At 28.3% G+C, this 144,179-nt stretch overlaps 9 protein-coding genes across 13 annotated transcripts in view; 3 read left to right on the top strand and 6 right to left on the bottom strand.

The window, feature by feature from the left end:
• Positions 1-8,621, bottom strand: part of LOC111040038 (1-phosphatidylinositol 4,5-bisphosphate phosphodiesterase classes I and II) — a 53,145-nt gene extending 44,524 nt beyond the window's left edge. The window contains exon 1 of the mRNA XM_022323727.1: positions 7,769-8,621. Coding sequence (XP_022179419.1) covers positions 7,769-7,831 — 63 coding nt within the window. The 5' untranslated portion in view covers positions 7,832-8,621. The remainder of the gene's footprint in view (positions 1-7,768) is intronic.
• Positions 8,622-25,444: 16,823 nt separating this feature from the next.
• On the bottom strand, positions 25,445-29,856 carry LOC111040080 (tubulin glycylase 3A-like). The gene is made up of 7 exons (XM_022323811.1): positions 29,561-29,856; positions 29,295-29,492; positions 28,530-28,746; positions 28,380-28,470; positions 28,034-28,198; positions 26,759-27,012; positions 25,445-25,817 (listed from the first exon to the last, which is right to left on the bottom strand). Exons 1-7 carry the CDS (start codon positions 29,705-29,707, stop codon positions 25,522-25,524), a joined length of 1,368 nt encoding a protein of 455 aa, XP_022179503.1. The 5' UTR covers positions 29,708-29,856; the 3' UTR covers positions 25,445-25,521.
• A 449-nt stretch (positions 29,857-30,305) lies between these two features.
• LOC111040082 lies at positions 30,306-31,673 on the bottom strand. The gene has a single exon (XM_022323812.1). The coding sequence runs from the start codon at positions 31,440-31,442 to the stop codon at positions 30,999-31,001; it is 444 nt and encodes a 147-aa protein (XP_022179504.1). The 5' UTR covers positions 31,443-31,673; the 3' UTR covers positions 30,306-30,998.
• Positions 31,674-54,720: 23,047 nt separating this feature from the next.
• LOC111040057 (ATP-binding cassette sub-family B member 6, mitochondrial) lies at positions 54,721-62,087 on the top strand. The gene is made up of 14 exons (XM_022323775.1): positions 54,721-54,823; positions 55,259-55,556; positions 55,639-55,838; positions 55,909-56,053; positions 56,896-57,076; positions 57,160-57,320; positions 57,398-57,635; positions 59,302-59,477; positions 59,554-59,759; positions 60,214-60,600; positions 60,658-60,772; positions 60,829-60,969; positions 61,045-61,166; positions 61,262-62,087. Exons 2-14 carry the CDS (start codon positions 55,269-55,271, stop codon positions 61,422-61,424), a joined length of 2,523 nt encoding a protein of 840 aa, XP_022179467.1. The 5' UTR covers positions 54,721-54,823; positions 55,259-55,268; the 3' UTR covers positions 61,425-62,087.
• Positions 62,088-63,546: 1,459 nt separating this feature from the next.
• Positions 63,547-64,998, bottom strand: LOC111040067. Its single transcript, XM_022323788.1, has 2 exons — positions 64,318-64,998; positions 63,547-64,246 (listed from the first exon to the last, which is right to left on the bottom strand). The coding sequence occupies exons 1-2, from the start codon at positions 64,565-64,567 to the stop codon at positions 64,110-64,112; spliced, it is 387 nt and encodes a 128-aa protein (XP_022179480.1). The 5' UTR covers positions 64,568-64,998; the 3' UTR covers positions 63,547-64,109.
• Positions 64,999-65,265: 267 nt separating this feature from the next.
• On the top strand, positions 65,266-70,253 carry LOC111040066 (inorganic pyrophosphatase). Its single transcript, XM_022323787.1, has 8 exons — positions 65,266-65,463; positions 66,868-66,983; positions 67,041-67,247; positions 67,313-67,376; positions 67,776-67,838; positions 68,137-68,347; positions 68,424-68,530; positions 69,938-70,253. The coding sequence occupies exons 1-8, from the start codon at positions 65,271-65,273 to the stop codon at positions 69,964-69,966; spliced, it is 990 nt and encodes a 329-aa protein (XP_022179479.1). The 5' UTR covers positions 65,266-65,270; the 3' UTR covers positions 69,967-70,253.
• Positions 70,254-71,569: 1,316 nt separating this feature from the next.
• LOC111040055 (importin-11) lies at positions 71,570-80,843 on the bottom strand. Of its 3 annotated transcripts, none has more exons than XM_022323770.1 (20): positions 80,469-80,839; positions 79,292-79,449; positions 79,099-79,199; positions 78,922-79,035; positions 76,767-76,989; positions 76,522-76,693; positions 76,196-76,459; positions 75,774-75,929; positions 75,640-75,680; positions 75,386-75,568; positions 74,534-74,866; positions 74,269-74,433; positions 73,826-74,018; positions 73,679-73,758; positions 73,252-73,409; positions 73,041-73,137; positions 72,814-72,980; positions 72,654-72,746; positions 72,365-72,521; positions 71,570-72,270 (listed from the first exon to the last, which is right to left on the bottom strand). In XM_022323770.1, exons 2-20 carry the CDS (start codon positions 79,418-79,420, stop codon positions 72,169-72,171), a joined length of 2,928 nt encoding a protein of 975 aa, XP_022179462.1. In that variant the 5' UTR covers positions 79,421-79,449; positions 80,469-80,839; the 3' UTR covers positions 71,570-72,168. The 3 variants fall into 3 exon arrangements, with proteins under 3 accessions (XP_022179462.1, XP_022179463.1, XP_022179464.1); XM_022323771.1 differs by lacking the exon at positions 80,469-80,839 and adding an exon at positions 79,979-80,003; XM_022323772.1 differs by lacking the exons at positions 71,570-72,270; positions 72,365-72,521; positions 72,654-72,746 and having other exon boundaries at positions 72,858-72,980; positions 73,055-73,137; positions 80,469-80,843.
• Positions 80,844-81,051: 208 nt separating this feature from the next.
• Positions 81,052-89,423, top strand: LOC111040056. The gene is made up of 3 exons (XM_022323774.1): positions 81,052-81,457; positions 86,164-86,348; positions 88,796-89,423. Exons 1-3 carry the CDS (start codon positions 81,295-81,297, stop codon positions 88,991-88,993), a joined length of 546 nt encoding a protein of 181 aa, XP_022179466.1. The 5' UTR covers positions 81,052-81,294; the 3' UTR covers positions 88,994-89,423.
• A 7,348-nt stretch (positions 89,424-96,771) lies between these two features.
• Positions 96,772-125,164, bottom strand: LOC111040069 (microtubule-associated protein futsch). 3 transcript variants are annotated; one of them, XM_022323791.1, is made up of 9 exons: positions 125,039-125,164; positions 117,670-117,835; positions 109,651-109,749; positions 109,383-109,555; positions 108,538-109,089; positions 104,857-108,044; positions 100,112-104,568; positions 99,734-99,994; positions 96,772-99,670 (listed from the first exon to the last, which is right to left on the bottom strand). In XM_022323791.1, the coding sequence occupies exons 2-9, from the start codon at positions 117,785-117,787 to the stop codon at positions 99,501-99,503; spliced, it is 9,018 nt and encodes a 3,005-aa protein (XP_022179483.1). In that variant the 5' UTR covers positions 117,788-117,835; positions 125,039-125,164; the 3' UTR covers positions 96,772-99,500. The 3 variants fall into 3 exon arrangements, with proteins under 3 accessions (XP_022179483.1, XP_022179484.1, XP_022179482.1); XM_022323792.1 differs by having other exon boundaries at positions 105,157-108,044; XM_022323790.1 differs by having other exon boundaries at positions 100,112-108,044.
• Positions 125,165-144,179: the final 19,015 nt, after the last annotated feature.

The following is a 144,179-nucleotide window of genomic DNA, read 5'->3' as shown; positions in this document are numbered from 1 at the left end:
AAAATACAATATCATACGATTGCAATTCTATATTAAATTTATATAGTACATATATTTTGAAAAACAATGAAACTATTTAATTAATTAAAATTAGTCAATACAATAAATTATATAATATAATACATATAAAAATATAACTATAAAGTATTACAAAAGGTATAAATGTATATTTTTTTCAAATTAAAAAAATTAAATATACTTTTATTATTAGCTACAGCTAATGTACTACTTAATCAAATAATTTAAGTTGGTTATTAGTTATAACTTATAACATATGAGTGTATGGTTTATTTTGTCGAAATTTAGGATCAAATTGTGCACTTAATAAAAGTGCCAATATATGTATATATAAACACTTATATATTATTATTAAAAAGTTATGCAGCTATATTTTTACTTCTATTAAGTTAGAACGAAAATCAAAAATTACAAGCTCGTGTAATTTAATTTCAAACCTCTGCTATAAAAGCTCTCTTGTATCATTATTTGACCTGCTTTTGTATCGGCACCTAGTTTAGCCGAAATTTAAAATTCAAATCGTAGAGCCTAAATCAAGAAAAATAGAAAGTATTTTTTCCTTACAAACAATGATTTTATAAAATATGATTACTCACATAAATTTGTCAAATGCTCATATCAAATACAATCCTAAGTTGAACAATATATGATATTTTCTTACCCTTGCTAGGAAAATATACAATCACTAAATCACATTATATTAAAATACTTTCATTTAACTAATAGCGATGTAGTACCTAGGTACTCAAGTTGTCATAATATAAATCAAAACAATATTTACATAATTAAAATGTAACAAAAAATATTGACGTAGGTAGACGAACACGAACTAAAAATGTTTTATAAGAGCTACTCACTATAGTTTTAATTTATATTTGTAATTTATTTTGAAAAGTGACAATGTTAAATTTAGAACAATATTATTTTATTATATCATTTAAATGAATAATAAATTAAAAACGTAAAAATATCGTTTAAAAAGATAAGTTTAGTTTTAGACAAATTCCACATACTAAAATCAACGTGTATAAGAAAAAAAATTTGTTTATAAAATAAAAATTACCAACAAAATCATAATATACTCATTTTTAATCCTACAGACGCAATACATTTATTTTTATAATAACAATTTTATTAAATATGGCATAACCTTATCTAATTTGGAAATGTTTTAATTTAAAAATATTAACACGTACTGACGTAGGTACCTATATTTTATTATTATATTAAATAAATAAATATTATCATGATATCATACATTTGTTTATTTAGTGTTATGAATTGATAAAAAAATATCAGCATACAACATTATTATAGGTTACATATTTTTCACTTAGTATAATACAACATATACCTAATCGTAAATTTGATATGTATCAAAATTCTGGAGTAAAGAAATACATTATTTTTGATTGTAATAGTAACACAAGCCCCAATGATGATATTATAGATTTTCAAATAAAATACTCTTTAAAAAAAACTATTAAAATTCTATTAAATGAAAATGAATCATGTGCGAAATGTATCCAATTTCAGAAAAGTACTGCAAAAGTATATATCTTCGACCATCTACGAGTAATAAAGTACTGTGTACCATGTCTCACCTTAAAAACAAGAGGTTTATTTTCTCACGGATAAGGAAAACGAAATTTCAATTTATAATAGCTGCAAGGACTCTAACACAAACAACTTTTTAAAATCTAAAATAAAATAATATTATACGCCCTTTGAGGTGAGTTGATTAAGGGGTTTTTGAACTTTTATTTAATTAAACTTAAAATTAATTTGCATAATATATAATGAGCATATTATACATTTTACATTTAACTAAATTAATGTTACTTATTAAAATATTTAAAAAAAATATCTTATCTATATTCAACAGAAATGTAAGTAATACAAATATTAGGAAATATAAAAGAGAATTTTACATTGATTTAATTGTAAAATCGATAAACGTTTATTTTTCTCTATAATAGGTACCTTTACAAAAGCATTTAGTAAAAGTAAAAACAATTCGTTTTCATACACATCATTCACATTCATTTTTTATAATATGTTTATATATTTATGAACAGTTTATGCAATAAAACATTTTAAATTAAATTGAATATTAACGATTTTTAGAATTTTTAGAGAAATCGACGACCATTGTTGAAAAAGCGACTTATTCTTTGTTTTACTTAAAATCTAATAACAGACGTGTACTTGTTATTAATTAGGCAAACAAAAACTACATGAATAAATTTAATAATTTGGCATTTAAATATTTTTGAGGTAGAAGCATTTAACATTTTTTATCAACTTATAAGCACTTGATAATTTTCAAAACCATACAGGTTTTCAAAATAACAATGCAATGTTTTAATTTAATAGACTTTGATGGCAGATAGTATATTTGACCATGTTTTAGGGAGTTTTCACTTTTATGTACCAATATATATTATTTTTGCTTTACCAGGAAATATACAAAATACATGAGCTAAACTTAATTTCCAATCGAAAAATAAGAATATTTTTGAAATACTCCTTCGACAATTTAAGCTTTTGCCTTCAAATATATAGAAAAGTAGCTATTCAGATAAGCTAGAAAAAGTGTGGGCGTCACCTGACGCTGAACTTTCTTATAACAATAATTAATTCAACATAAACTTGTGATTATAATAATTATTGATTATATTAATATAATATATGAAATGTTTTTTTGTATAGGTAGCCCTTATTATGATCATATAGCTCATTTACCTATCGTTTAGATTGGTGATAGTTGGTTAATTGGTATAAATAACTACTGTCTAGCCCTACAAGAAACATGCTGTGAATAAAATAGTTGAAATGAAGTGCGCATTTCTTACCTTGGCACGTAATCCTCGGGAAATGGGCGACGCATTACATTGGACCGGAAATAATCGTAAGATACGTAAACCACTCGTTACGAGGGAATTTCGTCGTACTAGTAATGCACACCACTACACGACTCTACGCAATCGCGGACGACGTGAAAACGGCTTGATCCAGCATAACGACAGCCGCTGAGAAAAAGGCTAATGACAAGTGACGATGCTGTTTTCCTATGACTTAAGAGGTCGTCGTACTCGCATGTATTTTCTCCGTCTTACTAATGACATACCAAAATTCACGTTTACCAATTCCAATCTTGTGTTGATGGCTTAAATATTCGAATGAAATAATTGACAAACTTAAAGGCGAGAAGAACATTAGGTGCCCAACTCTGCTCCCTTGTTGGTTTCTACAGTATTTTCATTTTTTATACGGTATAGTTATTATAGTACGCAAGACATTAGTATTTGTAAATTTCTCATAATTTACTTAAAATTTAAAATGCTGTAAAAAAAAAACGAGGAAATAGAAATAATCACCTATTATTATTGTTTAATAATAGGTCAATTTACTCTAATATTTAAACTAACAACACAAAATCGGCTATACTGAAATGCTTCGTCCATAATGTTGGGTCGAAAAATCGCGAAATACTGCCACGGTCACCAAAACCGACTTTGTGTAAACCATGTGGTTAATATTCATAACTGTCTTATTGTTGTTCACTAAATTAATTTAAATTGTTTGGTCAAAACTCGTGTAAACCGAATGCCCCATGAAAACAGTGCACTGCTGTTAACATGTTATCATAATATGATATGAAAATTTGAAATAGATAAAAATATGAATAAACTTCACCGAGTAATTAGGTGGACACTACATTATGTAGTTATTAAGAGAATCACACCTATATGTGTTGCCTTGTCCAACAAACGAATAGCATCGCAAATTTTACGTTCAGAATAATCCATTTTACTCTGGTAATTAGAATAAATTAACCTATTATAAAATGTAAAGGTAAGATTATTATCAAGATTATTATTTAGGGCATCTCGGGGGCTTTTATTTACGAAGCAATTTATGAGTATCTTAGAGCTATATTTTTTGTAAATGTTATTAAAATGATCGAAATTTGCATCAAAATTAAAATATCGATAAAATCCTTTGAAATGCTCTATACTATAGTGTTTCCCAAACGTTTTTCAATGGTGACCCATCAATTTAATCTTTAATTTGTTTGCCACCCCCCAACCACTGCTAAAAAAAAATCAAGTACCTATGCCAAAAATAAATAATATTTTTATTATTATCAATTTGGATTATTGTGAACGTACAATCTACTATGTTTGTATATATTATGTAAGACGGAGACAAGTAGACAACATATTATATGGTTGTGGCGCCCCTGTAACAACTACAAATTGTAACATTCCTCTAACTATACGGTGAAGTTTATTCATATTTTTATCTATTTCATATTATATTATGGTAACTTGTTTACCACCGTGCACTGTTTACAAGGGCCAAGGGGAATATAGCGATAGTAGAATAGTACTTGCAGTACGTAATTGTATTTGCTGTTTAGTATTGCAATGTTACGACATTCTGGCAAAATAAGTATCATTGTGCCTATACGTACATAATATTTATTGCAGCCCTCATCACTTTTGGTCTAACGAAACACGTCCCCTAAGATTAGGTACTATATTTACTTAAATGTACTTATTTTTTTAGGTACAAGTGTAGAACGTCTTTTTTTAATAAATATATTACGAACTCAAAATTATTTAATAACACAGATGATATCAATATTGAAGCAGGTAAATAATGTAATCACTAATCTTAACCATATAACTTATTAAAACACGAGTATAACATATGATACTATGTCCATGTTAAAGTTTACTTGTGAACCAGATATTATCTAAATAATTTTATAATCTACATGGTAATAATTAAATTTTAGGGTCACTCAATTTTACAAATAGTAAAAAAAGTCTGTAAAATTTACGGAACTCCTTATCTTTACGTATAGCACGCCTCTACGAATGTTATTTAAAACTGATTGTAGTTGAACATTATGTGAAATCCCCATAAAACCTTGATAAAATGGACATAAACTCAATAAGCGCCTCGATAAACGCTAAGACCTTAAAATGTTATTTAATGATACATAGAATATAAATAGGTACTCAAACATTTCGAAAAATCTGTATTTTAATGAAACCCTGGTTTAAATACAATTAGGTTAATACAAACGGTTTGTGCATAAATGATTCTGTACCTCTAAGTGTATTATACACAATACACATGGACCAGTGACGTATTATTGTTCGGGTAGAGAGAAAGGAGGGGGGGGGGGGGATTTCCGTGGATGGCATTTTTTTATAAATGGGAATAATATTTGAGTTAATATAATTTTTTGTTACAAGTTTGAAATCTTGTTAGAACATTTTTATATTACTAATCTCGTTACCATTCACCGATTGTGAAACTACGAACTTTTTTTCATGTGCTTTTTAGTACAGTGTCCTGGGGCTGCTTTATTGCTATGATCATGTTCCTCGATAACAAGGATAGTAAGATATTGTTTATTTTTCTTTGTTATAAATTTGTTTTTTGTATTTTATTATAAAATATATTTGAAATTAATTTTTATTGTCAAATATATTTATACATTCATAATTCATAATTATTATGATAGGACGAAAAACTAGTTCCGATTATTCTGAGGCGTTCAAATGCTAAATTTATTTTTCAACTATACAAAAAACAAGTAATTGTTAAACCTATTTCTCATAAATACAATAATGATATTATAATATCATGACAACTTCTTAAATTTTAAACATAATAATATAACAGGTACACGTTATTCTAGGATATAAATCTATAAGCTAACAAAAATATTTAACGCTTAATTATTTTTAATGTTAATATGATAATATATATTTATTTTGGGTCAAAATTAATAGTTAGGTGTGCATTCAATTATTTACCTCGTTATTTACAAAAAACTTTTCAGTAACCATTTAAGTATTATTTTTAAATCAAACTTTAATTCGGCTAAAGATATCAAAAATTAAATATGTTTAGAAAAATGATGAAATATTATTATAGTACTCTGGAATTTTATTAAATAATGTTGTTAAATTCTGGTTAAAAGTTAAAACTCTATAAATATTATTATTAATCTTTATTTATAGTATAAGTTAAAAATTAAATCATTAAATTAAACTAATTTAATGATAGAATTTATTATAAAAAAAAAAACAAAAAAAAACATAGGAAGCGTTTTAATAATATTTTTAGGCACTAAGATAAAATCTTTTAGTTTAACTTGCTCATTGACATTATTTTAATTGGATTTTATGCTTTAAGTATATTTTTTTGTTTGTTTATCGAGATTTAAAATTGTTCCCACTCCCTTAAAAAATCCTATGTAAGCCTCTACACTAATACCTAACTAAATCTGATATATAATATTATAATCCTCGAACTTGATATAGTAAAACAGAATGTCGGACACCATGTCAACTTTAAGTAAAACAGAGTGTTTAAAAAGCTTTTCGGGAATATTTAAGTGTAAGCATATATTTAAATACTGTCTCCGGCCATTACCACGGGCACTATGTTAAGTATTTATTTTTCATATTACAATTATTATTATTATAATAAAACGTTACGACAGACTAAAATAATAATATTACATTCAACGTATTCTTTTAAAAAAAAATGATAACACAACACTAAAGAAATACCTACAAAGGTTTAGGTATACAAACAATAAGCTCACTGCATACACAATTATATTTATTATGTATTATTTTACCTATTATATCATAATATTATTGTATATTTAAACCTTATAATGTGTACAAGAGTAGTATGTAAGTATTTTTCTCAAGTATACACGCTTTTCATTGAAAAACACTTTTTCCGCGAAAACAGCAAGTTGTTCCTACGCCCACTCACTTTCACGCGTTGACTTTGTTAAACGTATATTCGTGTGAAATAATTATAATCATTTTTCACCGTGCCAATATGACCTATAGAACTATAAATGTCATCAGCGGTGTGGTATATATAATAATAATGATAATAATAATAATAATAATAATAGCATCGTAACATGTTTCGATATACTTTCTATTCTCTCGAATATCCTATTATCATCTCGTAACCGTTACGTAAATAATTTCGCGTTCGGAAAACACTATATTATAAACATTATATACATTAACATCGGATTTACACTACATTATGTATAGTATAATACATTAATACAGTATACATTATAATACTGAGTATATAAGTACTACGTTCGGTCTATGTATAGGTAGCTATAACACGAATTACCCATCACTCTTATTACTGAAAACTTTAATCACCATAATATTATTACCACTATTGCGGTTTACTCAATTAATAATAATAATGTTAATACTATTATAATACCACTACTGTCTACCGCAATACTGCTACTACTGCTACTAATGTTGTAGTAATAAGTAATAACTCAGTATCTGTACATCGTTCTAACATGAAGGCACTACTTGTTGCTCGCACACTACCGTTACGTTATCAATAACGGGCTTCGGTTCACGATAAAGTTATAGACATATATTATCATTCATTACTAATATTACAGTAATATTATTATATAAAGATGACGTCAATCGGTCTATATATTGACATATTGTATATATTATTATTATTAATCACACACGTTGTTGTTATTATAATAATAATAATAACATACAATAACTCTTTATTCCCGACTAACGTCATCGCAGACCGCAGTATACGGTGTACCTAAGAATTATCATACATCGATTAGTGATTTTAGCAGACAAGTAGGTACTAATTTTATTCTAACTTTATTCTGCGTCGTAAAAGGTGTACTCACGTCGTCCCATTTCACCACTTTTTCGCCGTCCAACAGTGCCCGGGGCACGTCCAAAGGAGCCATCTCGCGTGCTCGGTGCCGAACTTGACGGCCGGGCGACTGTAACAACAATTTTAGTTTTCACGCGCCGTCAAACTGGTTCAAACCGGTCGTCTAGCCGGTGACGGCGGCAGCGGTGACTGCGACTGCAGTGGCGTCGGTGGCGGCATCGACATCGACATCGACATCGACGACCACGACCACGATGACCACGACGTTTCCCACGTCGGTGCCGTCATCGCACGTTTCGTGCGGCGCCTATGTCCGCAGTGGTGTACGGAGAATCAAATCCGAACGCGTAATCCGTTTCTGTTGTTGTTGTTGTTGTTTTAAATTATTAATATTATTCGGTCTCGGCACCACGTTCACTCTCTCTTATGGCTTTACCGCCGACCCGACGGAAACGGCGTGAAAAAAAAAATTTTAAATTAAAAACCGACCCGTATAAACTGCATGTACCTAACAATAATTTACAGCAACAAACTAGAAAATGAATAACGTGACACGGCCACGGACAAACAACACACAATGCCACCACGCGCGCAACACACACGCAAGCCGAGGACTGGACACCCGACGATAACGGAACACGCCGACTGTGGTACTCGCGGTTATATTATTATTATTTTAAATATCGGCGGCGGCCGGCGGGTAAAAGGCACTGGCGTCGTGTGCATGTATGTGTGTGTGTGTGTGTGCGTTACGATATTATGACGAAACCGAACGACCGTCGACCGAACGGATTGGCGGACAACGACGACGAACAGGCGACAGCGGCGACGACGGCGGTATGCGAACGACTGTCGACTGTGGTACTCGCGGCACTCGGCGGCGCGCCGTGCCCGTGGTGGCGAGGTGGGGCGCCGGCGGTGGGCTACGTGTCTGCCGCCGCCGCCACCAATTCCACCCGCCCGCCGGCCCGGCAAGCCGCCTCGCCGCACGACCTTAGTCGCAAGTCGCAACGGCCGCCACACCGCGAGAGCCACGGCACCACGTCGCCCGCGCACCGCAGCGCGTGTTGCTGCCGCCCGTTGTACGGGGGCTCGCCGGATGCTGGCGAACGACGACGGCGGCTGTAACGGTGACGCGCGCGCCGGCTCGCACGATCCGCCGCCGCCGCCGCCGCGTCCGGATGCTGGAGACCGGCGATAACGCCGTATAATGTAACGCATATAACGGCGTGACGCGTCAACAAGACCGCTGCTGGAGATTTTCGCCGCCGCCACTGCGCGCGTACAATATTATTTTATTCCCGGTGACGTGTTATTATTATTATTATCGTCGACGAAATCGCATCGGCTGGCACCGGCCACCATTATAATTTATAATACGTAATATTATTAAATTATGTGTGTACGACACGGCAAAATACGCGACTGCGGCTCGGCAACAGACAATAATACACAGAACCAGCAGCTATTATAATATATTATTATGTAGTATGTACATGACGTACTGCTGATACGCTTCGCACCGCCGCCGCCGACCGCATGAAATCATCCCGGACGATTGAAATTTAAATTAACAGTCCACCCCCCTGCCACCATCCCACGCTCGCCCCGCGCGGCAGTGACACCGGCACTCGTGCAGTAATAATAATCATATTATTATTATACCATCATCACACTCTGCGGCGGCGGATACGGCCTTTAAACTCTGCATGTGCACGGTACACGGACTTATACGGACGTCAATCCCAGTGAAGTAGTATGAACGCTATAATATCTGCAGCAGTTACCAGAGTTACCTATATATTATTATTATTATTATTATTATTATATGTGGGTATTGGAGAATGTTTTTTTTTTTTTTTAATTTATTACGTGTAAAATGTTGTACGTGTAACACACAAGTACGTAACACGTTATTAAAAGTTTGATAGATTAAATGCTGCCGTGTTGTAGGCCCCGCATGATGTCAATGAATTCGAAACTATAACAATAATGTACAGTATAATATTCGAAGGCTGTTTGGACCCGCCGATCTGAACAATATAGATCCGAGTTGAGTTCCGGACACTAGAATATGACAATAACCAGTTGGGAGTGTCGGGACACTAGTTGGGTTCCGAATGTTTTCGTGTGGATATACATTATACAAGTATGTACTAATAGTATTACACTGTTTCACGTCATTTGGCCCCTATCAGTTCGACGCAAGACCATAAAAGTGGTCCAATAAGAAATGGGCACTGACATCGTTAATCGCGTTATCTGGAAAAGGTTCATCACATAAAACATGTACCTACTGTTGCACATTCATAAAAATATTGTTATATTTATACATCTTTTCGACCAATCATCATTTTATTTTGACTGCCACTCCGTGATAATCATAATATTTAATACTTTATCGTATTTTCGTGAACAAACGTCTGGCACGACGCATAACTCTCATATATGCCTAACTTTTTGTTGGTTAAAAACCTAGACCCAACTACATAGTAGAGTAGGTACATAAAAAATTCAATACGAGACTCAGCCAGGAGATTCTTATTGCTGACAAGAGGTTCAATACCTTAAAGCGGAGAGTATATTATCGCTAGATTTCTCTGTTTGTTTCAACATCTAACTTGTAAGCAACACATAATCTAGCAATAAAGTAATATTATGTACAATGCGACATAACAAAAAAAACACATTTTTTCTATAGACTTTTTAAGTTCAAATTTATAAGTTGAGTATTTAAACAAAAAAATGGATTTTTTTGTAATTCAACAAATAGTATTTGTTGGGAATTGAAAATATTCAACATTACGTATAATAATAAATGTATATACATAGAACTGATATTTTCAAAATATTTGGACTAATTTTAAGCTACACTTGCCATTTTACGATACGTCGGTATGAACTTATATGTTTTAAAAAAAAATGTGATGTAAATGATGTAATATTATCATGATTATAATTATATAATATAAATTCATAAAATTTCAATCAAGCAAATTTAGATAACGACGCAGGAACGTATGTACACGACAGTATTCCAATAAGTACAATACTATCAAATTATTTAATTTTCCTTTTGTTGTAGGCATTTAAAATGTTATCTTTCCCATTTTCTTAATATATAACTATTATACTCCTTACCCTACGATTCAAATATCGTTATTTAATGGATAACTGCCAATATAAGCCAATAAAATAATAAAATATAATGATTACCTTTTTTAAAGTATTGCTGTGCCACCATTAATGCCCCCCATTCAGATATAGCCCTGTAATGAATCATATTTAAATACATAATATAAATACCTAGCACACATTTTGAATAATATATTAAAATAATAATATAATATTTACAAATGTGTATTATTTATAATATTTAAAATCATTCCATCAAACAATAATTTATCCTAATTATTATTCAAATAAGTATAGTTCCATTGTTGAGCGAATACAATTTTTAGAACACAAAATAGAATATTAAAAATTGTATTAACAGTAATGAAGACATATTTTCGTCATATTTGACAAAAATTAACTAAGAATTAAGGATAATAATAATACTTTTACATTATAATAGTTACACTGTACAGTTAGTATTTTGAAATATTATAATAATAATATTATGATTTGTTATTAGAATACCTACACACAGATTTAAACGATGTTAGTTATTTTACTTGCAAAAATTATTACTTTTAAATTTCATTAATTCATTTGTTTAAATCTAATAAAAAAAAAATCAATAAAGGCAAACATAAATTAATAATAAAAAAATAGTTTTCTTCAATTATTTAAAAGGCGTGATATATAGTGCAGAACGAACCATTGTTTATTTTAAGGCTATAGATGTTTTTCAACTGTTATTATAGTTTCCACAAAATTGGGCCGTTCAATATTGTATTTAAAAAAAAAAACAAGCACCAAAATAATTAAATTAAAACTTTTAAATTCTGGAAGAACTAAGGTAATATTATTATGTCTATAAGTATTGATTTTAAAATGGTGTTCTTTACTCTCTTTTGTGAACACTCATATGGAATGTTCTAAAAATATAAATTATAGCCTTATAGAATTTTATGTAAGGACAGGTCAATTTTTAATACCTACTTTATTTAATTTTCTCAATACCTATTGTCTTAAGTAAGATATACTACTGCATCTTTCAAAAAACAAAAAATACATCACAGAGAGCGGATTTCGTCTAGCTCCAATTAGTACATTTTTAGAGAGCTGGAGGATGCATCCTTTTTAGCATAACTTATTAGTAAACCAATTTTAATATTAATGATTAGAAATGTACACAATTTGGTTTTAATACAATTTCATCAGTGTTTCTCAGTCATTTTTTTCGACGACACTATAATTTATATCCATGAAAATGGTGACACGCTTTTAAAGTAACAATTATAATATATATGGTTACATGTAAATTGAGATTTGAGAATGAGACTTTATTCACGATTGTTTTTCTTATTTTTAATGTGTGGTTTTTACCATCACGTCATAACGCCTTAATAATGTATATATATTTATACTTTGAACACGTTTTTTGTTTCACACCGTTTGAGAACTGCTAGTCTAAATAAAATTAAATATTTCATTATAATATGTGATTAGACTATATGCGGTATACCTAAATTAAAATTGTTTCGATACTCATTAAATCAAAGTGAGTTTTGTTGTATAATACATTAATACCTATATTGATACCAATATTAATATCATATTATATTCAAATAGAAAATAAAAACACAGTGTTAAATAATAAAGTTGTTTTTATTTCGAACTTAATATTATGTTAATATTTACTAACTGAATTTACTATTTTATTTTATTTCTTTAAGAATACCTAATATAAATAAATTGTGTTGATGTATTAGTTTATTATGTGTATTTTTTATTGTATACAGACTACAAAGTATACCAACTGTTTTACATCATTCAAGTCACAACTCTCAAGTTTTAAAACAATATTGGTCATATAATAACCTACTGATAGAATGATACATATTTATTATTTAGATTTTATAAAATAATGCATTTGTGAAACCATTCACAGGTTAGCTGATAATAACTTACAAATTCGTAGTCAAGATCGAAGAATCTAATCTTTTTATAGGTAATAAATAAATATTTTGCATGATTCTTTGATATTATTTATTTGCTGTTAATTCTATTTTTTACAATTTTCTAGAAAACTATTACCATATTCGATAGTCGTACATTTATATTCATTATAATATCTACAAATATTTATTTTCATTAGTCATATGAAAATTATTATAATAAAATAATAACTAAAAGTAAAAATATAAAATGGTTATGGACATTTTCAAATTGTATAATGCATTCATTCGTCGTATAATTTCAGTGTTCCCTGTAATCTAGAAACAACTATAGTATTATTATTATTTATTATCACTCGTAGAATCACTAGAATTGGATTAAGATATCACCGCATGGTGTCAATGCCCGCAGAAAGGTCAATTTTTAAATTAAAAGAACTTTTATATTTAAATAAAATACTTAAACATTGCAACACATTACAACTTACAAGATCACCTGAGAGACCTGAAGGTACCATGCTTCAAGGGCCGAAAAATGAATGCATCAAACTTTCACAACTACCTATGTAATATAAATTCTATTAAGATAATTCAAAAATAATAATTTATGTGGAAATAATTTAACCATATAAAAAAGCTGTATGTTTATATATAATTTAATATCACCGTAATTTTTGTATTTCAGTTACAAATTATATTGTAACGTGAAAACCAGTAAAATAGTAGGCAGAGACGCAAAAAACGGTCATGTTCTTTCGTGAATAGTATGTGCTATAATTGTATTCTTACATAATTCATCGAATAATAAATAATAATCCTATATAATAATATATACTATTTAGGCACTATACGTGTATTATAATTAATTTTTAATTTTCGATAACAGATGTAATATTATATTTGTATGCTATTTATTTTTATAATATATATATATATATTTATATGTTCTTTGAAGTTTAAAATTTAAGAAAAATGACCTTTGTATGCGGCCCTTTAACAAATTTAGTGCGGCCAGCACCAAAATAAAAAAAACATTCTAAAATCCAAAATTCTATAAACAGTGAATAAAATAAAAACGTCACTTTTTATCTTATTATTTTTATTTATTTTATCTTTCTATTTTAAGCTTGTATCGAATTACCCGTTTGACAGATAAGTAGGTATCAACAACCTACGATTATGAGTTTATTAATTTCCACCTCGTAGTCTTGTATGAACAGTTTATCCGTTATCACTTATTGTCCGTTTGTGTTTTATAATTTTTATATTTTTAATTAGGTATTATTATGAAAAATGTAAAAAATCCTAGTGAGGACAGCTGCCTTAAATATATGCAATTAAAAAAACATTAAAAAAATGTTAAAATATGCTTTGTAAAATAAATTTGAATATAACTCCCTCTAAGTCGAACCAAACGGATTTTTAACGTTTTATAAGGTCCCACAGACTGCATGACTAAAAGAAAAAATATGTAAAAGTCATATATCATAATCAATCATAAACCCTAATTATTATCTTTTGTTAACCAGTTTTCCTAGTGACTTAAATATTCAAATATCAAGGAAGTGGCAATGCTGCATTGTGGGTGTCCAGTGTACTTCAGTCGTCATTGATTTTTGATCACTGAAATGGATGTGTAAAATTTGAACTCAATGATAAATCATTGTATTTGACCATATGAGAAACGATTCTGAGAAGAGACAGTAAATGTCTCCCTACATTTCTAAGGATATTGTACTATAAATGTATACTTACTGCTATTACTTGGGTATTTATTTTTGAATGGTTAGTATACACTATACGGTTATAGTTTTTTGCTGAACTAATTTTTTGTAAAAACAAATCGCATTTATTATTATGATATTATTTTATATAATATTAGTAACTGTTAATATTAATAGTTTCTGTTCTTTAAGAAATGCAATTATATAGGGGAGGAGAGGTTACACATTTTACCAGTTTTTTGATGAGTCTTTTAATAATGTTACGATTTTTAAGTTTTTCCACGACCGAAGTCGAGTTATTCTGTGGAATATAAATGAAATATTGTACAAATAAACACTTCAATTGTTACTGTATCTATTGGCTACTATATATTGAATAATATTTTTATTTTTTCATTTTTTTTTATTTGATTAAAGGCTTCAACTACAAAGATTATTAGCCTAGTGTTATTTACAAACTAAAAGTATTTATACAATAATATTATCTTATTCATATTTACTCGTCATATTCAAATTGATAGAAGTATAAGATATAACTTTTCGATTGCAAAAATTATTTTATCTTAATTTTTTTAATTTTATCCGATTATTATTATTTTGAAAATTTAATATTTACCAATATAATTATTTTGAACTGCCTATGAAGATATAGACATCACATTTTATCATTATGTTAATATATTTATTATTTATGGCCAAATCATAAATAGGTACTATAGGTATACAAAAAATAACTAGGTACATTTGCTGAAATTTTAAATGTCCACAATCAAATCCTTAGTATTAATGATGTAGATATGTGATTCCCAACCTTTTTTGTTGTGGCTTTCTATAGTACGCCCCGACCCATGAGTTGGGATACTGATCTGCTGATTGTAGATATAATAAATACTTATATCCACAACTTATAGATATTGCATATAATGTGAATTTATATTTTAATATTATCATTGATCGTAGGTATTACTTGCGTAATAAGAATATTGGGATTTTTAATTGTTATATTGTTTTACATATTGTTATATACGTAGCCTAAACGATTTAAATGAATAATATATTTCAACATAATATTGAAAAAATACATTACTTTTATACTATCCTAAAAATGATTTTCTGCAATATAAACCTGCATTATATTGTAGGGCCAATAACTTCTCGCTTCTCTTTGAATCTAAAATGAGAAATCTTTTCTATTATAATTTTTACAGTTTTTGTTAAAAGAACATCAATAACTCATGCTGAATAATAGGTTGGTAAAATTCGATGACTCACCCTTTAGATTAATGTTTGTATATGTTTTTATTGATCAATTCCTCTACATTTTATACATAATCTGATCTGATACTGTAGAGATAACATATTAAAACGTTTTCACGCTATTTTACATTGGTTGATAAATGTTAGGTTTTTGTTCCATTTCAACATTTTTTTAATGGATACCATTTTTAATCGTTAAACACTGGATGGATAAGTGTTTTTAGATTTTATTTTGGCGGAATAGAATTTCTGAATTTCATTTAGAAAAAGAATAACAATTTAAAAAGACAATCTTCTCATAATCATTTTATTTATAGTTTGTATTTGTATTTTAAATAGGAAACTACCTAAACAAAGAAATAATGAATGATGTTGGTATTACTCACGACCTGTATTCTATGAAGTAATTATAACTATCAAGACCTGGTAGTATTTCTATAGAAGTCAAGAGTGAGTACCTATCGAAATCTTTGGTGATGACAGTTTGTTGAAAATTTCTATCACGTTTCCTTCTTTTTGTTTAGAAAATGTCGACAGTTGTACGTAACATTGTTTCAGACGTCTGAGGACTGTGATGTTGTCATGCTAGTATATTATATTTATATAAATGATTTTCTATCGTATATTTTATTGTCATTTTAAATTTTTATTCGGAATTATCGAATAAAACAATACGGGCCAATTACATCAATACATTAATATTTAAATATTTATTATTAGGTACCTATACTTCATATTTTTGTAAAGCTTCCTATTTATTTTTATTTTTTTATTTAAATTAATTTCAAAAGGATTACTGATTAGTGATAACATAGCTATTTTAATTAACGTGATGAATGGCCATATTATGGTAAATGATTAGACAAATCCAAAGAGACACGAATATATATATATATATGAGTTATACATTAATTGTTAATAATTGAATTATAGAAATATGCAATACAAAATAAACAAAAATATTGAAAAATAAAATTGTATCCCAACGCAGTACATTATACTGGAAAAAATTAATTCAGTAGTGAAATAATGTACATAAATATTATTTATCATATAATATCTAATATCATCCGAAAAATTCACTGGTTCCCTAAATAATTGTTGTTGGGTTTCGGTTTGAAATATGGATTTGTGTGAGGGACATAAATGGAAGATACTTAATTAATGTTTGTCTAATAGAAGAATTAATAATTCCATCTATTAGTTATCTGAGAAAAGTCAAATTAGTATTTCATCTTTTATCCACTAAAGTCTAAAGTAATCAAAACAAGCCGGTTCATAACAGGAGAATAATCATAATGAGGGGGATGATCACTGTTTTATATAAACGCTGCAAAGCTAAGAAACTTGAGCTTAAAACTCGTTAGATTTAATTTTACTGAAATAAGAAGGTATAGAGAACTCACAAGATAGGCCTCACAAAGGCACGACGTAATAATTTTATAGGGGTCACTAATTTAAACTCATTACTTATATATTTTTCCCTTTAACCTTTTTACTATTCCTCCCTTTAACCTTTTTATCATTTCACTTGTTAGTGCCTTACACCATATTATTTCCATATTGAAGCGAAAATTCAACTCACAGTAATACATATAAAATATAACAGGGCACAAAATTCAACTGTCCTAAGGTGGTTAAGAGAGCGCACCTCCTCCCCCCAAATTTTCTCAACCAAGAATGTCAATATATTTTTCTAGTTTTTTTAAATAAATATTTCCATTATTATTTCTAACTATTTAAAGTTCATTCTAAAATACTAAATTAACCTACCTTTATAGTTATTAACATAAAAATATAAATATGATTAAATTATTAATAGTTTGTTACCTACCCGAATTGTTATTGTTTTCGACTTATTATTAGTACATTGTCTATTTAAAAATATTAAATACAATAACAAAAGAAAAAAAATTCTCAATTAAATTTATTGATTTTATGTCCCTCGCCGTTAATATTTCTGGATTTACACCCAAGTGCCTGATGTACGATGAGTCTGAGAATTGAACAGTCTCTACGTGCTTCTTTAAAATGACACAATATAACAGTTATATTTTTAAAAAGTAAAAACTGAAACCTTTTATCTAAGTTGCATGGGAACATCCATCATTTTTTTTTCATAGAGGGACTATAGCGCTTGCTTATAATAATTTATAATATTTTGATTTATAGTATGTAATCGATTATTCGTTGAAACAACTTAATTAAACAAATTTCATTAAAGGGAAATATTTTGTAAAATATTGACATAGCTTTATTAATTTAGTATGTTCTGGTAAAATAAATATTTAAAAACGTAAAAACCAAAAATAAATATTTATGACAAGAAACTATAACTTAATCGTATTATACTTGCATTTATTTTTGTTGATAAAATGATCGAGTAAAAAAAATAAGTAAGTATACAAATGTGCCTTGTGTCAAGTGTACGAAAGTCGGTACCTTACTGTATTACTAAATCAGCAGATCATATTTATACAGATGTTATAAAAATCATATGTTCGTTCATATGATTTATCATCATATATTTCTTTTTTATAAAATAACAAATAGATTTTGTTGTTTGGGTTATCCTTTTTAATCACCTAAATACGAGTATAAACATTTTTGGACAATCCATAAAAATTACTGACAAAATTGGTGTATTCCATTTCAAATTTAAATTCATTAACTGAAATAAAAGTTATGGGCGTAACCGTTTTCCGCCAAACCTTCTGTTTACCGCCAGTATAATAATATATATTTCCATTTTCCAAGACCACAAATTTCAATCTTTATAATTTGGTAACCCTTATTGTCAGAATTGAAATATTACGCTTAGGAAATGATTAAAAATAATTAACGATGTTTAAATAAATATGTATAATTAGTCAATGAGTGATAATAATAATTTTTAAGTTGTATATCCATAAAAGATTGATAAAGTATAACAATAATGTGTATTATATTTGTAAAGCTACTTATTTGTGTAATTAAATAGTGTGCCTCATAATATAATTTAATTGTATAGATATGACTGAGTATCAAACTTATTACGTATTTGGTTTATATAATATATAAACTTTATATTATTCAATTTATGTAAACTTCATTATGTTACCACTTGTTTATATACCTCTTTTGTTTTACCTATATAATTTATATTTGTTACTCATTTACTCGGTTTTGATAATTAACAATATATTTTACAAGTTTCTATGTATAGAACAAAAGTGCTATTTTTTAATTTTTAAGTATCACGTGAATGTGTTTTTTTCAAATATTTAACTTATAATCGATTTCCAAATTATTATTTTTTATTTTAAAAGACATTGCCAATAATTATCAATAACTTGACATGTCTTCATAGTAAGGGGTTACCAAAATATAAAAACTGCAATTTGTGGTAACAGAAAATGGAAATATGTGTTGTTGTTTCTGAGGTTAACGGACAGGTTGATTTTGTGTTGAGTTTGATTTTTGTTGCTTTTGGGTGGATCACCCAAAAGTTATGAATAATAAGTATATTATATATTACTTAAATATATTATGTGTCTTGAATACACAATACATCAACTATCAACTAAATCAACATCATGCACGTAATTGAAAATATTAGACGGTAGGTACTAGGTATACTCATATAAATAATAAATATACATAAAGTGGTGCACTAAGGGTAAAATGTTGGGGGGGGGCTGTAGCCATTACATGAAAAGTAACCAGTGGAGTGTTTCCCCCGCACTGCCATATATATTCATTTAAAAATATAAACAAACTATACAAAAACAAATAAATATATATTTACTCAAGTTTCATTTTTCACAATAATAATATACTGTCTGTATGTTATACTTCAGTGCATAATGCATATACTGAAAAATAATTTATAACAATCGTACCAATGTCTCGACTTAAATCGCTTCCTTAAAAACAAACACTAGCATACAGCTAATGCTAATGATATTCACCATATTTATTATAGAAAATACAAAATAACTATACACTTTTTTCTCCCCAAAAAAATAAGAAGTATAGTTCAACTTCAGAACGTTGATTATTTTTAGGAAACAATTAAATAGTTGTTTTTTGTGGGGGATAAGTCCCTTTCAGCCACTCCTAGTTGCGCTTATGGATAGGTACATGCCTATTCAAGCAATAAAAAAAAAAATCAAATATTTGTACTTTTCAGACTTCATAAGTGTATAAATGTATAATATATTAATAAAGTATTATTTTATCTAAGATTTCTGTTGTGATATTTGTTTAGGAGTAATAATTATAAAGGCAACATAAAAAATTCATGTATAAATATAGAACTTTATTAGTATTTTTAATTAAAACTTTAAGAACATTATAAATAAATAATATGTGGTTAACTGATTGAATAACACATTATTATTTCCAAAAAATTAAAAATATTAATACCTACTAATATTACGTCGAATTCTCTCCTCGTCCTAACATGGTGTCGTGACCTACTAATTGTCTAACTCCCACTATTCCACATCATGTAGTACCATCAATAGCTGGTATTAGCTATCCTATACCCAAGTGGCAAGTACTCTGTCTTTCTACAATTTAATTAACCTATAATTTATTATATTTTACTTTATTCTTTTCTAACGTTATAAACATAATTTATACCTATCGTAAAAATATATTTACAATAAGCACAATTCTAATAAAATCAAATGTAATATTCATAGGTATTTTTGACTGGCCATTTTTAAGTGCTGAATCCCGTGTGTGATATTTTTGTATCATATCAAACCAATTAAATCCACATACATTTTTTTTTTTTAATTAAAAGTAATAGGAAATAATGATCGTTTTATATTGTCGTTAATGATTCACTAGAAAATAAATCCTTATAATTTTGGCTGTTTCTCCTCTAATATTTATTTGATGGGCTTATGAATAGAACATTCCACAGCAGTGTTGTGAATTTTATTGTAAATTGATATTAAACTATTTTATTACCAATTAATTTATTAGCGAACAAGAGTATAGTTTAATTTTCAATAAATGGAACATTTAGTAGCAAATATAAAAATATTAGTTATTTATTTAATACCCTATCATATGTTTAATTCTACATATTTTTAGTCCACAGAAAATGCATGACATCTATTATATTATACAAATAAATAAAATAAACTAATGAAAAAAAAGTATGGCGTTGATAAAATAACCAACAAAGTGAACATTTTTAAATTGACGATATAATTATTTTAATTCATTGACTTTATAGTGCTTTAGTTATGTATAATATGCTATGATAGAAATATGACAAGTTTGATAATAATTTAAATAATTTTTTAATTAATGTATACATCATCAACCATATTATATTGAGTAAAGAATATTAATTAAATATAATTAGTTGAATCTGGGATAATATTATCAGATTTGTGTAAAAACCCTCATTAAAGTACAACAAATGTATAATGCTATAATATATTCAATACTGGTGACATAAGTCATAACTAATTTTCTAATAAGTTTCTATCGAGTATCAATGTATCTAATTCGGGCAATACTTTGGAACTCTAAGAGGCTTAGTCAGTTGGGAAATTAATTACTATATATCTTTTGAAATACATCATGAACCATACGTCTTTTGTAATTGCATTCATCCATCTGCGTAGTGTATATTTAAGTCTTAAGACATTCGTGTTTCTTAATAAATAAATGAGTAAATTAATTGATACTTACATAATGTGTATACCTATAGCCGCCTAGGTATACACATCTATACACTGCATTTATTATTCACATTATCGATTTTAAACGTTTATTTCTATTGCACTCGTTAAAATCGAAATTGTTTGCAAAACACATATTTACGTTTTACTAAACATAATATTTGAAACCGTATTAGTTATACTTCTAATCTAAAAAGTGATCGTGAGTAAAAACGCATCACAGCTAGTTGAATTGGTGCAGTGTACACACTGCTGCAGGGAACCAATAATACATTCGTTTCACCCGAGGGTCCTATATGCTCAAAATTCGAAGGATATGCACTGTACATTATATACGTAATATAACATCGTATATGCGAACGCCATTTAAACCCATTCGTGTAATATCATTGCGTAGAGAATACAGACAAATAGATATACCCAATGGTAATAAATGTGTAATATATATTATGTTCTTTGACATTTGTTTACCTACAGTGTTTCAAGAATACGACTCTATGGAATCCTAAACGACAGTGACTGTTGTTCAATTATTCTTTAAGGCACCGAAAACAGATACCATCGAAAAAAAATGCAACAAACAATACCTTCCGATCACGTAAGAAATTAGGCGTGATTATTACACTAATAATATTCAACTTGGCTGTAAAATATATATGTAATAAAATGACCAATAACATTTTATTACCGGTACCGTGTAATATAATAATGTAGTAGACAGTAGTCTTATATAAATAATGGAACTTGCAGAATTTCCAAAGTATATCGGCTATTTTTTTATTATTATTCAGCGGCCACTTAGCTAATTAGATAATATTATTTTACAGCTTAGCATTCGGTACAATAGGCATTAAATTTGCTACACCGTTTCCGATCTAATATTTTTTTCTGCGTATAAGTTCATTAGGTATAAGCTTTACGTTTTACGAATAATACACAAGTCTGATTTCCTCTGTATTATACTCAATTAAATAAGGATTCGATTTGAATCTGGATACTTATAGACAAATATACACATAACAATAATAATAGCAATTACATTTTTTAGGGTTTGTAAACTTGATTAATGGGTTTTGAATTTTGATAGTTATCAAAAATATTATTACGACCAAACTTTATTTAAAATAACAACAGTTTTAATAGCAAAACAAAATACTTGAAAAAAAGTCAGATTATGCCTGGAGGTGAATATTAGTGTGACATCAATGTTAGGATCAAAATAATAATAAGATGTAGATAAAAAGTTTAAGTCGATTAATTGCAAAATCAATTCAAAATATCTACAATTTTACATAACACTATAAAAAACGAAATAATATTGTATTGAAGTATTGACGTTGTTCAACTATATCGTCATATTGCTCGTTAGCGTATACGATAAAAACGTTCTCGCTGTCCCCTAGGGCCTATGTAGCTACTACGACACTACTGCAGTGATCGGCAGACAACAGTGAATGTTTATAATCTTGTTCTCGAAATATGAGAATTTTGCACGCGATAAGTATTATTTGTATAATACTAATACGTATTATGGCAGTTAATATTATAATAATTATGTGTTTCAATAAAATAACATAATTTGAGGTCCGTTTAATTAAAGTGTAGTACACAATATGTTATCTAATACCTAACGGACTTGTAAATTATTGACTAAAACAAAATATATCTATTACCTATGTACCAAACCAACAATACAACCAGATTTGAATTAATTAAATTTGTAACTTTTTAAGTGCACTTGTAGGCACATAATAAAAATAATATTAATATGTTTTTCTATCATATTTCAATGTTTAACGGTCGCGTATCGTTCGTGGTTTATGATCAGAAAATCATAAAATATTCTGTTGTAAAGCAATATTAACTTTTTTAATGTTATAACACAACAAAGGTAGTAAAGGTACACAACGGAAAATAATTAGACTCGATTATCGGCGGGCAAGTTAGAAACACGATTAATAATCGAAATGTCTACGAGAAAAAAATCAAACGTCGACATGAGGCTGTTTGTGAAGTTTGTACCATAAAAGTGTAATGCAACCAGCCTCGATGGTGGCGGTAAACAGCATAGCAATACATTCAAGTAGTCAGTGTTCATAATAAACTCACAAAAAAAAAGTTTGAATTATACGGAATAATATATATTTAAAAAATATATGTTAATCCCAAAACGCATTCAATTTCAAAATAAGTGTTTAGCCGTTCAGATACAACGTCAAAAACGTGTACGCTGTAGTATCCAAAAATCAAAAACTAAATTTGCGAAAAAATGAAGTTGTTTCATAAACTTTCAATTAATTAATTTAGAAAGTACTTACTGGGAATTATTTTTGACTTCATAAAGTACCAACTAGATACAATTTACCATCAGAAACCACTCTCAAAGTTTAAGATTAATGCAAATTTATGGCTCCTAAAAGTAACACAACATTTACTTCCATATATATAATCATATATTTTCATATAAAATGGCATTAACAATTTAAAAAATATATAAACTCATTGCAATTTATTCAACTGATAAATTATTTGATAGTAACAAATTAATCAACAAAATAGTTGTCTGAAATAAGGTCATAAAAAATATTTTTTTTGGATTACAAATTAATGAAAAAATAAAATATATGTTTATGTAGGCATTTATTAAAATGTATCATTACGCATATTACACACATCTCTAAATTTTGTTTCGTTTAAAACTCGAACATAACTTAAATATTCATACCAATTCCCAATTTTATTTTATTTAGGTACTCGTAGGCCCACTTATCTTTCGTCCATAGAACTACTTTATTTTCAGAGAACCACAATGCAATTTATATTTTATATCATAAATTAGGTACGTTAGATACATAAAAACTCTTGTTTTCTGGCTTGAGTTTTTTGGGACAGGTTCACCTCGCACCTTGCATGGAACGTTAATTTTTCACAGCATATTATTCTTCCCAATTACGATAACATGTGGAAATTTGATTCAGATGGTATGTACTTATGTAATTTATAATACCAGAGAAGAATGTTTTGCGGTAAAGATCAACATAGTGATTCCTCATAAATTCTTTGGATGCTTAGAAGAATTTAATACAGCTATGACAGTATAGATCTCTTGGTGTCAATCCAAAAACGTTTGACAAGTCTGCTCTGCACACCGTTGGGTTAATTATTATGAAAGTTTAGCGTTCGGGTCACCCAGCTATGATATTCTGATGATTATTTAAAAATTATATTGGTATTAAGCAAATGAACATAGTAATGTTTTGTAAATGAAGAGACCACTGGTGAAATTCATATTTTGATGGACAGCGAGAGGACGGTAATAATATACATTTTTCTTAAATCATGGTTAATAATTAATAACTAGTATGGACTATGGAGGTGGCTATGGTGCCGTGGTGCCTGTAAGGGTTGTGATCGTTCCTATTGCCGTCGCTTTATTTTTCGTTTGTTTTCCCTCCGTAAAGAACTTTTACTTTTATGTATTTTATGTATATGCCATCTGAACCAAATTTCCACATGGTACGGTAATTGGAAAGGATAATATTCTGTGAAAAATTAAAGTTCCATTCTCGATACACTTGTTTCAAAAAACTTAAGCCCGATAACAATAAGAAGTGATTTATGTATCTAACGTAATTTATAATTTCAAATATCAATTTCCTTGTTGCTCTCTGAAAAATAGAATATTATGTGGACAAAAGATTCGTGAATCCACAAATAGATATTTTTATTTTATAATTCGTTAAATTGGGGATTGGTATATTTAAGTAATATTCGCGTTTAAATAAAATATAATTTAGAGTTGCGTCTAATATTTACGTAACTGTACATTTTAATAAATACCTAAATATATTTATGTATGTTTTACATTTTATTTTCAATATTTTATTTTTTATACTTGTTCATTACTTTGTAATCCAAAAAAAAAAATTATGACATAACCCTAGACAACTCTTTTATTGATTAATTTGTTAGTACCAAATAATTTATCAACCGAATAAATTGCATCGACCACTGAATTTTATTTTATATTTAGTTCCCGGTGCCCAATAAAAGGTCACGGTTTACTCCCACATAACGCCGTGCATCTCGTTCAGTCTTTCGGGCGACCATCTGTAACCGCATTTCGGCCAGATTCTTCTGCATTCTCGCCATCCGCTGATTGTAACCGGTCGTTAGCGCAGCTGGCCCCACCGCATAGACCACCGACGAGTCGGCGGGATTGTCGCTGTCTACCGGAACCGCGGTGGCTGGTTTACACTTTTCCGGAACAACTTTTACAAACAGTCCCGTGTCGGCATTCGGGTTTTTCACATGATCAACCGTCACTATCCAAACAATTGAGTGACAAAAGTACTATGTTAATACTACAACAATATAATATGATGCGCATACACGAATATTGGGCTATACTTTGTCAACAAACGTATCATAACACGACAACACTGTAGTGACTGACACAACATTTTACCTAACAATTTAGGTATATAGGCTAAATATTATACTCGTATACTCGTACTAAAGTAGGACGAGTGGAATGTTTTATAATATACTTACGTAGTCTGTAACAAGCTAAATCAATTATGTAATATAAAATTAAAAATATCAAGTTCAGTTCACCATTTACACAATAATAGCAAATAATAATTTAAAAATATTAAAAATACATTAGCACTAATTTTTTTTTTATAGAAATTTGAAGTAGTTACAGATTTTGGTAAGATTGGTAAACGCTATAATTTTGACAAAAATATACCGTATTACTAATGAAAAAATGTATTACTTTAGTAGTAATTTAAATAATATATACTTAGTAAATAATAATACAAGCTGACTGGCCGTCTACGCTCAAAGTCATTTATCGTACGGAATGATTAATCAATGAATTCAAATTTGACACATCCATTAGTGTGACGTACTCAATGACACTTGACACCTAAACTATACATCAAGCGTGTTCCCATTTTTTTGTTTTGTTCTTTTAAAGTTCTTTCCGGACTTACCGGAGAGATTAATTAATTATTTTTACTAAATTGCTCATTATATTATTTTTTCAGTGTTTGGGGGCTTGTAAAAAGAAGTTAACATTCTCATTAGCCATTTGATACAATAGAATTGCATTTAAAATATTTTCATATGGTCATAGTTCTGCCATATACTTAAATAATTCAAATGTTGAACAAATTATACTGTATGTCCGCATGTACTTACAACAATCAGTATTAAAATTTTGCTAGGAAAAGCATTAAAATATTTTACATTTATGTACCTTTCACAATGTCACTTAGGAGAACAGGGACTAAGTTGGCAATAACGCTCGTCGACGGATTCAGTCCAGGAGTGGAATTAATCTCGATCAAATACGGAATAAAGTTTTCGGTGATCAAGAAATCGGCTCCGAACAATTGAAAAGTTTTGTCGCGGTAAGCCGTAGTGTCCGTAGCGGCCTGCAATACAGCGTAAATACTTTCGCACATTCCGGGAAATATCAATTCATCCCATACGTATTCTTGTCCAATTTTTCTAAAACATAAAATCATAAGTTTGGCTACAAGGGAATACTAACAGAATTATAATTTATATTATATGACATATTTTATTTTGGCACAGAAGAATAGTTATAATACTATTTATTATTATTGAGATAAGTATTTTCATAAATTTTATGACTTATGAAATAAAATGCAGCTAAAAACTCTTAGAAATGTACAATTCAGCGTTTCAATTTAGCTAAGTACATAAATAAGGAAAAAAATGTAATTTTTGAAATAATTCACTATCTAAATAACTATGTATCTACAACGAAACCCACATTGTTCAAAACGTGTTAATCATAAAAAAATCTGCAATTACTTTTAATTACTTTTTTACAAAAATATTGAGTAGATATAATTAGTACAAGTGGATAGGAGAAAAAAATGTTATTTTACGAACATGCTTATCATAAGTAATATAAAAAAAATGTCAAGAAGAGCATTCAATTTAGAAAAAATGTAAAATAAAAACATCACATTACTCTGAGTCATTATACAATGCAACAATTTTTTAGTTTGGTAAACATTGTATAAAATGTATTGAAGAAAAAAATATAAAAGTAATAAACATCGGAAAAATCTTATCTCTATAATAGATATTATTAAGGTACCTCGCCATTACTAAATTCTAAGGGACATGTTATAGGCAACTTCAAATGCATTTGACTACGAGTATAGCGTGAGTATACGGGTGTCGTAAAAGTATGTGGGATTATTTTATGGATATTTTTAAAATTATTTTTAGTTGAATAAATATTTTAGCATAACATTTTTTAGCTATATCTATTATTTATTACAATAATTCAGAATTCCGTAATAAAAAATATGTCTCAATCAATTTTTCGAATATGTTATAATGTGGAGAGTTGGGATATTTTTTCCGAACGAAAATCTGGATAAATATTCCAACGTACTGTTAGAATTATTAAAATGAGTGATTTTTGACTAAAATTGAGGTGGTTTTGATGGCTCTTTAATCTGTGCGGTATGGTGTCTTATCCGAGTTATACCTCAAATGGTCTTGTAGTTCACTGTAATTCCACATGCATTCTTCGGGCACTTGTGGATTCCTAATTTTTCGATATTTCGTTTGCAGTCTGACATTGCTGAGGTGAATGGATTCGTCCATTTTTTTCATGGAGAAGCTGTTGGCACAAAATCGAACGTAACCTTCTCTGTAAAAAAAATTGTTTATTTCACCATTTTTTATAATAATTGATGCGACGATGCGTATGTATTGTTCTTATTATGTTCTAACTATTACAGACGGTAATTGTATAATACTGTATATTTATATACCACTCGGATACTTTCAAAACACCATAGAACACTCGTACTCTAACTTTGTATACTAACTTGTACATCCACACAACTACTGGACTCATATTGGTCACTAAAAACCATTGTCGCAAATCAATCTTACATGTATACACCAAGAGGGGTCTTTCTAAAAATTATTTAAGTCGTTTTACGTCATTATTTTGAAATATCATGTATTGTTTTCACCTATATATTTTTGTAAGATATAACTTTTTCTAAAGACATCGGCTACAGTGATTTTTTGTTTTATAGCGTGCAAGTCTCTAGACAATATAATTCCGTGACCAGAACAGTTTGACGTGGGTTTTATTATCCATGTATTGGTAATCCCATCTATGTAGTGTTGTGGACAATATGTTTTCACTTCTCCGAGTAAGTATTTACATTTGGCGTAAACATCTAGCTATAGCATTCACAATATTATAATTATTACTACAACGTCCAAAACCACGACACCACAGGCAATAATCGGTGGGGATAGTACGACACTACGATGTATATCTGCTAATTTGTTTTACACAGTAGTTACACATAGGCAAATGCTGATCAGTAACAATATATCGGTGTATAGGTTTCGGGAAACTGGAAATTATCGCTTAAGTGATGTGGTGATGTAAGATAGTGTGGTTAAGTGTACCCAAACTGGGTGTATTGAGAATGACTTAAACATTTCGTTTTTAGTAGAAAACCTATGTGTTATATGAGTTTTATATCTACATTTTGACATACATTTTGTTGTTGTTTTAATACAAAGAATAATTTGAAATATAATAAATAATAATGAAATATTAATCACAGTGCCCCCCCCTCCGACCTCTGCGTTTTTGAATGTATCTCGATTATTTTGGATCCCAAGGCCCGGGAGATGTAGAGTCGTTCTATAGAGTCACAGCTGGGACACAAAAAGCTTTCAAGTACATTTTTTTTATTTTACTTCAATCTTTAATTTACTTCTAATTCATATATATACTCGTGGTCAAATTTGGCGTTGCTATCAATAATCAGTTTTGAGTAATAAATCATAAATTCGTTCCATATTTTTTTTTGATTCTTAAACTTCCACATATCTGTTTCTGTATTGCCGGTTTTTTGCTTATTTAGAAATTTAAATACACACAATTTCACAAAATCAATTACTGTATATGGTATCTGGTGAAGAAAGCAATGGTATTATTTTTGAACATAACTGCAGTTAATATTATATATTTTAAACTTACATTGCCGTTTGCTGTGAAAATCATCTTATTATTCTCAATAGCTTGAACTATTATCTTCAGCGTGCTTACTAATGCTGTTGTTATGTAATCTTCCACAAATGCTTCACTGTCTGCTTCGCATCGAATATAATGACATCTTGGAATCATCAAATTTGTCACGGAATTTTTGTAATATTCCAAACATTGTGCCAAACCATCCTGTATTTCAAAATAAATAGTTTAACCTTATTTCTTGGTATACCTATAATTAATCAGTTTGGAAATTCATAAAAACAATAGTCCATGGAGTTATATTATATTCATGTGTATACTTAATTGGCTATAAATTTAAAATACTCCTATAATTTTTGTTTTAAAGGTAATTAAATTGATAGTACATTTATGTGTTTAAAAAAACCGGAATTGGAACAAAATTGGATGTTCAAACAAATACAATGATTTTAGTTATTTTGTTATAATATTTCGTCAAAACTTGAAACTTTTCGCGACTATACGTAAATTATATATTATATAGGCCATAGGGTGGTGATCCATCAAGTATGATTATTCCCATTTTTTACTTTAATAATGAATTTATTCGAATTCTGATTGTTTTAAATTTTAAATATACTCAAAGAACGGTTTCTCAAATTCTTGAATTTGTTTGTACCTACTACTTAAAAAGTGCACTGTGGCGATAAAAACTTTTGTTTTTCAAATGAATCTCCCCATACCTTTGTACTGTACATTATTTATTAATTAAATACGAATTAATATAGATGACCTTAAAATTATTTAACAATAATAAAACTAAATATTTTAAAACTAACTTTAAATAGGTACAATATAAGTAGGTAGGTTGGTTACTTTGGTACAAAATACGTGTCTTGGCATCTGGCTGATGGATGTCAATTTACTCAAAGTGGACCAATTAATTAACTGTTTTCTAGTAACGAAAATAAAATCAGATTTTTTATTTTTAAGAATAGTCCACGATTGCAAGCTTTTCAGGCGCTCCATGGCGGCATAATTTTTATTAATTATTGATGAAATCAGCGGAGGTGATTCAATCCAATTAACAGTGTATGCTTAACATTTTTAAATATAATAAATTGTTCATAATAAATAAATAAGTAGAATAAGGCGTATTAAATTGTTTTTTACACGTGAATGTTGCTAAAATATTTACGTGCTGATTTTAAGTAATGCAAATAATTTATTGGTGGTCTGCTTGGATCTCGTTTTTCCACCCAACCACGATTTTTCAGCTCTAGAGAAATTATTGGAAAGTATCCTAATACCGAAAATATTTTTTGATCCTGCAAAAGTCAATCAAAATCCAAATGAAAGTTAATAATATTATAATTTTCATATTTCAATGAAATTAAATTTATCAGTAGTATTACATTTTATTTGTATTTTATTATTTTTATTTCCTTGGTTAATCCTATTATCTATTCTAAAGTACCTTTATAGCTTTCAGCGTTCGATTAGTGACACTCGTCAAGGATTCAAAATCTAATGTTAAGTTTAATGAATTCAAATCTAATAAATTATAACTGCACTCTTTTATCAACGCATTATGAAGTTCTTGAATATAGTTTTTAAAATTCAGTTCGTATCTGGTGTTGAGGCTACTCATTTTCGCCCGTTCTTGGATTTGGCATTCATCTTTAAATTCGAGAGTTTGAATAAAATCGTCTTGTTTGTCATTTGTTTTAGTACTGTTTGCAGTTGAATATTTTTTTACCTCGTTGTCAAATTCATTATTCGAAACGGTAGCGATTTTATTCGTTTTTTTAAGTGTATATGATTTATTTTTATCTTTTTGATTTAGAAATGTTTTTTTTTCATACCAGCGCAACAACGTCTTTCTTTGGTAGGCGTTATTGTTAGAATTCATTATGTGTTTTTTCTCCTTTCGGATTGTGTTGGTTATTAATTTGTGTAAATGTTGTAAATAATATAATAATAGTGTGTTGTGTAAAACTAACTAGTAACTGTAATATTCAAGATATGATTTAGATGTTTATATCCATAGTAATGAATACTGATTACTAAAATGTTTAATACCTATACAGTCAGTATCATAATGTTATTATTTTTTTTGGAAAAACGTTGGTATTGATCCATGCAAATAACAATTATCATCTAATAATAAGTTTGCTATAGACAATAATTATTTACATGAATACATTTTTTGACAAATAATAGTGATCATTTTTGCTAAAAACAACAATATTGTAATTCGACAATAAACAATAAAAAATATCCTATTTTTTAAAAAAATGTTGAATAAACCACCTAATTCAAGTATACACTCAAAATTTAGGTATGCACTTTGTATTTTTGTTGTACATTTTATCAAATTTTTTAATTAAATAGCTATATAATTCAATGATACAGATTCTCCATGAATTAATATATATAGGGCCATTGGGGCGGTAAGTTACACAGTATCGGGGAAAATGCAATAATTAAAAAATCAATAAATTTTATCAATATTAGTCTGAACCGTTGTTAAAGAACAATATGACTGTAGGAAGTTTATAATATAAATAACATATCATGTGTGAAATTATATATATATTTTAGGAAGAGCTGAGATTTGTTATTATTAAAACTGTAGTATGTTTTATAAATTAAATTATTTATTAAAAGTTCAATAAATTAAAAATTATATGCACTTTCTGATAACGAAAAAATATAATTTTTTTTCTTATAATTGTATAACATGGGTAATTTGGGTACCGTTTTATATGTACCTACGTGGCTACGTACAACATTTAAATAAGATCGATAAATTATAAACATGTCAAGAAGCATTGAACTACTAACTAGTAACAATTATACTTTAATATTTTAGAATTAGAAACTACTAGACTAGAATACTTTAATTAAAATATATAGTGCTACACTGAAGGGGGTGGGGTGAAGTCACGATATACCTGCGACGAAACTCGGTAATATATTCACCAAGGTACGCCGAAGAGTTTGAATTATTGTTCATTAACAAAAACATTAAGGTAAGTGGTGAATATTTTATTCTAATTTTGATTATATAAAATCATAACACTGGTATTCTAATGTAATTTAGTTCATTTGTGTAATGTGTTCTATGAAACGTTTTTTTCACATTAAATTCGGTTCTAAAGATAATGTATATCTTGTTCGTAGTAATTAAAATATATTTCACTCAACTATTTTAATAGCCAGCTTGTAAGAAACACAATAAATAATAATAAAGAATAGAATAAATCAATATCCCAAAATAAATACCGTAGATACTTACAATGAGTCCTCCGTGGAAAAATACTTACTCGGGAAGTATGAATAAATAATATATTTCATGATTTGTGGATTACGAGTGTAAATACTAAATTCATAATTTGTTGAGCATTGATGATTCGTGTCAACTATAAGCAAATAAAAAATACTATTTTACTAGCAATATCAATATTGAATACATTCAGTATTTATGTATCATCGTCATGAGTGCAGTACGTACCTATGGGTGATTATTGAATTGGAAACTTGTAAAATGCAATAGATAATAATAATATAATACATTTCAAAAGTAGGTACAATGGTCAATGAATAAGTTATATCTATTGTCCAACTATATAATAGTGAAATTTACTTTATTTTTAACACCTAATCACAGAAACTCCGCCATCGATTATCTTGATTATTTGTTTTAAATTATAGATTAGGTATATCACGGAGAAGGTTTCGAGCCTATTTTAACCCCTATAGCTGTAGAAAAAGGATAGATCACACATGCATTTTTTTCAGCAAACAATATTCTTTTTGTTTTTTTAAATGGTTGCCATAGGTTACATATCACATTACCTACTATAATCAGTAGAAATATGGCATACACATTTTTTTTTCAAATAAATTTGTTTAAATAACAAATCTTTGACACCAACAACGTCTTGCAGAACAGCTAGTACCTGCAGTATAGGATTTAAATGTGAAATATAAATTATAATATGAAATTGTTTGTTAATAAGTTTAAATTAAATATTTAATGTTACACCAACACAGTGTACACTAATAATATATTAATATGTCTACGTCATTATATGTCATTACACGTGATATGAATATAATCCATAAAAGCATTTAAAACTGAATCAATTTGTCCTGTGAAATGTGAACTCCGTCACTCAACTCTCGGGTGAGTAATCCTCCTCACGTCTTGAAAAAAAACATATATAACCAAAAGAGATTTACATATTGTACCAGAATACCTACCAAACTGAGAATAAATTCATATGAAACTTTTGGTGAGTTATACTGTAGGTAACGTGAATAATCTTTCTGCAGTCGACCATCTATTTTAAAGATCTTTGTACGTGAATGGGAACCGAAAATATAATAAATGTTCATCGTTTAAAGACGATAGTAGGAAACTATAGAAGAAACCTTTGACGTTGGTTTTACGGTCTGTTCGCTAATTTGTCGTTATTGTTTTAGTTGGTACAAAGTTAGAAAACCTTTTGTTTAACATAACCATGGCTCGCGGTACAAAACAAAATATTAAAACGTTCCAAAATTACATGAAACAAGAGGAATATCTGCTACCTAGTGGCATTTACATTGTTATCCTATGTAAAACAAACTACTATCCTATATGCTTGGACTATTGAATTATTGCGGTTTTTCAATTAAGTTTGCAATGTTTGGAGCGTGCAAAATAGTTAATTCTGTTATCTATATGTGCAGCTAAATAATCAAATTAAATTAATTTATTCATTCCGAGCTAGTTTTACAAGCGTGTTTATTTTGGTTGTATATATTTGAATTATTGTGTGTACCTACATTGTGGATAGACCATAAAGAGGAATAGTTCAAATCAAAGTAGTTATCCTAAAAACGGTCACGAAACATTTAATTTTTTTCAAATTTTCGTACACGCTAAACATAAAGTTCTAACTGTATTACTTAAGTCAATTGCCTTTGAAATGTATTTAATTTATACATACATCTCTATAGCTATTTTTGTCAATAGAGCATTCAAAATAAAATAAATAATTACTAATGCCATAGGTAAACATTTCAATATTTACGATTTCGATATTTTGTTTAACATAATATTTTATATCTGTCATTACAAATATAATATAATGAAATTGCTCACACGTAGTTTTTAGTGTTTCTTATGTACATCTGCGCATCTATACCTTATACAGTTGTACTTATTATAATATGTATTCTATGGAATATAATACTCCAGGTCAGTATGGTTTAAGAAAAATTAAAAATACAAAAAGTAGTTAAAAGTACTTCTATATTGTATACCTACTAGACTTTTAGATTTATTTATTTTTGAAAGAAATCATAAATATAATTGATGGTCAATGAAAAATAATACTTTAATGAGTCTAGACATTTTTTTTCTTAAAATATTTTATCCATCTTTTAAAAAAGGATTAATAACAATGATATTAATATTAGCTCTTAATTACCATAAAATAAATTTAATTAATTCACTCAATCACTTTTAAATAATTAATATAACATTTTAAACGTGATTTGAAAAAAAACTCAAAATTACTCATGTAGTCGTGTTTAATTAGGTACTTACCCATTAATTTGTTGTTGGTACTGTAATATTCAAGTATTTTATCGTACGTTCGATGATAAATGTGTAATAAAAATCGACCAATTAATCGACGGAGTTGGTATAGGTACTGATAACTAGAAAATAATTCTATGTGTGTTCTTATTGTTAATTGAGATATTAAAATATTTATTCCGACTGCGGTTTACAATGTCATAAACATCTTCGAATAGGTGTGATCAATATTTTTAAAAATAAATAAATCACTTTAAATCACTTAAAGTCCTATTATACTGCAGTTCAGTACTGCAGTGTCCTTAGACTTTAACATTTTTCATTTTAATTAACGATATGGTAGGTTAGGTTAGGTATAAAAGGTTACAAAATATAACATAATATAGGTAGTATACCTGTATTGCTCCGATAAATATGTTATTATTGTGTGAACAAAAATTGATGGGAAAAGGTGTTCAAATTTAAAGGCAGCTACCTATGTTACATAATATTATTCCACGATTTGCAAACCGTGAGATGTACCATAATATTATAATATCTAATCTACGTCTATTTCATGACTGAAATAGCAAACACCGATGGATGGTAAAGCTAGGCTGGCCATGACTGGATTATATGGATTTTCGTGCGTATAAATACGATAGCGTGGTTCTTAAATCCTACTTCATAAAAGCAACGTCTCATTATTTCGTCCGTCGCCAACCTACACTCACTTCTAATCGTGCCGAGTTACACGACTCCCGATAAACGCACCGTCCGGCCCTTGAATTTATATAACTTCACATTTTGATAATAATTGAAATATTCAAAGTGTTCTTGCTATACTTGGTACTATGGCCACGCTGATTGATCATACACATTGCACAATAACAATACAGACTGTGGGAATGTGGCTAAAATTGTTGGGGACAAAATAATACAGTCGAATACAATGGGAATTGGGGACGGCGTAGATGCGATTTTACCTTTCAATAACAATACGAGCACCGGTAACTTCAATACGATTGTTTTCTCTGTGGGTACTATCATAGACTACATTACAACAATAACTGAAACAATATACATTCATGGAACAATAGGTTCGTAAAGTTTTTTTTCAATAACACGACGTTCGTTTAGGATGAGTAATCGAAAATCGTTTTGTTGTTTTTTTTTTTTTTATATATTATTATTTATTATTAATGAATTAAAATAATGTAGATATATAGGTACTACTTTGTCAACGATAGTCAACGAATCTTATCAATCTTTAACATTTAATTATTTTATCGTTTTAATTTAATTCCGTTAATACAATGCATCGATTATATTATAATATTATGCTACTTCAAGTATTTTCAAGTGGGATACAATTTTTATTTTCATAAATCTAATTACAAATATTTACAATGTTGACAATTTTTCCAATTTTTGCCTTGGATAAGTTTTTTTTTTGCGAAAATGTACAGATTGATTCAGTATTTTCTTCACTGAGTTTTTGTTTATTGTAGTGATGATAGTTTGCCGAGGATTTTAAGTGGTTCTATGTATTTAGGGAAGTTGATCACTATTTATTTGAGTGTAAGGTTTTCTCTGCACACATCACAATATGCTGGTGCCAGTTCCTTGCTGATAACTGATAAGTTAGGATGTTAGGTAGAAGTGATTTAGATGTGAGTGTGTTTGTGTGTGTTCTTTACTCGCACAATAGGTTAATTATACTTACTCACTTTTAGGAAAACAATTATAATTTATGTATTTGTTATTTATAAGTATTCTCAATATATTAGATAATTAAATCATGTTATATAGCATATATAGCAGCAAAAATGCTTGGAGGTACTTTTGTCTACTAAAAATAATCTAATTTTTATAAATAAAGAAATAAATAGTCTAGTTTTAAGAAGACCTATAACAAATAGAACATTTCACAAATTTATCTAACAAAATAAAAACTGTACTTATTATATTAAACACATTTAAAAATAATTCATTATATTATATAATGTAAACAAAACTGCAAACGAACTATATAATTTGGTTTCTATTTTGTATAATCATTCTTAATGTTTTTATATCAGATTAGTCTTAAAAATGGCTAAACCACATAAAACATATTTTAATATATTATTTCAACATATTTTTTACATATTTTTATTATATTATTTTTTAAATGAAACGAAGAGAATAATATTTAAGTATCATCATATTTTTAGGCATAAGTCGTAATAATAATTGTGACATCGGCGCTATTTTATGAAACGTATTTACATTTCAAAATGTATTATAAATAAAATTCGAGGAATCTGACCCAGAAAATTATTATTTATGAGTACCAGTTACGGCATTTCCATACGCTCCTACCGTAGATAACCTTATCTACTCATTTAACTTACCTATTCCATTGAAGTTCGAGGAGCACTATGGTCGATGGCAGAATTTATTAGACAATGCATAAGATAACATCCAAATGAACAATCCGAACATATCGTAGAAGTAGATCTTCAAGATGTTCCGAATGAAGACTTCGTTGTTATGCTACCACGGTGCACAAAAACAAACATTGCTTCGCATCGAAAAAATAAATCATAATCAAAAAATAGACCAAAAATGAAAAAATACAAACATTTAGACAGTATAAGCTTTTTGATTTTGCTCTTAATGGTTTCATTTCATACCAAGACAAAAATGCCTTTCCTTTGCTGGTGTTATTGTTAGAATTCATTTTGAATCTTTTTGCATTTTGCTTTATATTTTACCATTTATTATTTTGATGAACAATTGAAATCTAAGAATACGGAAAGTACATTAAATAATTTTGATTATATTTATAGTATTATTTGCAAAATACAAGCAGAAAGGTGAAAGAACACATAATGCATAGGTATTCTAACCAATAAGTCAATAACATCAGTTAAGGAAAGACGTATTGTTGCCTCAGTATTAAAAGAAACCATTGCTTATTAAAAAGGTGGAGTTGTAGCAGGCAAAAACAAGAAAAGGCGCACAATATCGTTTATAAAGAATTTCAGTTACTATTGGGAAATTCCCTGAATAAATAAATTGTTTAATTGAATTTTAAGTTATTTAATTTAACTAGTGAAAATTATACGTACACGTATATCTAATAATGTATTTTCAACATGATGATGTTATTGATATGTAATATCACTAAGAATTACATGCAATATCGTTAATTATTATATTCGTTATAATCCTAAATAAAACTAACGACCAATAGCACATTTTAATACAATTATTGGAAAAAATATAACAACACATAAATAGATAAAAATTAAAAACTACAAATGTGTAGTAGAACTATTAACTATATGTATATAACTTGATACTCACTATGAACTATTAAGTATTAAATAGTAGCTGATAGACAATGTAGTAATCTTCCTCGGTAAAAATCCGAATACATCACACCACCAAAACATTATTGTAATATTGCCTAGTTGAACAATATAAAATGTTATTTGACATAAAAATACTTGTTATTTGCAAACACTGTTACAGATGAAATTAATTTTACAGGAAATTGGTGTACCTGTATAACAGGTATTCGGGTACCTACCTACATACAATATATATATTATATATTAATATATTATGCATAGTGTTTAATTTTCTAGTAAGGATAATGGATACACTGCAATAATAATCAATATTATAAACAATTAATTGTACATCTACCTCGGCTACTCCGATTAGTTCACTTCAATATACGTAATTTATTTTCCTTGTATGTACAACGATGGGATACTATTCATGGGTGAGTAAACCTAGTAAAGTAGGTAGTGAACTGCATAAACTTGTTAATAATATGAATTATTTATTTACATTCAACAATTTTAGCGAAGTGAACCACATTCAAAAGCTTTTTGATTTGGGAGCTTAAATCTAAAACTTTTGTATTATTCTTGAATTTAATTTGTTCTTATTTACGAAGTCACTGTCGATTACGCATTTAATATATTAAGTTATTTGATATAATTCAATTGTATCATCAAAATCTCAAATGTATTGTCATATTTTTTAATTCGATTATACTTCAATAAATGGCGACAGCTTTAAACCTTTTAAGAAATGACAACATTTTGAGAACACTTATTATTAATCTTTTATGATTTATTACAGAAAAAACTTATTTTTATGATTTTAATGTTAATCTTTATATAATATGAAAATTAACCGTTGTTTTTAGTTAATAGTTTTGTTTAGTATCTATAATCTTAATAAAATCAAAAAAGAAACAATGTTGGCGTTCAGTGTGATGTAGATAATACTAATCATATTAAGAAAAAAATCTAACTTAAAAAGCAAAATTAAAAGTTGAAATCAACTAACTTGGTACAAGAAAAATAATTTGATAAACGAAAGTATTTTTATAACTTTAGAACTTTATACAAACAGTATGAATGTCTTCATTCCCTATACAGAAAGCTTGGATAAAATATAAACGCATAAATAAAACTGATTCATGTTATAATACCGTAGTAATGATGTAGTGGAGTACCTAATAATACAACTAACAAGGTGGGTTTTCACGGAATGAAGCATTTTGTTGCAAAATAAAATATACATTTTACAGTAATGGGGAGACATAATATGCATTGTGTCATAAAAAAAATATATATTTTATAATGTTAATAAAATAACACACGGCTGTTTTATCGCTATTACTGTAATTTATGTAAACACTAAACACACACATCATATGCACAATGCACGATGCACCTACATATATATTTGAATATGAAAATAGATATAATATGTATGTTGTGTACTTGTGTGTATATTATATTATGTATAGTAAATATTTTGAATAAACTGTATCTATGTTATAAGACATAAATATTGTAACAAAAATGCCCTAATAAATGTTTCCGCTTATTCCAACAATAAAGAATAGTAACAATCAATACTTCTTTATCAAAACTTTGGCAAAATTGTATTAGATAATATGCATACATTATATCTCATATGAGTATGGTATAAAAAGACCCATAAATATTATGTTGTATAGCTACTTAAATTTGTATAATTCATTTTTTCTAATGTATTTTATATTCATAATATTCTTAGCAAACTCACTAGCAGTCACTTGTTACACCTATTGTTCAATGGTGGGTAGATGGTTAGAAGTTTTAAACGTTTACAATATTTGATCAATTTAAATTACACTTCTTATATAGCAGCTATATCTACCACATTATATATGACGGATAGATATGTGGATAGAATAGATAGCATCCGGGTCAAGTATACTTTACAAAAGCAAGTATTTACCATGCATAAATGCATACATATTATACTTAAAAAACTGCTCGGAGCACAGTCATTTTAGCAATACATTTTCTCTAATTGTGCAGAAAAATTTTTTTTTTAAATTAATGGGTGTTTCAAGTACCGTATCTACACCCATAACCTTATTTTAATTGGGACTTCTGCAGAAATTGGTTAAATCGACGACACACAACTAATGTACAACTGCATCAATGTTTTCGAGATAATTTAAAAGTAAATTAAAAGTAAATATTGCAAATTTGAAAATAGCTCTGTATCTGCTAAACAAATAAATACTCTATTTTTTTTATTACTTTACCTTAACTTTTTTTTCAAATTATGACATAAAATAATTGTTAAGATATGGTCACATTAAAATTAAAAATGTGTAGCATCATTTAAACTCCAAAGCTATACCAATATATTATTATGACTGAATTCACTAAAAAAAAGCGATTTCAAGAAAAGAAAAAACTGTAGATTAAAATCAATACAGTTTTATCTGAATTTCGATTTTACATTGTATTTTTCACTAATTCCACCAATTAAAACAAATAGGTGTTACCCATATTGTTTGTGTTGAAATAATATCAACAAAAAAAATAATACATATATTATTTGTATCATGTATTTAGTGTATACGTTTTAAGTTAAAACTCTTAACCAATCATAAAAAAATATAGTGTTCAGTAATATTTTAAAGTAACAATTTTCAATAAAAATGATTTTGATAACAAACATAATTCCTATAACGATTATGAATACTTACCTGGTTTATTTCTCGTCGTATGATTGAATTACGTTAATCCTCCTGGCAAAACATTAGTCACACAACTCGCTCTATAAAAGCATGTTATACTATCTTTTTTCTCGATATCATTACGAACTACGAGCGTGGCTTGACAAAGTATTACGCTTCAGTAGAATTATTCAAACATAATTCGCAAAAAAAAACCCGCTTTTTCAGGTAAACGTATTTTTGTGTGTTTGATACAACAGATCAAAGTAAACATAATATTTTTAGGGATGACAACACCAAATCTCTCCTGCGGTAAGTATAATACATTAATACGAGTGTGCTATGGTCAGTCAAAGCATGTTTTACCGTACCTACCATGTATATATGGTATATACGAGGAAACACGCAAACCACTGGACAGAAGCTGTTATGTTATGCAAAGTATGTTAAAACTCATACTCTCAGAATAATTATTTGACTAGGTAACAAACTATACTTATAAATTACCTAAAATGTATATGTACGTCCGCAGGGTATATTTTACCATAAATATTTTTAAGTAGACAACTACTAGTTAAATTAATTTCCAACAAGTATATCAGTGTAGGTACTCACTTACAAAGTATAGTAAATATTGTTTGGAAAGGGTTATTTTAGTATGAGTGACATTTTTCAGACTAAAAAAAAATCATTGTTTTTATTGTTCGTTTACTATAAATTGTTCAATAGGTATTAAACGATATTATGTAGTATGTACCTATTGTGTCTATTTTATTTGCTTGTGTGTTTATTTAAAATGTTATATTAATTTACCTTATTCTGGAAATAGATAATATTTCAGAGCAACATAATACTGTATTACTGTTACACTTGTAAAAAACACTAAATATCAATCGTCTACTAAATTTCATAAAAAAGTCTAATACATAGTAAGTATAAATGTATAATAGCTGGTAATAGTAGTTAAATAAACGACAGTTGCTAAACAAAAACCAAGCCAAAATATTTTCCAACGACTATTTTTTTCAAATCTTTTATGACAAGTATTTTCCTCTTCATACCAAACTCACTTATTGTTTTTTTTTTATCTACAGACAAAAAGATTCTGAACAGTAAAAAAAAATTTTTGCATATAAAAACATAAAAACAATATTTAAGCATATTAATGTTTAATTATTTTATTTTTGTAAATAAGTACAATTGGTTTAAGTTTTTTTCACTATAAATTAAACCAATTTTTAAAAAAAAACTTAAATAAACGAATGTTTCTAATTTTATACTTCATACAGTTCAAACATAATTTATGTGCAAACATGCATCAACTTTTATCTATTTCAAGCTTTAACTATAGGTATACTATTTTATTACACTTAGTATACTTACACAATATTTATCAGCCCCCTCTCGCTAAAGAAACTATATTAGTAGGTACTGTGTATTACACTCTTATAAACCAAACTCTTAGCCGTGTAGGCATACCATTGACTTTTGCCGCAAAGCCGAATTTATCCAAATGTTAAAGTGTTCATCGTAGTAGTCGTATTACCTACGAGCTACTTTAAACACAAAGAATTATTGTAATTATTAGTTTTGTTTTCATATTTTTGTAAGCCCATCACAATAAATAATCACAAAAGTGGAATTCAGCCTAGTATAGTGTTTTTATAAAGTTATTACATTTTAAGTTCTCATAAAAGGATTTTCGTTAAAGTAAAATCCCTTGTCCCAACGGCATTCCTTATTGCTTTATACATAACCTCGGAAATATCTACAAAGACCACCTACTAACCATAATTTACAAAAATATATGGATATCAAAAAGAATACCAAACAAATGAAAATAGGTACAATTATTCTGATCACCAGACTATTACAGATTAATTACTCGTCATAACAAAAAACGAAAATAATAAACTCAAAACTTATTTAGTCTATACCTATAAAATAAAAATTAAGTCTGAACAACAAAATAGCATAGCTAGCAGGTCTACAATAGATAATCTAAACATAACAAAATCAAAAATCTATTAAGACTTAGACAATAAACAAATAGATATTAGGAATAGACAGTCTCGACGAAATCAAAACACATGACTCAGTCATAAAGGCACAAAGTGAATATAGAGTGTTAAGTACATAATCCACTTTCATATCAAAAGACAATTTCAAGTAAAATTATCAAATTTCTTTTCAAATTGCTTCAACCTAAAAAATGAGCAATATTTCTGACAAAAATATCCACTGTCAATCTCACAAACTGGTCAAACAAAATTAGCTTCAACTTTTCTACCCAAAATTCCTAGAGCATATTATTCTCAAAAAAAAATCAAACTAAGGAAGGTTATCCAGTTATAAATTTACAACAACAATATACCATGTCAATATCAAATAAAATTCCTGGAATATTATTTGACTACAGACTCAGCTGGAATAACACAAAAGCTCATCACCATAAAATATTTAAAAAGACTGCACAAATGCCATGGGGTCCACATTTAAAAAGGTCTATAGAGCGCTAATCAGATCTAAGACTGATAAGTGATTATGGTTCAACAATAATTATGACAATTTATCAAAAACACATAAAAATTATGAATACATCACTAAATTTAGTTATAGGTATGACTGCTGTGACATGCGATTTCAAATCCAGTCCAATGTAGAGTCCAATGAATCTTAGTAACTGCAGTAAACGGATTGCACTAAAATAATATTATGAGAAAAACATACACAGCCCATAACGCTGGAATAGCAATAGTAACTGAAAATACAATCATTGCCTATAAACTCTACAATAATGCTCAATTTATATTTTATACAGCCAAAGCACTATACATATTTAAAGCAGTAAAATACATAAGTAAACGACATATAGATGAATAGTGTGGAGTGGATTACATATGGTTAAGTATATAATAACAGAATACTTCAAATATAATGAAACACTGCATATCTCAACAGATATGGGAGCGTTAAAACCAGACCTACTATTAAATATTAACTTCATCAGCGTCGTAAAAGAAACAAAATTATAAAACTTGATTTAAAGTTGAGCATATTATATTGTAAATTTGTAAATAATAGAATACAACAGTAACTGTGTAAATAAGATTTTTAAAATAATGTTCACGCGAGAAGACTATGGAGATAATAGGAGACCAAACTCCTATTATAGCACGTACCTATACAAAAAAATTGTTCTACCTTTATTATAGTATCGCACTTTATTTTATTTCCCCGCCAGTATCCATGGAGGTCCCGTGCGAGGCTAATTTAACCTGTCTAACATAGGGACATATGACGCTTCATTGGGATTCTTCAATGAATGCAATATTTCAAAAAATGACCCGACATATATTTTATTAGTTCGAAAATTAAGCATTCATGTTTCATGCATAGGAGTTAGATACTATACGCATGTATGTGCACGTTGAGTATTATTATCGTTTCTCTAACCTTTGTGGTCTCGACACACGATTTATTTTTTAAAATAGTTTTAAGTTGCCACAAAAATCTTAAAATCGTATACCTAATATTTTGTCATTAGTTAACAAATGTGAAAAATGTGAGTATGTTTCTTTCTAATTTTAGTTCAGCGTGTGTTGAGACTATAATATGAAGAATGAAGACTAGAGGAATAATAATAATAACATTAAGTGTATACATATATGATATATATGTCTACAGTGACAGTCTAGTGGGAATGTGTGGATTCGCAATTTTAAGACCTGTAGAATGTATAATAGGTCATGTTTAAAGATATTGCATACCTATTTATTGAAAAAACATCAAAAACCGCTGTTATAGACGAGTTAAAGTAGCTTCGCATGCAACTGTCACACTGAACTGCCAGACGCAGACTGGTGGGAAAATAAGTGTGTGTGATCTTTATGGAACGTTTATTGCGTACAAGCTTGGTCTCCTTAACTTTAGTCTTCATGCTAATATGGCCATATAGATATACCAATATAATTCAAATTTATTTAAAAAAAAAATGATTCGACATGTTATAATAATGTAAATATTAAATACAAGGTATTTATTTACATAAGAGACAAAGTGTATGGATAAGCGTCTAATACTTAAAGAATCAAAAAATTCTAGACCAATTTAGACAAATCAAGAAAGGCTTAAGTAATAGTTTGAGCTAGTTATTTTAGGGTGGTTGCCAGCTAACAATAGTATCAAAATTATATTCGAATATTCTGTTATTTTGGTTAACGTAAGAAAATAAAGTTACTTATTAGTTTTTGACTATTCGCCACAAGTTGATGATTGATGTCTTGGATTTATTTATTTTCGAGCAACACCGGGTAACACAGCTATATATCCAGCGAGAGAACACGAAAACTCTGCGCATTCCCACATGACACATTTCGCTAGACTTCTACGTGTTTTCTCACTAGACTGAGTATAGTCGTACACAAATCGTAAAAACAAAACAAAAAAACAATGGACAATTTCAAAGTCTATAAATACTAAATAGCACAAAATATTTTTAAAATTTTATCAGAACTAGAAACGTCCAATAAAAATATTTAATGAAAAATTAAATTTACAGCAACTTTTTAATTTTGTCTTAAGACAAAATAGATTTTGGCCAAAACTGGTTTTGAGAAAAAATTCATGTTTTCCATAATTAATTTTGCTGTCCCACTTAATTTAAAGTTTTTAAAACTTTTTATTTTTGATTTCTTTCAAATTTCAATAAATCAACCAGATCTAATTTTCCAATATAAGCCACCCTTGAATTAGAATACTGTATCATTTTTACGGCTTCAAAAGGTGATGACGAACACAAAAAAATGTAAGTACAAAAACTCATTAATGTAAAACCAATTGGTGCATTCATCACGCCGCTAAGAATCACATAAATAAAATCTATGTTAAAACTCAATACAATACATGCAACTTTAAAACTGGCTGAGCAAAGTTACTGAACATCCCTTTTAAGAACGCTTTGACTATTTAAATATCTTACTACTTTCCTTTTATTTTTTTTAACTACTACGTATTTTTATAAGATTGATTAATATGTTATTAATGTTGCTTCTGAGATACTAAGTCTGCAAGATTAAAAGTTAGTAGTGTTAGTGTGTTACTATAACTACCTATTTATTTTGTATTGTGCTAAAATGCTTCTAGCCATACCTATAGCGTTAGCGGTGGATGGGAGTTCTATTATCATACTTATTGTAACTAGAACAATAATATACATTCAAATTATGTTGCGTTATAAAACTACACAATGACAATGTATTTAATTGCACAGTGAACACTGTTAAAGGACGCGTAAGACCAGAAAGTATTTGGGTTTATTACATTTTATATTAACCATGTGGAATGTTCTATTTTAGTAAATAGAAATAATTTTACTAGCTTTTGTGTTTCGATTATGAGTATGCGCCTAACTAATCACCGTAATAGTACTTAAATGTCAAATATGTGTACATAATATAACATTATGTGTATTGTGTATTGTGTATACAGTTGACCTTTAGTTTTCCGTTGTTATTAGCATTGTGTTCTTAAACGAAGGTACACTATTAGCACGTTAATACTATCAAATTAGTATTTAGTACCAGTTTTTTTCATTTTTCTTCTTCGATAAAAACTGTTTACATACATGGGTATTTTGTACGAATCTACTAAACATTATTAAGTTAAATTTCATACAAAATATGATTCATGTATTCATTTATGGAATTGAATGTAGGTACTAGGTAGTTACTTCTTACTTTACTGTTTTTGTTTGACGAAAATAATATAAATGTTTAATACCTAGTAACACCGCATTACATTGTATTATTTGGATTTAAATTGTAAATGTGTCAATATATTATACTATAACTTATAACACTAAATCAGAACTTTTAAAAAAAAAATATTTGAACTGGACTTATCTAGTGGAAAAATATGATATATTTTGACATGATAATAAATATTCAAAATGTTAACTATACAATTTAGTATGTGCCATGAAGTTCCATCAATGGATTCCTCCCTTATGGGTACAAGACAAAATAATAAGCTATTACCTAACCAACACATCATCCCTTTCGCTTATTGTAAAAATTAAATTACACATTAGGAAATACATTTATAATGAACAAAAAGAACAACATTTAATTTAATATCCATTATCCATGGTTATTATTGGATGTTTGAATAAAAGTGAAATAATCAGCAGTTAATTTATTACACTTCAATAAAAATTGGTAATATTCTTTATGAACTATGACTGTCATTTAATTCTATGACAGAACACATATGTATAGTGTATATCTACTGCATAAATTGGTATTTATAACGTTGAATGTTTATAGTATTGGTATAAGGTATAAACGTAAAATACTGCAGGTATCCCATGAGTAAAGTTAAATAACTTCTGTAGTAACGAGGCGTATTAAACTTTACTTATAACTTTATGAAACTTAAACATAGACATAATATTAACAACCTTTTAATAAAAGTTTCAAATATTCCACCAAGTCGAATTCAAAAATTCGATACAAGGTTAAAATAATAAAACCAACTTTCAATCACAAAATAATATTTTTATTTTTCTTATGTCAATCGTTTATTTAAATGAATACTTAACAAAGTGCGACCTAAATATACAATATTGACTGTATTAAGCTTTTTAATTAAACTTAAAATTTCAGTATTATTTTGGGTTTGTTTTTAATCAAATCTTTATAATCCTAATTCTTTCATACAAGTTAATTTTGGTGTCAAACATTCCTATTATATAATGATTCCATATCAAAATATAAAAAACTTACTTTGAGAGGTAGGTACAGAAAAATTAACGAAAATATATTTTTTTTTTTTTTGTGGTTAATGTTGAGATTTTTGTGACTACAACTTATCATGTTCCAGTTTAGACTAACATATTTTGACACTGTCACGTGTCACAGGACACTTTTTAAATACCGGAGTTAATGGTTAACCATAAAAGTATCTAGGACGCTACTGTAACAAAAAGTTATTTACAAAACTAATTTTGCGTTAAAATTGCAGTATTAATACTATATCAGTTATGTTTAAATTAGGCCATACAATTCTTGTGTAAAAGCCAAAAGTACATTACAAATGTGGCTTGTGATGTGACAACTTTGTGTCACCATGCCATGTAGATTGGAAATAAAAGAAGTACTTTTAAATATTTATATAATTACAATAGTTATCCAGTGTTATGTGTTTTAGATAAAAATAAATTAGTAAAATAGCTTCTGAACATTTAAAATGAAAGCAATACTTAGTAGGTAGTAGATTATATACTATGAAGGATACTAACTGACTAACAGTTGACTGATTAACAAAAAAATAAATATTCTAATATTAAAACTCATAAAATATAGTTTTATAAATGATAGGTGTTGCTCTGCAGCCGTCTAAAATCAAAAGTACCTAATGGTTTCGCACTTTTGCTACCAAGCGTAATGATTAAAAAAATAAGGACAATTTAAAATTTAAGAACTAGGCATTATAGTATTTTTAATTTTTAGAAAAAATGTTCTGCATTAAATTAAATACTTTTCAATACAATAAGTAAATGCGTCTTAATCACGGTTGGAACATTTATATTGAATAGGTACTAATGTATTATAAAATTATGAAAATATTTAACAATACTTTATAAGTTGTTCTTTTGACTTTTCTATTGGATAAATATTAGTCAAAACAACAAAATATTTCACTACACACAATTCGAGTTAACTTGCCTAGCCTTTAGTATAACAATATAGTACTTAATGTAGACAAGTGGCTATCAGGAATCTACACATTGTTCATATTTATAATACATTAATATGTACCATACAATAAAAGCAACCTGTTGATTAACACGTACATCGTATATCATGAATAGACCTATGTCCCGATGATTTGAAGCCCAAATTTGCGAAAAGTCTCTGTATTTTACAAAAAAAAATGAGCACGCTTGAAGATAAATGTTGCATTCGCATACTTATCTATTTGAATTGATATATTATTATAATATATAAATAAATAAACAGCTAAATGTACGTCAGTTCGCTTTATGATGCATGCGCCAAACAACCTTTTAATACAGTGTCTTATCGCTTATACCTATATGTGCGTCAAATTGTTTACACAGAAAAGCAGGCCCTGATTTAAGCATGTGCAAGATATGTGCACAAGCACTGCGCTCCCAAATTCCTAGAGCCTCCTTTCCAGTTGGTACTTCTGTACCAAAAAAAAATCCTAATTACCCATTATTTGAAGTATATTCGAAGTATGAATATCAGCTACACATCTCCCAACATATAGACACTAAAATACAAACGGGAGGGGGGGGGGGATGGACAATTGGGCTCCATCCATAGTATATGGATAACAAACTATATTATACATTATGATACACGTACATATATAATACTATATACAGAGCAGTAATCCATTTTACGTAAGATACTTATCATCTAAGATTAAACGGTATCTATGCACATTGTATATTTATAAATTATTCAATAAAAAAGGTATGGTTTAACTTTGGGAATTATCCCTAGGATTCCAAGTAATGCGAGGTCGCATCAACCCAATTGGCTCCTGATAATAACTATATAAATTATAATACATTATGATACAATATATTAATATATAATAATAAATAAAATATACAGAGCAGTGATCCATTTTACGTAAGATACTTATAATGAGTGCCTAACATGAAATGCATCATTTCGCATGCAATATATATAAATACATAATATAGATATTAATATATTATTATTTTATTATAACAATATGCGCCTATTTAACATTATATTCTAACGTCTCTTTCGTCTTACCGCGTTCATCTGGTAGGTATTTAAATAATTTAAATCGTATCTTATTGTACTTATATTGATAAATCTATGCGCACAAAAATTATTTAATACTTTAAATGTCAATGCAATTATACCTATAGAGATGGAATGTTGTCCTCCTGGTCCTCAAGTCCTCTTTGATTCATTAATGAAAACAACGTGATACAAATTTTGTATTATTACAACCTGTAAGTGGGTAGGTACACGCTTTTAGAATAAGAATTTTATTTATAATATATAAATCTGAAATGTATAAGGTGAATATAGATTCCCAATTATTGAGGGTTAATAATGTCGGAGAAGTAATGCTAACGCAGTACCCCTGGCCCCTCCATGTTAGCGATTCATAAGGAAAAAAAGGTTAATCATAGTAATTATACACTTAATACTTATACGTTGTGAATAACGAGGTAAGTACATTGAAAAACAAAAATACATTTTCAAGGTAGTACCCTACGTAGAATTTGCAAATTTTTTTTTTAAATGTAGCTACTACACCTCCAAACAGTAACTATTAACCATATAATTAATTACCTAGATACATTGGCACAGATACAACGACACTAGACCGAGAAGCCTTGAACAAATTGATGCGTCTCACGCGATTTAACAATAAAAACATTTTATTTAAAGCACAATATATAGCAGTGGAAAAAAAGCAACGCCTTATAACTGTAATTCATTTTTGAATTAATAATTTATTATTCAACAATGATGTCTCTAACTATCTTATATTTTATATACATATCATATGTATATATATATACATTTTTTGAATCCCTGAACCTCAATAATGGCAATTTAAATTTTTAAAAAAACTGTGAACAAGTAAATTAAAATTTTGTATATTTTTAAACTGAAATCAAACTTTAACATAATACATAGTAGATAATAAAACATAAATCGGTATCAATCTTTTATCTTTTTACCTCGATATTACGGTATATATTACTCTATTGAAATATTTAAAAGATTTGAACAAATATCAAATTTATTATAAATATATATCTCAATATCAATTTAAAAATGTGGTAGGGATAATAAAAATAAAATTATGTTTAGGTATTTTTACGAGTGACATTATATTGCAATACATTATACATGCTATTATAATCTATAAGCTGTACAACCAATAACAACTATTTACAAACAAAAATTCACTTCGTTAATCTCAAAATCCTAAAATTCTCAAATTAGCAATAAAAAAACGGGTAATTGGATGTCGCTCTTTTGTAAAGTAGGTTACAAGTGAGTCACTATAATGAATGCTGTTAAATTTGAATTTAATGATAAAAAATCATTGTGAATGAAAAATGATTCTGAGCGAAGTCGGTCAGCTTATAATATTGCTTAGAATATTTGATGATATTATTGTGATTATTGTTATTTATTTTACTATTATACTACACCTAGGCATATAGACGCCATTAGACCACAGTAGGTTAAATTCATTTTTGCCAAAAAATTAGATTTGAAAAATCGATGTGTTTATACAATATAATAATATACCTACTCCAAAAGTTTTAAGTAGGTACCCATGAATAATACTTTTAAATTACAACAAAATAACTAGAATCGTTATTCTGGGTTTAAATATATAATTTCGTTAAAATTTGAACTTCAAATAACTCTAAAAAAAAACTGCAAATATATTTTTTTAATTTTTTGGTTATAGAATAAATCAACTACTTGTGTGCAACCTTGTTTTAAATTTTTGATCCTTAGCTATAAAAGTTGAAAATGTTATACATTTTTAACTACAACATAGTTTTTAAATTTTAAATTTGATAAATGTTGTCAAAATTTGAACTTTAAATGCTTTTAAAACAAAATCGTTCATATGTATTTTTAATATTTTTCAACTTTTATTACAAAAAATATCAGAAGCCTTGTATTAAATTTTCATGCTTTTTGACCCAACAAATAATATTTAATTGACATTTATAGAAAAAAAAAAATGAAGATTGAAAATGTCCGCCAACACTTAAGACAAGTCAAAATATTTTGAAAATTTTATCAAGTAGCTATATGAATTGATAAAATAAAAATTTGGTGTAAATTTCAATTAGTCTTAGAATTACAACTATTAATTTAAGAATAGACTATTTGCTATAACGCCTATGACATAATATAAGATTGATGTTCTATAATTATTATGCCATAATACAATTTACATTGGGGATTTTATTATAATTGTTTTAAATGTGGGAAAAGAATTGTACCATTAATTATAAATACTAGTATTTTTAACTACTTACCTAATGTATAAATTATTTAATAATCCAATTGAGACTTGTTTAAACATAAAAAAATTAGTAATAGTATAATACTAAAAATATTGATTAAAAAATTATATAGTTTTTGTACATAATATTCAAGTATCAAGTACTTACATTATCTAGTTTTTATTTGTTATTTATCAGGTTAGGTGTATCTATATTCCAAGATAATATTTCAAGTATAAATTATAATTCTTCACTATTATCTCTGATTACACCAATTGTGTAATTATATATATATATATATATATATTACTTAAACACTTACATTTATTGCAGAATTCTACAAACCGTGTTTCTCTAATATTTCTTTTATTCTATCCGTCATTCACCAACCACACTTTAAACAATAGAACAGTAGGTAAGTGAGATTTTACCTATAATTCTGTATAAAACCTCTACAAATATATAAAAAAATTTACATGGTTTGCAGTTTGCATGTTATAGGTATTTATAATAATGTTACATTACCAGATAGACAAAAAAATATAGGAAAAACCTCCTAATATAACATCCTGCAGGATATGCGTCTGTTGTAAACGAGGTAGGTACTCACCGTGAAATGTGAATGATTAGTATAGGTATCACCTTTTTGTCGGCCGAGTGGCTTAAGTTAAACCAGGGGCAAACGGGCGCCGGGCAGTAAGTTATCGACAAGTTCTAAAGGACTATATAAATATATAATATTTTGCATAATAAATTATGTAAATATATTCAACTGAATTTTTTTGGCCCCAGTTCCTTCCAAGTTACCGTAAAACCACCATTGGTGTTACGTGATTTCGAGGACACGTTAATATCTAAAGAAAAAATATAACTTTTATCCTTACGGCTCAGAGAATAGACATATCAATATATAGACTGTGGGTCCTTTATACCATGCCAGAGTTATCGCAAAAAAAAAAAAAAAAAATAATAATAATAAAAACCCTTCAGATAGTTGACTCCCCAAAAAAATAAAATTTTGAAAAATTAAAAAAAAAATGATTAGGTGTGATGGATCATGGATGTGTTGAGTTTGAATTCAACGATAGGCAATGATATATTTAATTATTAACACTGTTTTTATTAACTTTTGAATCAATACTACCTAACCGCAGAAGTGAAGAACAGTGAGAACTGAAAATGTGTTCATGGTATAAGTTGGTAATGCGCTATAATAGTTTACAATCAATTGTATACCAAAGCGTATAGTAAAATTTGTATAATATACGTATAATTTGTATGTAAATTTTTTTTGTTAAATTTGGATTCAATGATAAATTATTTTTTTATAACTATGGGCTACGATAAAAACAATTCAGAGAGGAGACCGTCTTGTCAGTCATATCATATCGATCAGTCCGATCAGGTATAAATGTATAATATTATAATGGATTTAAAAAATTGACTACCTATTTGTTTTATATATTAGCATTGTAATAAAAATGTATTGTGACTAAAAAAAAATAACTATTTGTTTATTTTAAATCATCCATAGACTGATACTGAAATCTTATGAATATAGTATGAGGTGTAGGGACACGACATTTTTATTACCTATAGGGTTATTTTCTTACGAGATTCTTTATTACGGGATTCCACGCCAGAAGTCCCCGGATTCATTCTCTCTCTCACGACTACCAGACCATTTCTATATCCTAGGTCAAAAATTCACCATCGCTTGTAACACTGAGGTAGATAACATTATAACTGTAACCAAGCCACCAAGGGGCACAGCTATGTACAGTAAACAGTTTAATATCAATTATGGGTCAAGGTAATTTTTATAATACATATTATATAATATAGGTACCTATCTGACAATGTGTATATATTCATAATCCACTTTGATACTGTTTATATAGTGACTATAAATCACAGATAGCTGTAAATAGATCTACAGCTGTCGCAGCTTAAAACCTAAATCTGTCACAGGCCGCAGTAGTGCTTTTAACCCTTAATAACAGGCAAGGCTCGGTCACTCGTGAGCCGTGACCGGAATGAGATAAAATACTACAAACTGGATTATATTATTAACTATTAAGTACCTGCCGGTTTATACCATACCCTTTTTTTTATTGTTTTTTTTGTTCATTTACAAGATACAAAATGTTTCGTTTTTTTTTTTTTGTTACCTATGTATACAAGTTATAATATTTATAATAAGTAAGAAAAAACAGAAATTCAAAAAAATATTGACTGTTTCTTACCTATATAAAAACAATTAATACAGGATTAGGATTAATGAACTTTTTAGTGCCTAATTATAATAGTGAATGAAATCACATGGGTCACCCGTGACCACCCTCGTCTGTCCCGTTGGAAATTATAGCCTTGACTGTGGGGGGTTAAATTTGAATAACAACACGGACTCAGATATAATAACTTTTATCTTAATCCGCGAATAACAATAATAAAAATGATAATGATATTGAATGATAATAAGTAATGATAACGGTATTATGATTATAAATGATAATAAATAATGATGATTCATAAAATGAAAAAAATGTACTTAATATTTTTTTTAGTTTTTAGTTTTAAGTAGGTACTAGGTAGGTACCAATTAAACATCATCAAATTTGAACATAACTAGTGAGTTTGATTTTAGTCAATTTTTTTTTAATCATAATATTTGTATCAGACCTCCTTCATCCAATTCCGATAACAATTCATGTTGAAAACTTGGATGTCGGTTTTATTTATATAATTATTTGCAATAATCAGTCAAATTCTCTGAATAATTAAACCTAGTTTTATGTTCGGGACGATAATGTGCTATTATTAATTAAAAATTGTCTTTTCAGTGCATGTAATTTTTTTATTTCCAACCGGATTACTTATGTTATCCGATTATAATTAATCAAATACTTTTTATAGAGGTTTATATAACAACTAACTTATATTTGACTTTCATGTTATATTTATATAAATTTTATCAATGTGGCAATATTATGTAAACCTTCAATGTAAATTGTTTTATTGTTACTCTTGTCTAATTGTACTTTTGTCATAATTTATGGATACAAGTTGGTAGAAAATGTTTTGTCCAAACGGTTCATCGATTGATCTATGGGTCAACAAGACATCAGAATGTTTTTTAGAAACCACAGTTGCTGGTACCTTGGCCGTGTACATGATACTATTTGGCACAGCCCAATGCTCAATGTACAGAAAATACAGTACGCCTCTATCGCAGGCTGCAATTCCCCAATCCAGGTTATACTATGTTCAGATGATCATTACATTTCTTCTTCCCCTTTTGGCAGTAGCTAAGTTTTTCGTTGACATCCACATTATTCAAAATGGTGTTGTTTACGGTTATCAAGTGAGTACATATTAAGAAATTGAATATGAAAGCCACCTGACTTAACTTTGTTACGTGTTTTAATATATTATTAATTTTTTAGGCTGTATATATGCTCGTTATGGTTTTTGTATTTCCATTATCGGCAAAACTCATACTAATGGAAAGAAAAAGTCTCTTACCCTCAATGCCAGCCCGTGGACATGGTCTAGTCTTGCTCATTTTCTGGGTATTAGTGTTCCTCGCTGAAAATGTGACTTTCATTACCATTAAAAGAGATGATTGGTGGCCTAAATTAGATAAGTTAGTTAATACATTTGTCCATGGATTTGTATTAAATTATATTCATGTGTTATTAATAATTTATTTTCAGTTTAAATGGTCAAATTGAATTCGGTTTATTCGTTGGAAATTATATATTAAGCTTCTTACTATTGATCTTAGGTGTAAAAGCACCTGGAATAATGACTGCAAGAGATTACTTTAGCCTACACAACTCAACGGATTTGTTTTTAGATGTAAGTTTTCAATATTTAATTTAATTATATATTTTAAGATACTTATTATACTGAAAGTTCTAAAAAAAAAAAAAAAAGATACTTATTATAATTTAAAAAACTTGTGTTCAACATTAAATAAAGAAAATATTCTAAATATTTAAATGCTATATTGGTAAACAATTTCATATTTTTTTAATAGTATAATGTTTAATTTACTTATGAGATTATATCATTAATTTCTGTAAACAAATCTTGTATATAAATAATTCAACAATTGTCTACTTTGATTGTAGTACAATTTAAGCCAAAGTTTTTTTTGCCCACCAATGCTAGAAGTAGTACATAGAAGCATTAGTAGAATGGAAAATCCTAGTTGCTATATTTCAAAATATAACCAATTATAAAACTAATGCTAGGCAACCCCATTGACACTGGTGGCTTTTTGGATCTTGATACGAAGGATTGTAGTTTTGGTGGTCTCCATCCATCAAAATATTCTTTATATAATAATAAATTATTATTATTAATACGTCATATTGTATAAATTTAGTTTTTCGATGTTGGTTATTATGTGTTATCTATGTGAAGTGTCTATGGCATAAAAAAAACAAAATATATCATAAATTACAATTATACCTACTTCACTTTCATTTGTATTGTAATATAACAGATAATATGTGCAGTATTATAGATATATTTTTATTTTTGGCTTTTGCTTATTTTTGTTTACAGAATACTGACTGTATTGTTTAAATGTGATTCACAAATGTATCATTCAAGACCTTTTTTAGTTCCTGTATTTTTACCGTCAATATTTTATACTTGTATAGAAATAATATTGAACTGTTATAATTTTTTAGTCTGATCGAGTGGAAGAAACCTCAACATGGAACAATATGATTCGAAAAGTAAAAATGATAGCACCTTTCATATGGCCAAAAAAGAGTGTGGCTTTACAACTAAGAGTAGTTGCTTGTATTATGTTGGTAATTGCTGGAAGAGTAGCCAATGTGTATGTTCCTCTTTACAGTGCAAAAATTGGTATTTAATTTTTGTTTTAATCTTTTTATGTTCCTTTAATAATATAAAAAGCATATTAAACTAATAATTGATTTTATTCTTAGTCGACAGCTTAACTGCTACTCCTCTTGTTTTTCGTTGGGATTTAATTTTTATCTATATTGGTATCAAATTTTTACAAGGAGGTCTTGGAATGGGTTTCTTGAATAACCTAAGAAGTTATCTATGGATTAGAGTACAACAATATACTAAACGGGAAGTTGAAGTGAGTTTTCTTTAATTCTCTATAAGGTAAAAATATATTAACTGTACCAATTAATATATTTTAAAATATGTACTTAGGTATCACTATTCCGTCATTTACATAACTTAAGTTTGAGATGGCATTTGAGCCGTAAAACTGGTGAAGTATTGAGAATTATGGACCGTGGAACAGACTCGACAAATAGTTTGTTGTCATTTTTACTTTTTAGTATTGGACCTACCATAATTGACATCATTGTAGCTGTTATATTTTTCCTATCATATTTCAATTGGATGATGGGAACTGTGGTTTTTATTACAATGGTTTTGTATATAGGTAAAATTATTTTACATTCAATAATATGAGTAATATTTAAATGACACTGAGAAAAAAATGTCCAACAATTAAATCCATTTTTATTAGCCGTTAATGGTGTGACTATTTAGTATGAATTTAAGACAAAATATTAAATATACCCTTGGCTTATAGGTACTTTTTGTGGGTAGTTATTAGTTAAAACAAGATTTAAAAAAAGGTTAAATGGAAGGCATATATAGAGGAATTAAATATTGAACATCCACCACTTTTTCTAGGTTAGGTTCTAGAGTATATAATTAGAGGTCGGATTTATTTGTATTTATATAACTAAAGTATGTATTTACACAACAAAACTATGTACATAAATGTGTGCTAAGCAGTTCAAAATATGATTATCAAAAAAATATTAATAATAAATCCTTAATACAATGAAATTTAATAAAAATAAATGATTATTCATCTAATTATCTTGATTGCATTTTGTGATAACATGGGCTTTCAAATTTTTAAATTTAAAAAATCACTAATTCTGTCGTAAAATTGCTTTATACCATGTTTACACTTATACCCACATAAAAAATACGTCCGGTCGACATCACCAAATTGACGATATTGTACTAGACAATTTGTACACTGTTCAGTATGGGCTTACTTATGATAAGCTTTCTATCAAAAATCACTCCGAGGAAACATGTTGAAACAGTAAAATTGTCTAAATATGTGAGAAAAAATTGAATAATTGTGAAATATGTAAAAACATGTATTTATGACAAAATATGTAAAATCAAGTATAACTCATTTTATTAAAAATCCTGTGAATTGAATCTACTTGCCGAAATTAGTTTATGTCATACTGAAAATATGTATTTACATATAAATCCTAGCCCTTTACATAATATAACCATTAAACCTATGACTTTTTTATGTTTTTGGTCAATTTTTTCCCTAGAAAACTTATATCACATTTATTAAGTAAACATTTTTTGAAATTAACTATGCCTTCAATTGTCATCATACAAGGCAGAACTCTAAAATGGCAAATATTTAAAGTTCAATTATAAAATTGATTATTAATACATTCAAATTAAATAAATAATATCATGGCTAATATTTAAAAAAATTAAGTTGATAATCTGAGCATTTTTCGACTATAAAAATTATTTTCAGACTTAAAAATAAATAAAAAAAACAACAGATACATCATTGTAAAATCTATACATTTATCAGAATCCAAAATCTTAATGCTACTCAATAAATCATTTATTGTGTATTTTTTTTTTGGTTTGTCGTTACTTTTTGGAACAGTAAAAATGCTCTGATTTTTTACTTAAGAATCTTTGGGTAGGAATGTGAATCTAATTGGGCAGTTTGGGAGGTCAACATTTAAATGTGAATTTTTCACAGCAATTTTCAAGTTTTTCAAGAAAAACATAAACTTTATATAAAATATGAACACTCATAAATTTAAAATCGTTATTTTCATTACCAGTTGCGCCGTTCTAATTTTGCAGAATTTTCTATAATATTAGGTTTAAGGTCATTAACAATTATTTATAATACTAAAGGATAATTTACACTAATAATTACATTGAGTTTATATTGTTTGTTCTACAAAGTTACGATGTGTAGCATTGGTCATGCATCAATTATTATTTTATTTTTTTGGGGGGTTTGGAATTTTTAGCTTTGACAATTACCATAACAGAATGGAGAACAAAATTTCAACGTCGAATGAATATAGCAGATAACAATATGGAAGCTCGTAGTGTTGATTCTATGTTGAATTTTGAAACAGTGAAGTACTATGGTGCTGAAGAATATGAAGTTAAAGCCTATAAAGATGCAATAATGGATTATCAAGTAAAATGAATGGAATTTTTTTTTTAAACCCTTCAATTTAATTAATTTAAAACACATATTTATTTATTTTGTTTAGCATGAAGAGTTTAAAACGCAAGTATCTTTGGCTATTCTCAACACTGTTCAAAATTTAATTGTATGTATAGGATTGTTAGCTGGATCATTGCTCAGTGTTCATTTTGTTGTTGATCTTAAAGAGTTAACAGTAGGTGATTATGTTCTATTCACTGTGTACATCATCCAATTGTATGGACCACTAAATTATTTTGGGACATTTTACAGGTATTAAACAAATTAAGATATATTAAGATGACACCCCACCTACATGTTTTGTCACAGTCCTACAAATCGTTCAACAGACAATTTCAGTTCAGCAGAACTTGAAAATAAGAAACATCAGCTGTGTTTGTTTTTTCTTACAATATTTGAATTTTTAAATGAGCAATGAATATTTTTAAATTGTATTATTTTACATACTCCTTGCTTGCTTGAAAATTAAAATATTCTAAAAAAACCAATGTACAAACACAAATACTGTTTCTTACCTTCTGATTTGATTATATGTTAATTTTTTGTAGTATTAAAGTTAATAACAAATTGGATTTGATAACTCAAATTGGCTGTTGTAAAATATTGTAGGACTGATACAAAACATGTGGGTATGACATCTACTTAAAGTCAACTAAAATATTAAAATAATATGCATAATATATGAATATTAAATCATTTTAAATAGAGCAATTCAGAAGAACTTCATTGACATGGAAAATATGTTTGATTTGATGAATATAGTACCAGATGTTAGTGATGTACCTGATGCAAAAGACTTGGTGTTGAAAAATGGACAAGTGGAATTCCGCAATGTAACATTTTCTTATCAACCTGATAGAATAGTGTTACAAAATATTTCATTTGTGGTTCAACCGGGCAAGACGTTGGCATTGGTCGGTCCATCGGGTAGTGGAAAAACAACTATTGTGAGACTGTTGTTTAGATTTTTTGATGTGGATTCAGGATCTATCATTATTGATGACCAGAATATACAACTAGTTACACAGAATTCACTTAGAAAAGCTATTGGTGTTGTTCCGCAAGACACTGTTTTGTTCAACAATAGCATTAAGTATGATAAAAAAAAACTCTTGATAAAAACAAAATTTTAACTAAAATTATTTATTAGATTTAACATAAGTTATGGAAAAGTTGAATCTAATGATTCGGAAATAATGAATTCTGCAATGGCAGCCGAAATACATGACAGAATTATGAAATTCCCAGATCAATACAATACACAAGTGTGTTTTGTTTATTTAACTTATAGTCAAACGTTTTAATGTCAATCATTTTCTAGGTTGGTGAAAGAGGATTGAAACTTAGTGGGGGAGAAAAACAAAGAGTTGCTATTGCCAGAACTTTACTTAAAGCGCCTGCCATTGTTTTACTGGACGAAGCCACAAGTGCATTGGATACTAAAACAGAAAGACAGATTCAAGTAAATACTAACATTTTATCGATGATAATATTATGGTTTTAAATACCTGTGTTAATCATTTTAAAATCGTTTAAGGCGGCGTTGGATCAAGTCTGTGCTAATCGCACCACAATAATTGTTGCACATAGGCTGTCAACTGTTATACATGCTGATGAAATATTAGTACTAAAAGATGGAGAAATATATGAGAGAGGAAGGTAAATCCATGTGTCTTTTTCTTTAATTTGCAATTTTTTTGAAATCAAGCTCTTAGCATTATATCTGTTGAAAATTTAAATGTTATGTTCTGTAGGCATGATGATCTCATAATAAGAAATGGCCTGTATGGTGAAATGTGGTCTGAACAGCGTAAATCCGCTAGTGATATACCCTCTAATGAGGATCCAACACCTTCAGCAACAACTACCAATGAGACTTCAACAAGTTCAAAAAGTTTCCACCATCCACACGCTTAGAGATTGTGTATTAGACAATTCTACCGGTTTAGGGACAACGTGTAAGGGTTATAGTCTGAGATACATTTGAGGTATTCTCTATTTGGGCTAGTGGCTGGTTTTTACTTATTAGAAAAATATCTTTCAATGTTACTACTTCTAAACATGTGTTTATTTTTATTATCCCAATTAATATGAACATTTTATGTGCCCTACTTTCAATCCACATTCAGTGGTACTCTATAAGTTGTAAAATACATCTTTTATATTTTATTTTATTAGTATATATATTTTGTATATTGTACAACTTATTATCTTAAAAATGTTCAGCTGAATTTCATATTGTACCAGTCACAATTCAATAAGATTTTCTGCCATAATTATGTATATAGATAATAAAATTATTCATTTATGTATTTTATTATTTATGGCCGTGATAGGTATAGATTATAAGATTAGTTATCTATTATCATTAAATGTACATTTTATTAGCACAAAAAATGTGAACACTATGTAGAATTGACAATTTCTACACAGATACCCAAATACTAATTGTTAAACTTTGTAAATATGGAAAGACAATGCTCTCAGAAATACTAATAGCTAAATAGTTAATTATTTGAACAAAAACACTTACCCTTGTAATTCGGAGCCTTTTAATACATAAATAGTCGACAAATATAATATGCGTTTGAATGTTATTTGTATGGAGGTACTTACTGCATTGTATTTGTTGTATTTAAATTGTTTGGACGATCAAATATCAATAAATTACAATTTATTTGTGTATAATAAAACTCAATTTATATTATTTTGTGTATGTAGATTATGTTTAAACTTCAAACGTATGAAACTATTTTTTTATTTTTTCCTAACTAACAAAATAAACTATAGGCAGCAATGACTAAAAATATAATTTTATATGAAACCAATTCGACTTTGTCCAAAACTTTTACGTTATTGTTAACTATGTGTTTTGTGTTGATTCATTAAGTATGCTCCTATTTTTACCCTTAATTAAGGTTTTTTCAAAGTTTTAAATATTCTTCAAGATTAAGGTTAAGGGGAATGGAAGTATGTAATAGTACTGAGCAGCAAGCATGAAGAAAATTTTGCTTATCATCAATTTGACTGATTTCAATAAAATAATAAAATAAGTAAAAAAAAAAAATTGTTTAATGCCTAAATCGCAACAGAATAGGTAACTAACTAAATAATTGTTTCAGACATAGTTAAACAAGGAGATAGTTATATTTATCACTATTTATTATAACCACAAACTGAAATATGCAGAATGTTCGAAAAGTTTGGAAACCTGGTCATTTGACATTTTACTAATAAGGACTGATGAACGATAATATTATGATATAATTAATAAGGGTTGTACTTCATATTCCACAGCTATTCGTTCCAATAGAGTTATAATATTTATAAGGATATAGTACCTATACTTATCCTTATATACTTATTTTACTATTTCCAATAGTTTTTGGAACAAATCTTCATTGGAGTTAATATAATTTGAACAAGAGGATTGTATTCAACATACTATTCCAAACAAATGTTTTTGTAACAAACATCATAGGCATCATAGACATAGGTACGTCACGTACCTAAATAAACTTTTTTTTTGGCATGTACTCCCGTGGCCGGGCAAGACCATGTTCGCCCAGAAATGACCTTTCCTTTTTTGCCCAAGAATATTATAGTACTTTTTGATCACATTTTTATAGTACAGAATTCGGGAAACACTTACTTAAAATTATTCATGTAAAGTATGTGTCTACAATGGTCTGTGCCTGGTTGAGTGTTATAAATGAAATTCGAACTGAGGTCTACATTAAACTAAACAATGTTCATTTACAAACTTGTACCAAAGATAAAAAAAGCATAGATCGACAATGAAAAATGAGCAAACAATACAACAATATAAAACAGGAACGATCAATCGGTATGATTTTATTAAATCTATGGCATTTAATTATTATAAATTATAAATTTAATAATTATATTTTAACGATTTATATTTTTTATATTAATTTTTTGTTGAGCTTAAAGTATTCTTAACACAAATCCATTCTCTTTTATAATTGACAGAATTATAAATACAATGTTATAAGCAATTTTTTAACGACCTTATAAATGTTATAAGAATTATTTGAATGTACATTTAAATTCATTAAATGCAAAAGATACACAATACATTTTTAGAGAGTAATAAAAGCTGCCTCCTCGTGGGACTCACCGTGTAGTAATGCTAAATGGCTTCAAGTAAGTGTTTCCAAAATTGTGTATTTTAAAAATGTGATCAAAAAGTACTATAATATTCTTGGGCGAAAAGGGAAAGTAGGTAGTTTTAAAATATTTAAGCAAAAAGCGAAAGGTTATTTTTGAGCGAAAATAGTCCCGCCCATCGTAATTCGTAGCCACTAGGGGGGCAAATTTGCCTCTCGGTAATCCTACCCCCGAATGACCGAAAAGCCGTTTATTCAAAAACAAACTACAAAAGAAAACAAATGGACAGTGATGGCCCAGTCTCCCACTCACTAGTCCTCGCAATAACAGTTTTACAAATAATAAGGGGCTCTATGCCCTCCATTTGTCTTTTGGGCCACAATATAAAAACTTAACTACTTAAGGTTGCTGCGGTTGACGTTGCCGTTGTCGCTCTTCCTCCTCTCTGTTTCTCAAGACATGAACAATAAATCAGCACACTGCATCCCATTTTTCTTCGCTTTCCAGCATTGTATACACCGCCGTTTCAGAAAAGAATTTCACTTCAGTTTTCACCTCCAGTTCTCTGCGTAGTCTCCACCAGCGGTCGCACAGGAAAAACGCGTGCTCTGTGGCATCATTATGACACACGAAGATATGTTATATGTATCTCATCTCTTGAACATGCATAAATAATCACCATAACAACCATGGCCCGTGAGGAGTTGGGTGATATGATAATTCACTGTACCCGACTTTCTTAGGATCCAAGGCCGGAGATCAGGAATTAATCTCTTAGTCCATCTTCCCGTAGCTGAATTTTGCCAGTCACTCTGCCACTTGCTTATTGAATCTTCCCTAAGCTCGTTCTTTAGAGGAAGAGCAGAATTCGTCTGCTTTGCCACGTGTATTGCGCTTCTTTCTGACACCTGTAATTTTAGAGGCAGCATGCCTACCACGACCAGTATGGCATTTGTGAATACCGTCTTATAGGCGGAAATATTACCCTCTATTTAGTAGGTACCTAAATAAACTACTACGGTTCTAACTAGGATACTTTATATTTTGATTTTTTTAATTTATGTATATTCCTATTTTGGAAATAACATTTGTGAAAATTGCGTATGTTTTAAATGATGTACCTATATAATATACCTATGTACCATGCACCAATATGTGTACCAGTATCATGCGTAATTCACGGTGAGCATCAATAATGATTTCTTTTTTTTCATAAAAATATTATATTTTAATTAAATAAATACATACGTGAGTTGAAAAACACCACGTTGACTAAACCACTAAACAAAAAATACTAAAACTTGTCTACAAGTCGACTACAGCGAACACTTCGGATGGTCCGCCGTGACTGTCAGTTAAACTATACCGATCCTACAACACTGCATAGGCACAGAATTGATTAAATCTAAAAACAATGTTAATTCAATCTATTCTGTGGTACACGTTGACCTATTTATACAACATTCAACCACAGAATAAAATGATATAATTTCAAATTTGATCGAACGTATTGTTGTTTTGGCGGCAAAACTGCGACCAAGGAGAATAGACGCACGCCGATCGAAATCAACGAGTTTTTTTCACGGGCAATTGTTGCCACTTGCAGAGCACCGCTGATAAGATTCGGGAATCATGATTTTCGGAATAGCTGTCCAAAGGATTATCCGGCAATCCGTGTACCGCCAACATAGCGGCTACCGAAAAGTCAGTCCACTTTGTACTTCGACAGCGATTCGCCACACGGCCAACAGGAAATACAGCAAAATGACGTACCAGATCGAAGAGAGAGGTTCGCCCAACACAATTGACTATAAATTGTACATAAGTAAGTCGACATTGAAATTGTGTGAGGCAAAATGCTTGTACTAATAATTGACCGCCGATGTCTTATGTGTGTTATTGTAAGCCTTATTGGTTGTTTACCACGATTATTGTGAATTTTTGATTTTAATCGTCCAACATTCAAGGTCATCTTTTATGGTGACCTCTGCCATTTCTAGTTATTTAGTAGGTATTTATGGAAGATTTCCGCCTGACGTTGAATCGTGTACATAAGAGATGTCATTGGCACAATATAATTAAATATATTTTATATTATTAATTATTTTTATATTATACCTGAGGCTTGAGACATATTAAGTATGTTTGAAAATGGATTGCATTCAAATTTATTCACGGTGTTGTAGGTTAAGAAAAAACATTCAGTAGGTACTAGGTGATTGGTATCTTAAAATAGCCTATTAAATGATTACTAATGATATCAATTCAAATTCCTTAAACATTCATTATGAAAATATATTATTCTATATTATTAATATTTTTAGATTATAAAAAGGTAACAGGTTCCCTACTACCCCAACAGTTCTTAATCATTACAAACAACAGACTGTTCAATTGTTGTTAAACTAAACTAGGTCTTAACAGTAGAAAAAAAAATAATATTAATTTATTTTTCAAACATAATAATTTAGAAAAATATACTACAGTTTTAGGATACTTACCAATTGATAAATGTATAAATGTTCATTGTTAAGGCAGCTAGATCAGGTACAATTGATCACGTAAAACAGGCCAAATGCGAGACAAAACTGTTGAACTTGGACTTGATAGATTTTAATTTTGAAAACTAATTAAAAATCTTCAACAACTCTACTAAAGCATGGCTGTGGAAATTTATTATTAATACAAAAATTAAAGGCTTACTAAAATATATATAATACCAAAATTCTTATTTGTTAAATTATCGATATTTTATCGAAAAAATTTGAATGATTAAAATTCTCTTGGCCATTCCCTAACCAACACAATAACTAATTAAAATCTGGAAAATTCAAGTCCTTCAATTTTGTCTAGCTTTTTGGCATATTGTCGTTTGAATAGTATGGCGTATATTTGATAAAATCTGGAACATTGTCATGTGTATGAGCGTGTGAAAACTTTTATGCAGGGGGTGAGCTGTCGGTGCTCAGTACTCGATAACAAATTTAAGGATTACACTCACTAAAATTCATTTACTTCTCGCACAGTCACACAGCTCAAATATAATTGGTATACGAAATGCTTTAATATTAGTCCTTAAAACATGTCACGCTCCAGCTACCTTAAATTAAGTTATAAAATATGTGTTACTTATAGGTAAATTTAATTTAATATAATATTAATGTGAAGGGAAACTTCACATTTAAAGTACCGAATGTTCATAACTTCATAAGTTTAATTTTTTTTATAGAAAATGAAAACGGAATAGTTTCACCATTCCACGATATTCCATTGCTGGCTGATAACACTGGCAAAGTTTTCAATATGGTGGTAGAAATACCTAGATGGACAAATGCGAAAATGGAGGTTAGATTTCCAATTAATCGTACTAAGAAATTGTTTACAAAGTCAATTTTTTTTTAGATTAATACAAAATCTCCTCTAAACCCCATCATTCAAGACACAAAAAAAGGTAAATTACGTTTTGTACCAAATGTGTTCCCACACAAAGGCTACATATGGAATTATGGTGCCTTGCCTCAAACTTGGGAAAATCCTGAATTGCTAGACGAACATACAGGGTGTAAGGGAGACAATGATCCCTTAGATGTTCTTGAAATTGGGTACAAAGTATGCTACAGACTTAATTTTCAAACATTTATAAATCATGTTTAAAATGTTTGTTTATTTATAAGGTAGCAAAACGAGGAGAAGTACTGAAAGTAAAGGTATTGGGTACTGTCGCATTGATTGATGAGGGCAAGTATTATAATTTTTATTACACATTCAAAGAACTATTCTGTGTCCATATTCAATGATTTATTATAGAAATTATTTAAAAGTAGATTATGGTCATCCTACATTATAAATTTATATGTAATTATAAAAAGTGTTATCAATGGGTGGCTTCTTTCAACAAAACCTCACTACATGTTAACTTTTATCACACATTTTTATTGTGTCTAGTATCACGAATATAGGTTGTTTATTAATTATAAAATATGTAATTATAATTTAATAACGAATCCGCATGCCTTGTCTCCGTCTTACAAACAAAGAATGCGGGTTAAATACCAGGTTATAGTATTTAACCTAACCTGGCGTCCTCTTAAAAATGTATGGTATAAATGTATAATGATAAATATGATTAACTTCCAGGCGAAACTGATTGGAAGGTTTTAGTGATAAATGTAGAAGATCCAATTGCACCTGAAGTCAATGGTAACTATACTAATTTAATTATAATTTAATACCTTATCTTAGTGCTGGCAGTATTAAGTCAACATTATTTTTAAAATAAATATCATATTTCCATGGTTTGGAAAGATTTTTCTAGATTCACTGAAAGTACCATATAACTGGTAGTAAGTAATAACGTCATTAGACAAATACTAGATACAGGTATCTTGATTGTATATACCACCAGCCCTACCTTATCCATTTTTTAAACATTTATTGTTTGTTTGATCTAATTCTACTATTCTGCTAATTTTTTATAATGTTATAATTTTATTTCTAGACATCAAGGACATTGAAAAACATTTTCCCGGGCTACTAAAAGCCACTGTTGAATGGTTGAAAATCTACAAAATTCCAGATGGTAAACCTGAGAATAAATTTGCTTTTAATGGTGAACCCAAAGATGCCGAATTTGCTCTGAAAATAGTCAGTGATACGCATGAATACTGGAAGGCCTTAATACAAAAAGAGAACACTGACGGTTTATCCTGGTAGGGAAATGTTATTTACAAACTATTTTTTCAATGGTATATTTTTGTTACTATTGTTGACTATGATTGATTTTAGTGTGAACACGTCATTGAATAATGCTTCTAGTATTGATAATGAAAAAGTTCAAGCAATATTGTCGGAGATTTTGCCACTATCCGAACCTAGCCCATTATCACCAGAAGGTAATTTAAATTATGTAAAAATCAAGTCGATATTATTCTCAATGACATAGTATGATTTTGATATAGTAAAAAGTTATCTCATAATGTGTACCTATAAATTAGGGATGGGCCGATACCACTTATTACCGATATCCGATATTGCGATATATGCTGCCGATATAAAACCGATACCCGATAATATATGGAAATGTTAAAACAACATTTTTGACAAAAAAAACATGAGCCGATACCACCATTAAACCGATATTTAATATAACCGATACCTGATAACACAAATAATATTACCTAGAAAATTGAAATCATTGATTATTATAAAATAATCTATAGTATTTGATTATTGATAACCTAACCTGTGCATTTGTGAATTATGATACTATCAATACTATGCTGATCGATAAGATTTTTTTTGGTATCAGTTGAAATATCGGTTTTGAAAAAAAACCGATATCGGCCCATCCCTAGTATAAATCATATAATACATAAATCTATATTATTAATGGAATGATACCCACTTAAACTAAATTATATAGAAACATCTATGGTGTTGTGCCTTGTATTTTAAAGCGGATTATAGACATTCAATATTGTACAAGTGTTATCGCACTTCAGGGACTTAATTTTTGATTGTGAGGATCGGTCGAACCCTGCCGAGTGCGGCCCTTCAACAACAACAAAATGTTTTTTATCTAACTTAATCAAAAAACTCATTGACAATTCACTTACCTAATTACGATTTGGTTGGATATTATCTGTATTTGAATTATGGTTGATTGTTACTAGGCAAAACTTACCCATATTACATTTTATTTTTCCCATTAAAAGATATTTGAAAAAACATTGAAAATATGAAAAACTATTCCTTAGCTGATAATCAATGATCACTGAAAGGCATTAGTCATAACACCTTAGAATTTAATTTAATCTTTGGTGGGTCACTAAATCCCAAATTGTATATTGTAGGCCATATATTAGTATAATTCCATGTTTTTAGTGTAGACAATAATAATGTCACATTTTTAATTTGAAAATAAACACATTTGGCAAGCCAAAAATCTAGCTAGAAATTTCTTCAGTCATTTTGTACATAAACTGTGTTAGTTTATCATTGATAACATTTATTTTGGAACACTAATTTATTTCACAAATGTGAGCTTTAACTCTGAAAATAAAATATATATATAATATATCCTTAATAAATTATTTATTACTTGGTTTTTATAAATATTAGGATTTTATTCATTAGAATAATAATTAATTATTATTACTTAATATCTCAATGGTTTTTACAGTTGATATCGTATGGTTCTGCATTAGATTTAAGGGCATGACCTTTAAATTGTAGTTTTGCAGCTCAATTAAATCATTTTATTTAGTCTTACATTTATGTTGTTACTATTTCTGTTGCAGTTGATAAATGGCATTTTGTAAAATTATAAAATGATAACTGTTCATGGTATCAATTTTTTGGTGAAATTAGAAAGTGGGATCAAAATAAATCATTTTTTGAAAAATATTACAATTGTTGTATTTAATTATGTAGAACTCATATTCATTCCTAACTAATTTTACAACATCCAAATTATTTAATGAATTACATTTATGTATTTTTTTTTTTTTACATGTAAAATGCAAACATTGTAACCTCATAATAAACTTAATGTGTTAAATACTACTTTTAAATATGTATTTCAATAAATTGTAATGTTTTTTCTTCAAATTATAATTACTATTGTCTTTATTAATTACCTAATTTACCTGAGAATAATCTTTGTTACATAGCACATGGTAATCAAACAGTTTTATACATACATTTGATTGTAGCAGCTTATGATTTTCATTGTTGAAACTTGGAAAATTATACAAGTATTCATTTCACTTTGAAACTATTTTATAGATTAATGAATTAATAGTAATATGTTATTTTCATTTTGACATAACTTTTTATGTGCAACAACTAATGCGGCAAGCGAGACCAGCTGCCGGCGTGGTGATGCATGTTGCCTCTAGCGCAAAAAATCTAATACTCTTTTTAAAATTAAAAATAATTTTTCTTAAAAATTATCTGAATATTTTGTACTGATTACGCCATGTTTAGTTCTTTTAAGAGGATGTCGCACTGACATGTTTTGTCATCGTCTTACGTACGATATAGCAAATTTTTGTTCACTAGTTTCAATAGCGCACTGTTAGTTTTGATATGAGAGTCAATTGACCATTATCAAACTTTATGTTCTTACTTTTGTGTTTTAGTGTTGGTTAAAAACAATATTTAAATTTTTAAGTGAGTTATGAGTAAGTAAAGTATTCATTTATGGGAATGTTCATATTTCACTAAAAAATTATAATATTGTAAAAACCAACAAGAACATTGATAATGTTCTAAAAGCTTTATAATAATTAATAGGTCAATTTACTCTTACAACAGTTCAATTATTGATCGTTCTGCTGCTATTAAAACAATATATTTAATTGACATTGAACTAATAATAATTATACTATTGGACACAATTTTATAATTTTGAGGGTGTATGAATAGGAAAGTAATAAGGAAGTACTCAACATACAACTACAAAAGTCACAATAATGTGTTAACTAGCATATAAAACAATAGACATACTAATAATTTAAATTTATTATTTCATTGAATATTATATATTTGTTTTTAATTTGATGTTGTCTCATAAAATTATTTAAAATATGTTGTCATACAAATGTTAATAAAAAATTTTAATTACACGAGTCTATAAAAATTGTTTCATTGAAAGTCCAAATTTGAGAAAACATAAAAATAAAATCATTAACAGTATAATTATTATAATATACTTATATACTTATACATACATACATGCATTATTATTTTTTATAATAATACAAAGAAAGAACAACTTGAATAACATATTTAACAGCAACAAATTGCCCACTTAAAATCAAGAATTAACACAAGACAAAATGTTATTACGTATTGACGTACAGAATTAATCAGATAATTTCTAGCATTTTTTTCTGTCCAACGAACGCTGTTGAACAGAATAACGTATTGGTAACCGATATAATAACAGTAATAATAATATTAGAAACTAAGCAAATGTAATATTTACTAAGGTGATATTTGTACTGGTTCAACTACACGTTATCGATGAAACCATTTCAGTGAACAAATATTGCAAAACAAAAAGATATGTGCAAACAGTAGCAGACTTTAAAAGTGTACAGTTGTTGTAACCATCAATAGTATAATAATTATAATTAATCAACTTTCATACTATTCATTAATGACTAGTATTGTATATTATTCTCATTGGGTCAATGGCAAACTACTAAAAATGTAAAATTGTAGTGGCGTATGTGATATGCTTAATCAAGTAATCAGATACTGAAATATTTATATAGTAACTATGTAACATGATATACCACTGATCCAACACATTAGCTGTGAGTAAAAAATCTTTAAAAAATATAATATTCGTGGAAAAACAGAATTCAACAATAACGTATCTTTCAAATATTTCAAAACTGGGTTATGTTACATGAAACTACACTTTCCACCCCACAGTTATGTTAGAGATTGTATTATATAACATAATTATTATATAAAAAAGGCAATTTTTAAGCAGAATGGAGCATTTATCTTCTACACATTACATGTACAAGTAGAGTTGTTCAAGTATATCACTGTCTACCTTAGATATCAGAACACCTTGGAATTGCTGTTCTCCAATTTGATTTTGCAAAGCCAACAACTGTGAAGCAATCAAAAGTTATTATAAGTAATTTAATAATAATCTGTTTCACTAACATCAATAAGTATAAATGAGTGTGAAAAAGTCTATTTACTTGAGATTGTAGATATTTATGGAATGGTATGCAGTGAACAGGATCTTTGAGCGACAGGCATCTTTGACGTTCATTGTGTTCTGTTTCATACTGATATTCGCACTCGGAATTTGCTCGTGAGCTTACATTGGAGCAATCGTCAGTCATTAGCATGGAACTATTAAAACAAACAATTAAAGCTAATATAATATATGAACAAGTGATTTAACAAAAATTGTGTTTTATACTAACAAACTATATTAATAATATTTTGATGTACAGAAAATTACAACATTAATAATCTACTCACTCTGCATAAATTCCATCGTCAGTCTTCCTCATTATGTCATTTAAAGTTTCTACACACACAGTTATGATTTCTTTAAATAATTCTAAAATTGGTCTAAAACAAAATAAAAAATATATAATATTATGAACAATAAATTGAAACAAACAAATTAATAACTTACTTTTTTTGACAAGTTAAAAGTGATGCTAAAGCGAGACCTAATAATTTTCTTTTATCGTTTTGTACAATTTGATTCATTCGTTCTAACCAAACTTCAATTATTCTATTAAGTACATTATCAAAATTCATTAAATTTCCATTTTCGGTCATACATAAATGTTCTACAACCTACAAACAATTAACCATTTAAAATAAATTGTAGATAAATCAAAATTAAAAATTATTTACTTTAATAAAAATACTTGAATCATTTAATATAACTCTAGAAATTATAGATAACCGGCAACTGTTTACGGCCAAACCTATTTCACCGGAACATAAACACCTGAAAAATCAAGCACATTTTTATAAACCTTAATAAGTTTTTTTATTAAATTTATCTAAAAGCATTATTTATATTTTTTCAGTATGCCTTAAAATGTTAATTAATAATTCTTACTTTAAGTTTTGTCCTAAAACAACCATCATTAACTCAATAGTTTGTGGTAAATTTACTTTTATAATTGTTTCATACAATGATAATATACAAACAATTCCTTCATCTTTTAAATCATTCATTAAAGATGTAGTTAAGTTAAATAATTGAGTACCATATTCCTAAAAAAAATTTCAAATGTTAAAAAAATATATAATTCGTAAAACTATTGATATTACTTTTAAAATATAAAATAAATTACTTAAAAAAATAAACTAAAAAAAATAGATAGTGAAAATAATATAATTGAATAAATGTTAATAATTTATTAAGGCATGCACAAATTTAACATTTTTAATAAACTATGTAATAGTTTAGTATTTATTATTCAATATTATTTAATTCATATATTTATTAACATTATTCTTGGATCACAAAAAATAATACTTACCGATATGACCTTATCTGGAGCAATTAGAACATATGCTTCAAGTATCATTAGGCCAGTTTTTAGATGTTCCGTAGAGTAATCTGTTATTTAAAAAACCATTAATAATAAAATTAATTTAAATAGAAAAAACTCTAACGCCATGCTTACCTAGTAATGGAAGAAGATAATTGATTAAACTTAGCATGTCATCATTATATGTTGTACACGATTCAATGTAAGATAATAACAGTTCAAGACCATCTTCTTGTAAATAAATGTATGCTTTTTCTTTAATGTCTACACTATATCTTATAATAGGAACTAGGAATGGTGTCAGTTCAGCACTTTTTGTTCGAATGGCCTAAATTTTTAAAATTACATATAAAATATAGCCGTTTACACTAAATTATACTCTTTTGAGAACACAGTATTATACATGTACACTTTAGGCTTAAATGAATAATTAACAGAAGCACTAACACTAGATTGGAATAAAAGAAAGCGTTGTGAGAAAAATTAACCCAACTAACCTAACCAGTTTTTGTCTTTATTTTTTTAGCAAGACAAATTAAATAATATAGTTATCAAGTTAATCAATAAATAATACTTACTCGTACAATTTGTGTCAATGTGGAAATAATTGCACAGCGTAGCATATGATGGTCATCTGAATCAGTCCATAATTTTGGCAAGTACTGAAGTAAAGAATCAAAATAAGGTTCTACCATAGGACCTAATCGCTCCACCATAAACGACATGACATGTAGCACATTTAACTGAAACATTAACATAACACAGAATGAATAAAATATATATTATACACATGTGTTTGAATAGGGTTTAAAAATTTAAATTATAATAAAGACATTTTAATACCTTTGTGTCACACTCTCGGACACTAACTAAAAGTTTATACAACGAGAATGCCATTGGTTCCAAGTATTCAATAAAATGCTCAGAACTAAAATCAAAGTCATCAATTGCACAACGCAAAGTGGACGTTGCAGCTAAACGAACGGCCATATCTTGTTCAGGATTTAAAAGTCCAATAAGAATATTGTATAGTTCAGGTCTGTATTCTGGGTTCAATCTAACTGTAAGCCATTGACCAATCAACCATGCCACACGTCTCTTCAATACACGTGAATGACCATGAGATTCCATTAACTCTTGGCGTAATGTGGTATTAAACCAATCATCGAAATTGATCTAACACAAACAATCAATTATTAAAATCAACAAAGAAGTCAAATTTCTTTTGGTTAAGCTCCACTAAAAAATAATATATATCTGAGCAATGAATCACACAAGAGCACATTTGTGCATTTCATCTTAGTGCAAATTGTGTTAGCTAATTCAAGCCTCTATCTTCATTGCTTTTATACACTTATGATTTCCACCATTGTCAATCACGTCAAGTGACCTTTTAGTTTTTGTTGTTTATAAAAAAAGTGCAAAAAAAATTACCTATGTTTTAATTATTGTTAAGTTAAAAAAAATATATAGAACTATGAAATTAAGTAATTAATTATTTTTATTTAAGTTAACTTCAACACAGTATCATTTGATAGTTCAAATGCAAATAATATCAGAACCTGCAATATAAGAGAATAGGCCAAATAATGTGCGAAGCAGTGTTATCATAAATTCTGTATAAAATTCTGAGTTCATACAAATTTTCTAAATTTATCATTGATAGGTACTTTTAGATATTATTATACTACTTACAATATCAAACATCTCAAATGCAGTAAGTCCAAATGCATTATAAATGGCATCTTTTTTTAATACTGCTTCTAAATTATTAGGGTCAACAAACTCCCTATTTGACTCAATGGTTGCCGCCAGTCTAGGTGTCAACAGTTCTCTGAACTCATGGAATAACGACATAAATAATGATTCTGTACACGCCTAAAAATACAATTAATTTGTATGAATTATATTTAATTAATTATTAAATAAATGTCCAAAAAAGCATTTACTTTTAAATTATACTTCCAATATTCTCCTACTTCATCAGTAGCTGTAATAACAAATAAGTAATAAGAATTTAATTAAAAATGGTACACTCAATTAATTAACTAACTTCAATAAATGGTTGAAAGTAACCACTTACCAAACATTTCAGGATCACTATCCCATATTTCTAATTCAGCTGGTGTTAGAAGAAAATACTTATATATTAATTGTTGACACATTACCATTAATCTGTCAGATTTGAATACAGAAGCTTTATGTTGAACTGCTGAAGCTGATACACGTTTAGCATTATCTAAAACAATATTAAAATATACTATATTATGTTATATATTAAAGTCACAAAACTAAATTTGATTGAATAAAAGTTATGCTAGAAAATATTGATACAGTAGTATGACATTATAATATGCATTAAACTAATGTTTGAGAATTGCATAATATCATTTGATATTTTTAACTAATAGGTACATTTATAATATTGAATTTTAAAGAGGTTATGTTTCAGTTTTCAATCAGTTCTATGATCACAATTATTTTTTCAAAAATAAAATAGCTCACCATCCATTTGACAAATAGGGCCATTAGTACGTGGTAATTTATACTGAGGACAAATTAATATTAATTTTGTTAAGTTAAAAAGCTGTATTAAGAATCTCTCAAAGACAACAGCGTTTCCATCAGCAGTAAAACCATAAAAATAAGCCAGTTCAACAGTTGGTTGAATGAAATCCAGATACTCCGCTGGATGATCTTCTAATATTGCCATTAGCATTTTAAACATACGGCATACAAATTTTTCAACTAAATCAGGATAGAAAGCACCTAAAAATAAAAAATAATTTATAATTTCAGTTCAATTGCACTTGAAAATTGTATTAACTTACGACAAGCAATAATAGGACGAACTTTATTGAAAATAGCTAAAATAAATCGTTTGACTTCACTAGGATAAGGAGATTTAAAACCATACAATACAAAATTGGACAGTATTTTTTGAGTATAAAATGCATCTTCCAAGAGTTTAGCTACTGGTGGTGATACATTTCCATGCTCAATCTATATGTAAAAGAAACATATTATTGTATTCAATTTATGAAACATTATAACAAATGTATTTTATAGAACTTACCTCTTTAATAAAAGCATCTGTTCTTTGTTCCCAATGACTATAAAAATTTGGGAATAGTTGGCTGGAAGCATCTTGGAAGAGTTTTATACTATCATATAATCGTTTGCCTGCTAGTGATTTAACCACATGATGCATAGATAATAGTGCACGGTTTTGTGGATCGTATTTAATACGTTCTATAAGTTCTGGCATCAAATCTCCCCAATCATATGGCCAATCTAACCTAAAAATTGAAAAATATAACATTTTACAACCAAATTAACATACCTACAAGGGTCTGGGAGGGGGAGGGGAGATGGGTAGACTTATCAATTTGTTGAAGTGAAAAAAAAATTACCAATTGGACTGGAAATAGAACCAGATATATAAATTGAACATAATTCAAATTATACTCAATATTTCCCTGATATCTCTCCTCTCTGCCTGAGTAACCAATAGCAATAAATACTAATTATCCTATTACTATTATAGTAGTGTAATCTGTAGGCTGTAATCAATAGCAACATTTATATGCAAAAATGTCCATCATTAATCAATAAAAAAAATGAAGGGCTTCTTATCAAGATAAAAACTATCCTATATTTTAAGTTGGATCAAATCACACACATTGAGCATAATCTTATCAAAATTGGTTGAGAAGTTTTGGAGTGTATTGCATGAACACTTGTTGTTTGTGTGATTTTTATGTATTAAGATATAAATATAGCTTTATTAGCTTTCTGTACGTTACATTTTTTGAATTGCTATGTGAAGATTTATTGACAATTTATCATGATTTTACAGCACCCAATATTCATTTACAAAAATTTTAAAAAAAAATTGTTGTCGAAATTCCAGCTACATACACTAATAATTAGATAGGTACATTAAAAAATTTATAAATTAAAAATTAAAAATTTTCACAAACACTTGAAAAAGCTTGTATTGACACTAACTAATTTTTTTTTTAAAGGCTGCTCTGTAAGTCTGTAAAGCTGTTTTAAACCAAAAATATTGTGGATTTACACTCAACTTTTTTTAAATTTCCGATAATAACAACTTATTAAGAATTTTTTTATTCAATTTTCATGATTTTAAAAAAACTAATTAAATTCACAATTGCCTTATGTCTACAAATTACTCAAAATATAAAGATAGTCAAAATATTTTGAAAATTGTAAGGAGTATGGAAAATACAAATCTTAACATTCTGTGAAAATTTCATCTATATAGTTTAGCTAAGACAAAAAACAATTTTAGATACTTCAAAATGTCTGACATTTCACCAAGTAAATTGAAAATTTACTTGAACGTTAGGAAAAATTAAGGTAAGTTATGAAAAAGTATACTGTAAAGAATATAGAGTTTGGCAATGGTCTTTTCAGTTTTCACATAGGAATAATGAGTCATTACCAAATCACTAACCACCAAAAATTATATTTATAGTCTATATGTAACTATAACTAATAACAACTGTTGATTACTCAGACTACAGTCTACAAGTTATAGTTGTCGGTTTCAGGTCAAATCAAACCATGTATAATATTATAATAAAATAATATAGTATAATATAGTCAGCAGATAGCAGATACAAATCCTAATAAATATTAAAGCTACTTTTAGTTTTTACGATTTATACCTATTATGAAAAATGTAAAACTATTTGACAAATGTCCAGAATGTGTACACACGCAATTGAAATTGAAATTAATTTTAACCCAACCAATGTTACGTTAGTTGGATTTTATAATATTGTAGACTAATTTAAGCAGCAAAAATTTGAGGGGGTACATATACAAATAATGTATCGAAACATTGTCAAGTTCTTGTTAAAATGGGTGGATTTTTACACTCTTTCAACATCAATTGGTATTTTTCAATTTAAAAAAAACAACTACAAAATGGAAAGAATTCATTTTTGAAAGTTAAATTAATATATAAAAGCACTAAATCCCGCACTGAATTATGGAAGTGTGTTATCTTAAATAATGTTTAATACTACAAAAACATTTTCATTAAAAAATAAGAAAAACAAACGGAATAATCATATGACATAATAATTCTTAGGCATACGCTTTCAGTAACTATTGATTTACAAATCAAAATATATTCGCCTCCTTGGATGATGTACCTACTTTAATTTTTATCAATAAGATATTTATGAAAAAATAATTACCTTGCAACTCTACCAATAATCACACTAACTTGGGTTGCAAGTCGAGGAACAGGTTCTGATAAATTTGTTAATAACATTTTTCTCAGAGTAATTTTTTCTTCTTCGGAAATGCCACTATAAAAGATTATAAATTTATTAAATAATAAACTTAATGCTTTAGGTATGGTATGTACATACTGTTGAATGTTTTTCCTCCAATATTTTTCTACACCTTGTTTAAAACATAGAATTGACATCCAACGGACATTTAAATCCAATGATTGATTTGAAAATATTCTCTGAAAATCAATAAACATGTATACTATAGGTGGAAGGTACTTATCCTATGAATAGTCAAATTTATTTAAGACATAGAAAAATCATATCTTACAAATAACACTGAATAAAATCCTGGTTCCACTTCCCATTCTTTAAGTTTTTGTTCAGCAGGTTTTAACATATCAGGATGTTGACTACTCGCCTGCAGGAGTGTTTCGTAAACTAACTGTTCGATTTCCATTTTGATTATGTAAACAGTTAACAATTAATCTGAAAATAAAATAAGTTATTAATCTACAAATCTACAGCAATTTGTACCATATTTGCCAAGATATATAAAAAAAATGTATTATTTAACAAGTACCTATTATAGTCAAACGTGGTTAACCCAAAATTGTCAATACTTTTTTTCAGTTCCTAAAATTTTCTATAATTGTATAATTTTTGGACAACTCAAACTTTTTGGCTAATCCCTTCAACTTTGAGTTAACCAAGTCAGACTGTATTATGATAAAATAACTATAATACCTAGCAAAAAATTATTATTAATACAATCAGGCTTAAAAATGTTGGTTTAGAATTAAATAATAGGTATTGATATAGAAACATATCCCAAAAGGTTTCTAACTTCTTAGGTTTGTTTATACCTACTGAATTTTGAACATTTGAAATTGTTGTGGGCTTACAGCCAGAAACAGTAAAACTGTGTTGAGTCATTCATAACACATACCCCTGTACCAATTGAATCATATTATGATGATACTATCAGTAATAAACTAATAACTAACAATACACCCACATTTAATAACAAAATTTGTGTTCCTTTGAGGCAAACAATAATTGAATAGTTGAACCTTGGACATTACTCAAACTCTGTAGCCGATGTAGTAAATTTATGAAACAATTTTTGTCTAAAGATAAGAAACATATGTTAAGAAATTTGTGTCAATCTCGAGTCCCTAGTAAAAAATAATTGCACCATTTACAAAGGTGTTGTTCATTTAGGAGTTGACTGTTTGGACTGGGACATGGAATGATGACTCACACATTCAATGAGGGTTCGGTTAAGTTAAACAAACCGAAATAAACGCAATAGTTTTTACACCCCATTTGCAGATCTGAACGTTCTAGAATGAGTGCACTCCTTGGGTCCGTCTTAAGCAGATTGTGAACTCGGGTAATAAAATATAGGAAAAAAGACCCCTCCCGCTGGGGCAACTGGTAACTGAATACTAAGGGCACGGTTCGAGTGTAGGGGACTGGCAATACAGAAAACATTAGGGGGGTACCTGGATGGTCGGTAACTATCCTTCAAGGCGTGATCAACGGGAAATCCGTGAACAGATCGTCATCGCACTCTTTCGCACACACAAACAGAACGCGAGCGCACACGTTTTCGAAACGACTGTTGTGTGTAAAATGTAAATACTAAATAACGTCGCAAGCCGCAGCAATGATTACACGGACGATGATCGATAAAATAATTTATTATTAATAGTAGCAGTGCAATAGTAGTATATAAGTATATAATATTATTATGATGCGTTCTACGTTCGCGGTGTATATTCGTGTTGTTGTCGATGGCAGTGACTACTGATTAGTGAGTACAGACCATATAGAGTTTTGATGAGTGGCGACTATAGTAGTGGTGGGTCGTATGTTTTTTACGGCCGTTTATTAATCCTAACCTCATTCCGGTGCGCGACGGTATTTGTGGTGCGCCAGTGGTTCCTAAACCGACGGAAGCTCATGATCGATACCAATATTATAGTGCTATACCATGATTGGTGGTGGTGGCGCTTGGTACCCGTGGGCCGTAGCGACGGACTAGAGGATTTCGTTAATTCGTTTGTTTATAAGCCAACCGTAAGGGTAAATCATTTAGTATATTTTAGTATTTATTGTGTACAACTGTGGAATGTAGTTGGTACCTACCTATTAAAAAATGTAATAACATTATTCAATAATATAATATTATTATTATAATGATGTATACCTACTAATACAGTATTACGACCGTTGCTGCCACCTCACCATTCGGTAGATCGTATTCTTGATTCCAGTTTAAGTATATGATAATATTATAATACAGGTAAGTACAGTTGTACCCATATAATGTCTGCCGACAAGGAAACGGTCCTCAGGCCGCACAAGAACAGTAGCCGGCGACAGACGTTCGAGATGGCAGGTGGTGAAAGTGAGCGTGTCCGGCAGTCTACCACGCACGAGACTTACCGGTCACCTAAGACTGTTGACGAAAAACCGCTTAACGATAAAGGTTATTACTACTTATTTTGATAAAAGCCATTGCAAATCTCATTATGTATGTAAAGTCGAAATCGAAAGACATTTTAAGTGGATTATATTTTAATATAATATCATATATTGATGACCACCTGTCTTTGAACAGATCTAGACTTGAGTATACTAGACCTGGGACGGAATAGGTAGAACCCTGTATTTATTCTTCTGCAGAGCTATAAACCAGGGAAAATTAATTGCATTTTAATAATTCCCTTCATTATTCTATAATATGTAATAGACGTTTAAGAATTGAGTCTTTTTGTAGAGCCGTAGAGGTAGCATATTTTATTAAAAACATTTTTTTTCAACAAACCAGCGGACTTTGAGGTTTATTACAAAGTCTGATGGTAGTTGGATTTTTGGAAAATTATCTTCAGTTGTTTGGAAAATGTAAAATATTCCTGCGTAACCACAACGATGAACTAATAATACAATATATGTGGAAATCCATTAAAATATCTGGGGGGTAACATTATTGACTACAATGTTAGTGGGGCCAGTGGGGGGTTTTGATTCCATATACAATTAAAAAGTTTTTTTTGGGGGGGGGAGGGCTAATGGGATAGCTGCAGAGGGGCCTAACTCCTCCAACAAGCCACCACCAATTTTCACTTATGATGCTCCGATTTGACAAACATTATTTTTATAGTTAATAACTCTTCCCATTATATTTTGTGTACCTGCTTATGGTCTGCGGTTCACTTTTAGTTTATTTTAATATTTACAATTTAAATTACAATGACAGATTATTCATCACTGACTTCTGTAATTCTTTACCGGCAGTTTTGGATACACACACTTCTCAGTTCTCATTTGTTTTTTTTTAAATTAATAACGATTTACTATGTATATTAATCTATTATATACTATTAATTATTATTATATTATGTACTATTTAACTCATACAAATAACATGAAAAACAATTTTAATCAAAAGAATATAAATATTCATTGAATTTTTGTTACATTAATTTAAAATTAAAATATAATAAATAATGCACGATAGTATTATTCTGATTTAATGTATTGATAAATGATCGAGTAAATGATAGTATAAAGTAAAACAAATTACAAAATAAAAGGGCAGTAGAAGGGTGGGCTGGCTTGTACCCATACAAATGGTGTAGCCAGTATATCGTTGTTTATGCAGGGAGGTCGATGACCTATTCGATATTCGAATAAATAGTCCTTCCCAGAGGAAGAAGCCGCCCCGACAACCCCTGCTACTGTCGTGCACGTGTAAACGGTGTAAAAAATTAGTATTTGTAATTTGATAATATACCAGCTGATTCTTTTGTTTTATTACAAACTACTCATTATTTCAACAATTATATTTGTTTTTAAAACAATTTTTTTGCATGGTTTCAAGTTGTAATAAACAACTTTAACATATGTGTATTAAAGAACGTTATAAAAACAAAATATATTTTTTAAATTTCTTTTTATTTTGAATGATAACTTATACAGTTTTAATTTAATCTTCGAAAACGGAATATTTTTCTGAATATTATTTCGGTACATACAAGTCAACTTTAAGAATTAGTTATAACTTATAAGTATTTAAAGGTGGGTAGTTTATACCCGATGGTATGTTTGTTTGAGCGAAACTGGTGCATTTTGCTCTAAGAAGTTTCAGGTTTGGGAGGAATTGGTTTAAAAAAGATACTTTTGAGGGCAACTGGTGCAGGCCTCTTCGTAAACGCGTCTTTACAGATAGTACAGCTGTACAGGTTTATAGTTTGTAGTTAAACGTATTATTGGAGTAACTAGGGGAATGTAAAACTGTCTTTAGTATCTCAAGCTCAAATTTAGCACCTCTTGTTTATTTAGGCTTATGTCTAACTATTATTATGATAAGTTTGATCGTACAAATCTTAATAGATTATTAATACAAAGAGTACCTATTATATATAGGTAAGCATATTTTGTTTTTACCATGAATATGAAGTATGTTAAAATGTGTACAAAAAGTTTTAAAATCTTTATTAAAACTAGTTGTACATAATATTATAGTTTTAGCAGAGAGGTGTAGCTGCGGCATCATTGGTCGTCTAACTAAGAATTAACTTTTAATTAAGTATAGGGTTAATTTTAAATTCAAACATAAAACAAGCTAAGCTATAATAATATAAATTAAAATGTTAACTTTTTAATTTACTTCTGTTATTTTTCGCTGTGGTTGTGACTGTTGCCAGGTATAGTTAGGTTATGCATAAAACATAGTACCTATATTATTTCGCCAGCTGCAATTCTTATAATAATAATACATTTAATGCAACATCGACAATATGTTAACATCAAAATGTCCTTTGTGTGTACAATATTGCAACACCCCTGGTTATAGCAATGCTTGTCCTGCGGGCGCTGTTCTTAAAAATATAAATAAAAGAACAATATAATAGAATAAAACAGGGTAAAGAATAAATATAAATAGTATTTAGAGACAAATATATTGTTTTCTTTATAGAAACGCTTTATAGATGTGCGTGTCTGCCGCAAGTCGCAACGCGGAATAAAATCAAAACCGTTTTATATTTACCATAATTAATAGTGAATGAATTATATATTATATGAGTTAATAAATAATTAGGAGTGGGATGAATAGTATTAAGTTTGTTGGAGATAAATAATTAACAATATTTGGTTAATAGTATCTACCGAATGCACGAATAACTCAATATACATACAACTATACAAATACAAGTGTGAATTCACATTCACAACTACATAGCAAACAAATACATACACTTTCCTTAGCCATTTTACTAAATACTTGAATGTACCTATTATAATAATTTAACGCAAAATTTGTATTGGCATATAATTTTTTTTATCAAGATGTGCCAGGATTTTGATTGTGGAAGGAAGAGATGATATTATTTTAGATGAGGCGTAACTAGTGTCTATTATAAGTTTGGTATACCCCAGGGTAGGGGGAATACCGGTCATTTGCGATTTTTTTAAAAAAAAAAAAGAAAAAAAAGTTAAACTTAATTTAAAATTTTGAAAATTGTATATGTAGTAGCTAACAACTTTATAGTTCTAATGTAAGCAGTAGAAAATTTTTTGGTTATTTATTACTGGTGGTACATGAATTCCCGCTTAGGTGACCGGCATTCCCCCATTCTCCCCTACTAAAAATATAATAATGAAAATATTGTTGTTTTGATGGTTCTGAATACCTATATGTGTTATCATGCAATTACAATACGTTTTTTTCTATATAATATTGATATATTGTTATTATGTAATCACGTTAAAGTTGTGCAATGTGTATACTAGTATCAGTATATTTTGCACAAATTATAAAACAATTATTAAAAGTGTGAAATTATTTGAATACACAAATTCATAATGACAGACATTTTAGCCATAGCCGCCTTATTTCTGAACTGGATTCACTTGGTATCGGTAATCCTTTACTCTCATGGCTCCAATCGTATTTAAGTCAAAGAAAGCAATTCGTAAGAGTTCACGGCGTTGACTCTGACTTATTTATTACTCCCTCTGGGGTCCCCCAAGGAGGACATCTCAGTCCTCTTCTGTTCATCCTTTTTATTAACTCAATTAACAGGTACATTTCATCCTCTAAAGTTCTTCTATTTGCCGATGATATTAAATTTTTTTCAAAAATTACATCTCCATCTGACTGTCTTCAACTTCAATCAGATCTCAATACTTTCTCTCTCTGGGCCCAGCGTATTGGCCTAACGCTCAACCTCAACAAGTGTCATGTTATGTCATTTCATAGAAAACGTACTTGCATAATCCATCCTTATTCCCTTAATGGCTCTACTCTCGAGCGTGTATCCACTGTCAAAGATCTTGGGTTCTATCTAACTCCTTCTCTTTCTTTTGAACACCATATTGATGTTACTGTTGGTAGAGCGTTAAAAATTCTAGGGTTCTTAAAGCGCAACACTAGCCTTTTCACGTCCGCTACTTGTCTTCGATCCCTCTATTTTTCCCTTGTCCGCTCTGTCTTAGAATATGGCTCAGTTGTATGGTACCCGTATCTAGCCAAGGACCAATTACGTTTAGAGCGTGTCCAAAACCGCTTCCTTTCCTACGCCGCTTTTATACTCAATATTGATCACCCACCCCATGATTACCTATCAGTTAGAACTTCCTTAGATATCCCTACTCTCGCATCTCGTCGTATCGATGCTGACCTCTCATTCATCACCTCCCTCCTTAACGGCTCAATAGATGCACCGAACCTTCTGTCCTCTGTCTCTTTCCGGGTTCCTGTGCATTTCACTAGAAATCACTCTTTATACCTTGTCTCCTCTCACCGTACTAATTACTCCCATAATAATCCATTAGACAGAATGCTCCGCCTACTTAATAGCTCCTGATCTGTAGCTGACTATATTATTATTTATCTCTACTGAATGTTTTTGTCTTTGTTTTATTTTACCTTAGCATGTACTCTTTTTAGCTGAACGCTGTTTAGTATAAGTTTAAACTTAAGTCTATAATTATAACTATATTTTCCATGTACTTTATTTCATTATTATCTCTTCATGTTAATCTTCTAATTGTACAATGTATCTATAAATTGCCGTTTGGCGTTAAATAAATAAAAAAATAAAAAAAAATAAAATAAACGGGATAATCAATTAATAACTTAGGTACAAATAACATCAATCTAATGAATATTAAATTGTTTGTTTTAAGAGAGAAAAAGAAAAGAATTTGAAGAATATTTGTGGAAAACAATGACTGAAAAAGTAATGAATGACTTGGCAGCTAAATCAAAGGCTTTTTATGATCAAAATAGACAATTTGAAACAACATACAGCAGTACATTTAAAATCAAAGGGTTCAAACTAAAAGAAATAGGAGAACAACTAGATGAAGAAGTACGTAGACGAGTCATTTTTTTTTAGATATTATCATCGTTTACAACTTCAAAATATAATAAATGAATAAGTAAACCTCAAATTTAAACTAAAATCTAACCTTGATTTAGATAAAGTGATAAATAATTTAACCATACTCATACAGTAAGCTGCTTGGGCAGCTACTAGATTAGTTTAACCTCCGAAATCCTAACACATACTCCAATTCCCACCTATTCCCTGAACAACTTCGGAGCTTAAGAGTCGAAAAACAATACATATTAGTACCTTATCCTATTTTTCGAAAATCTCTGAAAAACTAGTTCTTAGGTAATCGTTTATTTTCTTATATATTCGCAAATAATATACTTCCAGCCTCACAATTCGGCTTTAGAGATGAACAAAGCACGAAACATCAAGCTCACAGAGTAGTAAATGTTGATGCTAAAAGCACATGTTTCGAAAAAAAATGTTACTGCCTTCTTTGACATATCTCGGATCTTCGACCGAGTATGGGACTAGGGTCTTCTGTATAAACTTCGAAAATTTTTACCCACACCGCTCTTTCTTTTAATTAATTTTCACTTACGAATCGCCTCTTTCCAATACGTTGCGATTCATCAATGTCAGATATAGCTCCAATTACCGCCAGTGTATCTCAAGGAACTATTCTCTCTCCCCATTATAGCCTCTGCTAATTTACAGTCTCATTTAAATCTACAATCTGAATGGTATGAAAAATGGAGCGTAAAAGTAAATCACAGTAAAATTTACCCATACAACTTTTACCCTTTAAACAAGGTCACTGACCAAATGTTTCAGTCAATAATATACCTGTGCCACCCCTCAATGTTATTAAATATTTAGGTTTTTCTTGACCAAAAATTAACTGGGAACAAACATATAAGAGCTAAAAAGCTTTAACACTCGAATGTTCGATCGAGGTCACTAAAAACCTTATGATCAAAAAATAAATTTACTAGCTTAAAAACTAAACTACTAATATACAAAACTCTACTAAAATTTGTTTGTTCTGTGGGCATATGGGTTGCAACTCTGGGTACTGGCTAAAAAATCAAACTCAAACGAAATCCAAACCTATAAAAAGTCTTAGAAAAATCATTAACGCTCCCTTTTTTTGTCTCTAATTTAACTCTCCACCAAGATCTAGGTATCCAACCTGTTAAAACTGAAGCAGAATTAATTTACAATTGGTTTTTCTCCTAACTAGAAAATCACCTCGACCAACTTATAATTTATAAAAGAGTTATACCTTCACACTTCTTGGAAATCTACAACACACACTCAAAAGGTAATGGTGTAGTGACCATTTAAATTAAAAACATCTCTCCTCAATAATCAATATATAAAATGGTATATGCCAAGCTAAGTGTCACTATAATGGGTGGCTTCTTATTCAAGTAATTCATGTTATGTATAGCCTTTTATTTTATACTCTTATTTTGAATTAATTTGTAAATATCGTGTATGTACTTTTGTAAAAAAAAATTATTTTAACAACTCAAAATTGTTTCCTAAAAAATCTGACTTTAGAGTTATGTAAATAATATGTATAGACAACAGTTTAAATAATTTACTATGTGTTGTAGATTAGCAGATTAGGTCTCAATACAATTTATCTCTGATTTTTAGTACATTAATAAAACAAAAAATAAATAAATAAGAACGATTAACATGTTTGGAACTAAATAACAATAAACTCAACAAATACTGCAAACCTATTGATAATAATTAAATTTGAATTAAATACAATTTGTAAAATAAATCAGCCTTTTTAAAATTTATTTTATATTTTAAGCACTCAAAATCTCAGTGTTGAATAAATAAGTATGATGAAAACGGGAGGTAATGTAAAACCAGTAAATGAATTTCAATGTGAATTTATAATAACGAATTATATTTATCGGACATATTGAAATCCTGCATTACTCGATTTTTTGACGTCTAGACACTGTAGGCTCTAGTGGCCTAGTCCATTACATAGCTACATCTAAAATAAAGACAACTCAAAGTTAAATGTATAACTGCAGTACAGCACGTTAGCATCTATGATAACTAGAGAATAGATAAAATAAATGAGAGTTATATATCCTAGGTGTATGGGGTGTTTCAGCTTAAAGTTAAGAACATTATCTATTTATCTATGTTCTCACTTCTCAGGTTGGTTTTTTACGATATGTTAATTTTAAAGTGAATTATATATTTTTTAAATATTGTTATATTATGTTACATGTTTCTAACTAACAAATCGAAATATCTAAAAAATCCATCGTAAAAACACAGATAATTTGAAACTAGGTTTAAGAAAAATATTATACAGCTAATATTATATTATGTGTTCATTTTATAATTTGTACCTTAATTGTACAAGGTCCCAAATGGCATGCTTAAACAGTCATACATTTGTAATTGAATAATAAATATAATAATTTTTTTCGTATTTGTAGCTATGTGCCAAGTATCCATTGTACAACACAAACGGTATGTCCGTGCCGGTTAATAGGTACGAGTACGATAAAGCTAAGCAACCCATTCACAAGCCTTTGGCACATCTATTCAGAAAGGACAACCGGTTCACCAGTAGAATGAGCAACCCCAACGATTATCATGCTCCAGTTGATCCAGCACATTTTGCTTTTGTTTAAAAAAAAAGTAAAAACTGTACTTTGTTATAGGTATATACCAATTATTTACTTTATTATTACATTTTGCAATAACCATAAACAGTATGGATACCTATGGAAAATTAATGTACCTACGATTTGGCAGTACACTGATAAGTTAAGTTAATTTTATAAATTATATAATAAATTTCGTCTAGCTTAAAATTTAAATTGTTCATTGTTTCGTATTTATTAGTGTCTTTTGGATGACGAAGTTAGTCAAGGCTTCGTTATCACAAGGAACTACTATATTAGACAGAAAGGGTGATTAGTGAGGTCCTGATTATTATTTTATGATATACGCATCACGCATGCATATTACATCAAAATTTGATCGGTGAGACATCCAATCTCGTCACGTGGTAAAATTATTTGACGTGGTACGGTAGTATAAGATTTAATGATTTAATTTCATGTTAGTATGTTACTGTATAGTAAAAGTAAAATACTATAATACGTTTTAAGTATATAATAAATAATAATTATACCGATTTATTTGCGAGAAATGAAATAAATATACCAATGTGCCCATGTAGCATTAAAATTAAAATTAAAATTAAAAGTAAATGTAAACATACTATTATTGAGTATATTTTGTTCAATGAATGGTGTAACAGAAAGGACTGACCAAATGTAATCACTATTTATTAAAATTTAAAATCGATATTTTAAAAATGTCTTTCTTTTATATAATTTATAAAGACTTTATAGTTTACATTTTTTTTCATTTTTATTGCTTAGAACTGAAAATTAAATATAATAATAATTATAATATCAAACACTAAAACTATGGTTCATGTCGAGAATCTCGACAAAATATTTACAAAATATGAGCACATTAAATCTTGTTTTCATTCTAAACTTTTTCAAATTTACTAAAATACTAGTGCCGCATTTTAAACAGCCGATCTGCATTTTAATTAAATATATTAGGCATTATAGAATAGATTATTAGAATCTTCGCATTTTAATTGTTTTAAATAATATATTCACAAGTCGATTAAATAAACATGTGATCTGTTTATAACTAATTTTATTTTTTTTAAATAACAATATGAAGCACATTCATACACAATGAAATATTGAATACATACAATAACTTGATTCACCATAATTTACATATGTGTTGGCAAGAACGGTTGGCGATAAAACAAAACCAAAATCGCGAGGAGAGCCAACTAAGGTTGCTGACGGAAAACGACGGACGTAAGTACAAAACCAAAATAAAATGAGGCGAAGTCAACGGGTTCACTAAGTCGAACAAGCGGGCGCGCTTTGCACAACTCGGACCGCGTAAAATGTATCTACACGAATATCGTGGACACTAGCAGAGACCATATTATATTTTATATTGTAGAGTTGTCAACTCAAAATGCCACTTTTGGCTAACCGTACATGTGAACGAATTATTATTGAACCATATATTGAAATGTAAGAATATTACAATCGTCATTTTAAATACACATATGTAATGTGGCTGAAAATTAATTAGCCATATACCTATTTTATTTTCAATGTTCAACAATATCATAATATTATACTTCATTGTCATGGATATGTACATTCATCTGAATGTTTATTCATACGTCTTATAACAAATTTTGTTTCAGTCTATTACGAGGCATTACCCAAACTATTTTTTGTCTCATAAATTATTTAAATAATTTAACTCAATTATAATATCTTGAAATTCAATTTCTGAATTTTTAAACAAAACCATCATGGAAAGTTTCACAGAAGCAGACCATATTACAACGCCTGAACAATTGGATGTTCCGGCTGTTGCAGGGAGTTTGCAGCAATGCGAGCATAGCACCCGCCATAGCGGATGCAGTATTTTGTCGGAAGACAAAGAGCACAGGGTGGACGACCCTACACTGGCCACGAGGCCTACAACTGTATGTGATATCAGTGAGCTCAGTGGCCAACAACCAACGATGATGTTGACTTCGGCAGATTTAAAAGTGTTGGACGAGGTGGCGGAGGACTTACTGAAAGCCGCCGTTCAGAGGTCAATGAATCTACCACCCCTCTCTCTGGGTCCGAGTGACGAGCGGTCGTCGTCTGTTTCAAGCGGTGATAGCAGTATTGCATCACAACAGCCGTTGGTGCCGAGGATTTGTGTACCGAGCGTTTTGGACAAGTTGCTGGAGTTTGACGAAGTCGCGTCAGAAATCCGAAACGCCAACACGAAGTACGGTAAGCACCTTCCGCCGTTACCGCGGTGTTTCAGCAGTGCGCCGGAAGTGGAACACTTGCCACCGATATCACGGCAATCTGAAGACGGTGATTGTGTGGGACCTAGTCTTTTGGCCAGTTACGTGCGACAAACAACAACGGCGAACAACCAGCTGCCGTCGGACGTAGATTGTGAGCCGGACGTCCTAGAGGTCAAGAGCGTGATTCAGTCAGAACATATTGAGGAGGCAGTTCAGAGCACGGCTATAGACGTAGCAAAAAGTGATGGCGACGAGATCGAATCGTCAGTGACCACGGCCACGGTGAAGTCAGCAGCAGCAGCAGCAGCAGAACAACCGCTGCAAGATCGTCGCAGGCCGTCCATCACGTCAGCACTGGGGAACCGACTCCTCAAGGTCGGCAGATTGTTGTTCTGCTGTTGTTGTTCTCCGAATAATAATGATTAGAGTGGTACTCTGTTACCGCGATGTGGCTCATCCGGTTTTTCGAGCACCCTTGTTCCTCGTCGCATTTTTTTTTTTACATTTTTCTTTTAGTTTTGTACCGACGGACGGCCGTCATTTTCCGCCGCGGCAACCTTTTAGTTGGCCCTCGCGATTTTTGTTTTTATGTTTTCCCTCTAACCATTCCTACGGGTAACTATATACATTGAGATGTATTCAATATATATATATATTATATTATTATATTATTTTTTTTTAAATTATTTTTTGTATATTAAATCATACATATATTACCATGTATTCAGTATTTCTTTGTGTAAAATATGTTTCATACTGTTAATTTGAAAAATAAAAATTTGTTATTTACAGAACACTTGATTATTCAATTGACTGGTGTATGTATTATATAAAACAATCAAAATACGACGATTCTAATAATCTATTATAATATAATACCTAAAATATTTAATTAAAATACGATAGCTGAATTGTAGTAAATTTAAAAAAAATGTAGAATGAAAACAAAATTTAATGTGCTCATATTTTGTTGATTTTTTTGACATAAACCATTATAGTTAGTTTCGATATGAGTGTTAATTTATAAGTGTTCGATATTGTAGTCATGACTATTATAGGCATGTATGAAAACAATATATAGCGATAAGCAACCCATTCACAAGCCTTTGGCTAATCTATTCAGAAAGGCAGCCGGTTCACCAGTCGAATGAGCAACGATTATCATGCTCCAGTTGATCCAGCACATTTTGCTTTTGTTTAAAAAAAAGTAAAAACTGTACTTTGTTATAGGTATATACCAATTATTTACTTTATTATTACATTTTGCAATAACCATAAACAGTATGGATACCTATGGAAAATTAATGTACCTACGATTTGGCAGTACACTGATAAGTTAAGTTAATTTTATAAATTATATAATAAATTTCGTCTGGCTTAAATTTAAATTGTTCATTGTTTCGTATTTATTACTTCAATCAAAAAATTTTTTAGAACATTTCAAAATAGACAAAATGTAAATCTGGCTATAACAACAATTTTTATGTTAAAAACATTTACTTAAGTCAAGTAATTAATTTTCTTAAGTTTAATTTTTTTTGGAGTAATTTATATAAAACCCAATACCTAACTTTTTTCAAAATATTATTTTTGGGAAATCCCCGACATGAGTATATTTCTTAAATGATTTATTATCCATATGATTTCACAATTTTTGTCAATCTTAACTAGTATCATTTATTTTTCAGATCTTTTTGTTAAGTACACGCTGTATAGTGTATACCCAATGATTATACGTATAGGTAACCATAAATAATTCTCGTTTATAGATTAATGGAAATAAAAAGTTCTACATTAATATAAGTTTTAACATAATTATTTTTATATTCGTAATACAATAGACCCCAATTTATTATTTTAAAAACAATTAAAACATATTCTTAATAACATAGATTTAAATAATAATTAACTAGTAGGTATTGTCTATGAGTTCAAATTCGCCCATAAAAACAGTTTTCATTGTAAAACCAACACGCTCTAAAATATTACATTTCTTATCGCACACACAATACGCATTGTACGGCACCTATATCAGCATTATATTTTATTCGTATAAACGTCACATTTTAAAACTTTGTATTTCGTATTTTAGATTTTGAGTTTATAAATTACAAACACAATAATATGTAGATTGCATTTGTTTGTACATTTGGCAGGAGTGACGGTTTTTTGGTAATACTTACCGCTTTCAGACGTCTCATGGGGAGGGGGGTTATTATTCGGAACAAATTTAGAATACTATTTCTCAAAAATACTTGATACTGTATTCTGAATACTTTAAAGGCATTACAAATACCATTTGTTCAGAATATTAAATAATTTATTTTATTTTATTATTGTTTTAAGTTATAAACTACCACAATTAATAGGTGTATAAATACGTAATATTATATTTTAACATTGATTATAATTTCAAATAGGTACCTATTCTTGAAGATAAATATAATTTTCCTGATATCTTAAATAAAAAATATTTTTAAATTATCTGGAATACTTGTATTATATTACTTTATTCGGAATACTATATACTTATGAAGTATCCGAATCCAATGTTTAGAATCACAGAAAAAAAAGTCCCACATTAGGAAAAGGTCAATTAATTAAAAATGTCGAAAATAATAAATATTATAGTTTCCATATAATTATTATGATAATGCAATTTAAAACATAATATTTTAATCGAAAATTGAACGCGTTAATCAAGTAAAAGACCTCGGATTTACTTATGTTCCATCACTAGATTTTCGACCACATATTGACTCTGTTTCTGGTAAAGCGCTACGCGTACTTGGCTTTATTAGAAGACATTTTTAAAATTTTGATAACCCGAAATGCCTCTCTGTACTCTATAACTCTCATATAAGATCGCTCTTGGAGTACGGTGTTTTCGTCTGGTCTCCTTACACGAAGAGTAACATGCAGAGACTTGATAGAGTCCAAAACCGCTTCCTATGTTTCGCATGGCATAACCTCAATGTTACCCACCCTCCTCACGACTATAGTAGAATTAAGTATTTGTTTAAATTCAAGTCACTTTCTGAACGTCATATCACTTATAGTTGACAGTTGTTGTTTTATTCTATCACTGATTGATGGCAAGATAGACGCACCTCGTTTATTGGAACGACTGAGCATTCGTATCCCTGGTAATACCCGTAATAAAGATTTTTTTTATATACCGTTAGGCCGAAGCAATTTTGCAAAAAATGCTCCTATAACAAGAATGATGTCCATATTTAATAAAAACCAATAATTTCGTACCTAGACTCACACATCACATTAGCTTTTAATTTTAACACACAAATTATATTATTACTATATTTACTTATATTTGTCTTATCCATAATACTTAATTTTGTAATATCTTGATCCATACTGTTATAAAAGCCGTTTGGCGTCAATTAGTATATATTATATATGTACAAATAAATAAAATAAAATAAAATAAAAATCACAACTGTTTCTTACGTTATGACTTACAGGTAAGCTTAAGTTTTTTATTTTTATTGCAGAAATAAGATTTTTTCCTTGATGCACTATATCATTATGCACGGAAATAAAAGTTAGGCGAGTTATACCTAAATCAGTTTTTGAAAAACGTGAACACTTCAAAGAACTGTTTTTTTTTTTGAACGAATATATCAATATAACGTTTTATCTTCAACGAATAAAATTAGACCATTTTTTTGTGGAAATTGAACAAAAATCCCATGTACTCAACCTAGCTGGGGGTATTTTTCTTAGAATCAATAAATTCAATTATAAATTATATTAAAATATAAAATTCGAAAACAAATGCACATTTAGACGGTATAATCCAACAGTCTGGCCACAAGTCTCGTTACCGTTAACTATCCGATTTATGATAGATAACAAATATACATGTACTAGCATTTTATAATTTATATTGCCAACTAAATACTAAGTACAACTGTAGAACTGTACAAGAAAAATTATTTCGGTAAATTTTTCACTAAACTTTTTTTTCCGATTACTAAAGTTTTCGTAAGTATTCGAATATTTATTTGTAATAATTTTTAAAAGTATTGTACCCCAAGTCTGAACGTTTTAAATGGGTATGCCTGTTTAGCTCAAATACCGCTTGAAAGGTAAGTATTTTGTATAATACCGAAGTACCGACATACCGTTTAATACAGAAATAATATACTGTAGGTGCGGTATCTATACTATATATGTTGCATGTTCTTTTGCAGGTATACTGGTTCTACAATAATACCGCAATACCGGTAACCGATTTCTATTTCAATACCTACAACTCTAACATTTGAATAACGAACAATAATTAATTATTATTTTATTTTATTACATAAATTGTTAGGTCATTACTTTTAGTATTACTCCTTACCTACCTGACTTTGCCTGGTAAACATTTTGGTCATTTTGGATATCCAGAGTTCTTTCTGTTTTTAATTTTTATCATTTGGGGTGTAAGCCAGTATATATCCTCGTGGTACACATTAGAAAACACAATCCTAAATGAACTGGAACGACCCGGACTTCATAAAAAAGATGACCTTTTCTCTTACGACGCATACGAGCGATACCTTATTCCGGACGCACTCAAAACATTAAATAAAGGTCGATTCAAGACGCACTCAGCAAACATTTTCAAAATTTTTTTTTACTGCCTCACTGGTGTATTCTTATTTTCGTAATATATAGGTTTACCTGCCTCAACATCATTATAATATTATGTGTATAGAAGTTTTTTGTTGTGCAAATCTACTCTACAACACCTATTGCAGGCTTTACAAGGATACACATATTTCCCTTGCTATGCACATAGACTGAGTTAATATAAGTACGACAAAAAAGGTGTTTTCGTATTACAAACTTCTAACTACGCTCTTCATAATGATTTCCATATGAAAACAATAGATGAGGAAGCACCCTCTCATAAAAGATCTTTCCATCCTTACTTTCTCAGGAAATCCTAACCGCAGATTAAAAAGAAAATGATGAAATGACCTTTTACAAAACTTTAATGTCTAATGTCTCTTAGTGGGGGAAAAAAAAAAAAATAATAACTAATCAATAGCCAAGAGTCACTAATGGGTGGCTGCTTAATTCACACCTTTCATGTCATTTAAATACTCTCATCATATAAACTTACTGTACAAAATTGTATGGATTGCTTATGTCAAAAAAAAAAAAAAAAATAAAAAAAAAAATATTACAAATATTTAATATTAATATTATTCAGATTTATATTACAGGGATGTTTTTCAATTCTTTGTAGTCCTACAGTCCAAGGATCTTTTCAGTTGAAAATCATCAATAGCCTGTCGATAAAGAAAAAAACTATCTAGGGATACTTACTTTAAGAATAATTACTTTATAGAATAAGATGCACATAGTTTAATGCACAGCGCACACTAATTTCTTCTAGTATGACACAAATGTAAGTTAAATATTATAAGTACTTATTACATCAGGAAATTTGTATGGACTTATTACTGAGATATTGAGTAAGAATAAGTCTTTTCTTACAATAATTTTAGAAATAAAAAAATAAATCAATTTAGTTCTAAAATCAAACATTTAATTATCAAATTACAGATTCTAACAAACTACCCTTATACAATATTATCATTTGCGATTTTTAAGAGCTGGAAGGTTAAGTAAGTAATTTATATTTAAACGCGAATAAAATTAATAATAATAATATATTAATAATGATAATACAAATGGTATATAATAATAAATTAGTAAAAAAAGAAAAAAATCTGTAGGCCGATATAAGAACAACATAGCATTTTCTTTTAATAGCATTGATAAATTTTACATAATATAATATAAGAAAAAAAATTAACCTTAAAGAAATAAAACCATATGTTGAATTAAAATGTAAAACAAAATTCTGTATTATCACAAGCTATTTATGTATCTACTTGCAAATGTAATCAAGTATTTTGTTTTAATTGTGTACTCCACTTGTATTAACGCTTAGATAACATTTATATAAACTTGTAAATAGCTAAGTAATATACGGTAGGTATATATTATAATATGTTATAACAGATAAATTAGACTTATTAAATAACACAACAAAATATTGTTTTTAATATGCAAATGCAAAAATCGATTCGTATAGGTATTATGTTAGAAGATCGTGCAGACTGCGTAATTTTTTTAAACAATAATAACTTTTTTTTTAATTCACTAAAGATAAAAGTATAAAATACAATTAAAAAATAATCTATAATCTTAAACTACACAGTAATAAACCTAATGCGACGAGTTCATCTGTAAAACACACTTCAATGAATTAATATTATATTGTTATGATTATTCAATACAATTAACTATCCGTATAAAAGATTAATGTATAATGATACTAACATATTTAAAAACTAAAATACATAAATCACGTTTTTTCTTAAGTCATCAGAGTAACTTTATCCTTGACGGAACATAGCACCATTTAAAAAATGACCCGTAAAAAGCTCTTTCACGAATCCTAAATAATAATCATACCAAGCCTTCGAAGTAGGTCGACGAGCTATGAATGTGGATAATAAATATTACATAGGTATACGTGTAAAATTATGTCTTTTTATATATACGAATCACAAAGCCACGAATATAAGTAGACAATGCTTGTTGGATAAGATCTAGTGAGAATAAAGATAATATAATTGTCTAATATTTAATTCGCTTATTACACACGTACACCGTACAGTGAAATACATAGATTCATGCAAACCATATTTAATACTTATAAGTTATAATATGTCATGACCACTGATAAACAATACGGTAATAAACAAATTAGAACAGGGGTAAAATTATGTTTAAATGTTGTTACTGTGTGTGGAAAAGAGGATGGATGAATTGGACGTAACGAAGTAGGAGTGTCTTGGACAGAAATTTGCGTTGACGCGTTATAGTTGTACAAATTATTATTATATAATAATATAATATAGCGATCCTAATTTACGATAGTACCCAAAAATAAATCATAAGCTCGATGAACAGTAATCAAAATCAAACTAATGTCTATCACTAGTCATAGTGGTTTATCAACTATAATTTATTATTATTGTCGTTAATAGGTTTTTTTTATTAAGGTGCGCCATTCAAATATTATTATCCATCTTTACCCCCGAAGAAATCGAAATGCAAAACGCAGTACCTACCTATTAATATTATTCTTATGTATATACGCATGGACAAGTATCATATTTTCCACGATGATCTACAATCAAATATGATGTGAAATAATAATAATAATAATAATATTAATTCTGACGAACATAAAAAGCTTTTCAATTAATATATTTTTCAAACTAGTCTAAAACATTGGAAGATACTGATAGATGATGACAACAGGCAAACATATTAGTCGGCTTAGCCTATAATAACAATAATTCGGAATAAAATATTTATGATGAATAAATACCTAGGTATCTACATCAGGTTTTTAGTAAAATATTAACATGGACTCAATGTTTGGATCAGTTTCAATAAAGGATTCTTAGAAATAGTAGGCACCTATCATAATTTGTCCAATGTCAAACAATTGTGGGATTAAAAATTAAATAACTAAAACATATTAGGTATATAGGTTTTTCAGCAATTTTGATATCCGATTTTAAACGGTCTCTCCGATTACCCTGTCGTACAGTCAGTTCGTAGAAATGTATTATTAAAAATGTTCATCACATAACGTTTTCGACATGTTTAAATTCCAATTCCCAAAGCGAATTTGTAAAAACTATTTATGATAAAATATCTGCTAGTTTCATTATCTTTTACTTTACACAATACATATATTTAATTAAAATCTTTTAAAGCATATGCATTGCGTATCTTACTGTAAATATTTTAAGAAGAATGAAAAAAAGTAATTATTAAACAGTAATAAAGTTGGTTTAAGTGAAATAGAAGCGCCCGATGTTGGTACTACACAAAATGTGAATGAATAAAAAGTAGCTAAACTTTATTATAATTGTTCATATATAATAGAAAGAAAAATAGTAGAACTACCCAGGATGGATTGTCCAGTCTTGTAATTTAGTGTGCATTGTTTGTTCGCACGCTCTGCCAAAAAAAATCCAGAACGGAAGCGAATTTACTTGTTGTACTTGTTTACACTAATAATAATATAAAGCATCCATAAATTTCATTGAGAAGTAAAATGGACAGACAGTTTTATCAGTTATCACACTTAACAATATATTTCTAATAATATGATGGACGAAGACTATGTCAATACTCGCATTAATATCTATCTGTAATAATTTTAATTAAAATTCTAGTCTATATGCGGAGCAGCTGGTGTTATGATCTTGTAATTTTATCGTGCATCGGCTGGCACTTGGACTTAAATCGATCTTCAACTTGTTCAGCAATTCCTCATTTTCTGCCACCCACTGACCCAGTGTATCAGTGTCATAAGTTGGTATTATGGTGACCTCTGTTTTAATATGTTTCATTGTATTAGCGAACGAAATATGTTTATAAGATTTATGATACTCACCTAAATCTTGATCCTCCCAAGCTTGCTTTCCTTCGATTAAAGCATTTAAGACTTCTTTACTGGGGTCTGTACCGCTAAAAACGTAGTTTCTCGCTCGTACCCGCTTAAAGAAGTCAGCAGACACATATTTTGAGTTTCCATGATGTGGCACATAAATAAGATCCAGGTAAATGGGATTAATTCTCGACATTCGACTCGATGATCGACTCCTGAGTTTACTCGGTGATTCCGATCGCCGGATTCGATTTTGAGCATCTTTGTCTGAAAAATTAAAAGAATAATATTATAATATTATTTTTTACTCAACCCATTTCATATTATTGTAAATTACATAAATAGATAACATTTTGAAATATATAATTATTTTTATATTCTTACCCATGACATTAATTATTGGTTTGTTGTCTATAATCTTTTTCACGTTCTTTTTGGGTGTTGTCTTACTACTCATATTTTGAGGTTCAGCGAGTTCAAGGATCGGCTGTGTTGGAGACGGAAGACCTAATGGTTTTCCCCACTCGCGAATTGGATCAAAACCGTTATTATTAATGCTTTGAACTGGTGGTAGACCTAATGGTTTACCCCAACTCTGAACCGTATCGGATGATGTACCTTGGTTTTGGTTAATATTATCATGTTTAGTTGTCTTGATTTCTGTAACGTGGTTACCGTTTGCTTCAGTAGTTGTCAAATCTTCACCTCTAGTAATCCTATGTTCCTGCATAGCTTTATTAAAATCCATGTTAATTTCTACATGTCGATTATCGAGTTGCATTTGTACGGGTGATGGTCCAGTAGACATAGGGGAGCCGGGCATATCATCATCAGTTTCAATTTTATTGTCTTCGTTATCATCGTCGTCATCATCAATATTCATTGCTGATCTAGACATGCTAGACTCGCTGTGTGGAGTAAATGGCCGTTCGTCATCACTACTACATGGGTGCAATGCTTCGTGTACATCTCTTTTTAATTGCATCACTATGTCTTTAGTGACACCTAAGTCTTCAATATTCAAAGTAACACCTAATGGTTGATTCATACAAATGTCTGTTATTGATGAATCACATATCCTATTTTTATCATCAGATGTTTTAACTACATCTTCAATTAATACGTTTGATAATTTACTAATACATTCTTCTGAAGTAATATTGGAGGTCGGAGTGACAGTTTTTAAATTCTTGGATTCATTATCAGTAATCACGGTATGCTTAGTAAGAGATTCGTCAGTGATATTTTTCCCTACTATTTGAGCAACATTCATTATACCAGTCTTATTATTTTCTTCAATCAATAATGTTGAGATATTCGGAGACTTATTATTAGAAACAGTGATATTTTCAACAGGAAGACTATGATCTGTATTTTTCTCATTTACGTTATCATGTTTTTCATCAACTTTAACTTTATCGTCAAGTTGTAGAGATTTTTCAACCTTGTTTAATGTATCAGTATTTTTATTAAGTTGTAATAACGTTTCAGTTTCAACTTCTAATTCTTCTTTTTCACTTTTTAAAGGAAGAGATTCGTTTAAGCTACACTGTGATTCAGGCTTAATAATAGTTGATGTTTTGTTATCGTTATCAGTTAAAAATTTCGCAATTTCTTCACACAAAGAACCTATTCTACCTAAAGATTTTGATTCTTCAGGTTTTTTTTCAATTACATTAGACTTATTTTTATTGTCAGAAGGTGACAAAATAATTGTATTATCATCAATCAGTAAATTCTGAGGTTCATCAAATACAGAACTATTTCTTGGTAGTTGACACTTTTCATCTTCTGTTTCATGGTGAATTGAACTTGAGATACTTGAAATTAAATTTTCTTTTGTACAAATTTCATTATTATGAGACTTAATAGATTCTTCACACATTGATTCAACTTCATTGTTTATTTTAGATTCTGTACTTCCGATGGTAGTTGCTGAAGAAACTGCTTGTTCATATGCTTTATTTGAAATTATGTTTTCTGTTACCTTAGTAAATGGCAGGTTTAGCATTTCATCACACAAGGATCCAGATTTGTTGAATATTTTGGAATTATCATCAATACTGTGTTCATAAACATTTGATTCCTGAAGACTAGAACTCTTTTCCATAATTTGTAATTTTGAAGGATTATCAATTGTTTCATCAACAACAGAACTTTTTCTACTAGAAAGTTTTGAAGATTGAGTATCTATTTCTTGACAAATTGAACTTGTACTACTTGACGAAAATGTTGAGGATTTGTTCTTATCCTGGTCAAACGAATCTTTTATACTACATGATTCAAAATCATGTTTGTTCGTGCCAATTATAAGTGCACATTCTGTATCTTGGTTAAGTGAACTATTTTCACTTATTAATAATGTAGAAATGGATTTTTGTTCTTTAAGAGGTTTATCAGATATAATATCATCTACAGTAGAACAATTATTACTTGTAGGTAAAGATTCAAGTAATTCTTCTCTAGAATTTGTTTTATTGGAAATTAAATCTTCATTACAATTTTTTTCCTGGTACTTTATCGGTTCTCTATGAGTAGAACCCTCATTGTTAAATACTTTAGGTTCTTGATGATCATCAATAGAAGTATTCACCATTCCTTCATTACAAAAATCAATTCTCGATTGAGTCATGACTTTATTTTCTATTTCATACAATTCTTTGTTGGGAGACATAGTAGTTACATCACATTTATAGTCTGCATTCATAGATGTAGTAACTTCCACTTTATCCAATTCAGTATTCAACGTATTTTTTGTTACACATTCTTCGGTGTCGATTTCAAGACCAGGTGATTTTAAAAGCTCATCACAAACAGATTTACTTAAGGTCTTTAATTCTTGCTCACCCAGGATATTTATTGACGTACTTTCTAAATTGGATATACTTGTATTAGCAATATTTGACGATATATTTTCTTGAACTGTAGATATTTCATCACAAATTGATCGATCTTTACTAGATGAATTATTTTGTTGTTTGTCCGCAATAGAAAAGAGTCCAATACCTTGTTCTTGATTAACTGAACTCGATATACTTTTTGATTCACTTTCATTAGTATTAATTAATGTTAGCCCCGACGAGTTTACCGGTTCTTCACTAATTAAATTGGTTTGACTGGACGCTTTTAAACACTGATTATCTGTGATATTTTCTGGTCCTTGTGTCATAGAACTGGATATATTTGTAATGACATCTTCTGATATAATGTTTTCACAAAGTGGAGATTTCACTGGTTCGTCACAAACAGGGACAGATTTACTAGATCCTTCCTTATTAATGTCGTTTTCTGGAATACTTTCTGATACTTGCGTGATAGAACTGGATGTACTGCTTAATGCGTTGACTGTATCATTAACATGAGATTCAGTTGGTAAACCACAAACTGAGCTAGCTGTACTTTCTGTTTTGGATTCTTGTATATCGGTAACATTTTCTAAAGTACTTCCGTGTTCTATTGTTCTAAAACCAGAACTTATTGTATCTTCATGAGTAGCTATAATCGTTTCATGAACTGGAGATTTAACAGGTTCATCACAAATAGAGCTAGCCTTACTAGATACTTTGGACCTCTGCATATCAATTACATTTTCTGGTTCTCCTGCTATTGAACCAGATCTACTTGTAACTGCATGTGTTGCTGTGATTGTTTCTTGAACTGGAGATTTTACAGGTTCATCACAAACTGAACTAGCCCTACTAGACGCCTTAGATTTTTGCATATCAGACGTATTTTCTGGTCCTTCTGTTATTGAACCAGATCTACTTGTAACTGCAATAGTTGCTGTAATCGTTTCATGAACTGGAGATTTCAGAGGTTCATCACAAATAGAGCTAGCCTTACTAGATGCTTTGGACTTCTGCATATCAGTTACATTTTCTGGTTCTCCTGCTATTGAACCAGATCTACTTGTTACTGCATGAGTAGCTGTAATCATTTCATGAACTGGAGACTTAACAGGTTCATCACAAATTGAGCTAGCCCTACTAGATGCTTTAGATTTCTGCATATCAGACGTATTTCCTGGTTCTTGTGTTATTGAACCAGATCTACTTGTAACAGCATGTGTTGCTGTGATTGTTTCATGAACTGGAGATTTAACAGGTTCATCACAAATGGAGCTAGCCTTACTAGATGTTTTAGATTTTTGCATATCAGTGCCATTATCTGGAATAATTTCTAGGTGTTCCGTTGTAGAGCTAGATCTACTAAGAAGTACATTAGTTGCTGTGTTTGTGTCATGAACTGGAGATCTCACAGGTTCATCACAAACAGAACTAGCCCTACTAGATGCTTTTGACCTCTGCATATCAGTTACATTTTCTGGTTCTCCTGCTATTGAACCAGATCTACTTGTAACAGCATGTGTTGCTGTGATTGTTTCATGAACTGGAGATTTTACAGGTTCATCACAAACAGAGCTAGCCCTACTAGATGCTTTGGACCTCTGCATATCAGTTACATTTTCTAGTTCTCCTGCTATTGAACCAGATCTACTTGTAACTGCATGTGTTGCTGTGATTGTTTCATGAACTGGAGATTTTACAGGTTCGTCACAAACTGAGCTGCCCTTACTAGATGCTTTAGATTTTGACATATCCAAGCCATTATCTGGAATAATTTCTGGGTGTTCCGTTATAGAGCTAGATCTACTTAGAAGTACATTAGTTGCTGTAACCTTTTCATGAACTGGAGATTTTACAGGTTCATCACAAATGGAGCTAGCTTTACTAGATGCTTTAGACCTCTGCATATCATTTACATTTTCTGGTTCTCCTACTATTGAACCAGATCTACTTGTAACTGCATGTGTTGCTGTGATTGTTTCATGAACTGGAGATTTTACAGGTTCGTCACAAACTGAGCTAGCCCTACTAGATGCTTTAGATTTTTGCATATCAGACGTATTTCCTGGTTCTTGTGTTATTGAACCAGATCTACTTGTGACTGCATGTATCGCTGTAATTGTTTCATGAACTGGAGATTTAACAGGTTCATCACAAACAGAGCTAGCCCTACTAGATGCTTTAGACCTCTGCATATCAATTACATTTTCTGGTTCTCCTACTATTGAACCAGATCTGCTTGTAACTGCATGTGTTGCTGTGATTGTTTCATGAACTGGAGATTTTACAGGTTCGTCACAAACTGAGCTAGCCTTACTAGATGCTTTAGATTTTTGCATATCAGTGCCATTATCTGGAATAATTTCTGGGTGTTCCGTTGTAGAGCTAGATCTACTAAGAAGTACATTAGTTGCTGTGTTTGTGTCATGAACTGGAGATCTCACAGGTTCATCACAAACAGAACTAGCCCTACTAGATGCTTTTGACCTCTGCATATCAGTTACATTTTCTGGTTCTCCTGCTATTGAACCAGATCTACTTGTAACTGCATGTGTTGCTGTGATTGTTTCATGAACTGGAGATTTTACAGGTTCGTCACAAACTGAGCTAGCCTTACTAGATGCTTTAGATTTTTGCATATCAGTGCCATTATCTGGAATAATTTTTGGGTGTTCCGTTGTAGAGCTAGATCTGCTTAGAAGTACATTAGTTGCTGTGATTGTGTCATGAACTGGAGATTTCACATGTTCGTCACAAACTGAGCTAGCCCTGCTAGATGCTTTTGACCTCTGCATATCAGTTACATTTTCTGGTTCTTCAATTATTGAACCAGATCTACTTGTAACTGCATGTGTCGCTGTAATTGTTTCATGAACTGGTGATTTCACAGGTTCATCACAAACTGAGCCTGTTTTGTTAGATGCTTTTGAATTTTCTTTATCAATTGTAATATTTGTTTTGTCTTGTTCTTGATAAAGTGAAGTAGATCCACTTTTATCAGTATTTTTATGAATTTCTTGTGTGTCTAAAGGCTCGTCATAACTTGTTTTGGTGGATAATTTTGTCTCATTTGTTCTATTATGTTCCTCACAGATAGAACTTGATCTACTTGAACTTTTATTTTCTTTCGTTTTTATTTCATCAGTAGTTGTTTTTTCTTGATGTTCACATTCAGTGTCAGAATTTATTTGAGTTTCTGATTTTTGTTGTATATTAACTATGTTTGAATCTTCGTGTAAATTTAAATCTGACGGTACTGTTTCAAGTTCTTGTCTTGTGGACATTTTAGTTTCATCTTGGTCTGTTTTCAGTGATTCAGGATATGTTGTAGTTTGGCAAATAGTTTTATTTTCAATGTTTTTCAATTCTGTATCTGTTTCTTGAGTTGTCATAATTTGTTTTAAATCTTCAGAGTTTCCTCGCTTTTCTGCATTACATTCATCTGTATGAAAACTTTTATGTAAATCTTTGTTATTTTCATAAACAATTTTTGAATGTTGTTCATTGATACTCTTTTCTTCTTGTAATTCAAATGTTGCTCCTTCTTGAATAAGTGTTGGGTTTTCTTGTTTATTTGATTGAGTACACATATTTGATGTTTTAGTATTATCGTGATTAGAGCTATCTAAATGGTCATGAATTTGGTGGTTGGTGATCTCATGTTCATTTTGTTTTTTTAGTTCATCAATTTTGTCTGTTATTTCACATAAATCTTTAGATGATTCAAGTAAATGTTCTATTAATTTAGTTTTTTCATCAATATCAGGAAGAATTGAACTTTGTTTTGTTTCTGCGTATTCATCTTCTTTATCAGAATCTTCTTCAAGTTCGGTATCTAATAAACCTACCGTGTCCAACACTTGTCGTTTTAATACTTCTGGAGAGGAATCTAATGAAACCAGTACATATTCGGCGTTTTCTACTTGCACAATTTCTTGGGTTTCAATCTCTGACTCAATTTCTTTGTCAGTAATTTTTGGTTTTTGTTCATCTGCTTCTTCGTGAAATGGTAAATCAGCCACTTCATCTGGTGTTTTTAATGCATCTTTGGCTTTTTTAAATTCTTCAATTTTTTTGTCTGATTCGCTAACTTCAATTTCCTTTTTTGATTCCGTGATTTTTTCATCTTCCGGCATAGTGGGCGCTGTAGTAGCTCCAGAGTCTGACAGTTTTTCTTTTGTTACAATATCTTTAGCTGTTGTTAAAATGCCATCCAATTCATTTGCAATAATTTTTTTTCCATCAGGAGTTAATAATTTTTCTGGTGTAATTGCTACTTTCTCTACAATCAAAATATCTTCTTCTTCACCACTTTTGTCTTTGTCACAACTGATCAAACTTGATTTATAAACTATGTTTGGGTCTTTTTTTAAAGAAGTTTCCGTGATTTTTGGTTGAGCTGGTTTTATTTCTTTTTTAGTTATTGGAGTTCGCTTTAGGCCTGAATTTGTTCTCGAAGAAACTAAAACTTTACGATTGGCTTCCTCTTTCTTACTTTTAGTAGGAGTGCTTGAAGGAGATTTTGAAGTTGTAGTTGTTGATTTCGGCTTAATAACTTGTTTAAATGGTTTAGGCGCTTTTTCTTGATTTTCAATTGGAGTAGTGGGTGATGATTTATCAGTAGGAGGAGATTTAGATGATAATTTTAACGATTTTTTGGTAGTTGAACTTTTTTGGACAACCTTGTTGGAATTTACTTTTGCGCTAATTGAACTATATTTATGTTCAATTTTTGGTTTTGCGTTTGATGTTTCTTTTGTAACTGATTTTATGCTTGGTTTTGGTTTATCTGTTTCAACGGGAAACTTTGGCTTTGGAATTCCTTCTTTGGGCACTGTTGGTATTATAGCTGTTTGTATAACAGCATTTGAGGCCGATGTTGATACTTCTAAATTTTCCATAGTCTTAACGGTTTTAGTTTCACCTGGAATCATTTTTTCAAGAACAGTCTTCTTAGTCGTCTGAGATTTGACTGTTACCGATGTAGATGAACTCATTGATTTAATAGAACATGAAGGATGTTTTAAAAATTCTAGGTGTCTGACTCTTTCTAAAGATTCAAATATCTTATTTTGAGGACAACTTCCTGGAAACAAAATTCTAGTGATTGTAGTGTTTGGATTTGCTGGTTGCCATACTAGTAGTGTACAAACGGATATAATGTTCGGCAGCGGAAACTGTAAATCTTTTGTAGAATTAAATAATTTTTGATCGCCTTCATTCCATTTTGCCAAAAAGTCTTTTACCTCTTTACTATCTTTGGAAGGATTTAATACATACATATCTAATTTTCCATGACCAACTTTATGATATAGATTTATTGGCTCTAAATTTATATTTCGATAACATAAATGAGGACGAAGTTGTAATTGCTTAAGATCAGTTATTATGCTTTGTGCTGTATCAATTAAGCTAATTGAAAGAATATCTTGTTTAGCATCTATGTCAGGGGATGATATTTGTTTTCTTGTCTGAAAATAAATATATATTATAAATATTAAAACAACCGTGAATATTATTAATACCTATTTTTATAATACTTAATATGATACAAAAGAAAACATTATTTAATATTTTTATATTCTAAGTAATTAAATTGGATTGAAACATATGTTGGTGATATAAATAAAAATGTTTATATAGCTATAAAAACCCCATAAGGTCGTACTAAGTACTAAATATTGAATTTTTTAACTTTTATATCGAAACCGTTAATATTATTAAACATTGTTTATATTTAATTTAAAGTAATTATCGTATGCATGATACATTGAGTTTAAACAAGTTATTGTATAAAATAGTGTTGGGCAGTTCTGACGTAGCTTGGGTTAGTTGAAATGAAACAAAACATTTAAAAAATATTCAATTCGAATACATTTTTCATTATTTTTATATACTTCACTTAAGAAAATGGAAATACTTCTTATGTGAATTTAAAATGATTTATTATGTAAAATTTCTTACCTTGAAGTTACAGAAAAAATGTCCTATTTGTGGATACAATGAAGACATGGTTTTTCGTTTTAGAAATGATGCAACTCCCTCCAAATTACTACTGTTGAGTCTTGTTAATAGAACTGCATCTAATCGGTCCAAATGTCTTGCGAAACCCCAAAAACAAGAATTTCTTCCAGCTCCTCCGTCAATTAACATATTGAATCCATTAATACCAAATAAAGCGGAATCGCCTTGACCAGCAGGAAACACATATAGGGTAGGTCTACTAAATCTGATATTTCCAACAACTTGCGACCCTTCAAGTAGTATATCAAGTTCAGCAACTTCAATTTTATCACAAAGCCATCTTACGATTGATTCTATTGATCCATTTTCAACTATTTTTTCAGGTGGGTTCAACAGAAAACGTGTGCCCTTAACTCGGCCAACTTGATTCCAATCAGCATCTGCAGAACAATGAAGTTCAATGCGAATCTGATTTTCATGGAGTCTAATCGTGCGCTGAGCTTCAGCTGTTTTATATGCATCTAAGAAGTCAGTGACAGAAAACGAACCGTCCTATAATTATAGAAACAATTATTAATACAATTATATTTTAATTGATGATTCAATTTAAACTAGTTGTTGATCATAAATGATTTAATATTCTATCGATATAATATAAAATAAATATATGTAAGTTATTATTTTGAACACAATATATATGTATATTATATATACACATAATAATGGTGTTGAAATAGAAGTGAAAAAAATTTAATGATATCCAATATTAATTATAAATTATAATAAAAATTGATTACAAAATGTAATAATATCAACTGGTACTTAATTAAATAAAATTAACTAACCTGAAGGATCCACGATCCATTTTCTGTGAACGAATATCCCGCATGTATGATACATCTATACTTAGTAAAACTAGCTAATAAGTTTCTTACACATTGCACTAATGTACTGTGTTGAGGGTTAATAAGAATTTCCGCCACTAAATTATCACTAGCATATTGAAAAAGTTGTTCACCTAAAATGTATTTTAAAAATTCATTATTTAAAATTGTTTTATTAGTAAATACTCCTTTACTATTTTATAAAAACTAAACTAAGCCATAAATATACCATTTTTGCCTTCTTCGCCTTCAATATTTTGATTAACAATAGCATTGAATTCAGTAACTATGTCGACGCCACTCTCTTCATAATTCCAACACGAAAGCCCTTAAATATTAACCAATACGTGATTATTTTACAGAATATTACAACAATATTTACCATGTAATTTCCAATAAATAATAGATTATAAGTGAAACGTGTTTTAGTTGGTGTGCAGAGCATTTTCATTTGATATTCCTACCATTATTATTATAATTTTGATTTCCACAGGGATAAGAATAGATCTTTTGATAATATTATTAACACAAAAAAATATATTACAAAATTTATAGATTAATGAAGTCTGTTCCTGTTTAATATTTTGGATTCAAATATCATGTACTCAAGTATCATATTTTGTTTTATATTGTTTTAACCAATTCGTTATATTTCAATGTTTACAATATTATAGTTTATAACGGAATATAGTTCAACATTGTTGAAAATAAGAAAACAGTTCAGTTGTGGGTTGAAAGACCTTAAACACCAGCATTGCAAAATCTAATTTTGGTGATTTTTTTATAAAACTATGTAGTCTATAATGTTAACGTTTCTTGCCACATAATTGTATGAGTACACAATCCCACTCAAAGAAGTATTCAATTACGGAGAAGAAAAAAGAATATTATAGTCTTCATCAAGATAGCCGATCTTATATCGAACATTTAAAACAATGGATTAACAATACTTCATACAAGCACAATATCAAGGAAATTATAAAAAAAAAATTGTTACCTAATTTTGTAAGCCATTGCAGGCTAATAAATTATGTATTTGAAGCCTTAAAAAAAAAATTTATGAGCACAATTATACCCATACATTTGTTTAGCTATTTATTTTTATTATTATTTATCATTAAAAATTTTTATTAGATTATTATTATATGAAAAATTGACTGTCAGGTTTTTAAGAAAAATTTTTTTTAATATTTACTGCATAATATACCTATTGATTTGTAAAAGTTTTATTTTCATGTAAGCCTGTCATGTTTGGAATATCGATCAAATTTTATATTTGGAGCAAGAAACCATTGTTGGATGTCCATCAATCACTTTTGTCCAAAAATAGTTTCTATAGCTTCTTTACCTAGTAACCGATGCTTTTTATAATTAAAATAATAAGCGGCATCAACTTGTATAAGCGCAATACCTACATTGGATTACATCGATTTGCTGTTGTTTTAACTAGCTTATATAGTTGAGTCGGATGAGAAAACAATCAATATTTCAACAAAATTAATGTATTAAATATTTCAAACCAAACCACATTTTTATAGTAGGTATGTATTAAATAACTTTAATTAAAATCTCAGAGTCTAATTTCTCTAATATATAATGTTTTTTTTAATGATAATTAAAATTTATAAATAAATAATATTTGCCTAGCAATATCATAACTGACAACCATAAGTACGTTTTAAAAATACTAAATGTGTTGGTATAACAAAATACGTTTTTAAATTTCAAAAAAATATATTGTACCCGCAGGTATACTTTTTATATAATATTCTAGCTAAATCGTTTTTAATAGCTCTAAAAGTATTCATATTTTATATTATAGAATTTTTAAAGAAAATAAAAGCTAAATTATATTTTACAAAAAGAATAAATTTGTTAAAATTATTTTCTTTTTCCAGTATTTGAACATTATCATAAATCAACGATGATCCCATTATTTTATTGTTTCAATAATAATAGTATTTAATATTAGATAACTTAATACCCTAAAGTATAATGTAGATAATTATTAATATTTCACTTTATTATTGATAAAAAATAATGATTGCTTCGTTTACTTATTTTGAAGAAAATAGTAAATAAAATAACATCAAGAATACAGTAAATGACTTTAGTGGGCCCATTCAATTTTTATTTATGTCACTTTTGTTTTTAATCATAAATCATGATGGTAATATTTTATGATTTGGCAACAATGAGTAATTAAAACTTAAATTTCTTTTTTTTATTAAAATTAATTATTTTAAGTAACGATGGGCTTAATATTAATGTAAGTAACTACTTTTAAAATAACAATTTATCATAAATAATAATTTATAATACGTTTTCTTATTTTACATAGGTTGTAGCTTTTAATTTATATTTGAAAAAAAAAAATAAAATAAATGTTGTCACCATTTCAATATTACGTAAAAATAAAATATTTAAAAATGTTCACGTTTTATAATATAATCTTTGACAATAGTACATCGACTACTATTTACTTTCCTCCAGAATACACTTTTTTGAAGGTTTGATTCAAAAAATATTTGTAATAAAGATATTAATTAATAAATACAATTAATTTTGGTATTAAAGTTATAAATGTATAAACGATGGTCTTAGACTTAAATGGTTAATCGTGGGTGTCACAAAATAAGTATTATAATACTATAGTATTATATTTATATATGAATAATTATTTACGATAATTTATGTAAGATCCATTGTTTTACATAACCGTCCTATTACGAGAAACGATGAACTATCTACCGGGTTTAAAGTATAAGTGTGTGTGTATAACTATTAATTATGTTGATAAATTGTAGGTATTATTAACGAAACAGGACAAGTGTTAAGGGAATTTAAGACTAACACCAGTACACCACTAGCGGATATATACTAGCCAATTATTTTATATTCTCAAAGCATACATTTAATGCACATTAAATACTTATAACATTTAAAAATATGATTAAAATGTTCATCATTATATATTTTTTTTTTTAGTGATGTGTTGTGATTTTATGGTTCGAGTATTCTGCATTCTGCAAGTTTAACGAGCTCAGTTTCTGTGATGATGTACTTTTGTTTGTCATTATAGTGCCTGCGAAGTTCAAGTTATGGAATGTCACACAGAAAGTGAGTATAAAATATTCACTTAGGGGGACATAGCTCTTCAGCAAAATGAAAAAAACTTAAAGGGCTTGATTTTTATTTTCCATCTTTGCTCTATCTTTTTAGGTACTCGTCGATCACTTGACCTGACATTTGTACGGATATTGCGTAATGCTCATGGACACCAGCTGATACCGTTAAACCTATAGTGTGTATGTGTTTGTGTGTGTGTCTGAGGGGGAGGGGGTGGTGAGAGGGTGTAGTCAGATAAGCCACGCCCTGCTCTTCGGCAACGTCACTGCTGAGTCCCGCAGCCCAATCAATACCTGACCTACTCTATCTCCACTAGTAAAAAGTTGCCAGAAAAAATTTTCTCACAAAATTGTTGAATTTATTAATTCTCAGAATTGGAAGATTTTCACCTTGTTATAGATAGACGGTCCCGATAATATATAATATTTATAGAAAAAGTGTTTACAAAATGATTGGCTTTTATCACGAAACTGTTATACAAATCGTGGTACTATATACAATATACTTCCTATATATAGTTCAACTACACGCAAGGTTCTATAAGTAGTCATTATGCATTTATGTGACCATAATATGGTAATTATAGGTATTTAGGATATTAGTACATTACAGAAACGTATCTAATCATACAACTTATGTTTATTTTACAACATCATTATTTACGTGATAATATTTTCAAAACAAGGTGGTGCCCTTATATGAACTACAGTGGCTTTTTTTATTATTTATAGTAGACTTGGGGTAATCTTAAGTATCCATATACACTGTTTAATACAAAAATGTAAGTTATTTTTATTTTTTTTCTTACGAATTTATTTCACCACAGCTGGCAATTAAAAATAGAAATATATATTTTTCGAAGCTTAAAGTACTTAAACCATGTAGGCTTTGAGATAAATACAAATATGACTCGATGGAAATTATTATATAAGCACTCTCTCATCTCAACTTGACAGGATTGTAAATTGTAATACAAATCCACTAACATAAATTATATTAGACTAGAAGATGGTTCGATGGTATATATTTATTCTACACTATCACATTTATAACTGATATAGATTTTCGTCCAAGACGGGTCAGCGCACTATTTGTTTTCATTCATTGACCCACGCGGAACATGAACAATAATTTACGATCCTCAGAACCAACCTTGACGTGTTGTTAGCTTAAGTATTAGAGTGAATTGATCTAGCATCAAATTTCATGTTTAAAACATAATATGTGTTCTCACTTTCTCAGTTTCTTTTTTACGATATTTAAATCTTTATGCGAGTTATAAATATGTAAAATATAACAATTTTAAAATGATCATATCTCGCTACTAACCATCTTAAGAACACAGATAATGTTCTTCTCTTTAAGAATGACATAGGTCAATCTACTCTAATGCTAAACCTAACCACATAAGGTTAGTACTGCTTAACGCGAATTTTCTATATTGCACTTGCAGGATCAGAAAGTGAAAACAAAAAGTGTAGGTACTGAAATCCTCTTAAGTTAGAAAATCTTTACTCAAGTCGTAACTTTTAAGTGAACGCATCTAAAATGTATTATTTTTAAGACAGATTAGAAAATATTATATCTGGAATTTGTATATATCATTGTCCTTTGATACTCGCAAGTCGCAACCAAGAAAAAACAATTAAGTTTGAAACAATTGAAATTATTTTAGAGTTTTGTTTTAAACTTTTACTACTGTCACTGTGTATTTTAGTGAAAGTATCATTTTTTTTTTTACTTTACACTTCAATGAATAATTTATAATTAATATTAAACAAAACTCAGCAATTTTTTGTTTTAAACTCTATCTATAAATTATGAATAATACGCTAAAACAAATTTATTTTTAGTACATTAATCTTTATGTTTTATAATTCACGATACAATAAAATTTACACTATTGACCATCATACATTTTAACTTTTGGACTAATCGTTATTACAGATTTTATAAGTATCTAAACTGATTACCCCAAATTAAGTAATGCACAATTCATAAAAATTAATTCGGTTATTTATAAAAAGAAATTAAATGGATAAAATACACCATAATAAATTAATTACATATTGTATACTGATACTTAAAATAATTATTTATAAAAATATATTTGTACATTAAAAAAAAAACCTTAAGTGAAAGATCTCACTAATCTCTGCATTAATCATGGCACCACATTCAAACTAGATTTAAAATAATGACATTTTAATGTTTCATGTCATTAACGATTAACGAATATTGAAGAAATCGTATTTTTTTTATCTGGTGAAATTCTTGATCAAAACAATATCGAAAAATGATTTACTTTTGTTAGACTATTGGTAGATAAATACAATCTTGAATCTTTAACAAAAAAACTTATTTTTAGGTACTTACTTTATTATATTATTGTATTATATAAGTATAAATACTATAGATGAGTAAAAACGGGCAGATATTAAATCTATATGAATGCTCATAGGTGGACATCTGGAGGGGGCTTAACCTACCCCCCGGGTTGGTCTATTATCCATAATACATAAAGATCAATAATTTAGATGTATTCATAGTGTTAAAAGGTTATTAATTTTTTTATTTGAAAAAAGTATTTTGCTTTGCTTCAGGACACTCCTTAGTCCTTAATAGCCTAAAAATATTACGAATTTAAAATTATAGTAGGTACATAATATAGTATAATATATTCAAATCACCCACACCTAAGTTAATAATAACAAAAATGTGTGTATACGATTATCAAAGATAGGAGCATTAATTTAATGTGGTAACACTAAACTTATTATCCTAACATATATTTTAATCTTAATAAAATAAAATATTTAGGATATTATATGGATGCCTACCTATCTGAAAAATAATCTATAAACAAAAACACATTTATTTTACAATGAAATCTGAACATTGAAAAACCAAATTCATTTTAAAATTAGAATTATTTTAGAAGCCAGGGTAATTTAAAATGAAAGCTGCATTTCTAACAACCAAAGCCTTATAAAAGAAAATTTAAAACAATAAATAATAAACATACGGTACAGAAATTGGGTGTGCAACTTTACTTATACTTGAAACTTTGAAAGTCGTGATAAATTATTAAATTTTAAAACGCATTTGAGCTTGGGTTCTAAAATATTTATAGAACGATTTTAAAATTGTATGTACCTATGAAAAGGATTTATGTGTTCATATTTTAACAATTTGCACTGATTGTAACGAATAAATATGTTACGAGTATAACCGATTTGTATATGAACTTCAAAACTAAAAAACGTTAAACAAAAAAAACTATTGTTTGTTTCACACCTTCCACCACAGTTAAACTTCAAACTTTTTTGATTCATATCATAAAAATAGTGAATACAAAATACCTACTGCTAAATAACGGTTCAATCATTTTACAATAATAAATATGAAAAATGTTAAGCTATCAATATCTCTAAGCTTCTCTTTACTTATAGTTTTAGTAATCAATCGTTTAACTTTACTATTATAATAAGTAATAATATATTAATTACATTACTTTTTCACGTATTGGTAAGTTTTAAATGTTTATTTTTTAAATTTTGTAGTTTGCTATAATGATACAACTTATTAAAAATAATATTAACCGAATATAAACATAAGGTGAGAATTAATTTCTTGACAGTTAATAGAATATAAAATAATAATTTGCAGTGATTTGAATATATCTTCATGACGTCAACATTCAACGTTTCCAAGGTGTTGGTAGGGAATAAACGCGTTTTGTTATATATCTAACGGCTAATGTCATATTAATTTGAACCTATATTAAATAGTAATACTATTGATTATTTTTGTTATTTTTTGTTGCTTCTATATATAGTTTAATATAAAAAGAAACTCTTTTATTAGGGTATCCTACTATAGTATTTGTTTGCATTATGAATAGAATATTTGTAACAACATTATATGTGTATAAAAAAAGCTGTAAACTTGAGATACAACCTTTTTCGTCGAGGCAGATGATGTACTCATATTTTATTAAGTATAAATAGTTAAAACAAGTTATAATAAAATGTTATAATAATATTATAGTAGATACAATTTTTATTTCAGTACTGTGCTAAAGACATACTGATACATGAAACTTTTACTTTAAATCTAATAAAATAAGTAAATATTAAATAATAATCTTAAAATGTATTTGGTTAATAACTACCTAAACCATAATATTGTCAACTTTAAAATACTCATTAACGCGTATTGTTATTATAAAAATGTTAGATAGTTTCGACTTATTAGGTCCAAACGGACTATTTGAATGTCACTAAAAATTCGTCTAATTCTATAAAGGTGTATAAAAAAAACATAAATCCAATAATATTAATTGAAAACCTAATTTTTTATCATATTATTTAATGAACAACAAGCGTATTATATAGATTTATAATGTTAATTTTATGACAAAACTGTGAGACAATGTATCGTCATATTTTAATTTTAAGATTTTATTTTAACACACAATGTCTTAATTTGACATGCACATTTTGTCCTCTCGTGTACACGTTCTCGTTTAAAATTACTACCAAATGAAGGGTCTTGGGCGGATTCAGTTTATATTTAAACAGATTGCGGCAACATTGAAACACATGTTACAATTCTATTAGAATACCTACAAGACCTGAGTAGTCATATTTTTACATCAGACCGAGTAATAATAAAATCCCTCGTCAAAGCACAACAAACTATAATATTGAAGTAAAATGCTGTGTGTCACTAATATTTGGAATAAACGTAGATAATTTATAAAGATTTGAGTCAATTAATATTACTCATCTTATATTATTATTATATTTATTTTAAACAGTAAATAATGTACCTCTATAAGCACTGTATAGGTTTATATATACGTTTTTAGCATCATTTTTAGTTTTAGTTTTATTTCATCGATTTTCTGCCTTCAAAGCGTACGTAATCCAGTTAATTTTTATTTTAACTGATGACATTTGAGAGTATTGGAGACAGAACTTTTTAAAATAGAAATGATGCCCAGACGTACGCCACCCCAATACGATTTTATCTCTCAAAATAAACCCATGTTACTTAACCTGTCTGAAGTATATTTATTTATATATACATTTTTATTATTTATTATTCGTTTTACCTTTTGTGAGTTTTTTCAGTATGGCTAATTTGTGTTCAGCACTCCTGGGTTCGGCTAATACAATCAGTAGATACCCGCCGGTGAGCGGAGTTTCGACGTGATCTGATGGGTTGCCCATTTTTAATTACTACGTGTTCAAAGTTTCATTAGATATGCTAAATTATGCCTGCAACAGATAAAAAAGTCACATTAATAAAATTGTGATCAATGGAATATTAATGTGTTCATAAATTGGTAACTACAACGCTCAATAACTAAAAAGGCCATACATAAATATTTTAGTTTCAAAAGTACACTTCTTAACCAATGTTTATAATGTGTATTAATATTTAATAGTAATAATTCTTATTTTCATAAATTGTGTTAAGAAATTGCAATTTAATCTCTCTAATTAGTTCTTATTATGTATATGGCTATTGGCTAGGCGTATAATAAATTAAATTAAACATTCAAAAATATAATATGATATCATAGAAATTAATTTATGTAGCAACGTCAACTACACTAAAATAATGAAACACCTAATTTAAAAACATAGATATCTTCTTCCACCTAATAAACATTTATTATTTTATTAATGTTAATACAGTTGACTTTTTTGCAGTTAAGAATGTTAAGACATAGAGCAAGTGTAAAATTTAATTTTTACGATTCTTACTCTATTTTGTAGTAAACAATGTGATACTCATATTATGTAGTTCTTATTACAAATATATAAATAACTTTTATTTATTTTCTTAAATTAGTTATGAAGTATAAATACAATCTATAACTACAGCAAATGCAGAAATGAGAATATTTTCGTTTTCTGAAAAAAATTGATATTTGACTTATTTTCTTAAAGTCTTAACCCATTCAACGGACAACGTTCAATGGCAGGATAAAACTAATTTTTAAAAAATAAATTGAATTCTTCGAGATTAATAATTGTATTAATTACTATGGTTAGTGATTTTATTTTAATTATTTTATGAATCAAACTAGACTGAGGATGTTTGGTTCAGTTCGATAAACTAACTGAAAATTATAAATATTTGATCCGTACCAAACAAATTAAATTAAAATTTGAATCAAATTTAATATAGAACTTGTACTAATAAATGCACATATAAATACATTTTACTATACTTTCTAACATTTAATATGTAGATACAATAAAATAATTAAATATTCATTAAATAAAGTAACTAGTTCAATGTTTAATTTATATTTTATCCGTGTAAAAATTAAGATTATCAAAACAAATTTATAAAATACCTATATAGTCTATAACATAAAATATTAATACATTACCTACCTAATGTACCTATTAAATATCATAAAAGTTTTTTTTTTATTTTTTTTATTTTATTGATCTCGAAGTATAACTCGACAGCAAGGTACTTTATTGTTCAAACATAAAATAGGTTATTAAAACAATTATATTTGTAATAATATTTTGTCTATAGCAGTGCAATGAATACATTTTCTTTACATAAATTGGTACTTTAAGTAATTTAAAAGCAAAAATTATAAAAGGCTTATATTAACAATAAACAATAAACAATTAGGCGTATAATTTGTATTTGTTTTTCTAAGTCGAAATCGTTAATGCTGCGTCTAAGGCTTCTTTATAATAAATTAAAATCATCAAAAAAAGATTTATTCTTTTTAAACTATATCGTATCTTAAAGCATGTTATCTTCAGAATTTTTAATTTTTAAGTTTTTTGTTAGTTTTATCCACTTTTATAATTTTTTTGTTTAGGAAAAGGAGTGGTCCGAACGTTTGAAGCAATCTTACATATTCACTGCTGGAAATTTAATTTATATCTTCAAAAATACTTTAATCTATATTGAGCTATTTTCTTTCATTTTATCATTCTTGTTTCAAAAAATACACCTAGGTATACCTTGCTATCCTATAATTTCCATAGGAGTGCATAAATAATAATTTATCTAAAATTGGATATCGGTATATATGCATATTAATTATTATTCACATAATATTATGTGCTACCACATTTGACGTGAGAAACAACAGTAATGATTATAAATTACAATATTGAAGATATAAATTAGATTTTATGCAATATGCTGGTTTAATGGTTAAAGCGCTGAATAATAATATCTATACCAGTGATTAAATTATTTAAGAAATAATATATTTATCAATCATCACTATTATAGTTTATCAGAACCAATTAACCTGATATAGCCAAATTTCTTAAGTTACTAGTGACTATCGTAATAATAATTTTAGAAGAAGTACAAAAGTATAATATTAATATTTTATTTTAAGTGTTACCTAATGTTTCTTTTATTTGTATCACACTATACGATTAATTTAAGGGTAGGCGAAATTCTAAAATATTTTATACATACTACGCAATAACTTCTACAAAAATTGGAACATGGATATTGATAAAACGATACTAAAATTGAATGAGACAATTTACAGATAAAAAAAATAAAATGATGTAAGTATTTCGGAGGCATGTTGATATATCAAGCACGGAATGAAGTTTAAAGTAGGTAATAAAATATCTTACCTTAGCAACTATTTACATATACTATCTACTATTTGAGGAAATTCATGAAAATACAACTAGGTCGTTTAAAATATGTTTTTAATAATAATAAAATTATATTATTGACAGTAATACCTATATATAATGTATACATTTCATTAAGGTAATATTTATTTGAAATAGTAAATTAAACTCTTAGATTATAAATTATTATTATTGTTAATTATTTAATATTGACTTCAGTGTACCTAATTACTAATTTCATATTATGTATTAGTGATAAAATATATAATACTTAAATATAAATTTAAAATATAATAAATAATTAATTATTTCTAAAATGCCTAAAACCTGCGTCATTAATAGTAAAGTCAGTAAATTATAAATACAAAATGTCTTGTGAAGATTAGTGATTACTAATTTTAAAATAGCAAAGTATTATCATTTACATTATTACATAACTTAAATTTATGGTAAATCCTCGCGGGACACCATCTAATATCTATACAGGTATAAAGTTAAGTATAGATATATGAATAATTTATTTTTGGTTAGCTATTATAATTTATTAGGTTCGCGTAGAGCTTATTATTAAATTATAAATTAATTAAATAAAAAAAAATTAGTTTTAAGTTTTAACATTAAGAAGACGCCATACCTACTCTCCGTCTTACAAATGCATAATATGGCAAATTGTAAGTTTTGAATAGTAAATTTAACTCTGTTGTGTTTTGCACAATTTACAGTTTTAAAATAATCAAAGCTCATATTCAAATAACAATATAAAAAATCCATATTATTCACTAGATAATATTCTTACTTCTAAATTTGGTAATTGGTCAGTTCAATTTAAAATTAAACATAACATAAATTAAATGAATAATTCAGAATGTGCAATTTGTTATGTTATTTGTTTGCAAGACGAAGACAACGCAGCGGGTATAACGTCCTCTTAAACATGTATCTATATTTAAATAAAATAATTCAATGTATGTCTAACTCATACATTAGTTACAACACAAATTATTCTTTTATATCTGTTTAAAAACCATGGTTAGATAATTACACTAATAATAAAAACTAAACATACCTAAAATATATAAGACTAAAATCAAATAATATATATCTCACATGTCGATAGTATGCCATTAACTCTGCCAACAATTTAATAGGTAAATATTGAGAAAGATTGATAAATTTATTTCAATTCACAGTATTATATGTGAATGAATGCATTTTTCGATAAAAATATGCTAGCTTTACTTTGGGCTATAATATACAATGTTTTATCAATTTTCGTTGAACGACTTTTGGTGATAAGATTTTACTCAAAATTATTTAACACAATTCGCTTCAATAAAAAAATGTATTTTCTCAACTTACAATTGAACACGTAAAGCACAAATTTATATACTTTTGCACTTTTTTTATATTTATATGAACACATCGTTATTACAACAAAATAGTATCATTTTATGTTTAATTTCAGACGCCTGAATGTATACAGGAAATAGCGAACAAAAAAATATGACAGAAGCTAAACGAATATTCGTATTAATGTATAGATTATAGGACATAGGTATATAAAACAATTGGGACAATTTCAACAATGATAAAGTACATTGAATATTTTAAATTCATTAAACGTTCGAACTTTGAGGCTACCGAAAAAGATAATATTAAATATTATTGAAATGAATTTGAAAATGAAAAGCTGCTAGTTATCTATTATCAATATAATCTACAACAGTTAAGTTACTTAAATCCTACTTTTTTAAATTTTAAATTGTGTTTATGTAAATAATTCACTTCTTTAAGTTGATGAAAAACATAATGTTTTCATATACGTAATTTGCATTAATTATATTACACCTCAAGGTATTTAATTTATAATGAGAGTAGAGGCTTTGGACCTTTATAACTAATACAAAATTATAGCCAAATAAAAGAAAAGTAGGATTTACCTAAAAGACAGTCAAATAATCTATTTAGAACATAATAGGTATCCCATACTGCGAAATTTGCTCTAGAATTAGCTCCAGTATTCATAGCCTACCTACTCAATATATTTTATTTGGTTTTAACAAAAAAATGTCCGATAGTAAAATTAAGTTATTAATTTAAGAAAATAATAAGCAATATTGTTATTCAAACATTTCTAACTTTCAGAAAAACCTTTAAAAATCTTTGCTAAATGTATATTATATTTAACTTATAAATATACAATAATCTTAACAGCTAGGCGTAGAGTCCATTTCTTTATAATAAGGGCACACAATTTTTCTCATTGAGTATTTTTCTAATTTTATCACTTCAATTAATTTATAAAAGGTGTTGAGATTTATACTGCATAATTTGTTTCTTCAAACAAAAAAATAATTTTTTTTTTTATTTACTTTAATTATAAGCTGACATTTTGACATGAATTAACATGTCACAGTACCTACCTGTATAATATGGGTTATGTAATATGTATAATACTAATATGTTAGTAAACAATTATGTTTAAAGAAAATAATAACTATATAATATATGTAGTCTATAGTTTATATAAAATTGACAATGATAATAATATATTATGGTCCCACAACTTCTAGTATTGCTCATTCGTATTTCTCTGTTAATCTAGGCATAGGGTTATAAATGTATGATATATGTCAATAAAAGATATTCACAGCATACAAATTTGAATTTAAAACTGAAATTTATTAAACCAAGCGGAATTTTTTTTTTTAAGTCAACTGTGTGACTTTTATTAGTCTTCCATTATGCAAAGAGAAACTATTGAACTAACCAAAAAATAACCTCTTCAAAGTTAGAGAACAAGGGAAACTCAACAAATTCAAATTATGTTGATCACATAATAGAAAAAGTGTAAATACAGAAACATATAAATAACATCATATTGTTACCTACACATTAATCACTTCACTTAGAATTTTTATCGATTTACAATATTATTCCCTATAATTTAAATTAAACGGTATCAATGTATTTCTTACAATAAAATAAAAAATATTATATAACGTATTTTTTTAAAAAAAAATTATCCTTGTATTAAATTTTATAAGTAAAAATGAAAACTGTACCTATAAATAAATAACAGTATTTTTATATTCTCTAGGAAGTCTTTTTAATTAACATCTAGCTATATAAAAAAAAACATAGGTATTGTGCTCAATGTGCATAGTGCAAGTATATTTAACGCTGTTATAAAATATTATATATTTAAATAAAGTAGACTATGATAATATGATTAAAATTGATTGGTAATCAGCCAATAAGTAATAAATTCTAAAAACACTAATAGTTTCTGAGACTTATATATCAAATGACATATTATATATTTAATATTTATATGTACCTACTATACAGTATCAACTTATGAGTATCACGCAACTAAATGCTTTAACCGACCATGAACCATTTGATTAATAGTGAACACTAAATTTTAATTTTTATGTTCCTGAACTATTTTTAACACAAATAACGTAAAGTTTAGTAATTATTATGTAATATTGATGATTTTTTTTTAGAATACCTAAGTGCGTAACAAAAAATATAAAAATTCTTAACCGCTATAGAAATAAATATCAGAACTAAATTATTTCAATCGTCATAATATTATGTTTTATAATTATATACCTTCAAATTAAGCAAATATAACATTTTTAGTCATAAATTAAGAATAATATTTTAAATAACATTTAGGTATGCATATAATTAATACACAGACGTCATATAAGAATAAGAAAAAACTTTCCTTTGTAAACTTTCAACTTAAATTTGTTAAATTACCTGTGCAGACTAAAATGTATTACTAGACATTATAAAACCATTAAGAAGGATTTTTAATTATTAAATATAAAATTAGTGAGTAATAACTCATATAAATTATAATTATTAAAATATTATCATAATATTATTGTATATGAAGTGAATAAAACAAATATATTTAGATATGAATAAATTAGCTTTTAACTGACAAAAAAATTATTAATATTTCACATGGTTACATTTTGTTATTAGAATAATTTGTTATTTGCTTTGTGTTCTATTTAGGATAAAATAATAATATTATTTATACGTAATGTATGTGTAATGTATACAGCAAGTATTTTATTTTAATGTTTTACTATGAAGAATTTGAAATTTTATTATTGAATATTTTAATAAAAATATTGAATTTGAAACTTGAATTAACCTTTTTTTATTTGACAGTTTGTCAAAATAGATTAAGCAAATTAATTACGGGAGGTACGGTAAAAAAGGTAAATATATAATTGCCTAATATACAAATCAGTAGTAGCTAAATTTAATGCTATAAATTAAATGTTCTAACTTTCATAACATAGTCGACATTTCACATTAAAATAACAGTAGTAGGTAATCGCATGCATAATGTAGTCACGCTAGATACTTCAAAAATCAAAATTATTAACTTTTAAAAATAAATTACATTCAAGAAATGAAATCGTGTAGTATAAGATTAACAATAACGTCGTAAATATAAACCTATATTGTACTCGTAAGGCTTAAGGAAATTGGCATCTACAAACGTATAATTTGGAAAAGAATTGAACGAAACCAACTCAGAAGATTGAAACGACATCAAGACGCATCGTAGGGTATGGCTATATGTTCAATAAGTACCAATCAATCACTCAGAAGTGTGAGCAGGACAGAAAAAGAACGTTCTTGATAAGATCAATAAGCGAAGACTCGGAGAATACACGGCTCGACAAGTCATGAGACCCGAAATATGGTAATTTTATCGTTGGAATACCTTAACAATATAATTTAAAGTCACTGTCTAAAAATATGAATTCCGAATATTAATAATTGATAAGTAACACGTACCTTTCTGCAAGACGTGTAGATACAGTATAGCCAGTGGGTACACTTCGGTTGCCGTGCCGGAAATGCCTCAGCTAGATTCGTCGTGTCCGCCGTGTCTCAGGGACTGCGGTAGTGTTGCGGTCTCGGCGCAAAGGAAAGCCGGATCACGCAGGATCCACCGGACGGTCACGCAGTGGGACCAACGATCGCGGCGCTGTATTTCCCCCGGCCGGCGGCCTACCGGTGTTGTAGGCGGCGTATTAAACGGCTCGCCGGGACGAGCGCCTCGCTTCGATCGCAAAAACGCGCAGGGACCGCTGCACCGCGGGCGCATCGGTTATGTCGGGTGTCGGAGTGTGTGCGGTTGTTCGTTGGTCGGGGGGAGGGTGCATTTTTCTAGGCCAATCGAACTGGTGCCCCCCCTCCCCCCCCCACAACAGAGACAGCTTTGAATGTACGTATATATAGGAACGCCGTCAGCGCTACGGGCTTCACATAATAATATTGTATTATATGTATATGTATAGCCGTATAGGTGTACGTATACCTACCATAAGTCTATAAAGGTACACAGCTATATAATATAAAATATGACATCAAGTTAAAGAAAGAGGTTTTTGTTTTTCATTTTGTCTAAAGATCCCCTATATTTGAGCAAAAACGGTTGTATGCCTCAATTCGATAAACTCTATACAGATATAGTATATAGGTACCATTATATTTTATATATACCTATATGTATGGACGTCTAATATATACTTCGTTCAATCCTAGTTCGGAACGTATATAGCTGCAGTCAATTTTTGCTTTCAAAATGTTTGTGATCGAGTGATCTTTAAAATCTAAGACTGACATTGACATTTGAAATGGTGTGTATTTTAGAGTATAATTATAATATTAACAATTATTAAAATTCAATAAATTACCATTTTTCAACATTTCACAGATTTGTTCAATGTACATTATACGAGTACATGAATAATTCATATAAAATATTCAATCAAATTAATACAGTCAAACCAAATTAAAACCTTAAAAAATAACAGCATATTATTATGGCTCAATATTGAAACGGGATTAGTAATAAAGTAATACCTTTTATATAATCAAATAGAATATAACTATACAACATACGCATTGATTTGAATATTAATATAAAAAAGGCAGATACTATATTTTAATTTCCATATGTTTAAACTATACATCCACTTAAAAATAATGTATTTATATTTTTTAATTCGTTGAATGATATTATTGATTTCTCGTATACCTAATATATATATACAATCGTAATTTTAATAAGTGGAACAGACATCAGATGCTGTTCACTCGTTTAGACATTTTCTGGCATCAATAAACTCCAATCCAGAGCAGGTGTATTATTATTATTAACATTTTAATGCATTGATAAAACATCGAATCTACAAACTACTTTTAGAGGTTTAGTTATGATTAGTTTACCATGACGTATTTATATTGTCTCTAAAGAATAGAACTTTTAAAATGTAAGTGTGTTAAAACAATAAGCATTGGGTATTTTAAATCAAAATCACTCAAAATGGTTGACAAATTATATCTATATACAGTTTATAAGACAATTATTTTTTTACCATTTAAATTATTTAACGTAAATATTTTAGGATGAACCGTACCATATATACCATTATATACATAATACATTGTATACTATATAGGTACTATAACCAATGAGAAAAAAGTAACTAGTGTATTTTTTTTCTAATAAAATACAGTAAAGTATTAATAAAAATAAACATAACAATTAAATAATAACACACCGTTTGACGTTTACACGAAAACTTAAATTACACTGGAAAATGCAGAATAAATTTAGCTAATTTACAATTCGTGCAAAGTACCTTTAAATAAATGTAAATCCTATAATATACTGTTATGACTTGTTATGAGTTACAGTTACAGTTTAGTCTATACCTCAATATAGGTACTCGTAAGCCGCGATATATATGTTAAGTAATAACGTACATGTTTGAGGTAAAACGTAGAATATTTTAAATCATACAACTGTCATGATGAAATATGTTAACATTATGTATGAAAGTTTGTACCAATATCTCAAGGTCAGAATAAAACAATATATTTCGTTTAAAACATCACGAATTGATTTAGATTCTGAGCCGGAACGACGAATGTATTGATTTTACATTGATTTGGGTTTTTTTTATCGTGTGAAAACTCTTTTTATACCTAGTAGAAAAAGTAAGAAAAATTTTTATTTTCAGTCTCTTAACCCTTTTCTGGAAGAATTCCCAGAACTTTTCATAATAATTGGGAAAACAAAAAAAAAATTAGGGAAAAACTGACATTTTTAAGCATAACTATAGTTTTCGACGAAATTAATTTTTATTTTGCTGTAATTCAAAAACAAAAAACCATAGATACCTACAAATTTTACCAAATATTTATATTGGCGTTTTCTAAACGTGGTATATTTTTCAAAATATTTTGACTATTTTTGAGCTATTTATAAGCATGTGCAATTTTAAATTTTTCACTCGATCAAAAAGTTCAAAAATTAATACAATGTTTCTCATATGTTGTTATTATTATTATTATTTGAAAATATAAAAGGTCCGTGAAACAGATTTATTATAACCATTTGAAGCTTAAATTTTAATAAAATTCAAAATTTGAAAATTATTTTGTATTCAAAAATAAATAAAATGTTCAATTTGATCAGCTAAGGCTTTAAAATGTAATTCAATGTTCCTGGTTAAGTTATCATAGGCCAGGACGCCTCAAAAAAATTAATATTACCATAAATTTAAAGTTCAAAAAATTAGTAAAAAATTATTTTGTTATATAATTCTAAAATATCTTTCTTGTGGATTTGAAACTCTTATGTATATTATTATATTTTATATACTCAATGTTACAGTGACATTTTCAAAACATTTAAATTCAGTTTATGGTATTGCAGATTGCTTATTTATACCAAAAATCTATTCACTTTGTTCTATCACTGTAAGTTGGTATTGATTCAAAAGTTAAAAACAATAATATTTTATGATATAAATATTGAATACATACTATTATAATAATAATGAAATATAAATAATATAATAAAAGCAATGGTTAAGGCAAAAATTAAAACTTTCAACTTACTGTATCACTAATATGAACATTTGAATATAAACAACTAAAATCATATTATTTCAGTTTAAATATGCAATTTTGTCTAAATTTGAACTTAAAATATGTAATAAGAAACTGTGTATATTTATTTTTGGATTACAGTAGGAAATACTTATGAGAAACCTTGTTTTAGATTTCCAATATTTAGCTATAAAAATTATGAAGGATTTTGACAATTTTGAATTTTAAATACTTAAAGAAAAAAATTGTGCATATTTATCTTTAAATTTTTTTTTTTTTTGTTTTTATTTCTTGATATTACAATAATCATTGAGGAACTTCAAACTAAATTTTCAAGTTTTTTGACTAAAATCAATAAAAATCAAAAATTGTTATGCCTTTAAACAGCTTAAAAAGAGTTGAAATATTTAAAAAAAACTTTATCATGTACCAAAAATGGAAATGTTAACATTTAGTGAAAGTAGGTAATTAACAAACACTAAGTAAATACGATTTTGATACAACTTCGAAAAATATAACAAACTTAGAGTTGCAAAAAAATGAGCGAATGTGAATGTGATAAAACAATGAAACATATATTATAGACTTTATTTTATTCGAGCGATGACGAATATAAAACAAAAACATCCACAACTTGGCAAACATACCTAGTTTAAATTCTAACAGAATGGAATCTGATGACATGGTATAACAATAAAAGTTAAATACATTATTTTTTATCTCAAATATGTTTAATATCATTATTAAAAGTAGTAAGATAAAAAATTCGAGCTTCGAGAAACTCGCCCAATGATTAAAAATGTAACATATCCATCTGTTTTGTATAATTTGAATAAATCAGCTTATATAATAGTTCTAATTTTCAACGAATCGTTAAATAAGTAAAATAACAATATACCATGCATTTTAGGTAAACAATATAAAATTAAATTTAGGTTTATTATTTTTAAAATCTGATCTGAAGCTTGTTACGTTTAATAATGATGTTTATACAAAAAATTGTAGTCTGTAAACACGTTTTTGTGTTGAATCTCCTTCCAAAAAATGCATGTATAGCTATATAATATAGATATGCCTATACAGCACTTCTATTTTATAGTTTTCTGTGGATAGGTATTGCTACATTAAATATTTATGGATACCCACTTAGTTTAAAAAAAAATGACACAAAAGTTAAAATTCTATTGAACTCATGTTAAACAAAATCTATTTTATATTATGGTTAAGTATCTTTATTTATTATAAATACTTTAAAAAAATTAAATATCAATCGTATTATATCAACTATTTTTAGAAGAACATAATATTTGAAAATTACTTCAATGTACTTAGTATAGTAAACTAAATAGTACTCAAACGTGACACTCGATAGTATGGTTTTGGAAATGTTTACCTTCTTGTAGAGTGTTTTTTAAGTCTTTTTTTAACTTATATATAACCTAACCCAACCTAACGTATGTGTAAGATATTGCTTTTAAAGTTATGTAATATAGAAGAGGTTTCAACTTTAAAACTCCAAAACCTAACTTGACCTCCATGGCTCCACGTGGATACGACTTTGTGCACAAAATTATTTTTCGAAAGTGCACATATCAGTTTCATAATATTTTACCATTACTCTTAAATGTATAAACCTATGTCATCTATGTATTGTCCCCGTGACTAGACAAAAAAATAATTTGAAAATAACAATATTTAAATATTTTTAGAATTTATAAGATTTTAAATGAACTTATTAAATTAAATTTAACTATTATATAATAAACTAAAACAGTAGTTACGTATAAAAAAACAATACAATAAATTAACTAAGTACTTATGATGAATATTTCAAAATTAAAATTGTCTTCTTCTAATTTTTAATTATACAGGTACTACATCACGCATGTAATATGCACATAATATTAATAGATTTTACTTAAACTGCACAATATTATGTTGAATGGCACATTGAAAATATAAATTAGTTTGATGATAATTAGAATTTAAGTATTTAGTATAGTATATAGTTATATGTATAGTCAGTTAAAATTGACGTTAATTATTTATCGAATACAAACCACACAAAGTGTAATAAATTATTCAAAATAATTAATATTGAACAAGCTATGTAATTGTATAATATTTAATACGTAACTATATTTTTAATGCTTTTTAAATGTTGACTATAATATTGATCGTAATATTCGTAACCTAAATAAAAAAAACCTTTGCACAAGACGGCGAATATAATTTGTATTCTTAAGAAGAACAACAGAATGTTATAGTATATGGTACCTATGTAGTATTGTATAATCAACAAATCTAAGTAAAAAAAAAAACGCCCAACTTTTTATAATGTCATGAACATTGTCACATTGAGCACTTCTTATCAATAAATTATTACGATTTATTACTACTATTTTTATTTAATATATTCCTATCTATCAGTTTTTCAAGTATATAATTTCGAAAACAAAGATTAAAAATCAAAATTAAGTGAAATTAATGGAACCTTACCTGCAGTAACCTCTAGTGTACTAAATTGACAATTTTCATAATCTCGTAAGCAAGTAGTAATATATTTAAAAAGAAAAAAATTGTTTTTCCTAAAATCACTTTTTTAGTTAAATCTCGAACTTATACAAACAACAATTTTATGTTACTAATAAGACATAAGTCAATAGGATAAAAAAAAAAACAATAAATCAATAATATTATTACTAAGTATTTTTTCTTACACGATATTTACGTTCCGAGTAGATTATAGATATACGGTAACCGTACTACTATAGACAATATATTGTCGTTAGAAGTTGGAAATCGACAAAAAGAAAAAACCACATAGAATGAAATAAATTGTATTAATTTGAATATTTTTAAGACTAAGAACTTTCCATTATCTAAACATAGTCCTATTACTGCATTTTACAGTTAGTCGAGTTGTTACATCTAGCTTGTATTTTTAATCAATGAAATGGTGTAAAGTATAATAGAAAGCGCCTTTGAACTGCGGGTGAAATGTGAATACGCACATAATACATAAATAATACATTTATATTATCGTGTAAGTAAAATCAATTATTTGCTTGTTTTAAAATAATTATTAAATGTCCTGTAGTCTTTTCAACTCTCAAGACACAAGACAAATGATATAATTAGTAGGTAACTACCTATAATAATATATCCAATTGTAACGCTTTTATTGTATACAAGTACGTACAATTAATTTTGACTGTGATGTTACTTGTTATTAATTAATACTAGAGATTTTTATGTTTTTACATATTTTTACTGAGAGTATGCAGCTCCAATTGTTATATTTACTAAGCTTTCTCGATGATTCTTTTACCTATGAACTTTACCCATTAATAAGTTTTTTAATTTTTATCATTTTAAAAATGTTATTTTTATTGTTTTTTGAATTCATAAATCTGAATTTTAGATGTGTAACTATGTGCTGCAATCACACATCTATAAAATATAAGTAAGCAATAATAACATAAGTACACCAGTATATCACCAAATTATAGGAAAAATATTACTGCTATTTTTATTTAGTTTTTCAGTATTTAATACATTTTTATGTAAAAAAATATTTATGAATGTAAAATATTATTTTGATAAAATTACGGAACATAATGGAAACATCTTATTTTTTAGATTTTAGGCGCATATAAATCCAGTCTCTAGTTATTAACAATAAGGATTTAATTTTTATACTGTTTTTTGGTAGTCTGTAAGGATACCCTAATAATATATTATTTTTATTTTCTGTTAAAGCCTTAAGATAACCTTCTGCAGCAGTGATCATTGAAAGAGATTTACAGATATTTATTGATATATGGATTTTTTGTTTATTCTAGAATAGGCGTTAAGGTTAAAATATTAAGTCTCAGATAATTTATCAAGTTCAACCTTTAAATTACGATAAGACCAAATATCAGATTAAAAAAGTTTCGTACAATATATAAATGTATACGTCTATAAACGCACCATATACACTATACACTGTCTTGTACCCTCTACAGTGGTGGTCAAATGATTCTGTCAATTAGTGGGGTCCGTGTGACCGTGGAGCTGATTTTTTTAACATGCGCTCTGACTATCAAGACACAATTTAAAGATATAAGATCATTTTGTAATAAATTGAATATAACTTTTTAAATATAACTAATTTAATGGTTAAATATAACTAAAAATAATTTTTTTTCTTAGACCTACATAAGAATATCGATGTGCCGGAATTAAAAAAGAAATTCAAAATCAGGAGAACACTATGTTTGCTTTAATATTGAAATCCTATATATTCTATGCCTATTGAATGAAAAAATTCAATAATAACAATAATGAATTCAAATAGGTCATCGTAATGTTCACGATCACCTGGACTCGCATCTACAATTAATATAGCTATCAGAATATAATTATACCTAACTACCAAAGCAGATAATGTGTAAAATGCTGCTTACGATGTAATTTAGTGTAATTTAGTGAAGAAAGTATTGCACATATTTTACTAGATATTTCCTAGACAAATTATTGCCTACCGCAGTATAAAAAAATTGGAACCGTTTCAATTATAGAACTCTGCAAACGCATAATTTAAACTAATATTTTGTAGCACAAAAGTATTATTATTTGATCAGAATAATATTAATAAATAATAAGTCATAACTATTAATACCTAGTCCAACTATTCTTTATATTAAAGTGTTATTCTACTTAAAAACTTTAGATAGCTATGAGCATCTTAAGTTTAAATTATTTATATTTAGCTAAAAATAGCTTATAAATTAAGTTTAATAATACACTAAAAAATTGTAAGTACCTACATACAACATGTTTTATGATATAAATTAAATATTTTTCGTTTGTGTTAATGTTTAGTTTAGTATAATAAATAATTTTTCTTATTGTTTTAATCTCTTATTTACTACTATTGTATAATGTACATTAGCAATTTAATTCTTCTGTATTATTTTAAATTACCAGCTATTTACGCTATAAAATATAAGTACCTAACTGATATACATATATAATTAAAAAAACAAAGATGATATACATATACCTAAATTATGTGATTTACTATCATAAAAATATTGTGTTCTAAGTTCGTTTGAGTTTTATTAATTTGAATCCCGTTACCGTAATTTCAGTTTTTGTATAGCAAAATTATTCTGTTTGTATTTACCATAATAAAATGATTTTACAGTGCGCATTGTCTTTTTTTTTAAATTTTCAAACTAGCTGTAACTGCAAATCTAACATCCATATAATTGGATAATAAAACACAGATGTTATTTTAAAGGAGTAATTTTTCAAATATCCATCTAGTCTTCGTTAAAGCTGTGGAAACAAAAATACAATATAACTATACAGGAGTGTCTGTTGTAGATGAATCATGGATACATTTTTTTTCGTAAAAACCATAATCAGCTCAAAATGCAATAATTTATAGTAATAATTGGCCATTGACTCGATCCCGGACCTATTTAGATATTTTCTAAAAATGTTTTAATAATTTTAAAACCCAAATTAATAAGGCTATTTATTATACCCTAAATTTTACTCATGAATAAGTTTTAAAATATAAACTTATTAATAAAAGAATGAAGAAAACTAATCATTTGATATTTATTTACCATTCACCAACATCGATAATGATATACATTAATCTATAATCAATGATTATGTAACTTAATTTTATCTGCTATAACACTGAAAATATAAAATAAGTTTACTCTGTTTACGTATAATATTATGTAATAGATATAAAAGAGAGTGTTATACCTATAATAGTCAAAATTCCAGTCTTGTAAAAGGTACTTTTTAAAAGTATTCAAGTACAGATACGAATACAGATACGAATACAGATACGAATACAGATACTTATTTAGAAAAGTATTTAAAATACGTAAGTATTGAATACTCTATATAAAAAAGTATTTGAAAACAAATGCAAATAAGTATTTTGAAAATGTATTTATAGCGATGCTTGCAAATACTTTAAAATTAGTTTAATTTTCAATAATAACAACTTACTTATAAGAAACCTTATTTTTATTTTTCAAGTACTTTGACCGAGCAAAAAATGTTTTATCGAAAATAATTTTAAAAAAACAAATTTAAATTTTCTTATTTCTATAAATAGGCCAAAACGAATCAAAATATTTTGAAAATTGTAGGGTGTATAGAAAATGCCAATGTAAACATTCTGTGAAAATGTTATGAGTTAGGTACCCCAAAAACTAAAATCAATTTTATCGAAAAATGCTTGGGAATCTTTTATTTCTTACTCTCCCCTCTAGTAACAACTATATGCACTTTCCTAACAGACAATATGTTGAAGTAGGAATTCAAAAAAATGTTCATATATTATATTTAATATGTTTTGGTTACAATGTGAACTACTTATAAGAATCCTTGTTTTAAATTTTCAATCTTTAGATATAAAAAATGAACATTTTATAAATTTTTGATGAATTAAGTCAAATTTTTAACTTTGAACAATTAGACTTAATGATAGTATAATATAAAAACTTAAAAAATTAAATAACTTTACAAACTGCAAATTATACTATAATATATTATAAAATATATTATGGTTGCTTTATTAATACGAGAATATTTACCATGATATATAGGTACGGGTGTATGTAAACTCCACCTAAAGTACCTTTTTTTAGTGTAAACTCCGCCAGGAAAAAAAAAAGTTAAAATTGGGTTTATGTAAACTCTGTCAGTGAAGAAAATGAAGTCACAGTATAAGATTAATATATAGAACAGGTATTTTGTACATTATTACAATATCCCTAAAAATATAAAAAAATTAATAAAAACAATAACTGTCAGAACTAATCATCCAAATTTTCATATACATTATCATAATAAATAATTGTAATAATCATAAAATATGTACCCAGCGGCAAGCAACATAGGTACGTTATGTGAATTTGAGTATGTCCAATTCTGGGTCTATTGATATTATAAATTCAAATTTTCTGGGTATTTCGATAGGGAATATCCAATTGTCGGTGTTATGTTTGACGTGATTCAGTTTACTGGAGTAGGATGTCCATTTCTGGAGCCATCTATTAATTAGTTGGAATTCATAAATCAATATTATAATATAGATATGAAGGTCCGAAGAGGAGAAGATATTGTCACGGGATTAAGGAGTGTGAAGTAAATACTATTTAGCATACGAATAGACTTATTTTTATAATCAATGCAACGAATTATTTTAATCTTATTTCCAGTTGCTCAGCATTCAAGGTTTATGCTTAACTATTGCACAACCCTTATTTACACCACGGACGCATTGTTGTCGGAGACTATAAAGCAATTACAATTGAAAGTCCGAACATTTTTACCCGAAAATGATTCTATAGCCAACATAATATAGACGACGAACTAACAAATTTAATTTCAGAGACAATAACTGTGAAAAAGGATTAAAAAAACGTTGATGGTATAAATTATACTATACACCTATATCGATAGATATTAGCGAAGTAAAAACTTAATTGTCATCAGTAGAAAGTAATATACTATATAATAACAAATAATATTCATTCTTTATACTTCTGGAAACACATATTATATAAGTACCTATTATGAGTAATTCTTTCGTTTAAGAAAAGCTGAAAAATCAATTTTAAGTACCTACAACTTACTAGGCACTAAAAAGTGAATCGAAATTCTCGAAAGTAATATAGTATATTAATATGCCGTGCGAAATGTTAATACAATTTTTTTTTTGAACACTTTTAAGTGTAGGAGACACAATGAAAAACTCAATGCATGTATATAATCAGCATTGATTTTTTGTAAAAGACGTCGATGATTCATAAAACGAGGATTTTATGGTAGACACCGCATTTTCAGAACATATATTTGTTCCGGGCCAACCAACACACGCATATACAAATATACAAAGGCTGCAGTATTCTGCACTGTTATCAAAGGCAAATAGCACAGCCATCGGCATTTTACACTCAAAGGCCACCGCCTCCGGTGTCACGCAGGTACCTATTTTTCCTCATTGAGTTTTAAAACTTGGTTTTGAAATTCTTATGGAAAGTCTTCTGTACAAAAATGCCAAAACCAGTAAAATAATAATAGAAATATCCAGAAACAGGTCCCACCAGCACTTCAGTGAGACAAAAAATAAACATTTTCGAAATTTTACATGAACAGTCAAACTCAGTTTGAAAGATAGCAAGATGGTTATTCTCCTTCAAAATCCAGGTCGTACAATAATTAAAGTTTGAAAAAACGATTTTCCCTCTTTTTCGTGGTTAAAACTTTCATTTTAGTAATTTTATTTTTGCAAATATGTTATTTACCAATCATATTAACTTTCTATCTTAGTTTTGAAATTCACTGGGAAATAATTTTGTCGGAAAATTCAAAATCAAGTAAAAAAATTATAGAAATTACCAGAAACAGTTCTCAAGCCAGCACCCATAAGATAAAAAAAAATTAACATTTTTAGGATAAACTCGTTTGACTACACTCAGTGCGTTTTTTAAAAAAAACTGATACCTACTATGTATCATTGTAGAGCTAAGATATACTTAAACTGCGATTGAAATCCAGGAAATTAGAGTAAAGTTTTACTTAGTCTTAAGCTTTAGCTTAAGTTGATATTGAATACCTGCCCTGAGGCCTGAGAGGATGTCAGAGAAATATTAGTTTTCTCTTTCAGACCCAACATAGATAATATTTTTGAAAGTATGACATAATATCGGTTTTATATTTTGATTGGTATCATACTTTGTATTCGAGTTTCAAAATAAAATGAAAATATTTTCTTGAAAGCAGATCTTTATTTCCCGTTACTTTATGAAAAGCCTTAAAATTTTAAATGAGAGTTTTTAAAATTACCTAATAAATAAATGTTAATAAATAAATGTTTGGCTCTTGTAGTCTTGTATTTGATTAGTGAATCTATGATATAAACTACGCATCATATAATATTATCTGAATATTATGTAGTTTGCTCTTGAAAATTTTAAAAATGTGTAATTTATAATTATGTTTATACACATAATATGTTGTCGTAATGTTGCAACAAAACAATATTCTCAAGAGTAAAGAGTGTTCTTATACAGTTCAACAGTTGCCCTCCAATGTAAACGAATTATTGCAAAACTCGTGTAAGAGAAAATTACACTCAGACTTCTAAGAGAATCCGTAAAATAACACAATTATGTACGACTCACAAAGCTTAAAAATCAGTAACAACACTACTATTAACAGGTTTCAGGTGTGTTAATACATACCTATATACTGTGTTTAATTTTTTTAAATTTTTTTCATTTCAACTTATCGAGGTAATAAAATATAACAATTTTAAGATTTAAACGTTTAATAGTAATTGAAACTAAAAATTGTTTTGTATTTTTTTTTTTCACAATAATATATTACTTCCGTTATGATTAATTTTTTTACTTATCATCAATGATTTATTTTTATAAAACAAATATTAATTTTACTTTTAAATATTCTTTTAAGAATTATATTTGCCTAAATTCTTAAAAAATAAAACTTTTTTGTTCAAATTACCAAAAATATAAAAAAAATACTGATGGAAACGTTGTAATCGTTTATATAATGTATTATATAAGTAAAATTATTGATATGAGTTGACCTATTTTCGAATACCACCACTTCATAGTACAGTAAGCCTGTATCAATTTACTAACTAATTGTAGGTAATGCAATGTATGTACAGAAATAATATCGTAAAATTAAATAATAATCATTAACAATAAATTATATAGATATTGCTTTTGTTACATGTTAGGTACATATAATAAGTACGAATGTCTAACGTTTCTGATCTCTATCTAATTTAATATTAAGTGTATAATTAATTTTAAATTTTTAGTGGCTATAAAGCTTATATTTGTTTATAACCAATTTGTATAGAAGTCTATTGTGTTTTATTTTATATGGTAATCAGTAATCACACAATTTTTTTGGCATAACAATGTTTTGAGATACAACTGCAAAAGTGAACATTATGGAAATACAATACATATGAAACTTCAAAAATCAGGTTAATGGATGTCGCTCTCCTGTACAGCGAGTTACAAGTGGGACACTGTAATGGATGGTGTTAAATTTGAATTCAATGTTATAAAATCATCGTATACAAACAACAACCTACAAAAATCGATTCTAAGCGAAGACGGTTAGTCAGCCTATAATATAACTCAGTGATTTACTACTTGATGATGATCAATTTGATGATGTTATTGTAATTAAAGTAATTTATTTTACTATCAAGCGGTAGTATTACAGTAGGTTAAATTCATTTTTACCAAAAAAATTATATTTTAAAAGTCACTATGTGTATTATAAAATGTAATAATATACTCTAAAAGTTTCAAGTAGGTATCCACGTATAATATTTTTAAATTACAACAATATTACTTAAATTATTATTCTTGATTATTTAATAATATGTAATTTAACCCAAAGTTGAACATAAAATAACTATATAAAAAACTGTGTTTACATATTTTTTAAATTTTTTGGTAACAGAATTAACTACTAGACAGTGTGCACATTAGTTTAGACCCTTTGCTATAAAAGTTGAAAATGTCATAAATATTTAACAACAAAATAATCTGTACATTTTTAATTTGATAAATGGTATATAATAATGGTTTATAATAATGGTATGCTTAAATTATGAAACAAAGTTAACAATTTTGATTTTTTTCACGATTCTTTGACATTGTTACATATTTTGGTCTATAATAAGTTGTTACACTCTTAGCTCATAATAATGTATACTTATAAGTTATAACTTTTTGATATTCTATATTTGGTATGTAATATTTAAATCGGACAATATCCATTTCAACAGCTCATAAAAAATATTGTATTTCAGTATTTGACTCTCGGTAGAAATTTTTTTTCGGTAAAAGTAGACAAACTTATAAGGAATCCGGTATTAAATTTTAAAATCTTAGATAAAAAAAGAACATTTTTTATGGATTTCTAACTCAATATAATTTTGCAAATTTTAGTGATGTCTACGAATTTTATGAAAATTCTAAATTCAAAAACTCATAAAAAAATGACTGTAAATGTACTCCGTGTTCTTGCACTTGTAGCTGAGTGAGAAATAGAGATCATATTTTAAATTTGTTCGTGTGATATCCAGATATCCATGCAAATCTATATGTATCCTAATTTATAAGTTCTTTAAGTTCTAAGCTCCTAAGTCCTAAGATTAAATACATATAAACTCTCAAATAATCTTACTCTGTTATATATTGGTTGTCATCATTAACATGTATATTGTCATATAGTCATATACATATTGTAACTATCTATTGCTCGAGGGTTGAAGCACTTGAAGTGTAGGTAACTACAAAGTTATTAGTATATTAAGGTTTATTAGGTATATTTTAGGCTTATTAACATTTTTATAATTGCCAATTGGATTACACATTTTTATAGACCAAATGGGTCTTGAAATTTTAAACTATGCATATACTTAGATGTATCCAAAACTAAGACACACATACATACATACCTACCTAGGAAGATAAACTTGGATGTGTGAAGTTGTATGAAAAAAAAGTAAGCCCCTATAGGACTCGCAATATCTGCCAATATGAAACAGGTGACAATGTCATTAAATCTGGAATTTAGAGAAAGTAAATTACCCAACGGCTGTCATACATAACAAAAAAAAAAATTGTTAATAATACAATAAACATGTAACATAGTCACGTTCAATAATTGTAAGTACAACAATATTTTTTTAGATTTCTTCTTGATATAGTAGACCATATGCAGCAAAAAAAAACTCAATTATATGTTTATATTAAGCAAATATGTAGCATAAAAGACTGAAATATCGCTTGGTTATTATCCCTTTTATTTCCATGATATATTCAGTATAGTACGAAGCACTTTTGATCTAAGTACCCCGTCGTGTAATGACAAACTCTATGGTTGATGTGGTAATGTCGGCAATGTAATTGTTCCCTAAAGGTATTCGTATAAATATACTTCCATGAATACTTATTTCGAGGCAGATATAAGTCTGTGCACACCGAAAAACTTATTTCAAATTTACCCGCAAAACGGTGAACAGCATGAGTGCAGCAATAAGTTACGTCAAGTTTGGATAGAAAGTTTTGAGGACTACTCACCCCCTTCAGCTTTGGTAGAGCACTTGAATGAGGCACATTGTAAATACTAAATAGGTAAAGGGTAAGGTATAGGTATATTGTACAACGACAGCCAGCTAGAAACTCGTCCGGTCAATTAATTCGGTCAGACGTGTTTTGAGTTTTTTTACACATTTAACCAGTGTTTACATGTAGAAAAAAACGATTTCGAAATATGTCATTTACAATGACAAATGAAACTGTAATGAAATATACATAGAAAATGTGATTTGCACTTTCTGACTTGCATATGCAAATGCACACAATCCACAGTCTAGCGATAAAGTAATACACTTTTAAATTAAACACGCTGTTAAGTTAGAAAATTATATCATCAAATTTAATTATTGTACTTGAATTTAAAGATATTCTGTAAAATACTTATTTTCATTAAATATTTAATGTCAAAAATGTATGTAATAAAAATGTATAATTTATATTAATGTAAAAAAAAAATTGAAATCGCTATATCTGCTATATCTGTATTATGATGGGTACTATTAAGAATACGAATAAGTACTGTGTTTACGTTAGGTCAAATACGTACCTTTAGGGTACAACTATAACTACATAAATTAGTATTTATTAAAGAAAAATGTATATTATAAAATCTTTTTTTTAATAATAAAATCGACAACACTTTAATATTTTTTTTTTAAATCTGGCCATCTTATGTTTTTTTTTATAAATTATGAGTACCTACCCTGCTTATTTATTATTTCACGCTATTTTAATATTTTTCAGTATTTATACTTCACAGAAACCTATTCATTTAAGGACATAAGTACATAACCAATTATTATTTAATTATTTAAAACATAATTGGTAAAATATTAAGCTTTATAAGTAGATAGTATCTTAACTACTCGTACCAAAACTATATTTTTCAATAATGCAATCAATAGACAAAGTAATATTGTCTCCTACCAAGACAAATTAAGAAGTGTGATTTATTATTTATCATGATTTATGAACTATACTTATGTATAAAACAGTATACAAAGTACCCCGTATAGCTAAGAATTACGATAGCATTTCACTCTCACTAATGAACAAATGACCGTGAAACTACTTCTAAATAATATACTATATATTCAATACGTCTTATATACATATAACATATACCTATATAGTATATAGTGTATACCTATTGAGTATCGGTTATAGAAGCCTTTGTTATTTTTTTAAATTGAAAACCCTTCGATTCTTTCTTAGTAGGTACAAACTACAAGTATGAATGGAAAAAAGGATATATTTATATATATATATATATATGGCAACGTAGGTGTATAAATTAATAATATATTTTTAACATAACAGTACAAATGTGTAATTATTGAGTCCCAGTGTTGACATTTTTGTACCAAATTAATTTTAGATTCTGAGAGGAGCAATAAAGTACTGTTTTTTTTGTGTCTGTCTTCATCTTTTGGGACTTAGGAATTGGTTTCTTAGTTTTTGTGAGAAATTCAGACCTAATTGGTACTTTGGGAAGCTAAAATTAAAAACGCCCTGTAGTTTTAAAGATAAATGGGAAGAATGAAAAAAAATTAAGGAAAAATTGGAAACCAGTTTATGTAAGAAAAAATATATGTTTTTAGTAAAAAGGTTGAGAAAGGCATGAGAAAATTTTTGTTTTTTTGTTCGTCATAAAACTAGAAAATGTAATACAACATTCCTCATAACTGGTCATTAATGGAAATTTAAAAAAATTTTATGTGCGTCTAAGTTAAAATTTCGATAAAATTCATCAAAATCGTGAAAATTGAGAAATTATTTCGAGTTAAAAATTCATAAAAAATGTTCTGTTTATATCTTAGCTTTGAGAAATTAATATAAGATTCCTCTTGAGTAGTCCTATATTTTTTTTTTTTTAAGTTAACCAGAAAGTCAAATTAATATTTTACAAACGTTTGAAGTTAGACATTAGATATTCACCCGTAAATTAGAAATATTTTTACGATGCGACTTTTAATGATAACTGCAAAGTCCACTCAATTGACCCTAATAGATCCAGCATGTTCATTGCATACTTAACATACACCATCTGTACTAAATATATCGCCTAGTGCCCTAGTCAATGAAGACGGCTGACAGGTAATGCATTGTTTCTTGTATAAAAAATTTAAAAAATATGAACATTTCGTGATTACTATACAGTTTCTACGGCGTTACACATAGACATTTCGGCGTGCCACATGCACCTGTAATAGACCACGCGATGCACATTCAATGTACGTGCCACATATCACGGTATATTGCCTTTATTTACTATCTATATGTAACTATAATATTATGTTATATTTGCATTAATATACACACGCAATAAGGCGTGCCGGGTGTGCCTGATGGACACTACTAGGATTGTTAACTAGGACCACCGAACATTTGCTCAAACAATTTTTAGTATTTTAAACCTACTATTATATCGTATTATAGGATTTCATATTGTAAAGGTATTTGAGTTTAAGGGGCTTCTCGCCTACTCCACTAGAATCAGCTAGAATGAGCAGCCAAAAAATATTTATTGAGAATAACGTTTATTGTGTCCAATAAGCCCAAAAGCCGGGATTTACCAAAGAATGGCGTTAAACATCAATGAAAGCTCCGTGGAAAAATTCGGGGGTGACATGGTGCTCACGGTGAGAGGAGTTGTTAATTTTAGTTATACCTTATACGTATTCGAAGCTTAGATAAGTAGAATAGATTGGAACTACTGAGGTACCCTTAAATTAATATTAATATACATTTAATACCAATAAACTAATATTGGTTTAAAATTTGACATGAAACTTCCACTAATATAAGATTTGTATATTGCTTAGTAATCTGAAATTGAAAATATATGCGCTGTTATACAAAAGAACAAAAACTTAACATGATAAAAAAAACGATAAGGTAAAAATATAATATAAAATGAATATTTCCAAAAACGTTATAACTTTTCAAGAAAATATGAGTGATAAAAGAATCACACTAAAAATATGCCAATAATTGGCAACATATTTTTCTAATCTGTTAATTGTTATTCGTTTCCAGAAATCTTCATGGTGTGTGGTGACTCAAGGCGTTATGCAAAAACAGATTTGAAAAAAGTGTCATTTTTTGGGAAACTTAATAGATAAATAAGACTTGAATGATAACTTATAATTTATAACTATGTATATTAATTTAACTTATTAATTATGTATATGTTCTGTATTGCATTTTTAAATATTCACCAATTTGACTTGAAAAAAAAACATAAATCCAACAATACACTATCGTGCTTTATTTTTTGAATATTTTATACCATTTCTTTATGCATTTCAAATACATAATATTGAATTCGTATAAAAAATTTAACAATAGTAGGCACATCTATAGATTAGTTAGGTGAAAAAATTATACATTTTTCAACCATTGAATACTGCGTTCCTAAAGCAGGTGTGCCCAACTCTCGGCCGGCTGAAGTATTTCAACTGGCCCGCTACAATTTTATAAAATCAGACATTTGTATAGGTAGTATAAACAAAAATTATAGCTACAATTTAAAAACAAAATTATATTAATGAGCTTTTAAGAATTCCAAGATATCTCACAATTTTTAATTGTAATATAAAATTGAACTAACAATTGCTATTGGCAAAACAAATTGTTAACTAGCGTAGCAGCATGGAAATATTTATTATTAGTACTTTTAACAGTTCAAACTCTCACAATGAATAAAAATAATACTATTAAAGTAGTAATTATTATTTATTAATAATTCGATAAGTGAACAAAGATAATATTATATTTATTGCATACATCAAAGTTCACCAAAAAATCGTATACTGTATTGTACGGCCTGCAGTATAAATATAAGT

Source organism: Myzus persicae, unplaced genomic scaffold, assembly GCF_001856785.1.
Source record: "Myzus persicae strain clone G006 unplaced genomic scaffold, MPER_G0061.0, whole genome shotgun sequence".
Lineage (NCBI taxonomy): Eukaryota > Metazoa > Arthropoda > Insecta > Hemiptera > Aphididae > Myzus > Myzus persicae.
Note: the sequence above shows the minus strand (reverse complement) of the source record. Positions and strands in the feature narration are given on the sequence as shown.

Coding starts and splice junctions, on each gene's coding strand:
- LOC111040080 (XM_022323811.1), bottom strand. CDS start 29,707: ATGATTCCAAGATGTCATTATATTCGATGCGAAGCAGACAGTGAAGCA. Junction 28,747..29,294: donor AGTATATATATGAATTAGAA/GTAAATTAAAGA, acceptor TGAATGCTATAG/CTAGATGTTTACGCCAAATG. Junction 27,013..28,033: donor GAACTACAAGACCATTTGAG/GTATAACTCGGA, acceptor TTTATGTTTTAG/AAAAATTGGACAAGAATACG.
- LOC111040082 (XM_022323812.1), bottom strand. CDS start 31,442: ATGAATTCTAACAATAACGCCTACCAAAGAAAGACGTTGTTGCGCTGG.
- LOC111040057 (XM_022323775.1), top strand. CDS start 55,269: ATGTTTTGTCCAAACGGTTCATCGATTGATCTATGGGTCAACAAGACA. Junction 60,601..60,657: donor TTGTTCAACAATAGCATTAA/GTATGATAAAAA, acceptor ATTATTTATTAG/ATTTAACATAAGTTATGGAA. Junction 60,773..60,828: donor CAGATCAATACAATACACAA/GTGTGTTTTGTT, acceptor ATCATTTTCTAG/GTTGGTGAAAGAGGATTGAA.
- LOC111040067 (XM_022323788.1), bottom strand. CDS start 64,567: ATGCTGCCTCTAAAATTACAGGTGTCAGAAAGAAGCGCAATACACGTG. Junction 64,247..64,317: donor CACGGGCCATGGTTGTTATG/GTGATTATTTAT, acceptor ATGATGCCACAG/AGCACGCGTTTTTCCTGTGC.
- LOC111040066 (XM_022323787.1), top strand. CDS start 65,271: ATGATTTTCGGAATAGCTGTCCAAAGGATTATCCGGCAATCCGTGTAC. Junction 67,377..67,775: donor TGTCGCATTGATTGATGAGG/GCAAGTATTATA, acceptor ATTAACTTCCAG/GCGAAACTGATTGGAAGGTT. Junction 68,348..68,423: donor AACACTGACGGTTTATCCTG/GTAGGGAAATGT, acceptor GATTGATTTTAG/TGTGAACACGTCATTGAATA.
- LOC111040055 (XM_022323770.1), bottom strand. CDS start 79,420: ATGGAAATCGAACAGTTAGTTTACGAAACACTCCTGCAGGCGAGTAGT. Junction 76,694..76,766: donor CAGATGCTTTTATTAAAGAG/GTAAGTTCTATA, acceptor TTTTACATATAG/ATTGAGCATGGAAATGTATC. Junction 73,410..73,678: donor CTCCAGATAAGGTCATATCG/GTAAGTATTATT, acceptor AATTTTTTTTAG/GAATATGGTACTCAATTATT.
- LOC111040056 (XM_022323774.1), top strand. CDS start 81,295: ATGTCTGCCGACAAGGAAACGGTCCTCAGGCCGCACAAGAACAGTAGC. Junction 81,458..86,163: donor AAAACCGCTTAACGATAAAG/GTTATTACTACT, acceptor GTTTGTTTTAAG/AGAGAAAAAGAAAAGAATTT. Junction 86,349..88,795: donor GAGAACAACTAGATGAAGAA/GTACGTAGACGA, acceptor TCGTATTTGTAG/CTATGTGCCAAGTATCCATT.
- LOC111040069 (XM_022323790.1), bottom strand. CDS start 117,787: ATGGGCAACCCATCAGATCACGTCGAAACTCCGCTCACCGGCGGGTAT. Junction 109,556..109,650: donor AGGCGAAGAAGGCAAAAATG/GTATATTTATGG, acceptor AATACATTTTAG/GTGAACAACTTTTTCAATAT. Junction 99,671..99,733: donor TTGGGAGGATCAAGATTTAG/GTGAGTATCATA, acceptor ATATTAAAACAG/AGGTCACCATAATACCAACT.